At 38.2% G+C, this 133,407-nt stretch overlaps 8 protein-coding genes and 1 long non-coding RNA gene across 10 annotated transcripts in view; 3 read left to right on the top strand and 6 right to left on the bottom strand.

Annotated features, from left to right (window-relative positions):
* capn2l (calpain 2, (m/II) large subunit, like) overlaps window positions 1–10,379 on the bottom strand; it is an 18,421-nt gene extending 8,042 nt beyond the window's left edge. The window contains exons 1-9 of the mRNA XM_073844929.1: window positions 10,136–10,379; window positions 6,374–6,443; window positions 5,404–5,522; window positions 2,788–2,921; window positions 2,539–2,707; window positions 2,304–2,387; window positions 1,939–2,024; window positions 158–232; window positions 1–61 (exon numbers count right to left, since the gene is read on the bottom strand). The exon at window positions 1–61 is cut by the window's left edge and continues 100 nt beyond it. Coding sequence (XP_073701030.1) covers window positions 1–61; window positions 158–232; window positions 1,939–2,024; window positions 2,304–2,387; window positions 2,539–2,707; window positions 2,788–2,921; window positions 5,404–5,522; window positions 6,374–6,443; window positions 10,136–10,372 — 1,035 coding nt within the window. The 5' untranslated portion in view covers window positions 10,373–10,379. The remainder of the gene's footprint in view (window positions 62–157; window positions 233–1,938; window positions 2,025–2,303; window positions 2,388–2,538; window positions 2,708–2,787; window positions 2,922–5,403; window positions 5,523–6,373; window positions 6,444–10,135) is intronic.
* A 3,136-nt stretch (window positions 10,380–13,515) lies between these two features.
* Window positions 13,516–23,764, bottom strand: capn8 (calpain 8). Of its 2 annotated transcripts, none has more exons than XM_073844666.1 (21): window positions 23,528–23,764; window positions 22,736–22,805; window positions 19,332–19,450; window positions 19,064–19,197; window positions 18,687–18,855; window positions 18,114–18,197; window positions 17,951–18,036; window positions 17,798–17,872; window positions 17,558–17,718; window positions 17,309–17,478; window positions 16,847–16,858; window positions 15,850–16,061; window positions 15,222–15,258; window positions 15,049–15,114; window positions 14,895–14,961; window positions 14,747–14,805; window positions 14,510–14,578; window positions 14,244–14,322; window positions 13,924–14,040; window positions 13,734–13,792; window positions 13,516–13,645 (listed from the first exon to the last, which is right to left on the bottom strand). In XM_073844666.1, exons 1-21 carry the CDS (start codon window positions 23,762–23,764, stop codon window positions 13,622–13,624), a joined length of 2,106 nt encoding a protein of 701 aa, XP_073700767.1. In that variant the 3' UTR covers window positions 13,516–13,621. The 2 variants fall into 2 exon arrangements, with proteins under 2 accessions (XP_073700767.1, XP_073700766.1); XM_073844665.1 differs by having other exon boundaries at window positions 14,747–14,811; window positions 14,904–14,961.
* A 2,665-nt stretch (window positions 23,765–26,429) lies between these two features.
* Window positions 26,430–44,834, bottom strand: LOC141339156 (calpain-2 catalytic subunit-like). The gene is made up of 21 exons (XM_073844789.1): window positions 44,598–44,834; window positions 37,467–37,536; window positions 37,212–37,330; window positions 36,813–36,946; window positions 36,492–36,660; window positions 33,756–33,839; window positions 33,584–33,669; window positions 33,433–33,507; window positions 33,194–33,354; window positions 32,937–33,106; window positions 32,548–32,559; window positions 29,378–29,583; window positions 29,201–29,237; window positions 29,035–29,100; window positions 28,898–28,955; window positions 28,726–28,790; window positions 27,458–27,526; window positions 27,291–27,369; window positions 26,715–26,831; window positions 26,551–26,609; window positions 26,430–26,453 (listed from the first exon to the last, which is right to left on the bottom strand). The coding sequence occupies exons 1-21, from the start codon at window positions 44,832–44,834 to the stop codon at window positions 26,430–26,432; spliced, it is 2,097 nt and encodes a 698-aa protein (XP_073700890.1).
* A 487-nt stretch (window positions 44,835–45,321) lies between these two features.
* LOC141338132 (GTPase IMAP family member 8-like) lies at window positions 45,322–77,611 on the bottom strand. The gene is made up of 5 exons (XM_073843692.1): window positions 77,608–77,611; window positions 76,887–77,518; window positions 50,789–51,323; window positions 49,186–50,351; window positions 45,322–45,594 (listed from the first exon to the last, which is right to left on the bottom strand). The coding sequence occupies exons 1-5, from the start codon at window positions 77,609–77,611 to the stop codon at window positions 45,322–45,324; spliced, it is 2,610 nt and encodes an 869-aa protein (XP_073699793.1).
* On the bottom strand, window positions 58,371–59,035 carry LOC141338519 (uncharacterized). Its single transcript, XR_012355860.1, has 3 exons — window positions 58,942–59,035; window positions 58,791–58,824; window positions 58,371–58,631 (listed from the first exon to the last, which is right to left on the bottom strand). It is a non-coding gene; the product is annotated as an uncharacterized lncRNA (long non-coding RNA).
* An 18,462-nt stretch (window positions 77,612–96,073) lies between the features above and the next one.
* On the top strand, window positions 96,074–110,821 carry capn2b (calpain 2, (m/II) large subunit b). The gene is made up of 21 exons (XM_073844928.1): window positions 96,074–96,399; window positions 97,101–97,170; window positions 99,999–100,117; window positions 101,233–101,366; window positions 104,239–104,407; window positions 104,529–104,612; window positions 104,700–104,785; window positions 106,140–106,208; window positions 106,286–106,446; window positions 107,658–107,827; window positions 107,931–107,942; window positions 108,043–108,254; window positions 108,758–108,794; window positions 108,891–108,956; window positions 109,040–109,097; window positions 109,178–109,242; window positions 109,354–109,422; window positions 109,515–109,593; window positions 109,948–110,064; window positions 110,464–110,522; window positions 110,604–110,821. The coding sequence occupies exons 1-21, from the start codon at window positions 96,163–96,165 to the stop codon at window positions 110,625–110,627; spliced, it is 2,097 nt and encodes a 698-aa protein (XP_073701029.1). The 5' UTR covers window positions 96,074–96,162; the 3' UTR covers window positions 110,628–110,821.
* A 430-nt stretch (window positions 110,822–111,251) lies between these two features.
* On the top strand, window positions 111,252–130,294 carry capn1b (calpain 1, (mu/I) large subunit b). The gene is made up of 22 exons (XM_073844927.1): window positions 111,252–111,373; window positions 114,830–115,076; window positions 116,492–116,561; window positions 120,453–120,571; window positions 120,661–120,794; window positions 120,878–121,046; window positions 121,136–121,219; window positions 121,305–121,390; window positions 121,473–121,547; window positions 121,851–122,011; window positions 122,131–122,300; window positions 122,397–122,408; window positions 123,067–123,278; window positions 123,403–123,445; window positions 124,267–124,329; window positions 124,410–124,467; window positions 124,553–124,617; window positions 124,918–124,986; window positions 125,068–125,146; window positions 128,163–128,276; window positions 128,370–128,428; window positions 128,559–130,294. Exons 2-22 carry the CDS (start codon window positions 114,831–114,833, stop codon window positions 128,583–128,585), a joined length of 2,115 nt encoding a protein of 704 aa, XP_073701028.1. The 5' UTR covers window positions 111,252–111,373; window position 114,830; the 3' UTR covers window positions 128,586–130,294.
* A 138-nt stretch (window positions 130,295–130,432) lies between these two features.
* mrps28 (mitochondrial ribosomal protein S28) lies at window positions 130,433–131,425 on the bottom strand. Its single transcript, XM_073844926.1, has one exon. The coding sequence runs from the start codon at window positions 131,076–131,078 to the stop codon at window positions 130,530–130,532; it is 549 nt and encodes a 182-aa protein (XP_073701027.1). The 5' UTR covers window positions 131,079–131,425; the 3' UTR covers window positions 130,433–130,529.
* Window positions 131,426–132,275: 850 nt separating this feature from the next.
* Window positions 132,276–133,407, top strand: part of sde2 (SDE2 telomere maintenance homolog (S. pombe)) — a 5,363-nt gene continuing 4,231 nt past the window's right edge. The window contains exons 1-2 of the mRNA XM_073844654.1: window positions 132,276–132,409; window positions 132,558–132,675. Coding sequence (XP_073700755.1) covers window positions 132,308–132,409; window positions 132,558–132,675 — 220 coding nt within the window. The 5' untranslated portion in view covers window positions 132,276–132,307. The remainder of the gene's footprint in view (window positions 132,410–132,557; window positions 132,676–133,407) is intronic.

Below are 133,407 nucleotides of genomic sequence, written 5' to 3'. Positions count from 1 at the left end.
AGGGGTCAGATTACAGATCTCCACCCGTGAGTAAAGACGCAGGAAATCAGAGAATGCCATCCTGGATGCAGAGAAATATCTTGTCAATTATCTTATGAAACACCTTAACTATAATGTCCAAAAAATAAATAAATAAATTAAAAAAATTGCAGTTTACCAGAACTCTCCATCTTCTGCTTTGCAGCTCAGTTTTTCACGGTCAGCGTCACTGATCTGACGCCATTCGGATGACCTATAGACAAATCATATGATATTCAGTGATTTTCCTTACTGTTATTTAGCCTAAAAAATATTCAGCATATAAACACTACCACTCAAAACTTTGCTGGTAAGAGTTTTTTAGGTTTTTGAAAGAAGACTTTTATGCTCACCAAGGCTGTGTATATTTAACAAAATATATTAAAGACCATTATATATATTTTTTTTTATAACTAAAACAGCAAAGCTGAATGTTCAGCATCACTACTCCAGTCTTCAGTGTCACATGGTTCTTCAGAAATCATTATAATGTGCTGATTTGCTGCTAAAGAAACATTTCTGAGTAATTTTGAAACCATGATATATTTTTTTAATATAGAAGAACAAAATTTATTTGAAACAGAAACCTTTGTAACATTATACATGCCTTTACTCTCACTATCTTTATATATTGATCTAAATATACATAATTTAATTTAATATGAATATTTGTATATAACTTTATATTAATTTTAGATATTCACAAACTGAATTTGGGAAAAATAAAACTCCACAGGGCTCTAATTAGTGGAGTTTCTTTCTACATTTTTAACAATATAGGATGTTCTTCAGAAAAATCATTCAGGTCTCACAAATTCTTTGTTTTTTTAGCATTTTTGTGTGTTTGAACCCTTTACAACAATAACTGTATGATTTAGAGATCCATCTTTTGAAACTGAGGACAACTGAGGGACTCTTATGCAACTATTACTGAAGGTACAAACGCTCACTGATGCTCCAGAAGGAAACATGATGCATTAGGAGCCAGGGGGTGAAAACTTTTGGAAATTGAAGATCAGAGTAAATTTAACTTATTTTGTCTTTTGGGAAACATGTAAGTATCTTCTGTAGCCTCTGAAGGGCAGTACTAAATGAAAAAAATATATATTTAGGCAAAATACGAAAAAATGTACACATCTTCATTCTGTTCAAAAGTTTTCACTCCTGTCTCTTAATGCTCTGTGTTTCCTTCTGAAGCATCAGTGAGCGTTTGAACCTTCTGTAATAGTTGCATATGAGTCTCTCAGTTGTCCTCAGTGTGAAAAGATGGATGTCAAAACCATACAGTCATTGTTGGAAAGGGTCCAAATACACAAAAATGCTGAAAAACCAAAGCATCTGTGGAATTTTTCTGAAGAACATCAGGCAGTTTAACTGTTCAGGACAAACAAGGGACTCACGAACAACTATCACAGCTGTGGATGATTCAGGCAACAACACAGCATTAAGTATTAAGTGTATGAATACTTCTGAACGGGATCATTTTTATAAATTCAACTATTATTTCCTCTTGTGGACTATATGTAAACGTCTTTTATGTGAAACACCTTATAAAGGTCAGTGCTAAATAAAAAATAACATGCATTTTGTATGATTCCTCTTCATATCAATCTTTAATAACATTATTTTATATTATCATATTACATATGATTGAATGGGTTAGTTGTCACTGGGTTAAGTATGTCCCATATCTGTTGTTATTGTTGTGGAACGAGGAAGTTAGGTGTAAACTAGAAGGATGGGCGGCACTCAGCCTCTCCTTCCTACACCTGAGGGCATAAAGGCTTAAACAGAGTTCCTATAGCAACTCATAGCAACATGTCTGAATAGAGCCTCATGTGGGTGTGGTTGCTCGAAACCACAGCTGGTTTCCACAGTTGGATTTCAGAAACCAATCAGATTTTCATTTGGGTTACCCACCCATCGCTCCAGGCTCCGGTCCACTCCACCTGCCCCCAGGGGTTCCTGATCCGGATCAGTTTGGTTAAGTTGCCCCTGTACTCCACCTGTAACATTCAGTCATAAATTATATTCCATATTCAAACCAATTTAAAGGCATAGTTCTTGAATAACTGCCTTGTATGAGTTTCTTTCTTCTGTTGAGTGCAAAAGAAGATATTCTGAGGAATGGTATTAAACCAAACACTTCCACAGTCAATGGCTACCATCAACTGTTTGGTCACCATCACTCTTCAGAATATCTACTATTGTGTTCAACAGAAGAAAGAAACTCGAACAGGTTTGAAACAACATAAGGCTGAGTACATATACTAGTCACTGCTAACCTCATCGGCTCCTGTAACCGAGTAGGCATGTCCTTTCACCAGTTTCTGACTAGTAATGGCCTCTGAATCAGCTGAGTCTGTGATCTAAACCAAACCGGAACAAAACAAACACCATCAGCAAATATACAACAGAACCGGTTTTGCACGACTATTAGTTCCAGTTCACTGACAGTTACACAAGAGCTCACACTCCTAGTAATTACAAGGTTGTGTGCGTAAATGTAAAGCTTCTTACATCTATGGAGCAGCCCAGCAGCGAGCCCCAGCTCAAAGCCTTCTGGATGACTTTGAAGAGGTTTGGACCTGCTTTCGCTAGTTCATGGACCTCAGCGATGCCTCCAGTGAAATCCTCAAAGCCCTCGGTGGTGCTGCCACCAGACAGAGCTTCATAGCAGCCGTTCACCCTGAGGACAAGAAGTAGCTTTGCGTTATTATTTAGTCTACTTTGACATGCTCAGTGGATTTGAATCTACTGACTACTCACTTTGCATAGGCCTTCTCTAGCAGGGCGCTCCAAAACTCAGAGCCCTCGGCAGAGTGGACGAACAGCAGCTCTTTGTTCCTGGTGGGCAGACGGTCGTCAATGACCACGTCCACCCATTCACCAAACTGCCAGAACTGAAGAGACAAAAGATGCATGTAAACGTTAATGGAACGTTTGGCAAATGTCTTTAGGGAATAATGTTATGTAGATATAACAGCTGTTTCTGAATGTGTGGTAACAAATTGTATTTGCGGAGCTTAAAGGAGTAGTTCACTTTCAGAACAAAAATTTACAGATAATGTACTCACCTCCTTGTCATCCAAGATGTTCATGTCTTTCTTCAGTCGTAAGGAAATTTTGTTTTTTGAGGAAAACATTTCAGGATTTCTCTCCATATAATGGACTTCTATGGTGCCCCCGAGTTTGAACTTTCAAAACGCAGCTTCAAAGGGCTCTAAATGATCACAGCCGAGGAAAGAAGGGTCTTATCTAGCGAAACGATTGGTTATTTTCTAAAAAAAATTACAATTCATATACTTTTTAACCTCAAATGCTCGTCTTGTCTAGCTCGGCAAATCAAGCGTTTGAGATTAAGAAGTATATAAGTTGTAAATGTTTTTAGAAAATAACCCATTGTTTTACTAGATAAGACCCTTCTTCCTCAGCTGGGATCATTTAGAGCCCTTTGAAGCTGCATTTAAACTGCATTTTGGAAGTTCAAACTCAGGGGCACCATAGAAGTCCATTATATGGAGAGAAATCCTGAAATGTTTTCCTCAAAAAACACCATTTCTTTACGACTGAAGAAAGAAAGACTTGAACATCTTGGATGACAAGGGGGTGAGTACATTATCTGCAAATTTTTGTTCTGAAAGTAAATGTGACTTTTGTGCATAAATAACAACAAAATTAGTAAAGTAACTAATTAAATAAATATGATAAATAAATAAATATTATTATAAATAATAAATATTAATACATAAATATGATTATTATTATTAAAATATGATAAGAGTAGTAAAATTATAATAAAATAAATTATTATTATTATTATTATTATTATTATTAACTGTATATGGTAACAAATTTCATTTTAAGAGAGAAATGTGTAGCTGTGTGATCTGAAGACAATTTAATAAAACAACAATAGTAATACTGCAAATAAATATTCATATTCATGAGAAATAATAATGTAGATTGCATTGTTATTATTATTATTATTATTATTAATAATAATATTATTATGTAAAAATAATATCAAATGCAAACAAAACAACTGTTAAAAATTGGTTCAGAATATTGGTCAGCAGACATTTAAACATACAAATAAACTGTAATAAAATAAATTATTATTATTATTATTAATAATACTAATAATAATAATAATAATAATAACTACATAATTCTTTTTATTATTGATAATAATAATAATAATAATAATAATAATAATGATGAAGACAGCATAAACAGTAGTAATAATATTTTCATTTTTATTAATAATAATAATAAATGTATATGGGGTTACAAATTTCAATTTTTAAGAGAAATGTGTAACTGTGATTTGAAGACAGCTTAAACAATAGAAATACTGCAAATAAATAAATTAATAATAATAATAATAATGTAGATTGCATTATTATTATTATTATGATTATTATTTTGTCTAAAATATATATAACGCAAACAGAACAACAATTAAAAATCAGCAGATATTTAAATATTAAAATATACATTATTATTAGTATTATTATTTTATTAATCATATTAATAATAATATTTACATAATTAATATTGATAATAATAATAATAATAAAGACAGCATAAACAACAGTAGTAATTTTACATTATTATTATTAATAATAATATTAATAATAATAATAATAATAATTGTATATATGGTTACAAATTTAATTTTAAGAAAGAAACATGTCTGAATCTGAAGAAAGCTTAAACAACAACAGGAATACTTAATAAATAATACTAATAATGCAGATAATGTTATTAATATTATGTCAAAATTGTGTCTCTTAGGAATAAATAATTCCTAATATTATTATTATTCATATTTACACAAATATTAATAATAATAAAGACAGCTTAAACAACAGTAGTAATAATATTTACATAACTAATAATAATAATAATGATAATAACAATAACAATAATAAAGACAGCTTAAAGAACAGTAGTAATAATAATTACATAATAATAATAATAATAATGTAGACCGTTATTAATATTATGTCAAAATTCAGTATCTTAGAACTATTTGTATACAATGTATTTAAGTTATGTCAAATGCAAACAAAATACTTTGTTTCAGGATATAGATCAGCAGACACTTAAACATTAAAATAAACTATTTTTGGTAAAAACGAAAAACAAAAAAACAAAACAATATCTTATTAATGAGACAGGCCAAAATAATGCTGAGAATTATTGGGGTTTTTACATTGGAAGACAACATTGCATAAATAGCAGTAGCAGTTGTAAATAAATAGATAAAACAGATTAAAAAAGCAGATAAGACGTTGTAGCCAAAAAAACAGCAATATCAGTCATAACATTTGTAATATTTTTGGTAGGGTTGGTTTATGTGAACAAGAGGCTAGTTACCTGGAAATGAAATATCCCAGCATAGTCACTGTCAAAATTCTGTCCAGACGGGACCACACGGGCGAACACGTCCTGGTTGAGGGTAAGAGATGCGATGGCAGCTAGAAGCCAACAATCACCTGGAAAACCAGCAGGAGGACATTGTGTTCACTAAATCTGGGACTTAATATTGTATACATGTAGCAGCTGCATTTTTATTTAATATTTTAATTAGATTTCATTGTTCATTCTTCAAACACTCAAAACTACAAAGTCAAATTCCTTATCGACATAAGTTGCTCTGGCATGTTTCAGGACACCACCTCTCCTATTATTCCCACTCCCACACATTTTGCAAACTCATTTGCATCACAGCACTTCCTTTATAGCTAGTAAAGTCAGTGGCATTGTCTGATCAGGACTCTTATCAAACATTGTCAGCTGCAGTGGAAACCTAAAAACAGTGGCGTATGATCCAAGACAGGATAAAAGGACACCAGGGTTTGTGTTGTATGGCGTAAAACAGGTTAAACAGGGTGTGTATGTGTGTGTTTGGGACTTGGGAGTTGCTATGTAGACAAAAAGGTTTTGCTTTTTTTATGTTGTACAACTGGTATTCCCTTCCATTCAGTTGATTACTCACCCTTTGTGTTTTGAAGAGAATCATTTAAGTTTGGATCAACATTTTGGATGAACTGTTGCAATTAATTCAATTCCCAGATGTGACATTTAAGAAATATGGATCAGAATGAATGAGTTTGCTCAATCAGGGTGTTTCCCCATACAGTTCTAATGATTTTCAATGTCTTCTGTCTTCCATCTAAAGAAACGTCCTCAACCAGAAAAACTGCTTTTGTGGTTCAGCACTTCATTGGCTGAATTCTGCTGGTCATTCTATATGGGATAGTTTTTTACGATCTTTTGTTATCATCATTTCTAAAGTTTCATTGTACACCAGCTCCAGGCAAATATTATAGCTAAACTGACTCACCCAAAGCACCCTGGCAGATGTCAGTTCTGGTCGCTCCTCCACTAATGAACGTTGGGTTGGATGTCAGTTGCTGGATGACAAATACAAGCATTCCATAAACATGAATCACAGGTTTACCTTAACAAGAAATTATTTCATTGCTGAATGAAAATAATCAAACAAATGGCTGTTTCCATACAATATAGTACACAACAGAGCTAAGTAACAGGGTTGTAAATTTAGCTTGTGAATGTGTTATTATTTGCTTGATCATTTTTTACTATAGTTCTTCAAGTAACAGGGTTGAGTGTTTAAACAGTCAACACTGGAATTTGTGCAAAATTTGACAATGAAAATGAACTTATTTGGGGTCCAAATTATTTTTTAATTTACATTTTCTATAACAGAAGAAATGATGCAGTAACAGGGTTGCAAACTGACATAACTCAACAGGAGATAGAGATTTGTGTTTATTTGTTGGTTTGTAGTTATTGATTAAATTATATGTATACGTATTAAATTATATGTGTCCATATTTTAAAGAAACATATGTTTGATCATTTTAACTATAATAAACTGAGGAACAGGGTTGAATGGTTGAGAAGTCAACACTGAAATATGTGCAAAAATTGACAATGAAAAGTTATTTAGAGTCCAAATTATGTTTTAGCTTACATTTCTTATAACAAGAGAAATCATGCAGTAACAGGGTTGCAAAATGAACTCAAATAACACATAACTCAACAGGAGCTAGAGATTTTTGTGTTTATTTGTTAGTTTGTAGTTAAAGATAAATATTTCCGTGATCATTTTAATTATAATAAACTGAGTAACAGGGTTGAATGGTAGAGCAGTCAACACTGAAATTTGTGCAAAAATTGACAATGAAAATGAATTTATTTGGGGTCCAAATTATGTTTTAGTTTACATTTTCTATAACAGAAGAAATGATGCAGTAACAAGGTTGCAAAATGAGCTTAAATAACACATAACTCAACAGGAGCCAGAGATTTTTTTGTTTATTTGCTAGTTTGTAGTTGAAGATAAATATTTGCGTGATCATTTTAATTATCATAAACTGAGTAACAGGGTTGAATGGTTGAGCAGTCAACATTGAAATGTGTGCATAAATAAACTATGAAAATGAAGTTATTAAGGGTCCAAATTATGGTTTAGTTTACATTTCATATAACAGAAGAAATAATACAGTAACAGGGTTGCAAAATTACATATAACTCCACAGGAGCTGGAGATTTTGTGTTTATTTGTAGGTTTGTAGTTATTACTGATTAACTTATATTTACCATATTTTAAAGAAAAATATTTGAGTGATCATTTTAACTATAATAAACTGAGGAACAGGGTTGAATGGTTGAAAAGTCAACACTGAAAGTTGTGCAAAAATTTAGAATGAAAAGTTATTTAGAGTCCCAATTATGTCTTAGCTTACATTTCCTCTAACAAGAGAAATCATGCAGTAACAGGGTTGCAAAATGAACTTAAATAACACAACTAAACAGGAGCTAGAGATTATTATGTTTATTTGTTAGTTTAAAGACAAATATTTGCATGTTAATTTTAATTATAATAAACTGAGTAACAGGGTTGAATGGTTGAGCAGTCAACATTGAAATTTGTGCATAAATAATCAATAAAAATTAAGTTATTTAGGGTCCAAATTATTCACATTTTTTTTATAACAGGAAATCATGCAGTGACAGTGTTGCAAAACAAGCTAAAATAACTAATCAGGAGCTAGAGATTTTGTTTATTATTTAGTTTGTAGTTACTGATTAAATTCTATGTACCCTATATTAAAGATAAATATTTCTGTGATAAGTTTAATTATAATAAACAGAGTAACAGGGTTAAATGGTTGCACAGTCAACATTGAAATTTGTGCATAAATAGACAATGAAAATGAAGTTATTTAGTACCAAATTATGGTTTAGTTTACATTTTCTATAACAGGAGAAATCATGGAGTGACAGGGTTGCATAATCAGCTTAATAACACATAACTTAATTGCGATTTTGTAGTTATTTATTAACTTATATGTATCATATATTAAAGATAAATATTTGCTTGATAATTTGTCTACAGTTACCTGAAAAACAGGGTTGAACTTTTGAACAGTCAACACTGAAATGTGTGCATAAATAAACAATGAAAATTAAGTTATTAGGGTCCAGATTATGTTTTATCTTACTTTTTCTATAACAGGAGAAATCATGCAGTAACAGGGTTGCAAAACAGGCTTAACACAAAACTCAACAGAAGCAAGAGATATTATGTTTATTTGTTGGTTTGTAGTTATTAACTTGTATTCAATTTTCCATAAGAGGAAAATCAATGGTAACAGGGTTGCAAAATGGATGCCAGAATGTTAAATATTATTGCTTTAACCAGTAAAATCTTAAGATATCGTATTTTTTTTTAGATGCAAATTCAGCAAATATAGACTAATTTAGCATTTTATTTTGGGCGATTTATTAAATACTCATTTATTTATTTATAAAAGTAGAGTGTATATTTAAAGTTCAATAAATTATTGATTTTATATATGTAATAATCATGCATATATTATTGTTTATGCATGTAATATAACATTTTTATGTTAAATATTAAAAAAAAACATTGTTAAAAATGTTTAACTTTTAACATTGCATTGGAAAGACATTTGCTTGCATTTTTATTACAATAACCTGATTAACAGGGTTGAAGGGTTGAGCAGTTAACACTAAAACATGTGTAAAACGTGACAATGAACATTTCCTCCTTGGTGTTACAATTTTGAGAAATGTTATATTTTCTGTATTGGGGGAAATCATGCTGTAACAGAGTTGAAAAGTGTGGAACACAGCTAAATAGTAGCTTATTCAATCGTATTAATATCACTATCATTTTAACTGTTAAAAATACAAGAGGCTGTGAGTCAAACTGACACCATTCCTAAATACAACAACCATCCATCATACCAGCTGTGAAGATCATATTCACTTTAATTGACTCTAAAAGGTCTTATGGTAAGCACTAATGCATTATAGAAATCACAAAGCACAAGCATACAACATTTAATGTACTAATGCTCCTAGGGAGTATATGGAACTTCCTGGTCTGTCTGGCTCTGAAGTGGTTTGTCAAGATCAGACTAACATCTAATGGTTCACATGGTCATTAATGTAGAATGTGTTGTTCTTTTTTGGCTGGATGGATGGTGTTAGAAAACACACGCATTAAAACACTGATGTGTAAATGTTTATGTAGCACAGTGATATGACTGACCTAAAACAGGAAAAGGGCAGTTTACACTGTGCCTCAAAAAACAAATAAGGCAAACACACCCAGATACAAGAAGCTTCAGAGAGTCAGTTACCGAACAAGACAAGATGCTCAAGGCGTGATGCCCTAGAGCAAACAAGTAAGAAAAGAAGTAAAAGTCAAGATTTGAACTTGGTTTGAGAAGGCGTTTTGCATTGAAATGAAGGGTGTGAACACTTCGACCACGCAAATCAGGTTAATTTCAGTGTTATAAATGCCAAAAAATGCTGAGTACTATAGGTATAACCAGCAGGTATATTTTTTGTTATGCAAATATAGCAGACGGAGAGTTATTTCTTTAAGTTTAGACCTTTTAAGTGTATTAAAGTATACATCATTGCTTTAAAATGTGCATTTATTATACATCAATGTACTATAATGTCTATAATATTTGATATATACATTCACATTTAATATTTATTTCATGAAATATTATTCACTAAATGACTGTGTTACACCCACCTTTGGTCTCAGCCACTCAACCCCACGCACTTTAGATGAGCTTGGTCCCAGTTCCTTGAAACCGAGCGCAGAAATACTAGCTTCAAACGTGTCATCCTGAAACAGGCGTCCGCTCTCCAGACACTCGCGTTTGAGCGCTTCATAGTCCTGGTTGAGGAATTTGACCGCATGAGCGTTGGTACCGACGCCCGCTGCTCTCGCCCGGTTCTGCTGAAGCTTCGCCGCGATTCCTGACATCTCTGCGCGTCCGTCACAATAAACAGTGAAAGCACACCTCAGGTGACAAGGCGTTAAATGGAGGGGGCGTGGTCAGGGGCATTACTAATCTTACGTCAGTATCAGTGCGTATTAGGGTTACCACTTTTAATACCCAAAAATGAGGGACGCATTCAGGGGGGGTGGGGGGTCATCTCAAAAATGCTGCAGTAAAAAGGTTTCATATGAGTTGTGCATATAATATGGGACGTCCTGAATAAGAACTGATCATTGTTTTTTTTCTACTTATTAGACTTTAAAGTCTAATAATGTCCCATTTCTCAGAAAAGAACCGTCAAGTACACCAATAAAAAAAAACGGATATTAAAGCAGAAATGCAAATAAATAAGTAAGTAAAAATTCACGAGCATTTTGTAGTATTATCTCTCAGTCCTGGGCGTCTAAATGAAAAGCGCTCTGCAAGCGCGTTCTCTCTGTGTTGTTTCTGAAACTACCGTAATCACTGTAATATGCGCGCACACTTAAAATCAATCGCGGCTGGCTTGACCGTGTTTTTCTGAACCGCGGCTGGCTTTACCGCAGTGATTATTTGCATGAGACGCTGCTTTAAAAAAAATTATAAAAAATACTGGACAAAACCCGTCCCGTATTAATTCAAAACGGGACGCGCAATTTCATTCTCAAATACGGGACGATTCCGTATTTTAAGGGACGGGTGGCAACCTTAGTGCGTATTTACCTTTCCATAGCATTGATTTCTCTAGATGCATTGTTTTTTTTTTTATCTCTTTCACTATAACTTAAACATACTGTGCAAGCAAACCTTCATCTTTTCTTTGATAAACGCAACCTAAACATGTGACTTAACTTTTTACACATGAGAGGAACTGGGGAACACATGGAAAACGAAAACAAATCAGTGAAAAAATGTAAGTATCCTACAAAATGCTACATATGGATCCAGTTACGCATGCGTTTGAATATATGGGAACTATGTGGACTGGAAAAAAACATTTCTGCAATTTTTGTATTTAATCAAGATTATTTTGGAAGGATTTAGAGCCACAAAACCAGCACGAGTAAGCTATTGTAGGAATAGCCAAAATGCATTGTATGGGTCAAAATGATTGATTTCTTTTATATGCCAAAAAATAATTTTTAAGTAAAGGTCATGTTCCATGGAACTTTTTGATTAGTATTTGCCCTTTATTTGGACAACTTCAAAGGCGATTTTCTCAATATTTAGATTTTTTTTGCACCCAAAGATTTTCAAATAGCTTTATCTCGTTGTACAGCCAAATATTGTCGAATCCTGACCCAACAGACAGCTTGTTTATTCCTCTTTTAGGTGATATACCTCAATTTCAAAAAATTGACCCATTATGACTAGTTTTGTGGTCACATTTTATGAAAAATAATAACATAAAATAATATATAAGACATTTTTTAATTAATAAACAGATCTTAAATAAATCTTCTAAAACAAACTAAAAACAGTTATTGTTGTTAATAATGTGACTAAAAACTGCAAAGATTTCAATGCTTCTAAATGCTTCTTGTGGTGGCTAGTTTTATATTTTCATACAATGCTGCAGTGTTCTATAAATAAACCTGTTACTGAGAAACTACTCCAAACGATTCAGAGCGTGAGTGGACTGTTCGAGTGATTTAAGAAGATTTGATTGAAAATAACCGATTCAAACGAGTGATTCATTCGCAAATCGAGCATCGCTAGTTCTGATTCTGCACAGACTACAGACAATGCAGGACCACGGACGCTACATGACTGGATATTGTTGGTTAAAAATTGATACTCAGGTCGATGTTACTCTCAATCTGCAGGGGTTCAAGATTTATAATGACGCAACCATTTAAAAGATGGATCCTGTGTCAACGCCTCTTACCTTGTTTAGTTATCTCCATACTAGCGGAAGGACAGTTGTGAAATTTGGCCAGTGTCTATATTTTCACCTGAAATATATCATTTGTGGCCTATTATTTTTTTTAACGCAAGAGCTGGCGCCGCCATTTTGAACTTTGAACATATAAGGCTTTACAAAAAACGTCTGTTATGCTTGTGGAAGTTGCTGACTGGTATTTATTATGTTATTTATTATAGTAATCATGAATGCAGTGGTTTGTAGTGTTTCATTCTTTTAGTTAATGAACAGCGAATCGTTAGTCTCTCAGATTCACATGAAATAGTTTTCCAAATTGCAAAATATGTCAGACCATGTTTGTGAGTTTAAGTGACTGTTTGAAGGCGCTAACAAGAAAGTACCCTTGCTACAATATGTAAATAACATGGTATTTTCCACTTACAATTTGGTCAGTTACCTGGATGCGCGGCCTTTCTGGCAATATTCGGATGTAAAAAACAGCGTGGATTGCACGGTTAATGTACTACTGAACTTGTTATTCTGCTAATTTATGCTGTCTGAACAATGTAAAAAATGTGTAGATGCTGGTAAATCATATAGAGAAAGATTTAGTAAGCAGGAAAGGGCGCAATTTAAGTTAATAGGTGGGAAAGATACATACGAGCAGTATTAATTTAGATATTAGCGTAAAATTTTACCTACCTGACGGGAAATAAGAACAGACAAGACTGTTGTCAAGATTCTTGTCCTGGAAATCCCAGTTCGGTTTGGCCAACCACAAACGCTTTTTGTTCCTCAGACAGTTTTTTGCACTCTTCACCTTGATTTATTATAACTTTTGTCAGTCTATAGCACTCCAAATGTTTTTCTCAGTCTGATCGATTAGGACAGCCCAAAACATGACAATAATTGACCATTTTCAGTAGCAATAATCAGCAAAATATGTCAGTTTCATTCGGTTTAGTGGGATTGTTTACGTTCATTGCCGCCAATATGGACGATTGATGACACTTTGTGAGAACACTCTATATGAATATAATAATAATTCAATACCACATTAATTAATGATTTTTACAGTAAAAAACAATGGACTATGCTATTTTAGTTGAAACTATGGTAATTATTTGTAAACATAACATCAAATGATCAAAATAACTTTGCAAATATGAAAAATGTGATTTAGTCATCTTTATCATAGTAAATGGTTTTATTTTTAGCAGATGAGCACCATGAACAAATTGCATTTTGTAAGCAATTCCAAGTTTAGATAATAACATCTTTGGTTGATTTTACTCTTGGGTGTTTCAGGTCTGCTGCATCCTCTTCAGATTGATTGCAGGAAATGAATGGACTTCTGGTGCAATCTGGTGCACGGTACGTATGTGGATTTTTAACTAAGGGCCAAGCAGAGCCACTGCAAGACACAAAACATCAAATCTGTAAATGAAAATGCTACACTGAGAAGATAGCAGAATCTTAATTCGTGTTCACACTTGTGTCACCTGCAGTATATCCAGCTCGATTTTCCCGGTGCTCTTCTTGTCGAACGTTTTGAATATTTCTGTGGAAAGAACAGATGAAAATATATGTTACTGTAAACTATGCATAAACAAGCTTTTGTAATTCCTGTTCATAGCTATTTATTTCCAGTAATTAAAAGCATTGCATTGGATAATCTTCAGCAAAACGTACTAAAAAGCATTTCCAGGTGAATCAGGCAGCCGACGAAGCAATCAAAGTCAATGGCGAACTGCTGATTGGCGTAACGTGAGACTACCACCTCAAGTACGTCATTGTTCAGCTGGAATCCTGTGGAGAAAAGCACATACAACTATTACTTTACTCATTATCATGACCACTTTAAGAAGAAAGGGATGACTACATAAAACCTTTTCACACATATAGTCTTTACTGGTAAATTACTCTTAAGAGATCATGTGTGAATAGGAACTTTTTCAAAAATACCGGTAAATTTATTCCGGCAATTTTTACAAACACAACACCGTATCTACCTGCTTCTTTAACGGCATCTCTCATCTCATGCGAACTCATAGTGCCTGAGTTGTCTGTATCATGCTTCTTAAAAATCTCCTGGTGATGTATAACAGAAAATCCACAATGGGTATTTAACATTGCTAAATACAGTGAAGAATTTATCAGAACATTAGTGACCACAAAGTTGCTGTTCTGTGGTAGGGATGCGCAATAGTACCATATTGGTTATAGGCTGATATTACAGATTTTTCATCTTTACTTTACACCAAATAAATATATATACCAAATATTTCTGGATCTTTATCCACAGTACGTGAAATTCCACAAGCCCGAGTTTGCCGCTGCCATCTTTCTAGATCAGGGTTAAGGGTTTTATGAGGGTTAATTTGATTCATTTGGTTGCTGTGTTTTATGATTAAAGCAGTATGTTGAAAGTATTACTCTAATATTAATTTGGCTGGCAAAAAAAAACTGCAACAATCCATGTAGTATTAATTCAAATCCAGCGAGGTAAGGATACATCTAGCAGGCTGATAATGTGGCGACAGGTCTCCATACTAAATCCATCTGTCTTCAGATCGGTTCCTGTGTGAAATACCATAAAACATTTTGAGAATGATAAGCACAGAATGTTAAACATATACGGTGAATAAAATTGGGAAAGTTTGTTTTCTTACGTTTTGAGGTAATACTGTTCAGGATCTGCTGTAGTTCAAACACAGACACCTCCGAGTCCTGCAGAGTGAAGACAAGATCATGCGTGCTGGGAAAAAATATAACGATAATGACTCAAAACTAAAAATGACCAGTCATTTGACTTACATTTCCAGCAATCTGATTAAAAAGGTGTTTGAAATGTGGGTCCACATCACTCTCGGATATGTGCAGCTGGTAAAGGGAAAAAATATATATAATTAAAGAATACAATTTTTTGCTTTATATGGGGTATATATGAATTTATATATCATTTTTCTCATAATACATGATGAATTCACCTTTTTCACATCTCCACTGATCTCAGTATCCATCGGGCTGCAGGGATGAGAGTCAGAAACATTGTTTATGCATTTGGGTGCAAATACAAGATTGTTTAGAGTACAGTTTTACACATTTTTTTCATCTGACAATCAGATAGCAACCAAATATCCACTCAAGGCAAAACAGAACATGTGCACCACCATGTGGTCTAAAATGAGAGCTGTATAAACCCATGTTTATTTAAAGGTTGTATCAGCGATTTCTAGCCTAAAACATAAAGTGTCAATTTCAGCTGACCTTTCTTCACGATCCGCTCGCTGCCTGCCCCATAAATTGTCTGTGAAAAAACCGCGTCTCTCTGGTCAGCCTAGGGTCCGAGATATGCCAAAAAAACAATCGGCACTACCAACCTTTCCACACAAAAACAAACAGTGTTCCAACCAATCAGCGTCAGGGATTTGGTGTTGTGGACTTTCGCTCCGCCTCCCTCACATCCCAGCACCAGTAGGAAAGTCCACAACACCAAACCCCTGACGCTGATTGGTTGGAACACTGTTTGTTTATCTGTGGAATAGTTAACAGCGCCGATTGTTTTTTCCTTTAAACTACGAATGTCGAAATATACTAAAAACACTTGTTACAAACCTGGCAGCAGCTTCTTTCTCTGTGAACACGCGCAGTATAAAGCCTCCCTTGCGATGGGGCTCGAAAGTGGAGGGGACGATGACGTATTCACCCGGAGACAGTTTGAAGCGCTCGCTCACTTCTCGTAGGTTGATGAAGGTGTTGCTCCCGGCAATAGACTGCTGACGCAGCAATACATCAGGACCGAGATGAATGTTATTGCGACCCCTGAACTGCAACACAAACGGATAAAAAAAAGCCTTATACCTTGAAAAATCATACATACAACATAAATAAGGGGAAAAAAATATATATAGGTTGGGAGGAAAATTTTAGTGCTTTTGCATTTGCTCATTAAATTGTCACATTCTCTTACAAAATAAACAAAGGGATAGTTCACCCCAAAATGAAAATTCTGTCATTAATTACTCACCCTCATGTTGTTCCAAAACCACAAGACCTTCGTTCATCTTCGGAAAACAAATTAAGATTTTCAGTTTGTCGATGTTTTTAGTACCTTTCTGGACCTTGATTGTGGTAGGACTCATGTCTGAGAGCTCTCGGATTTTATCAAAAATGTCTTAATTTGTGTTCCGAAGATTTGGAACGATGGATGAGTAATTAATGACAGAATTTTGGGTGAACTAACTCTTTAAGTTACATTTTTTCACAAAAGTGTTGCTTTTCCCTGAGAAATCTTCCTGCAAAACATTTTCGTTCTGCATTCAGTACTGCATACGCCCCAAAAACACTAAACATTTGTATCCCTGGCAAAACTATTGGGTTCACCCCAAAAATATTGCATTCTATCTCAAAAGTATTGCTTTTTCCTGAGAAACTTTTGCCAGTAAACGTAAAGTTACTTAGGAAAATATATTTTTTCCCATTTACATATTTATTTATACAATTATCATGCCACTTTAAGGTCTCCATTGTATTACAAAAATGAAAGAAGAAATGGTTACATTGGTGGTGTCCAGTTACTCTTATGTGCAAAACATATAGGGTTCATACACACCTCATCTGGAACCTGAAAAACACCAAAGAATGTAAAATAATTTAGTGTTTAAATTCCTACAATTCACCACAAAAATATACTGTGAAACAGTGGTAATGTAAATGGAAAAGTGTGTTAAATCAAATGTAACAGTTGCATTCTTGAAGTAAAATCACATTCATTTTCTCTATAGAGAATTTCTTCTAAGGAAAAAAAAAATTATTTGGTCAAGCTCCAGGTGAAGAACTACACTACCTATGAATCTTGAAGATAACTGCTTCAAATCAAAATTAGAAATATTGTGATTAATCTTGGAGCAGGTTAGTTTAGTTCAAGACTTTGAATTTTTTGAAAACTTGGAGAAAATGAATGAGAACACCTCTGGAACCAAGACGATGTGATTGTGATTGTAAGGTTGGTGGTTCTGCTTGCTGTGAAGTTGTTTGTGGTGATGGAAATGATGTCTGCAGTACTAATAGTTACCTTATAGATAGCGAAGCCAATGGTGTTCAGGTCTCTTCCAAACCGCTTGTCTTTACGGCTATCTTTCTGCATCAGACCCACTAGGATCGTGCAGCCGTCCTCTCCATCATGAGGATCATCATCTTCTTCCTCCAGCTTGATCACAAACTGAGGGTTGGAGCAGAATGTAGCTGGAGAGAAGAAACCAAATGGTCAGATGTTGGATCAACAGCTTTAGGTTTTAAGCATATTGTGGCTGATCTGATTTACCTGGATTGTTCCTGCAGCCCCCTGCGGTGGATCCCACTCTCCAGTTGCCTTCAAACTGGCTGTAGTTCCAGTGATTCACATCTTCGCTTGAAAGAGTGTCTGGTGTCAGATTACAGATCTCCAACTTTGAGAACTGCTGTATGAAGTCCGAATACGCCATCCTGACAAAACGAGAGGATTTGTCAGTATTCATCTATGTACTCCCACATTGTTGAGGGTGAAAAGCTCAAGTTCTCTTACCAGAACTCTCCATCTTCACCTGAATAATCCAGTTTAGCTTTCTCCTCTGGTTGGACGCTGTTCCACTCTTTGGAACTGAAAAAGAATTGGAAATGTTTTGCAGAACTCTTCGGACTGGTGTTGAAGGAGTAAGATCTGTTTAGAGAAACTTACTTGTCACTCCAAGGGCCCGTCCACTCCACCTGACCCCATGGGTTTCTGATACGCACTAGTTGAACCGGATGGCCATAGGAATGAACCTGTTGAAACAATAAGGTGACAGTCATTAGAGCTCTTTCGAGTTTTTCTTATCAAATCCATATTGCCGGTTTCTGACCTCCTCTGCGCCTGTGACGGAGTAGGCATGACCCTTCACCAGCTTCAGACTCGTCACTGCCTCAGACTCGTATGAACTGGTAATCTACTCAATGAGTATTACATATGATTAGTATGATAACATGACATTATATACACCATTTGACACTAAAGACTTAAGTAATGACTGCTAAAATATTGGTTACCATCTTCAAAATATAAATAATTACCATTATCAGCCAACATGTTCATCAGTGCATCCCATATTATTATGATTTACAGCAATGATAATAATTGTATAACTTGAAATTCCAGGTATTTAGTGTGAGCTACAAGTGAGCTACTATTTCCAAACACAAAATCCTCCTTTAAATAAGGGTGAGTCCAACCAATTTGCATATGTGGCAAGTGTTCTTTGCAAGTCGCCTGCAAAACGCCCATGAAGCATATGGAAATTTTTCGCTTTTACAAGAAAATGGTTATCCTGAAGCTTTGTAAATAAAAGCTTAGTTTGTTAACTAGACCACAGATCCACTAAACAGATTTTTCTTGCTTTATATAAGCTCAAAATGAAATGAAGTGGAATGGGACTTACATCAATGGAGCAGCCCAGTAGTGATCCCAGTGTCAATGCTTTCTGCATGAGCTTGAACAGATATGGAGGAGCTTTGCTCAGCTCATAGTTCTCAGCGATGCCTCCAGTGAAATCCTCAAAACCCTCAGTGGTCGAACCTCCCGACAGAGCTTCATATGAGCCGTTTAACCTTCAAAATACAGGAAAAATCAGCACCACCAGTTGGTCATGTCATGGATATGTGACATGTTGTAAGAACATTGTGTGTTTTGTAGGCTGTGGTTGTAGGCAACGTGTTTACCAAGTGTTCCAGATGACTCAGATGAGTATTTTATTGACCTCCGTTACAGTTGAGGTAAGTAGTAGCAGGTAATTTATATTGAAAAACACACACTTACTTTGCATAAGCCTTTTCCAACAGGGCACTCCAGAACTCAGAGCCCTCAGCTGAATGAACAAACAGCAGCTTCCCATCTCTGGTGGGCAGCCGGTCATCAATGACAACGTCCACCCATACACCAAACTGCCAGAACTGAAGAGATGAAAACAACACCAATCAATCGGACAGTGTCCATTCAATTTATCACTCGAATTCTAATAGGGTTATGTGTTGTAATTAATACTCAAGTGAGGTCCGACTTTTCATACTTTTTGAGCTTAACTGACCTGGAAGTGAAAGATGCCGGCATAGTCCTGTGTAAAATTCTGTCCATGTGGAACTACACGTTCCAGAACCTCATTATGCAGAGTCAAAGATGCAATAGCCGCCAGCAACCAACAGTCACCTGCAAATGTATCACATGCATTGTATAAAATACTTCTGCATTGAGCTCATTGTTTAATTTTTATGCAAACTGACTTCCAGTTTGCATAATACAGATTTAGCCTTCCAGGATCAACTTTTTTCCAGGAACAATCTTCGGCTTCCGTGTTTTGCTCAAAGAGTATCCTGGGTGTATGTGTCTTGCTTGATAATGATGGATTGACCATTGTGGGGTTTTGAATGTACAACCTTTAAGCTTGAGTTTTTAACCACTCCCATGTCTCACAATATGTTTTTCCACAACACAAGAAATGCACTTGTATTGTGAGGCAACTTTAATTAGTGGTTGCTAAATCTAGCATCACTATTGTTGTTGCTCATACTTTGTTCTTAACCACTTAGCACTAAAACTTGAGAATGTATTTTGCTCCATGAGCACGAACACTCTTAAATAAAGATTTCAAAAAGGGGTCTTCGCAGTGATGCTCTAGAATAACCATTTTGGTTCCTTACAGAACAGTTCTAAAAGAACCATTTTTTTGGAATGTAAAGGTTCCGTGGATGTTAAGCCTCATTCGGGACTATCAGCCCAAATTTTGTGCATATTCAGATGGAATCTGATTTTAATAATTGACGGTCCACACAGTGTATCCCAACTGGGAGCATCAAGAGATATTCCAAAGTCTCAGCTTTCAAAATCTGTCAGTTTTATAGCGAAATACAACTGATATGTCTATTGCAATAATGTGTTTTTTCATGCTCTTTAATGTCTCGTAATTTCGACTTTATTCTCAAAAGATTTCGACTTTATTCTCTAAACATTTTGACCTTATTCTTCTAATTCTATTTCAACTTCATTGTCATAATTTTGACTTTATTGTCAAAACATTTAGACTTTAGTGTCATAATTTCCACTTTATTCTCGAAACATTTCGGCTTTATTCTCAAAATATTTCAACTTTATTCTCAAAATGTTTAGACTTTATTCTTGTAATTTCGACTTTATTCTCAAAACATTTAGACTTTATTCTCAAAATATTTCAACTTTACTCTCAAAATGTTTAGACTTTATTCTTGTAATTTCGACTTTATTCTCAAAACATTTAGACTTTATTCTCAAAATATTTCAACTTTACTCTCAAAATGTTTAGACTTTATTCTTGTAATTTCGACTTTATTCTCAAAACATTTAGACTTTATTCTCAAAATATTTCAACTTTACTCTCAAAATGTTTAGACTTTATTCTCTTAATTTCGACTTTATTCTCGAAACATTTCGACTTTAGTCACGAAACATTTCGACTTTATTAATGAAACATTTCGACTTTATTCACAAAACATTTCGACTGTATTAACGAAACATTTCGACTTTATTAATGAAACATTTCAACTTTATTCTCGAAACATTTCGACTTTATTTTCGAAACATTTCGACTTTATTCTCAAAATTTCGACTTTATTCTCATAATATTTTGACTTTATTCTCATAATTCCGACTTCATTCTCGAAATATTTAGACTTTTCTCAAAATATTTAGACTTTATTCTTGAAATATTTCGGCTTTATTCTCAAAATGTTTAGACTTTATTCTTGTAATTTTGACTTTATTTTTGTAGTTTTGACTTTATTCTCGTAATTTTGACCTGATAGCACACGTACATCTCGGAGATGTCCATTTGACATCTGCATTTACATCTGCAAGACATAGTTTGCTCATCTGCAATACGTCTATTGAAGGTTTCCTATCAGATGTCAAATAGACGTCTATTAGATGTCTTTAAGATGTTTATGAATTAGAATGTATGTAAAACTGACATCTTACAGACATCTGCCAGACGTTTGTACACAGCAGATGCTTTCCAGATCAAGAGATCTTTAACAAACATCTTGCAGACATATGTGTGCTATCTGGGTTGAAACATTTCGACTTTATTCACGTAATTTTAGATTTTTTTTTTCTTCATTTTTTAACGTGGCACTAAAACGCTGTCGCATGAATTTGAATCTGATTTGCACAAAAATTTAATTTGGGCTGACAGTCTGAAAGAGGCTTCAGAAGTTCTTCATGGAACCATAGACAGAATAAAGAACCTTAATTTTTAGGAGTAAATGATACATCTTACTTTATAACTTATTTTTACCAATGCCTATGAAAAAAATCTTAAATTGAAAGAGGTACTGAGTCGTATCACTTCAATTTCAGTTCAGGAAGCTGGAATGTGTGGGTTTATTCCGTGCTGCCATCTCTACTAGTTTCAAAACTCAAAGAGGTGTGTACACAAGCAAGCCTGTATGTCTTTTTCCGCTTGAATGGCACTTTACAACAACTCAAGCTTGTTTCTGCAAAGACGTTCAGCATGTTTTCTACAAAAACGTAATTTCAAATATATTTTCATAATTTATAGTATATTTGTGTAATTTTAGCTTTATTCTTGAAACATTTTGACTTTATTCTCAACATTTTGACTTTTAATCTCATAATTAAAAAAATAAATAAAATAAATTTAAACGTGGCACTAAAACATTAAAACTTCAAACTATTTCAAACTGAAAACCCTCAAACTTAAAACTTTTAAAACTTGGAAATCTTTTTAAACTCAACTTTTTTAAACCTTTTCAAACTTTCTGGTCCAGGTTTCTCAAACCAACTTCTAGGTTTGTATTGACAAACTTTTTTTTTCTAGTTTCGACTTTATTCTCAACATTTCGACTTTAATCTCGTAAAAAATTTTTACGTGGCACTTAAACACTGTTGCGTGAATTTGTATCAGATTTGCACAAAAATGTGATTATTTGGGCTGACAGTCTGAACGAAGCTTTAGAAGTTCTTAATTGAGAAATAACTAAATTGAAAATACCTCAATTGAAAGAGGTACCGAGTCGTATCACTTAATTTCAGTTCAGTTTAAACCAATTCATTTGCAACTACACGAATCATTTAAACTAGAATCATTTTTATTTTATTAAACATTGATATTTAAATGTTAAAATTAATTGTTATTAATGTGTTCTTGAGAAATTGTGTATCATATTTGTTGTGTCAGGGTCATTAGCACTGCACAATACAAGTCTGTGTGGGTTTGGGGTGGAGGACAGTTTACTCAAGTCAACATACAGCAGACACACCAGCAGATAGAGGTAACTAAACACTTAATGTACTATAGCAATTCATAATAAAATGACCTGAAATTCCATATTCATCACATTTTTTGATTTTGCATTTCAGTACTGAATTAGCCTGTGTTCGTGGAATTTGTAAGTTATTTACAGGACACACCCGAACATCATTGAAAGGCTCTTTTCTCACCTAAGGCTCCCTGGCAGATGTCTGTCCTCTTGGCTCCGTCCACAATGAACTCAGGGTTTGAGCAGAGCTCCTTTAAAAAGAGACAATGTCAGAACAATTCCAGGTGATAGTGTTACGCTATGTAATCGTACACCTGAACAACAAAAGGAGTTATTTGCTTTGAGCAAACAGCATGTTGAAGTTTCAGTTGAACTGATGGTTTGTGTATTCATAAAAAAGAAAAAAAAAACACAGATAAAAAGCATCCTATTTATATAACAATGCAAAGTTTTAAGCAGAGTAAGTATGTTGTAAGTATCAACACACATGAGATCATCCTCACGCCTAAAGAGGAACCTGAGCTGCCGTCAGTTACCATAGGCAGCAATTAAACATTAATTTAACATTTTTTAAACTTTAAACCATTCGTTTTTTATCATTTCGGCTTAATCTATGGATAAAAACAATACGAACCATTTATAAATGTTCTAAAAGAATCACTTTTTCTTATTGTGAAGAACATTCCAATATTCTGAGGAACCTTTTTCCAACATAAAGAAACTTTTTTTGGAATGTTAAGGTTCCATGGATGGTTTTATACTTATATTAATATTTAATATCAATATTATTACTTTATATTGAATTAACCTCACTATTTTTTATTTTTACATGTAAGTAATTGGGTAAAAGTATTTTTAAGAGTCCTCTCAGGTAAAATAAATTCAATTAAACATACTAGGGTCACAAAAGCACACCTTAATATTTACCTAAACTCCACCTGTGTAGAACAAAGCAAACACACTCTGCAAGTACCTTAGGTCTCTTCCACTGCACTCCTTTGGTCTTGAAGGAGTACCGCCCGAGTTCATTGTATCCTAGAGCGTCGGATTCAGCGGGGAAGGTCGGGTCACAGAACAGGGTTCCTTTGGCCAGACACTCCTGCTTCAGGCTCTGGTAGTCCTGCTTGTTGTAGGGAATCGCCTGCTCATTTGTTCCAACTCCCTCTCCTCTATCCTGTCTCCTAGAGAGAATTTTTGCGATATTAGACATTATGCCCTATAGTCGTACTCAGGTTTCTCTGAAGCTTGTGTAGTGCGTGTTTGTGTGAGACTGATGCTGGTTTTGTATGGTAAAGCGGTGAGGGGTGGAGCCAGACCCACCTTTCAGCACATGGGGGCAGGTGTTGTTTTCAGACTGGTTTTCCACATCATGTAAGCCTGTGATGCAAAATGAATACACACTTCTCTAAAGCACATTGTAGTAGCTATACTATGATGGAAGGAAAGATGTGAATGTTTTGGTTAGTTTTACATCTAAAACTAGAAGTGAGTTACATAAAATACTTGATTTCAATAAAAAGCTATAGCAGAAATGATGAAAGTATCTGTTTTTGATCTACACTACATGACCAAACACCCAAACACCACACCCCTGGGCCCTGCGTGCTGGTTTAACATTAAAATCGCTTCAAAACCACAGACATTAACGTGACAGTGCTTCCTAACCGCTTCAACTTCCAGTTTTTTTTGTTTTTTTTTTGTTGCGTCGGTCGTAATGGTTTTTTGCAAACTGAAAAGCATATACCACAAATAAATGCCAAATGCATCAATAAACATTTTGATTGCGATTTGGAGTTTTCTGTATGTTTCGTATGCTACTTTGTAGTATTTCCTTTGCAGGCTTTTCGTTTGTTTTCAGGCCTACTGTGTTTACCTTTCAGTTGTTAGTTCCCGGTTCCACAGAGATAAAGCGTTGGCGTAGTATTTAATTTCCTTATTGGGATTTCGACAGAGATGGAAAAGAAAAGATCTTGATTTTGCATGTTGTACTCAGTAGTGTCATATTAAAATAGTGCTCAAGTAATGAAATAAATGGTTGAATTATTTCATTTCGAAACACATGAGGTGCTACCGATTAGAAATCCACACTTTGGCTTCACCGACTTTAATATCTGGCAGATGGCGCTATTGTACAGCTAATACTATTGACTTTTCAGCTGAGGAAAATGTTACAATGAACGAACATGTCTAAACCAATTTAAGTTTATGTGCGCACAAGTAGCTCCTCTCCAAATGGTCATTTAGGGCTTAAAGTCTTAAAGACTTTTTAAGCCAAGTACTAAAGTTTTTCTTAAATCTGTGAACATGCAAATCTGTATTATGTCTAATGTTTTGTCAATGATCCACCCGCTGGTGAAAAAACCCCAAAACAGCTAAAATCAGCCTAGGCTGGTTGGCTGGTTTTAGCAGGTCAACCAGTCTGCTTTTAGCTATAGTCATAGGTCAGCAGGCTGGTTTTAGAGGGGTTTTGGCCACTTTTCTAGCCTGGCCAGGCTGGTCAGGCTGGGAAACCACCAGCTAAAACCAGTCTGACCAGGGTGATAGGCTAATGACCACAGTAGCATGTCCTGTACTGTTGCTCTAGTTGATTTCTGTTTATTCTGTTTAGCCTATTCATTTTCACCAGGTGGTCAGAATAACAGCTGTCTTTTTAATAAGTAAATATGTTTTATGATTATCTTGGTATATGGACCCACACATGAATGTAATGTTGGTTTGTGTCTGTATGCTTTCCTTTTCATATCTCATTACATTATTAGCCTGATTCTGCATTTCAAACATGCTGTTGTTGGTGTAGTTCATAGCTGATCTACATTCTTCCTTTTGAAAATATTCTACATTTCAAATTTTTTTTAATGATTGAAAATTGTAATACCTAAATATTTACCTCCTTTTTAACTGACACATTATACTTTGTTAATGTTAGTTAATAAAAATACAGTTGTTCATTGTTTGTTCATGTTGGTTTACAATGCATTATCTAATGTTAACAAACACAGTTTGTGATTTTAAGAATGCATTAGCAAATGCCGAAATTAACATGAACTAAGATTAATAAATGCTGTAGAAGTATTGTTCATACTTAGTTCATGTTAACTACTGTAGTTAACTAATATTAACCAATGAACCTTATTGTCAAGTGTTACCAGAATTATACTCAGCACTACTAAACTTGCAAAAATTATGAATATATGTTAAATTCTGTCGGATACCAGCACATACAGGAGAAATAAAATTAGCGAAAAGGCATTAAATCATTAATGACAAAATAGAGATTTCTGAGAAGAACAGAAAAGAAGAAATCAGTTACACGAGACAATTGTTAGAACACACAAGACTTAATAATACATTATTTCTTATCAGTAAAGTGAACACAGATAAATGTGAGATTTGTAAATAAAAATATAAGGAAGAAAGGGGAAAAATGTAAAGAAGGCCTCTCAAATTAGGAAGGAAATGGGATATTAAAGGTATTAAAGATATTTTGGTAACTGGTAAATCACAGATGGAAGTCAACTTCTTTAAGGTAAGATTAGTAAAGCCATAAATTTACACACAAATAAAGTATGTGGCGGTTATGATTCAATATTGTATTAATTCATGATTTTTATGGCAGAAACAATGCTGTTTTGGTGGAAACTATGGTAGATAGACTTAAAATCATAAAAATGTGGAAATATGAAAAATGTGATTTTAGTCGTCTTTATTATAGCCAATTGTTAAGCAGGTTAGCACCTTAAAAATATATATATTTTTTTTCAAATCAGTTCCAAGTTTGGTTGATTTGACTCTTGGGTATTTCAGGTCTGCTGGATCCTCTTCATTTAAATTGCAGGAAGTTAATTGACATCTGATGCAGTTATTTGAGTGGATTTTCAATTAAGGGCCAAGCAGAGCCACTGCAAAACACAAAACAACACAGTAAATCAATAAATGATAACACTACATTGAGAGAAGATACAAAAATCTTAATCCATGTTTACACTTGTGCATCACCTGCATGATTTCCAAATCGATTTTTCCGGTGTTCTTCTTATTAAACACTTTAAATACTTCTGCATAGAGCACAGATAAAAACATGAAATTGTCATAATTCCTGTTTATGACCATCATTTATTTATAGTAATTTAAAACATTGAACAACAAACAGCAAAACTTACTGAAGTACATTTCCAGGCGAATCAGGCAGTCCACGAAGCTATCAAAGTCAATGGCGAACTGCTGATTGGCATAGCGTGAGATTATCACTTGAAGTACGTCATTGTTCAGCTGAAACCCTGTGGAGAAAAGCACATACAACCATTACTTCAGTCATTATTACGACCACTTTTAGAGGAAATAAATGACTTTATTGTCCTTAGTTTTTAGACTAAACAACCCCTTTCACACATACAGTCTTTACTAGGAACTTACTGGTAAATTACCTTTAAGAGATCATGTGTAAACAGGACCTTTTTAAACTTACCGGTAAATTCCTTCCGCCAATTTTCCGGCGTATATACCTCCATGTTTACAAACACAACCCCAAGAGGCGCAGCCATTAAGAGGCACTTTCGGGTTAACAGAAATGTCACAGAATTGACTAGTTTTTGAAATGTGTGTAAATGACGATTTACTGATAAAAAGTCTGAACGTCATTGCCTGTGTGAACAGCAGATTTTTACAGGTAAAGTTGTTCCATTAGTTTTACAGTAATTTACTTGTATTACTATGTGAAAAGGGCCATAGATTCCTACCTGCTTCTTTCACGGCATCTCTCATCTCATGGGAGCTCATAGTGCCCGAGTTGTCTCTATCATGCGTCTTAAAAACCTCCTGGACAAGTATGACAGAGAATAGGCCTTTAACATCGCTAAATAAACTGAAGATCATTTTCAAAACTTAATAAAGATATACATGATACCATATAATTCTGGATCTTTATCCACAGTATGTGAAACTCCACAAGGCCGAGTTTGCCGCTCCCGTCTCTCTGGACTGAGGTTAAGGCTTATAACAGTGTTATATGAGGGTTATAACCCTTAATTTTTACATAACGGTAATATATGTAGTATATAAATAAATAGTAACCCAACATAGGAGAACAGTGAACATGTGAACATATCAATAAAGGTGACATATCATGAAAATCAGACCTTTTCTGTGTTTAAGTGCTATAATCGGGTCCCCTGTGCATCGACCAACCCAGAACATGTGAAAAAGAGCAACTTACTCATTTTTTTTTGGTATACCTGTCTCTGCAAACTTGTGAAAAATACAAGCCGCTTAGATTTTGCTCCCCCTGTGACATAGAAAGGGGATGTTATTATAATATCACTGCCTCTTAATCTGCACGTTTCTATCCATTGCGCTAACATTGTGTTTTCGCAAGCAACAACGGTGTGCCAGTTCTAACACCAAAACAGTTTGAAGCAAAGTATGTTAACTGTTCTGTCTTTGGCTGCACAGACAAGCACAGAACACTATTTAGAGTCCCAACCTTAGAGGAGACAAGAGAGCAGTGAATTTAACTGTATATTACTGCTGCCACACAGATATATTATATAAACGTGATTTATCGCCCAGCTGTTTACCTTCATGGACATAACCATCTGTTTTTGTAACTTCGGTGTGTTTTTAACATAAACGTGTATTTATTTGACAGTTTAAGCGCAATATGACATGAATGAGAACTTAGTTTAGTACTCATATGCCGTGTGACAGCTATTTTCTGTGCGACTTTTATACAGGTAACAAGCTGAGATTAGGAGCACTCTCTTTAATCTCAGCTCCTTACCTGTATAAAAGACACCTGTCCACAGGTTTCTGGGAGCCAGAAATCTTGCTGATTGACAGGGGATGAAATACTTATTTCACACATTAAAATGCAAATCAATTATTAACTATTTATAACTATAAATGTGTTTTATGGATTTGTTTTTTGTTATTATGTCTGACACTGTTCAAATAAACCTACCATTAAAATAATAAACTGATCATTTCTTTCGAACGTACAAAATCAGCAGAGGATCAACTCATTTTCTTTCCCCCACTGTAGGTCTTTACTAAAATATTAACTCTCAGGAAGTCTGCAAGTAAAGGTTTATGGTCAAAGTGGATTGGTTGACAAAAAAATCTCTGCATGAAACCATGATGAATATCAATTTATATGATCCAGTGAGGCAAGGATACATCTAGCAGGCTGATAATGTGGCGACAAGTCCCTATACCAAAGCCATCTGTCTTCACATCAGTTCCTGTGTGAAATACCATATGCTAACTGTATATATATATATGTGTGTGTGTGTGTGTGTGTGTGTGTGTGTGTGTATGTGTGTGTATAAAACGGCAAAAGCTTTCCTACGTTTTGAGATAACACTGTCCAGGACCTTCTGTAGTTCAAACACAGACACCTCTGAGTCCTGCAGATCGAAGACAAGATCATGCATAGAATGAAACTATAATGACTCAAAACTGAAAATGACCAGCAATTATACTTACATTTCCAGCAATCTGATTGAAAAGCTTTCTGAAATGTGGGTCCACATCACTCTCGGAAATGTATTGCTGGGAAAGAATTTTTTTAAAATCTTTTTGTGGCTAAATTTGCATAAACATCTTTCTTTTAAATAATAACAGGCACAATGTTTGTAAATGACAAATTCACCTTTTTCACATCTGCACTGATCTCCGTATCTAACAGGCTGCAGGGATGAGAGTCAGAAACATCCATCATTCATTTGGTTGTGAATACAATAATGTTTAGTGTGCAGTTATGATTTATTGGTCTGACAAATATATATATATATATATAGTTAAAATACTAAAAACACTTCTGACAAACCTGGCAGCAGCTTCTTTCTCTGTGAACACACGCAGTACGAAGCTTCCCTTGCAATTTGGCTCAAAAGTGGAGGGAATGATGACATATTCACCCGGAGGCAGTTTGAAGCGCTCGCTAACTTCTCGTAGGTCGTCGAAGATTTCTGCAATGGACTGCTGATGCAGCAGTACGTCAGGACCGAGATGAATGTTATTGCGACCCCTGAACTGCAACAGAAAACACAGATGGATGAATAGGCATTGTTTATTTAAGCAATAAGGTACGAGAGACCTCAAATACCTTATTGCTTTTATAAAACGGTTACCACACAATAAAAATATTAAAATCAAAAATAGATATTAATTTATATATATTAAGTTGCATGTTTTCATAAAGTAAAATCATTAACTGCCTTCCGCTGTAAAAAGTAGACCCTAACTGCTGCAGCTGTGTTTACGTTGCTAAGGGTGGTTGCTAAGGGGGTTCAATGATACACAAAACCGTTGAGTGAAGCGGTCATAGCAGTGAAGCGGTCATAGCATAGCAGCAGAATACGACACACCTGCTGACCAATCAGAATTGAGGAATGGAACTAACCGTTTTATAATTCATATTATTCCATGGAATGTCTGGATACTGGATTCTGATTGGCTGGCAGGTGTGCAGTAAAACCGTTTAATGCACAGGTAGTTCCAAGTCAGTTTAATCACCGTTCTATATTAATGCGCTGCTTTAATTGATGCACGCAAAAGCACAGAGAGAGAGAGAGAGAGAGAGAGAGAGAGAGGTCGGAGATCGCATTGTGCTGCGCACATACAGTACATAAACTTCTTGTCAGCGTTTGCCTGCGATCCTTATTAAAATAGCCTAGATACTAGATCGCTACATTATATTCCTCAGCAACGGGGTGGTAAAGCTGCTGTTTTTGAATGAATTGTTGTTTGTAGAGAGAGACGCACAGCATGCAGGCAGGTAACGTTACGCACACACACAACTGTCATCTCTCTTGCCTTCACACTCTCTCTCGGTCGATCGATAATCTACTGAAACAAATGCTATATTTTATTCAAATAAATGTGATTTTACCGGACTATTTGATCTCTGTGTCTGATTTGAAGCGGGCAGAATGCTAGAGCTGCGTGTCATAACTGACGAAAATAACTGTCTTTTTTATCCATTCAGTCAAATTTTGCGCTGCAAATATCAATCCTAGTTTTAATTTGTCTATAACCATGGAATAAGCAGGATAATTAACGGCTTGCTGTGCGTTAAAGGATTTAAAATGCACTTCGCGTCGGGCGGTTATTAGCCTCCACGTCGTGCATTTAAAATCCTTTAACGCACGGCAAACCGTTGATTATCCCTTACTAAATGTATCATATTAGCCTGGCTAACGCCAAACCACGTCATGAATCGTGGTCTGGGAACCACATGTTCATTTTCTCGTATTTGAGGCGTGGTTTACGAATGCCCAGAGCCGTTAATTGGGCGATACGAATGTCTATCAAATGCGCCTGTGCGTAGCTCATAGCCAATCGTTTCAATTATACCAGATGACGTATGTAAAACGAACGCCAAAAGTAGCTCTTTTTTTCAAAATAAACTTGTGTTCTAAACTACTTAGAGCACTATCTAAGGCTGCATCGAAAGATAACTTAGCATCTGCTGCCATTCTGGATCCATAGTTATAAACAAACTGCTTCGGTGAGTCGCATAGAAGGCGTCATCGTCTTGCTGCTCCCTCCCCGTTCTGTGTTTGGTTCCCTATCTGAGGTGAAAATTAGGTCCGTGAATAAAATCGCGCTGCACGCAAGACAGTATGGGGAAAGCCAGGATAGTATCATATAGCATCCCACAAGTGGACATGGTAATGGAAAATGGAAAATGGAAAATGGGAGGAGTAATTTCAGTGTAGATCGAAATTAGTGAACAATCTATAAATACTTGATTTTTTTTTCCTGAAATATTGTTAATCTTCATTTCTCAGTATTTGAAGGAATACTACTGTTCTACTAACGTAAAAATAACCAAGGCAATTCAACAAACCTTTATTTTGTGGAAAACACAGTGATCAAAATCAGAATACCCACTGTAGAAGGAAGAAGATTACAACTAAAATTTCAGGAGGGTTACAGTAGTCAGAAATTAGCAGGAAATGTACAGGGTCTTGCATTGAGTGACTTCAGCACATCTGCAGGACATCACTAGTTTCTCTCACTGTGCTGGTGGGATCTTGCTCCACTCTTCTTCATAGTCCAGTAACTTTGGTGTGTCTTAGTCATAACTTTGTCGCCAAGGATTTTCCAGAGATTTCGCTCTCCAATTCAAGGACCTGATTTACCCATTTTGCAATGTGACGTGAAAATAGTCTTGCATGAAAATTGCAGGCTGATTGGGAGTTGCTTGCAGGGAAGGAACTGCGTGTTGCTGATAGAGAATCTGATAAACATTTGCATCCACTCTGCAGAAAACCATGACACTTCCTACTCCTCCTTAGTCTTTTGATTCTTTCTGCTGATGAGAGGTTTGATCACTGCAGAGTGCACTTTCAGTTTGACTTTTCTTAAACATGGCAAGACAGATCCTTAACCTTTTCAATGCTAAACTGGCAAGCAATTACAGCTGCAGTGTTGAACCGATTCCCCATTGAGAGTCTCTGCAATATCCTGTCCTCTCATGCATTTGTCTATATGTGGACAATCAACATTTTTGGGGGGATTTGAATGAATTATTGATTACCACCAACTTAGTAAGTGTTCTCTATTTTTGAGCAGAGTTCGTTCTCAAATATTTCATTTGAGTTTTTTATACTGTGCTTTAGAATACAATTAATTCATAAAATATGCTTAAAATTGCCCTTCAACTTAGGATAATAGGACTAAGCAGTGATTTTTGAATTTAGGAAATTAGAGGTTGTTCTCTAATTTTGATCTCCACTGTATATTTTAATGCTTTTGCGTTCATGCACAGAAGTTACCTTGCAAAAATGTTCCACTGAGAAACTTTGCTTTCTCTCGCTAAACATTTTCATTCCCCAGAAAACAAACAAACAAACAAACAAACAAACAAACAAACAAACAAACAGACAGACAAAAAACCCCACAAAAGTTTAGCGATATCTATTCTTCCTATCAATTTTTTTTTTTTAGTTGGTGGTGTCCAACTACTCTTACCTATTTCGGATGTCATACCTCATCTGGAACCTGAAAAACACACACAAACAATTATATTATTCAATGTTCCATTTTCAGGTAATTTCACCACAAAAAAATCAACCACAAAAAAAGTTAATTAGTTGTAATGTTGACAGTTATGTCAAATGTTTCAAATAGGAGTTTTGTTATGGAAGTAAGATCACATTTATTTACTCCATAGAGAATTTGTATTCAACATTTAAGCCAACTATTGGGATTCATTTTGGAGAACACCTCAACACCTCTAGAACAAAGAATGCTAAAACAAATGGTTGCAAGAGTGGTAGTGCTGCTGGTTGAAGTTGTTTGTGATGGTATAGTTGTCCCTGGTACTAACAGTTATGCTTTATTTTGCATAATAATTACTGATGTGCGTAACCAGTTACCTTATAGATAGTGAAGCCAATGGTGTTCAGGTATCGTCCAAACCGCTTGCCTTTACGACAGTCTTTCTGCATCAGACCCACTAGGATCGTGCAGCTGACCTCTCCATCATGAGGATCATCATCTTCTTCCTCCAGCTTGATCACAAACTGAGGATTGGAGCAGAATGTATCTGAAGAAGAGGAACCAAAGCTCAGGCATTGGATCAAAAAACAGCTGTTTACTAAATTTTGTTTAAGTGCATTTTGATTTTATTTACCTTCGTTAACATTGCAGCCCCCTGCGGTGGATCCCACCCTCCAGTCGCCTTCAAACTGGCTGTAGTTCCAGTGGCTCACAGTGTTGCTTGAAAGGGCATCTGGAGTCAGATTACAGATCTCCAACATCGAGAACTTCTGTATGAAGTCCGAATACGCCATCCTGATAAAACAAGGAAGATTTGTCAGTATTTGTCAATTTTATTACGTTGTTGAGAGTTACAAACACAAGTTCTCTTACCAGAACTCTCCATCTTCAGCTGAATAAAACAATTTAGCTCTCTCCTCTGGTTGGATGCTGTTCCACTCTTCGGAACTGAAAAAAGCATTGGAAATATTTAATAGAACTCTCAGGACTAATGTTGAAGTAAGAGCTGTTTCGGGAAACTCACTTGTCACTCCAAGGGCCTGTCCACTCCACCCGGCCCCACGGGTTCCTCATACGCACCAGTTGAACCGGATGGCCGTAAGAATGAACCTGTAGGTACAATGAGGTGACTGTCATTAGAGCTTACATTTTTTTCCTGTCAAATTTATATTTCCGTGTCAGTGTCGGTATCTGACCTCCTCTGCGCCTGTGATGGAGTAGGCATGACCCTTCACCAGCTTTAGATGTTTCTCTGATTCTGTCACCTGTGAACTGGACTTCTAGACATTTTAATGATAAAAACATTAGAAGATCAGGATTGAACCTAAATTTCCCACAGGATAGCAAAATAATTGTTTATTGTTTATTATTTTATTAAATATTTGTAACGCAGTGCAGGGAAGGAGGATCCAGGGGAAAACATGGGGAGGAAGGAGTACAAAAAGAACACTGTTTTATTAAATAAACAAAAGAACACAAATCCAGGGGCATAAACAAATAAACAGAAATCCAGGAGCAAACCCAAGCACGAAGAAACCTTAACATCCGACAAGAGGAGTGAGGAACAAAGGACTATAAATACATAGACAAAGGGGAGTGTCAACTAAACAAGATAACAAGGGGAAGTACAAATATGGGCAAGGAAGGAACCAAATAAACTAAACCAAAGGGGGAGACAATGGAACAAACCAAATCAAAGGGAACACAGGAGGAAAACACACTGGGAAAACACAACAAAACAGATCACAAACCTGACAATATTACTTTTTAATAAATGTCAATCCAATAAATAAAACAGTCTGATATATTAAAACAAGATTCTATTCTTTCAGGAAGAATGCATTAAATTGATCAAAAATTACTGAAAAGACATGAAATTTAACGAGAAAATTAGATATACGGAATGAGATATCTTCACCAAACTCAGAAAACTCATGTAAGAGCTCAATCTGAGGTCACAGGAAAAAAATCATGGAACTTGGCCACTTGGTGGTGCTATTAGAGGGGAGAAAGAAAAGCGTAAAATGGCTATATTGTCTGCGCCAATAGCCTTGTGGGCAGTGCGACGACATATTGTGCAGTTGCGCCCTCTCTCTCCCACTCACTTCCTGCCATATCTCCACTGTCCTGTCAAAGAAAAATTGAAAAACACCAAAAAAAAAAGCTGCAACTATTTGTTCTTTGAACATGAAAATCTTGGTCCAAAGTGTCTATAAGGACAGTTGTCTCAAAAAGTATGGCTCCCATTGGCCAGTAAAGTTTGAGCATCTGTTAAACAAGGTTAACTGAGACTGATCAGAACAAAACTCAGTGGGTCTGTTTGACTCATGACCCCAAAGGTCTGAGAGAAATTTGAAATTGGCCACTGCATGGTTTTTCGCACATACCTGCAATATTCATATCATGACATAGAACATACACTTCCCATGCTCCATCTTACTCATAACGCACACTGCTGTAGCCAATCACGCACAGTATAAATATTAGACCATTATGATCATTAATGGCTGAGTATTGTATTGCTTTTAGCACTCTCTATTTGTTTTATCAACTCTACGGCCATTTCCTAGTTTCCTGATTCAAGTCAACTCTTGTTCCCTAGTCTAGTCTTTCGTGTTTTGATTCCCTGCCTGGTTTCTCTCGTCTTGTCTGCATCGCTGCCTGCCCTGGATCTCTCGCCTATTTTGGATTTACCCTTCGTCTTGCCGTTTCAGACTTGTGCCTCGTTTGGACTACTGACTGTCTGTTTGGATTGCCTGTTTGCCTTGGCCCTCTGGATTACACTTGCCATTGATCGACCCTCGTTTGTCCCTGGATAACTCTTGAGTCTTGCCCTCTGTGTACCTGTTTGCCTGTGTTTGACCCTGCCTGTTTTGACTATGTTTATTAATAAAGTAACAAAATTGTTGATTTAGGTGGTTACAAGCTTGCTAAATAATGTCTTTTTCATATGTGCTTAAATGCCTGAAAGGTGCCATAGAATGCATTGAGAGAATATTTTAAACTGTTCTCTGATTTCTACATAGAAGGTATATGGCATAGGAAAGGGCAAAAAATCTCCAGAAACGGTTTTACCATTTACAACCCTAGGATTTGACCCTAGAATGAAATGGTCTGTTTTTGCCTTATTTGGAAGCTTCATGAATATTAATGAGCTCTGCTCTGATTGGCTGTTTCACAGAGCTGCTCATCTCAATAGCTGGCACACTGCTAAAAATATATTTTTAATTAGGAACTCTAGCCGCTTTTAATATGTGGTTTGTTGAATCTGCCGTTTTGAATCGCCGACATTTTAGTCTCATTACTGTGATCCATGTGCTCTGTGTATAGTTACAATGCAGAGGGAGTGCTTCTTACCACACAAGTTCAGCTGCTTCTCAGTGATACTCGGGATCTGTAAATCATTCGCCATCATCAACGCAGTTATTTCTCCATCATTCACCATCATCTGCGCAGACATCTCTTTGTTTATGTGGTGAGTGATATCTTTTGTACTGCAATGTATCTGGCTAGTGCTAGCATTAAGCTAACTGTGTCCCTTCTGTGGCTTGCCTTGTTTTACTGATGTGCTGACGTTACCGATGATTGGGCGATGCAAATGTTGGAGGCGTAACAAGTAACGATCCTGGGGATGTTACGTAACAGTCGGTGTTATGTTGGAATTTACCTATTTTTCGGTAGTCTTTTGCAAACACTATAGATTTATATAAGAAGGAGGAAATGGTGGTGTTTGAGACTCATGGTATGTCATGTCCATGTACTGAACTGTTATTATTCAACTCTGCCACGGTAAACACAGTTTTCCATTCTATGGCACCTTTAAAACGTTTGAACCGTTTTTGAACGTTTTGAACGTTTGTTAATCTCCTTGACAACTAATTGGAGAAATAAATTATGGGAAAGAAAGCCAAGCAAAGTGTAATGGGACTCACAGAAATGCAGCAGCCCATTAATGATCCCAGCATCAGTGCTTTCTGCATGAGCTTAAACAGGTGTGGAGGAGCTTTGTTCAGCATATAGCTCTCAGCGATGCCTCCAGTGAAATCCTCAAAACCCTCAATTGGCCGGCCTCCCTTCAGACTTTCATATGAGCCGTTTACCCTTGAAAATACAGGAGAAATCAGCACCGCTGGTTGGTATGTCTGAGCATTTGGCACAGTGTTTACCAAACATTTCAGATGACTCAGTACTTTTTGTTCAGCATAACATTTGAGGTAAGTAGTAGCAGAATTTGTGAATAAACACACACTTACTTTGCAAAGGCCTTTTCCAACAGGGCGCTCCAGAATTCAGAGCGCTCAGCTGAATGAACAAACAGTAGCTTCCCATTTTTGGTAGGCAGCCTGTCATCAATGACCACATCCACCCATTCACCAAACTGCCAGAACTGAAGAACAACACCAAACAGTCTAACAGTGTCGCTTTAATTTATTATTGGAATAATAAAGTTAGAAATACTCTAATGAGGTCCAAAAGTCTGAGACCACTAGTGAACATAATCCTTTTTGAATATTATTAACTCACAATTTGAATACATTTTTAATTTTAATTATTTATATTATTTATGTTTTTTCACATTCTAAAAAATTGATTTTTTAATCCCAGATCTTCAAAGTGGTCTCAGACTTTTCGATCCCACTGTGTGTTCTGACCTGAAAGTGAAAAATGCCAGCATAGTTCTCTTTAAAACTCTGTCCATGTGGAACTACACGTTCCAGAAACTGATTATCCAGAGTCAAAGATGCAATAGATGCCAGCAACCAACAGTCACCTGCAAATGTATCAAATGTCATGAGATACTTCTGTTAAGCTGATTATTTCATGCACACTGACCTCTAGTGCATTTATGACAGTTACAGATAACACCCAAACAACACCTTTCTGATAAAAAAGGTATTTTTTCTCACCTAAAGCTCCTTGGCAGATGTCTGTCCGTTTAGCGCCGTCCACAATGAACTCAGGGTTTGAGCAGAGCTCCTTTAAAAATGGACAATGTGAGAAAAATTAGAGGTGGTAGTATATGCTATGTAATGGTATCACTGCATAACAATAGGTTTTGTTTTGTCTTCGCAAACAACGAAATGTAAAAATCTATCAACGTGTTAGGAAGTGTCAACACAAGATCATCCTCACACCTAAAGAGACCCTTACAAAAATTAACCATGGTTTTACTACAAATAAAACCAAAGAGCCATGGTTACTATAGTTAAACCACAATAACAACAAATTAACCATGTTTTTGCTACTACACAGTTTAACCTTGGTTCCCTGAGGTAAGGAAACAAGCACTGCATTGTATGCTATGGAGGAAACTCCTGTTTACTCTCAATACTGAAGCCTGTTTTTTTCATGTTCTGAAGCCTGATTTGTTCACAGCCTGGTCTGTTAACATCTTTCACTGGGTTTCAACAGGCTACACAACACTCGTTCCCTTATCTCAGTGAACCAAGGTTATGTAAGTACCCGGAGCATTCCCTTTCGATCTCTCCCATTGCGCTGTATGCCATAGGGAACACATCCAACAGCACTGTGCTATAAGCAAGTGCACAACAAAGTCGCTCTGTGAGCCCATCCCTGGAAAACCCATCATGAAGGTTCCTAAGAAGCCCTGAGCCAATTTATGAGATCCAAGCCACTAGGCCACTACCTAAAGGGCAGGGACATCCAAGTTAGAAAATCTGGCAAAGTTAGACAGCGAAGACCAGCTGGCATCTGCACAGGTATCACCAATAGAAACTCAGCTGGACCAAGCCCGGGAGGAGGCCATTCCTTTGATGGAATGGGCCCTTACTATGATAGGACACTGCAAGTCGATTGAGGCATAAGCCTGGGCTAGTGAAGTATCCAGCGAGATAGTCTCTGCTTTGTGATTGTTAGTGGCCTCCAAAGCAAACTGCAAAAAACTCCAAAAGCTGCTCTAAATGTCGGAAGTGGCTAGAGTGCTCTACTTAAACTCTTATCAGTGTGAACCAGACACAGTAAATTCAGACCCTGCTCATCCTCTGAGTTAAAAAGAGCTAGAAGGGTGATAACTAGAAAGGAGAGTAGAGCATCTTAGCATATAGTCATGTCTTAGGTTGAGGATGACTCTACAGTAGTCAGGCCCAAACTTAATGCATAAAGCACTGACTGACTGTGCTTGTAAGTCACCCACTCACTTGACTGACAATAATGCCAGAAAGAGAGGCGGTCTTAAGTGACAGGGGCAATAAGTCGGCCAACTGGAGCTGTTCAAAGGAAGGCCCTTGTACATAAGAGAATGAGCATTGCATTTACAGTATGGGGGAAACTCCTGTTTACTCTGAATTCTGTAGCCTGATTTGTTCACGTTCGTGTAGCTACATAAACATATGGTGCTTCAACCTGCCGTAATAGGTGGAGGCAACTGCTAAATAAGGCTCCATTCTGAGCTCCATTTTGTCAGAATCTTTCAACTGATAGTGGCGGTCATCAACATGCGCGCAGCCTTATAGCACAGCAGGCTACGCAACACTCGTTCCCTTATCTCAGGGAACCAAGGTTATGTTAGTAACTGGAGCATTCCATTTTAAATGTTCTCTCCCGTTGCGCTGTACACTATAGAGAATAGTCGTGATGTATTGTCAAGTATGGTGACTCGAAATTGGTCCTCTGTATTTAACCCATCCAAGTGCACACACACAGCAGTGAGAAGAGAACAAACACACACACACACACACACACACACACACACTGTGAACACACACTCGGAGCAGTGGGCTGCCTTATTGCGGCGCCCGGGGAGCAGTTGGGGGTTAGGTGCCTTGCTTATGGGTCTCACCTCAGTTTCACCTACCGGACCTGAGATTCGAACCCGCGACCCTTGGGTTACAAGTCCGACTCTTTAACCGTTATATGTATCAGTAGTGATAATGAATGTATCAATAGTGCCATGCTAATAAGCAAGTACAGAACGAAGCCGCTCTATGAGCCCATTCCTGGAAAACCCATAATGAGGGTTCCTAAAAAGCCTAAAGCCCCATTCACACTACACGCGACATGCAGCGACTAAGCGACGCGATCCCATTCATTTCAATGCAGAGCCGGCGATTTCCGGCGACGAGAGCGACAGCGGCCGTCAGCGACCGTTGGCGACCGGATGTGGGCGTGTCCAGCGACGCGACAAAGTTCAGAATCTCTAAACTTTATGCAAATGAAGAGCGACTTTCGGGAGCGACAGCCAATAGGAAAGAAGACGATAGAGCTCGTGATCATTCTCTTTTCAGCTCCAGCAGTGATTGTCCTGTTTTATATGACATGTCCATGCCCACATACAAAAATAATGTCAACTGCATTAAAATGAATTGTAACCTGCTTGTCTTTGTTTCTAAAGTTGCTTTGGATAAAAACATCTGTTAAATGACGTTACTAAGCAACCAGTAATGAGAACGCCCACTAGCGACCTCATCGCCAGCCTCTGGCGACATGCAGCGACAGAAGTCGCGTCTAGTGTGAACGGGGCTTAAGTCAACTATGAGACCTATGCCACTAGAATGGGGTCCACATAACAAGACCTTCTCCACTCATTGAGGGGATTAGGTAAACTAAGCAGACAAAATCCATTCCTGAAGGGCAGGGACATCCAGATTATAAAAGTTAGACCACACAGGTATTACCAATAGACACTCCAAGCCCAGAAGGAGGCCATTCCTCTGATAGAATTGGCCCTTACTCCGATAGGACACTGCAAGTCAATTACGGCATAAGCCTGGGCAATAGTGAAGTATCCAGAGAGATAGTCTCTGGTTTGTGACTGTCAGCCCTTTAGAGTGGCCTCTGAAGCAACCAAAAAGCTGCTCTAAATGCCGGAAGTGGCTAGAGCACTCTATTTAAACTCTTAACAGCCTGAATCGGGCAGAGTAAATTCAGATCCTGCTCATCATCTGAATTAAAAAGAGCTAGAAGGGTGATAACTAGAAAGGAGAGCAGAGCATTTTAGGTACATAGTTGTTTCTTGGTTTGAGGATGGCTCTACAGTAGTTAGGCCCAAAGTTAATGCATAAAGCACTAACTGACAGTGGTTGTAAGTCACCCACTCAGTTGACCGACAATAATGCCAGAAAGAGAGGCAGTCTTAAGCGACAGGGGCAATAAGTCTGCCAACCGGAGCTGCTCAAATGAAGGCCCTTGTTATGAGACACAAGCCACCAGAATGGGGTCCACATAACCTAGACCTTCTCCACTCACAGAGGGATTAGCCAAACTAAGTGGACAAAATCAATTCCTGAAGGGCAGGGACATCTGGATTACAAAAGTTAGATGGCGAAGACCAGCTCGCAGCCCCACAGGTATCACCAATAGAAACTCAGCTGGACCAAGCCCAGGAGAAAATCATTCCTCTGATAGAATGGACCCTTACTCCGATAAGACACTGCAAGTCCATTGAGGCATAAGCCTGGGCTATAGCTTCAAATAACCAGCCCTTTAGAGTGTCTAAGTGCCGGAAGTGGCTAGAGCGCTCTATAAACTTTAAATTCAGTTAAGAAGAACCAGAAGGGTGATAACTAGAAAGGAGAGTAGAGCACCTTGGGCACATAGCTGTGTCTTGGTTTGAGGACAACTCTACAGTCGTTAGGCCCAAACTTAAGCAACAGAGCACTTGCATTTGAGGGTGTAGAAGCATCTTGTAGATGGTGCCATATAGCCTCCAAAATGGTGTTAGTCACTCTTACAGGGAGCTGTAAAGATTCCCGTTGTGGGGGCAAATATGAAGGCTACACAGCTTCGGCTGGGAATGCCAAATCATGCCTCTAACTTGAGAGAGGAAGTCTGTCCTCAATGGTATCAGTCATGGAAAAGGAGGGTGAACTGAGACCACCTTGATGGTGATTTATAAAGGCCACCACCATCATGTTGTCCAAGTGGACCAGGAACTCCTGGCCTAAACTCAATTGGAACTACCTGTGCATTAAGTAAGGTATAATTGATAACGGGCCATTGATTTATTAGAAAATAGTGCACCTCGGCTTCGTGTTGTGGTCGCATCACTATTTCGGGTGTGCATTATTTTCTAATAATTCAACTGACCAGAGTCAGTTATTCCCCTTATACTATAATTACCACACCTCAATTTTTTTTCAGATGTTTTATTTGCAACATTCATCAGGATTTTGTCCTTAAAACCACTTGTGAGTAGGATTGATTTATTAAGTGTCTCATCCAACATCTCCGTTGTCATTTTAGACCATAGGTTTGAGCCATTGATAGCAGACTAATGCAGTTAATAATGAAGTTATTAGACGGATAAAGAAAGAGATTAGGCGTGAGTCAGTTTGTCTCTCAGCAGTGTTTGGCAACAGCGTTTTTAATAAAAGCGAAAGTTCATCATAAGTTAAAGTTCTTCATCATCTTTAAGAATAGCATCGATATTAGTGTGAAATGACATGTGGCTTTTAAGCTGGCAAACCATTTTACTGAAATAGGCTCTGGAGGGAGCTCTTAAGGAGCGGGCTCTGGAGGGCGCTCTTGAGGAGCGGGCTCTGGACGGCACTCGGGGCGAGCGGGCTCTGGAGGGCTGGACGACCCCAGCGGAGACTCTGGAGGGCTGGGCGTCTCCAGCGGAGATTCTGGAAGAGCAGGCTCTGGGCGAGCGGTCACTTGAGGGCGCTCTGGTGGCGTGGTCAATAGATGGCGCTCTGGCGGCGTGGCCACTGGGGGGTGCTCAGGAGGCACGGACACTGGAGGGCTGGGCGGAATCAGCGGAGACTCTGGGAGGCTGGGCGGAACCAGCGGAGACTCAGGTGCGGCTTCCATATTGTCTGGGGTTTTGGGAGAGACCGCCATCTTGTTCAGTGACTCAGGAGAGACTGCCATCTTGTCCCGGGGCTTGGGAGAGACCACCATCTCGGCCGGGGGTTCAGGCTTGGCGGCCATCTAGATCGTGGACTCATGCTTGACGGCCATCTAGATCGTGGACTCAGGCTTGACGGCCATCTTGATCGTGGACTCAGGCTTGACGGCTATCTTGATCGTGGACTCAGGCTTGGCGGCCATCTTGGCCAAGGAATCAGGCTTGGCGGCCATCTAAATCGTGGTCTCACGATCTCACGTCTTTTTTTTTTCTTTTTTTTTTTTTTTACCCGGCCTGTCAGAAACACAGATAACACATGGCAATGTGTAGCTATGCTATCATCATTCACAGCCCTTTTTTAAATAATGCAGTTATTTAATTAATTGATTACATTTTATATACCTTTTTATTTAACCATACTATGACAGACAAGACCAGGGGACAGGAACGGAGGCCGTCTTCGCTGGGAACTCAGGAACGGCATCCATCTTGGCCAGGGATTCAGGCTTGATGGCCATCTTGGCCGGGAACTCAGGAACGGAGGCCATCTTGCGTACAGACTCTGGCATGGCAGCCATCTTGTGAGCAGACGCTGACGTGGCGGCCATCTTGTGAGCAGACTTTGATGAGGCGGCCATCTTGTGAGCAGACTTTGATGAGGCGGCCATCTTGTGAGCAGACGCTGGCGTGGTGGCTGGTGGGCTTGAACGCGGAGAGGAAGCCTGAGGTACTGGGCTGAGGACCATCGTGGGGCTTAGGAGGACTTGGGGACACGTGGGAGGCAAGGAGGGAGTCAGATCGCTGGAGTGATATGCAGAGGACCCTGGCTGTTGGTGAGATGGGGTGACTGCATGTTTCCAGATACGAGGAGGATTACCATCCTCCACCATGCCTTGGAACCGGGAACTACATAAGTCGAGAACAAAATTTACAAAATCTGCTACGGGATGGTAGCAATCACTTGGAGTAATCAATTGGAACAAACTATCATCTTTGAGTCCCATCTGGAAACATGGGTTAACAATTTTGTCGCTCCATCTCACTAGATGGTAAACACTCAAGAACTTCTCCATATATTCCTCCAGCGAATGCTCACCTTGCTGCAAGTTAAACAGGAGGTCCTCAGCCCAGGTCATCTTCTGTTTTTGGGTCCGTCAATCTGTCACAACGTGTGCTGGTGGTGATGTGGTGGAGATCCAGGGAGACGCCGGGAAACGCAATACAAACAAAAAACACTTTATTAAGAAAAACAAACATGAATCCAGGAGCAGACGGAAAACACGAAGTAACTTCATCGATGGACAATCAAACTGAGAAAACAAACGACTTAGGAGTGGCAGGGGGTGTGGCATATAAACAAGACAGGTGAAACAAATCAAAGCTAATAGGAACAAACCAATAATCACAGAACTACAGGGGGAGACAAAAGGAGAAACCAACTGAAGTCCATATGAGGGTGGAAAACATTAGGAAACACTGACACTGAGAAGCACTAACAAAACATTTGTGTGCATGTGTGTGTTCATGTGTGTGTGAGTGTGTAAGTCAGTATGTATATGCATTTTTAAGGGAGAGAAAGCAGAAGAAAAATAGTAGCTTACAAAACGTAAAAAATAATTTGTGGCAAAACATGGAAACATGTCCACAGCAGGTTGGATTGGGAGGTGAGTAAATTCTGATTAACTTGAACGCAATGCTCAATTAAATCAACAGAAATTGATCAGTGCTATGAAAACACGTTGTAAAATAGAATCACATTGTGAAACTCAAATACGCACTGGAGCCTTTACCAAGTCTGTTCCACCACTATCCTGTTATCATAGTTCTAACTGAGGGTGCTTCTGACTGTGTGAGAACATGGATGTGTGGCGTAAGAGTGTAAGAAACGTGTCAGTTCTCATGCTGAATGCATGAGACTTGGCAGCCCATTGCTTAGTCAGTGTCATTGTGGGTTTTGGTTCTTTTGCTGTTGTAAACAGTTAGGAAATTTGAAATGTAACTGAAATTGTTTGGTGAAGTGATTTGGGCATGTAATGCAGTAAAGACCTACCTGGAACTACTTTAGCTGTGTGTTTCCCTGGAAATAATTGCATACCTTAGAACATTTGTCAAAAGCTTTAATTAACATTACCACTTCATATTTCATTGCCTTTTTGCATTTAGGAAATTGAGTAAACCAAAAGTAATTTAACTCTGTGAAAGAAAGCAAACACACACTGCAGTAGGCTACCTTAGGTCTTTTCCACTGTACTCCTTTAGTCTTGGAGGACTGCGGTCCAAGTGCATCGTATCCAAGAGAGTCGGATTCAGCAGGGAAGGTCGGGTCACAGAACAGGGTTCCTTTGGCCAGACACTCCTGCTTCAGGCTCTGGTAGTCTTGTTTCTTGAAGGGAATCGCCTTCTCGTTTGTTCCCACTCCTTCTTCTCTATCCTGCCTCCTAGAAAGAACTTTTGCGATATTAGACATGCTGCCCTGTAGTCATACTCAAGTTAATCTTCAGCCTGTATTGTTTGTGAGCGTTTGTGTGAGACTGATGCTGGTTTTAAAGTAAGAGCTTCTGTATGGTAAAGCAGTGAGGGGTGGAGCAGGTGTTGCTTTTACACTGGTTTATCATCATGTAACCCTGTGATGCAAAATGAATATACAATTCTTTAAAGCACATTGTACAAGACACAATGATTTATATAAGCAAGTACTATAATAGTACTTTTTATCTAATTATTTTTTCATTATATAGGCACTTCCTTGTGTAATTGGACTGTAACATGAGTGCTGTAAAGTGTGACTCTATACATTCTTGCACTTGTTCTTTAAGAAACCAGGGCTTTCAGATTCAGTAAATATGTCTCAGGGAGGGTTTATTTTTGGGACAAAAAAACAAAAACAGCAACAATAACACCACCAAAGCATTTACATCTGTCACAATCTATAGCTGGAGTGGCTACAAGTTCCGCTAAAGGGCACACCTTCCTATACCTTGCCATTTATAGTACTTTCTAATTTGGGGCAGCTGTGAACTGTTAACCATGTGGAAGAAAGCAAACACACTGCAGTAGGCTACCTTAGGTATTTTCCACTGCACTCCTTTAGTCTCGGAGGACTGCGGTCCAACTTCATCGTATCCAAGAGAGTCGGATTCAGCAGGGAAGGTCGGGTCACAGAACAGGGTTCCTTTTGCCAGACACTTCTGCTTCAGGCTCTGGTAGTCTTGTTTCTTGAAGGGAATCTGTCACAATCTATAGCTGGAGTGGCTACAAATTCCGCTAAAGGGCACACCATCCTATACTTTGCCATTTATAGTCCTTTCTAATTTGGGGCAGCTGTGAACTGGTCATAAGTGCTGATGAGTCAGGGCAAAGGATTATAGGAAATGGAGACCTGAGTGAATCACAAGTGCACCTGTCTGCACGTGTCACCCCGCCCACGTCTTCTCATTGGTTGTAGGTAAATTAATGACGTCGGCGCAACATCCCTCCCACAATTCATCTCACTGTAAAATGGATTGACGTCACTGCCACGATAAACAGGAAATTCAGTTGGAAACTATACTTATGAATTATACGTTTTATGTAAACGCTGAATCCTTTGCTTATTTATTCAGCTTTCAGATGTGTACAAATCTCAGTTAAGATTGTGGTCCAAGGTTACATACATTTACAAGCAAGACATCTTTCCGCTGTTTAGTTATCTCATTTCTGGCAATACGTGACTATAAATCAAAATGTTAACCAGTGGTGTTTATTTACAGTTATTTTGATTATTGTCTTAATTGTTAATAAGATACATAAATGTGGAAAATTCTCAGCAAGACTATCCACTATCGTTATGTTATTAAATTAATAAATAGAAAAGGGTTGTTAAACATCAGAGTTGTTTATAAATACAAACATTTATGACACATGAATGAATTATGACGACACATGAATGAATTTCACTGTTATTTATTTAAGATAATAATGTTCACAGTTATTTCTGATTCTCCCTCCCGATCTAATAGTGACACGCGAAACAGCAGTCTGGGTCCTCTGTGCTCAAATACATTAATTTCTCTAAGAAATTGAAATAACACGCTATAACAGTCTGTTGACCCTTCCCGAAGTATATCTACTAAATTGAAACATATTTTCATTTCTTCTGATTTCGCTATTAATTGACCATATGCAGGGATTACTTCCTTAGTCAAGCCAGCTAAGTCATTTCTGGTCAACTGTACTGTGCCGTAATGTGAGCGTACTTTGTTCGTTTTCTCTACATAATCCACTCACAATCGAAGAAAAGCGTTGTTTGTGTAAGAGGACCAAACGTCCATGTATACCGTTTCAAGAATGACAAATGCTAGTTTAAAAAAATAGGCGAGTAAATCGGCTAAATATGCGCGATTCATTGCTATGATTGGCAGTAATATCCGGACAAACATCTGACAAGCTGATGTAAAAAAAAAAAAAAAGAGCTTAAATGATTCAGACTAAATTTAGAGTAACAAAACTACAGCGGTAACAAGTATGGTTATATATAAATATAATAAATAACATATATATTGGTTAAATATAGGCTATTCAATAGATTTTACAGTTCAAGATAAAACTTAAAATATATAGTTATTAAATTTTATTAAATATTTCATATTCCTATCGATTCATATTGAGTGCATTATTTAATTATTATACCACAATTATTTAATGCATTTGTCATGATCTGGGCTGTGGGGTTTCCCTCAGCCACCTGAGGTCGCTGTTTCCCTTTCTCTTGCACTGCACTTCCCTGATCGTTTACACCTGTCTTGTTGTCATTAACACTCATCAAGCTCACACCTGTTCACAATCATATGGACTATAAAAACTCTCATTGCCCACTATTCATCCTGTCTGCGTTCTGTCACGTGAGCACGATGCTGAGTGCTGAGAAGTCAGGGTCCAAATGCAGGTAAGTGAAGTTTTAATTAAATAAACACAAATAAACAGAACAAAAGGCCAACACGGCACAACACAACTTGAAAAGATACAAAATAAACAGAACAGGAACACGATCTAGAGCCAGGATTCAGGAACACAGAGACAGACAGAACGCAGACAGGATGAATAGTGGGCAATGAGAGTTCTTATAGTCCACATGATTGTGAACAGGTGTGAGCTTGATGAGTGTTAATGACAACAAGACAGGTGTAAACGATCAGGGAAAGGGAAAGGGAAACTGAGGTGGCTGAGGGAAACCCCACAGCCCAGATCATGACAGCATTTGTAGTGAACTATATATGTGACCCTGGACCACAAAACCAGTCTTAAGTCGCTGAAGTATATTTGTAGTAATAGCCAAAAATACATAGTATGGGTCAAAATTATTGATTTTTCTTTTATGCCAAAAATCATTAGGAAATTAAGTAAAGATCATGTTCCATGAAGATTTTTTGTAAATTTCCTACTGTAAACATTTTTGATTAGTAAAATGCCTTGTTAAGAACTTAATTTGACCAACTTTAAAGGTGATTTTCTCAGTATTTTAATTTTTTTCCACCCTCAGATTTCAGATTTTCAAATAGTTGTATCTCAGACAAATATTGTCCTATCCTAACAAACATACATCAATAGAAAGCTTATTTATTGAGCTTTCATATGATGTATACATCTCAGTTTTGTAAAATTTAACCTTATGACTGGTTTTGTGGTCCAGGGTCACATATTAGTATTTAAATAATTCACCCTTATAGGCTGTTTGTGTGTGAGCTTAATGATTTTCTGCACTTCCTATACTATATACTTAAGGACGGTAAAAGTAGTACTACAATTTATTATACTAGTAATTTCATATTAAATCGAAAAGCAAGACGTCTTGAATAATATAGGGAGTTTAAAAGGCAGCTGCATAATAAATAATCCTCTGCTGCCATCTTTTGGTTATATGGGGAATTCCATATTACGCTCCGTGCATAAGGTCAATTGTCTTCTTTCAGTTTCATATTTCCTGCACTCTAATATGACGTGTTCCACTGTTTCTTCATGCCCGCAATATTCACATATCCCTGTGCCATGTTTACCTATTTTCAGTAATGTTCCATTTAATCCCGTGTGTCCAAACCGAAGCCTTGATATTATTGTCTCTTCTCGCCTATTCCTCCCTGTACACCTTATTTCTCCCACTCTCCTTTGAATCTTATGAAACCATTGTCCTTTCCTTTTTTCTTCCCATTGTTGTTGCCATTGTTCCTTTAATTTATTTTTAATAATACTCTCAATTTCTGTTCTACTAATACTTACTGTAAAATCAATTTGATTATTTTTAGTAACTTCCTTTGCTATTTTATCTGCTATTTAATTTCCCTTAACTCCATGATGTTTTCAACGTCATTATTTTATGTTATCTAAAGTTGTTAAATGAATGTTTATTGCATTATTTCAGTATCATGTGTGCATTTAAATGAGGGCTAATGGTTAGAGAGTCGCCCTTGTAACCTGAAGGTTGCCGGTTTATATATATATATATATATATATATATATATATATATATATATATATAAGTTATTTCTTTCTCAGCTTGTGGAAAAGCTGATTGTGATGCATCATCACCACCTGCTTTTGGTGGTTATCAGTGTATTGCAAAGGTTCTAAACAGATTTAAGTATTTCAAAAGGTTGGTATATTTACATATCAGTCCATGAAATATTTTTTAAATGTAAATTTAAGTTAAATCCATTTAAACTGAAATTTTGCTAGTGTATTTTTATGGTAAAATTCTGGCAACCACAACTGCCAGTTTTTTAGTCTAAATTTTATGGATGTTTTTCTTTTTTTGATTTTAAGTTCAATGTTGAGCATTGTCTCACAATACAGTAAAAAATGTCTTCAAGTAAACCAATAAATCCTCCAAGAGCTCCTCCAACAACAGGAATGTAGTAACCCCAGTCACGAGCTCGCTTTGATCTGTATGGTAATATTTCCTCAGCTTGTTTTAAAGCTCTAGCCACTTCTGTATCTAGTTTTGTACGATATTCACATTCTGCTTTTTGTCTTGTTTCATGTTGAATTCTTTCCTGGAGTTCTTGTTTTTCTTTCTCATGTTTTTCTTCCAAGTATTTTATGAAGTTCTGCTGTTGTTCCCCCAGAGCCTTTTCTTTTCTTTTATTCCCCTCTTCAAATAGTTTCTGCTGCTCCTCCAGCTCTTTTCGCACATTCTCATCTGTTATTTTCTTGATCTCTTCTTCTCTTTTTTTTAAATCTTCATCTCTCTTTCTCAGTTCATTCTGCATCTCTTGTTTTTCTCTCTCCTTTTCTTTCTTCATTTGTTCTATTTCACCTTCATATTTGGCTCTTAGCTCTTCTCTTCTCTTGATCTCTTCTTCTTTCTCTTTCATGATTCTCTCTTGTTCCTCTTTGATGTTCTTCTCCACCTGCTGGAACATCTCACTGGTGTAGAAACTCCCTCCATTTACTGCCACCATACAGTCAATCTTCTCCAGCAGCTCAGAAACCTGTGTCTGATCTTCAGTCTCCTTGTTATTGAACACATGGTATCTCTTACCAAACTGTTGAGTGATGTTCTTTAAATTATCATCTCGTTCAATAAAATCTTCAATTCTTCCTGTAAGCTCATCTCCTCTGGTGAAAAGCACTATGGTGTACATTGTGAATTTCTCTCCAAACATTTCTTGGATCATCTTCACAGCATCTTTTTCCTCTTGAGTGAATCGTCCCAGTGGAATCACCAGCAGAAACACATGTGGTCCAGGAGCCGCCATTGAGACGCACTTCACAATCTCCTTCTTGGTCTTAACATTGTCAACTCCAGTATCAAACAGGCCTGGAGTGTTGATCAGAGTTATCCATCTTCTGTTGAACTCAGAGTTTTCTTTTTGACACTCTCTGGTCACTGAGGATGAAGTCAATGTTGATTTAAATGTTTTTCTTCCTAGTATGGTGTTTCCCGTTGCACTCTTTCCAACACCAGTCTTTCCCAGCAGCACAATCCTTAGATTAACATCATTAACACCTGCTAACAGCAAATGCAAAAGAGTTATGACAATAAAAAATCTTAAGAAAACCCAAACTAATCTAATAAGGTTGGCATTGTTTACTACAATGATAGTCGGCTCTTTGATGAGTTGCTTTGTTCCTCTTTTGTAAGTCGTTTTGAATAAAAGCTTTAGCTAATTACGTACATGTACTGTAAACGTTACAAACACTGTACACATGTACTTCAGTGTGGATCTTTGTCTTGTGGGGGATTAAACTATTGCCTCAAAGAGCCCCATTAAAATCAATCATTCTGTCTGTACTAGAAGTGTTGCATTGTGTTGAGTAAACAGTTGACAGTAAACAGTTGCCTAACTGTATTTCTGACTGGGTCGAATATTAATAACAAATATGTCACCAAACTGACAAGACTGACGAGCCACCTACTAAAAAATTGTGAAATATTGTCATACTTACTTCTTTCTATGGCCTGTTGATCACAAACCAGGTGTCGTCCATCATTCATTTGTACAATGTCTTCAAACATCTGCAGAAGATGGTCAGGAGAACTGCTTCTCCGAAGACTGAAGTGTCTGTTAAAGCATTTCTGAATGATCTTCTGTAGGATTTCATTAGTTTCGGTGGGCTCTTGTGTGCTGAGCACCATGGTGTGTTGAAAAACCTGCTCAGATAGAGAGTGCAGCACCTTTTCCACACACTCATGATCTTCTGTTGAACACTGCTCATGATTAAGGAGCAGAACGATCACATGAGGTCCTGGATCAGACAAATACACACACTCTCTTACTACCTTTGTGATCTGATGATTTGAGATGTTTGTCTGGAGCAGCTGAGAACTGTTGATGACCATCACATGTCCGTTTTTTAATCTTCCTCCGACTCTCTCTACAACATCTGGAGGAGCTTCACTGTCAAACGCTGCCCGTCCTAAAATGAAGTTTCCCACTTGACTGTTTTCTGACACACTCTTGCCCAGAAGAACAATCCTCAAAAGAATTTGATCTCTCACTGAAACACACACAGCACACAATCTCGGTAATGCAAGAGTAGGAAACACATTTGAGTTTGGGGGCCACATTGGCCAAAATGTTTCATGAGACTGTAAAAAACGCTGGGTTATTTTTTCAATCAAAACACTTGGTTGAGTAAGGCTGTTAAAGCTGAATTCTTAAAAATAATGTTTAAAAACAACAATCAAACACAATTAATAACCTATACATTATTATAAGATAATCATTTATACATGTGCATTTAAAGCCTGTCATTTCACAAATGTAAAAGACTTCTGTTTAGGTGAGCTCAAGATGAGCCTTGGGTTCAATCCTTTATTGAGGACAGGAAGCCAAGTTTGTTTACCATTAACTATCAGGACTGTATGGGCAGGCAAACTCATGAAGGATAGGTAAAAATAGCAAAATAGTAGTTTGGGGGTTTTGTGCATGGGTTTTACATATGTGTATTTGTAGATTTGGTGTGCTCCCTGAGAACCCCAGAATGACCAGAGAGGCCGAGGCTTAATGTTGGTGCTTTAACAGGTACAAAGGGTATTTTAAGTTACTTATTAAATTATTACTGAAAGTATGTGTGATTTGATTTTGTTACATTTTTGTTTTCTGTATATGTGTATTTTGGTGACAGACTGCCATGGTTTTTATTTAAATTATCTCATTAATTTGAGTAAATTGATTTCTTTATTTTGAGTGAATTAGTTCACAATCTAACTCATATATAGACAAAATAAGCCAGCACAACTGCGCTGTACAATCAGCTACACAGAATAACAGGCAGATGTTTTTTTTAAAGTCAGCACGATTTAAAAGAGTGAACCTAGAAACATGCTACAGATTTTATCCTAAGAAAAATACCGGCGCGTTTTATTTATATTAAATAAATATTTTACAGTAGCCTACGTCGGTTTTTGCCTTCCGTGTCTGTATTTCAACTTTAAGCAGCCTATAGGTACTAAAACGCATTTTAATAAATAAGAGAACCGGTTTACTAAGTAGGATTAGATTCTAATGAATGATTTAAGAAAATATGAAAATGATAGTACACATATATTTTAAACTCAAATCTTACCTAAACTGTTCGCCATTTTATCACCAACACCATGAAGATGAAACCAAAAGTTTGACTGATGACGCAACGATACGTATACAACTCACATGCGCCCCCTGTGGAGTCTTAAAAGCATGTCCACATATTGTCTAGTTCACTAATAAGGTTATTATATATAAACAAGTACGACATCTAAAATGAAAAGCAAAATTTACTTTCCGTATTTTAAATCTTCATTTACACGGTCAGTTTGCACGTTTACTTGATTACATTTCTGAGGGGAAAAAAAAATACTTTTTACTCCTTACAATTTTATTTGAATTTGAAAAGTAGGGGAGAGTGGGGTGAGTTGCGCCAGTTTTTACTCAAAGTGACTTTATAGTGAAGCCATGACAGTAATCCCTCCAATTTAAGCATGTACATATATTTCAGGATGTTGTGCATCCCCGGGAACAATAACTTTAGATCTGAAATAAACTGCTTCAGAATTATAGCTTTCAGAAAAAAAAAAACGGTGCGGGGTAAGTTGTGCCTTTGGGGAGAATACATCGGGGTAAATTGTGCCAGTGATTTTTGAAATAAAAAAGAACATTTGAATGTCATGAACTGTAATGCTATATAAAATCAAGACAAATTCAATACAAAATTACTCATTTAAGGTTTATTTAGATATCGTTACCCTATTAAACTATTGGCATGTCATATTTTCTATTTTTTCGGAAAACACAAAAAAACTCAAATATACAATATATGATATTTGGGAATCATTAGAAAGCTGTCTGTCAATTATGTAACATATAAGGAAACTGACAAACGGCAGGTAAATCAAACACTGGAAAGGAGGTGAAGTATGGTGACCCATACTATGAATTTGTGCTCTGCATTTAACCCATCCAAGTGCACACACACAGTAGTGAACGAACACACACCCGGAGCAGTGGGCAGCCATTGCTGCGGCACCTGGGGCAGTTGGGGGAACGGTGCCTTGCTCAAGGGACTCACCTCAGCCGTGGTATTGAGGGTGGAGAGAGTGCTGTACATTCACTCCCCCCACCTACAATCCCTGCCGGACCTGAGACTTGAACCTGCAACCTTTGGGTTACAAGTCCAACTCTCTAACCATTAGGCCACGGCTGCCCCACAAAAATGTACCTAATGGTACAAAAATGTACCTAATGTACCTAAAAATGTACCTATGGTACCCAATGTACCTAATGTCTTAGGTAGCATGTGATAATCACAGACAGCTGTGTTGGAGCTAGATGGTCTACTACTTAACATCCCACCGGCACAGCTTAACCCTGCCCCTTTGGCACAAATTACCCCAGTCCGACAATTTTGAAAGACTAGCATGACCCCGCAGTTTAGAGCTAACATTATGCTAACTGTATAGACACACTGTGTAGCCCATAGATATATATATAGAATGACTAGATATCTCGTCTGCGTTGCTGACCAACGGAGTCGAACGTCCGCATATGGCGGCCATCTTGCCACAGGCTGCTCGCTCACCCAATATATTGTGTTGATAGTAAAACATGTCATTTTTAAATAGCCATAACGTGCTCAATTTTTAACCGATTTTCAAACGGTTTGATTTATTATAAACGTCAAATATGTAGTTATGACACTGAATACTTTTTAATAATTATCTTATGTTCTAAAAAATAGAATAATGTTCTAGAATAGGTAGACTAAGCCTACAAGATTTCCCTTAACAAATATACATCAAGAAACACTACATGTTGAAATCCCCACCATGACCCATGACAATAACAGCACAAAGAACTAAAGTCCATATTTCAAAATTGTTAATAAAAATATTTTTACACATAAAATGGTAGTAAACCAGTTTGTTTAGACATTATAAAGGCACTTTTCAAAGATTTTTGAAGATTTATTAAAATCAATGTTTGGACAGAGGTGTTAGAATTTTCATTAAAAATTTAGCAAAGTAACGAAGGTGCCCCAGTGGTGCTGGTTCGGTTCCTCATCTGGCTGGGCCTGATAAGTGATGATGAAGTGATAAGTGAATAGGTTGGCAGGTTGTGGGTCGCTTGGCTGTGCAGGCCAGGAAGTCTGGACAAGGGGACAGCAACAAGAGATGGTAGGGCAGTCGTTGGGTTGGGACTTCAGGTGCGATGAGGGCCAGTGGGACATCAAATACAAGGATGGCTGATGACTGGAAAAGGTTTACCTCACAAGTGAGGTTAAGAGGAGAAGAAATAGAGTGGGTTAGCATTACTATAACTCAGTGTGTAAATTCAGTTAAATCATGTTTATAATGTGTGTATTATATTGAAAAGAAAGCGTAATTCTGCCTTGCCCAAAATTACTGGGTAGCTAGTAGCCTAGCTAGCCGTGATACACAGCTAAACTGCACAATTAAGTCAGTTTTTTGAGGAGAAAAGCTGCAATTTCAACATGTTCAAGCATCCAGAATTATAACCATGTTAAAAACGTTTGTAAGAAAACAAACAGTTTGTAAATCTGTCAAGATTTCAGCGAGTTAAAAGTAATGTTATTAACGTTTGTGCAGATTACTCACCTTAACTTTACCTCAGGATACCTAACAGTTAGCTAGCCGTGATAACGTTACACAACTAAACTGTATGATTAAGTCGTTTTTTTGTTTTTTGTTTTTGAGGAGAAAAGCTGTGATTTCAACATCTTCAAGCATCCAGAATCATAACCGCGTTAATAATGTTTGTAAGAAAACAAACAGTTTGTAAATCCATCAAGATTTCAGCGAGATAAGAGTATTAACATTGTGCAGGTCACTTATCTTACCTTCGTTTACCTCAGGGTCGATTGATTCCGCCAGAAAGCCAGCCTGTGGTAAGATGGCCGACCTGTGCGTACGCTCTAGACCTCGACATAACACATCTAGTCATTCTATATATATCTGTGGTGTAGCCTACTAAAGCACTAAAACATGTGTGAAATATTTTCAAACTTGTCTATAATTGTTCAGACGCAACAATCAAAAAACCTTGATCATATAAATTTTACTTTGCAAGGCAAAAAACTGTTTTTTGAGCTAAAATGTGCTTAGCCCTAATGCCATGTGTCTCTCTTCATTGGGGGATGGGTAAATTGGATGGCTCTTCAAAAGTATGTGGTCACATGACCAATTTCTTCTATGGTTTTCTAGAAACGAGGGGTGGAACTACTTCCCCCCTGGCACAAATCACCCCACTCTCCCTACTTGTTACATTTCTGCTTTTTTTTTTTTTTCTCCATCTTGTGGACAATAAATATGGTAAATAGAAGCTCAAACACATGCACTCGAAGTGTGAGAACCAATGATGTTTGTTTTTGCGCATCAAGCACATATTCCAGCTTCCAACCCAACCCAGCTTCAGCTATATCTTTCATCAGGAACATTTCTGGTTTCAAAAGTTTGCCATCAAATTTGAGGAAACTTGAGGAAAGTGATATTGTAATTAGATACTAACAAAGGTTGTCATTTAATTACTTAATAATCTAAATTATTAGATAATTTGCGTAATAATTAATATAATTAGCAATTATTTACATATCAACATTTGCAAAGTAAAAAAAAAAAAATCCTAAATGCCTCAAATAGACAACAGTTTTACCTCGGTTTGCCAGCTGCCCTTAAATCCAAAAGAAGAAATAGAAGACTTTCTGGTTGTTATTAAGCCTGTGAACATACTGTGTTGTCATGAACAAATAAGACTGTTGTTTATTGTGGATACTTTCTTATTTTAATTTTTGCCATCTTTATTTTGCCTTTTGTCATTTTTTTATACTCTGGGGCTGTTTTTTGTATTGTGCACTTTACATGTGGACTCTGTATTTTTCTCCCTTTTACACTGTAAACAAATACCATTTACACTATATCACATAATGTGAATAAACACTCACAAAGACAAAGAATATAAAGAGTAACTAATCAGGGAAAACTAGGTCATTCAATGGGACAAACATGATTACACTGACAAAAACACTGAAACAGAGAATACACGTTAAATGTGCTACTGTCGGTGATCCATTATTTTTGTTTTTGGCATTTTCACAGACAATGGTGGATTCCAGAGGGCTCAGCTGGGTTCGCTAAAATCAAGTACCTTACACCATACACTTTGCATTATATGCAGAGAAATGGTTTATTTTTTCTGAAACACTTTTTGTTCATCTGAAGAAAGTCAGTCATATACATTAAGGATATTATATGGAACTTAATTACAGCTCTTTTAGAATAATGCTCTGTTGTTAGTAGGGGTGTAACGGTTCACGGGGATGTATTGAACCGTTTCGGTACGGCCTGTTCGGTTCGGTCCACTTGCATACCGTTTCGGTATATTTTTTTCATTAAATAATGTAAATTTATTATTAGCGTGATATTAAGCGCAGCGGAACAATGTTCCTAGGCGAGTTTCCGCACGGACGCTACTGAGTGACGCACAGTAACACACGCACAGTTAGGCTGTATCCGAAATCGCCCCCTATACCCTCATTCACTATTCCCTACATTAGTCCACTCATTCAGTCCACTTGAAGGAGTGAGTGAAAACGAGTGAGTGAATTCGGACACTGAGTGCACCGGAAGGACTGCCGCTTTTGCATAGTATTGCTTACTGTTTAACAATCATTTAAAACGGACAGTTCGAGTAGTTAGATTAAAGGATTTATCTTGAACTATGTCAAGGAGTTTACATATAAACCCTGGTTAAACAATTTAATAATCAATTTACAACGAATTTGTACCCGTGTTGTATGCTGTATTATGCAGTGGACAAGCGAATGGATGGATGATTCAGCTGCGGGCGCCATCGTCTGGCGAGACGCGGGAATTCAGTCGGCGCGCGACTCTCACAGTGCATTATGGGTTATCTCTAGCTGTTGAGTGTACATCGGTTGTACACTCGTTTTGCGGTGCATTGTGGGATTGAATGAGTGCACTCGGGAACGTTCACTATGGTTTCGAACACCACTTAAAATGGCTGTCCCCTCAAATAGTGCACTATTTAAGGGTATAGGGGGCGATTTCGGATACAGCCTTAGGCTGCGTCCGAAATCGCCTACTCAATGAGTAGGTACTTAATTTCAATAAGTACTTACTTAATGAGCGCTAAAAGAGTACCTACTCAACAGCCAAATCTCGTTGAGTATGGATGCGTTCCGCCATGTTGACGTTATCATGTGACCTATGACGTTATAAAAAGCGCAACATGAAATGATATGAGCGACGGATTTTATTCATCTATCTGTAAACATTTTGATGTTGATGAAATTTGCTTATTTTGGATTGATTGAAGTTTTTATATTTTTAACAATACTAAAATGACTAAAACCCCCAAATTTGTTGTCTTGAATATGTTAATGGGCAAAATTGTGCAAAACTAGCTTAGATCTGATTTGTTTTCCTTTTTCTTGCTGATTTCTCTGTCCTTTCATCCCTGAAACTTAAAATAATAATAAATAAATAACAAAAACAAATGCAATTTTTAATTCATTGCGATTTTATGAATATTCAAATATATTTAATATTTTTTTCTGTATCAAATCTTGTACTATGTACGCAAACCTTTTATAGTTATGTTTTCTGTCATGATTGTTCTTTGTTAAAGATACTTAAGTCTTTCCCTGAGTTTGTATGGAATTATAAATTCTGCAGTAATAATAATACAAATATTTGAGCGACAGCGACACCTCATGGCATCAGTAACATGACAACCCTACCTAGTACGCTCTCCTCCATGTTTACAACATCTGCACAAAAGAGACGTCGATCAGTTGTTCAAAGATCTTACCTTTGGAGAAGACTGTTGATTTTACACTCGGAAAATTTAAGTATTACTATTTAGAAATTAAAATGACTTTAGAATGCATTGCTAGCCCACTCCAACATGTACCAACAATAATGATAAATGCTGACTAATAATTAATGATATTTTTAGTTAAACAAGCATAATGTTGTTGTTTTTTTTCAATGAAATAATGAATAAATGCATACGCTTATGAAAATGTTATATTTTATTTACTGACAACATCAGGAAACATGAATAAATTAGTAAAATAATAAAAGTAACCATGAACATAAATAAATACACATGGAACAAAGCTTTATTAAACATATTGGTCTTCTAGTCTTTTTGATGAAGAGACCGCAGCAACATCTGGTCCAGATGAGACAAAGGGCAGGTGGAGTGATGGAGGGTCTCATTTCCAGGATGCTGCTGTGGATTTCTCCTTTCTTACTGCACACACCAGTCTGCAGACATTTCAGATCATACAAAGATGCACAAATATAATACAAAAACTGTCATTTTAACAGCACAGAGTCATTAGATCTCTGTATTGGAAGTTACAAAATGATCAATCTTTATATTAAGTTTCAGATTTTACTTTTCCCCAAAAATGCTGCTGTCACCTTTCCTTTCAGGTCCTGCTCCACCACAAAACATCTGCAACAAAGTCACATAAATCAAGAATCAGAAAAGTTCTGTTATAGCTCTGTTTGAAATGAGTTTGAAGTTCAGTTAGGCCTACTATATGTATATGTGTTTATTTACATTACTTACATTAATGTAAAGCAGTGACAGTGAATTCTCACATAACGTCCATCACTCACTCAGATGTTTTGTGTTGTGTGTTGCTCTAGTCTAGAACATTTTCCTGTCATTTGTTAAATACACATTTATTAAACGTCTTTAAAATGTATATGTTTTATGTAAATCCGCTTTTAAAGACGTGCGTGTGCTACCTGAAGCTTAATGTTCGCTATACGTCATAAAACATGTTTTAACAGCGAAATCACAAATATACTATAGCATACTGTATAACATCTTGGCACCTTATGCAAATCAACAGTTTACGATAAAGTAGCTCAACAAATATGATTTTTAAGACAGGGAACCGTGTTTTGGTTGTAATACTCACATTTGTAAACACCCTCGTCGTGGTTCTCAATCACGTTCGACGATGACGTTTTGGCCTCCTGTGGACTCCTGGGATTGAAAAGTATCCATCGATGAAGACTTCAGGTGCGTTCGAGATGCACTACACTAGCCTGCCGCCGGCTGGCGAGAGCAGCCCCTTGCAGTCGGGGGAGGAGTAAAGAGACGGCCGTCAAGTCGGACACTTATAGGTTTCCGTAGTGTGCTGAAACATTTTTCTTAGCAGTTGTGACGAAGGACGACCTTTTTCAGGCAGATAAAACTGGCTGCTTGAGAATCAGCCAATCAGGAGCGTCACTGCGCTATGCGGTTCGCGGGAGCAGACAGTTTCAGTTTCGGAAACGTTTGGAAGATAGCGCTGGCGTCGAAAGACTGTGCGGTTTATATTTATATTTATTTTTATATAGATAATCTAAGATAGTGTTGCTGTACTTAGTAACGAGTTCCAAGTATTGTGTGCGTGCAACTACCAGTAAGTATACTGAGATTTGCTGTTGTTTTTACTTCACAATAATGTCGTGACATGTTGCTGCTCGTTGTTGTATAATGGCGGAGCTTCGCACTGCTCGTGTGTTTCATTGAGAACGCTGTTAATTAATGGAGACGTTGCTCTGCAAGCCTTATGTGTCTCAGTTGAAATAATGTTTGTTGTTATTGCAATATGTGTAATGTTGTTTATTTAAGGAGTAATTCTGCAGCTCATTATTATATGTTCAGCTGAATTTAGTATGTTGTATGTATATTGTTGCAGTTAATGTGCAGCAAATTAATCTTTGAACAGGGATGTACTACTGCATTTCTAAGTTTGTATTTGCTTAGTAATAAGCATTTATTATAACACTGCATTTCAGTCATACATAACAAAACTATAATTTAATTTCTTAATTGTGTTTGTTTTATTATATACCTGCTAGGCCTGTAATAAGTGTCTACATTTACTGATTTATGCCTGTATCTCTGTTTCAGAACCATACACATTTAAACCTTTTATTTTAATAAAACACCTCAACGGAACATCTTGTCTGCATTCTAATCGATGCCCCTTGGTGGTCACAACCTTTTAAAGACCAGTCAAATTATACAGTCCTTTCCCATCACCAAAAACATTTGGTCCTTCGAGCCGGATCTGTGTGGTCACCGTGGGATTGTTTAGAGATGTTCTCGGATCAGTATACACGCCCAGTAGATGCCCGACCCCGCCGAGAGACCCGGCGACCAGCCTGGATGGAAGACTATGACATCCCCCTCCAAGCATTGCAGCCGCCCTCTCGTTTGCCTCATCAATCGGCTAACCTGTCAGAGCAACAGCGGCCCTACGAAAGTATGGTGAGATTCCCAGAGAGACACGCCAGGATGACGCCTCTCACACCACCACTGCTGCATGAGGACGGGAGTGTCATGCGGGGAGCGGAAGCTGCCTATCCACGCCAGTTTGAGTATACAGAACCCCTCTTTCAGAGTACGCCTGCCTCTGCCCAATCGAGGCATGCCCCAGAAACAGCGCCTGAGGTCCTTGATGCTCTTTATAAGCTGAGGGAAGATAATCAAAGGCTGCAGCAACAGGTAATGAATATGCACAGGCGACTTGATGCCAGTACTTCTCTTCCAGACCTACCAGCACTGCGACAGACAGCCATTTCTCCTTTCCCTACACCAGCCTCCCAACAGCAGCATAACATAGAGCAGGATTGCGGTGCTTACCAAACCATGCCAATTCCGCCACCTGTGCAAGTTGGTGGTCACACTCTGCCTACGGATGATGACGACTGGCCACTGCCACCACCCCCAGTAGCAGACAACGTTTATCAGCCACCATCACATGACCTTATGGCAGAGCTCGTAACAGCACTGAGAGACCTTAGGATGACACGTCAACAGGAGTCGCACAGTCACCCTGGGCCCCATTGTCCAGTGCCCGGGGTACAGACACCGGAGTACTGTGTACCCTACACCCCAGAACGATGTGAGTCGCTGCCCGAAGAGCTGCGACCCTCCCACCACCAGGAGACAGTGTACCGTGGGCCTAAACCCACAATCCCTGCATTCACCAAAGGGGATCCGAGAGAGTTCGCCAGGCTTAAGGTCGCTCTGGAGAACCTACTGCCTGTGAACGCTACAGAGCGCTTCAAATACCAGATCCTGGTGGATCACCTGAAGTATGAGGAGGCACTTCTAATAGCAGACTCATACACTAACTCACTGCAGCCCTACACTGACACTATGACAAGCCTAATTGAGCATTATGGACAGCCTCACCAGCTAGCTCTCAGGAAAATAGCTGATCTAATGGAGGCCCCTAATATTGCACGTGGTGACTCCAGTGGGTTTAAGCGATTCGCCCTGAAAGTGAGAGCACTCGTGGCAATGTTAGACCAGCTTGGGGACAGTGGAAAGACTGAGCTTCACTGTGGTTCACATGTGACACGGCTGATGTCCAAACTGCCTCATGATATACGGGCTGAATTTAAGAGGTTCCTGTACCCAATGCGTGTTACAATCCCAAGCCTATTGCACTTCTCTGACTGGCTTGACTACGAGCTGAAGATGCAAGAGACGGTGTATGAGCCTCTAACTGGTGAAAACAAGAACAGAGTAGGACTCAGGATAGAGCGGCGCCGCGATGTTAAGAGTGGTAAGAATACCAACATCATGCACATCACAGACCAACCTGATAGCATACCGACAGTAGAGAAGGCTTCACCTAGTACTAAGCAGCCGGAGAGGACAGCATACTGCCCTTACTGTTCTAACACGCAACACTTCCTAGATAAGTGTGCAAATTTTGCACAGCTTACAGTGGAACAGATAACAGCGTGGATCAAGACCAACAAGAGGTGCTGGAGATGCGGTCGCACACACCAGGCTGCACAGTGCCGCCTGAAAATTACATGTCACAAGTGTAAGGGGAGACACCTGCAAGCTTTGCATGAAGTGAATATAAAACCTGCAGCTGAGGATACATCCTGCCTCATCAGCACAACTAATGAAGTTTTGTACGTGGACAGGCGGGTTGGATGCAGTCAGGTCCTACTGAAAGTGAGTAAAGTGCTGCTACGTAATGGTGAACACACCTTGGAGACATATGCCATCCTTGACGATGGATCGGAGCGGACCATTCTCCTCCCTGCAGCAGCGCAGAGCCTTAAACTTACTGGTGAGCCAGAAAATCTGATCCTCAGAACTGTTCGGCAGGACATCCGAGTTCTGCATGGCACTGCAGTGTCGTTCTCCATCTCCCCAGTAGACCATCCAAAGAAGTCCTTCAAGATATACCGAGCATTCACTGCTGATCAACTGGGTTTGGCTGAGCACACTTACTCAATGGAGGCACTTCAGAGGAAGTACAAACATTTAAGAGGCCTCCCTCTCCAGACGATTAACAGAGTGCAACCCTTGCTGTTAATCGGGTCAGATTATACCCACTTAATCACTCCAGTGGAGCCTGTGCGTTTGGGACCCCACGGAGGACCAGCCGCAGTGAAGACAAAGTTGGGCTGGACACTTCAGGGGCCGACCAGGTACAGTAGGCAACAGGCAACATCACAACAGTGCCTGCACGTCTCCACCCTCTCACCCACTAACGAGCTTCTACAGAGTGTAGAGAGATTGTGGCAGCTGGATGTTCTGCCCTACAGGAGTGAAAAGCTTGTCACACGCTCCAGGCAAGATCAGGAAGCAGTCCGCCTGTTGGAGGCGAAGACCACACGAGTAGAGGTTGATGGAATTCAGCGCTACGCTACTCCCCTCCTCAGGGTGAAGAACATGCCACAGCTTCAGGCACCTAAGGAGGCTGTGCTAGCTAATCTCCGCAGTACAGAGAGGCGCCTGCTACGAGACCCTCTAAGAGCAGCCGCATACTGTGCAGAGATTGGAAAGCTGGAAAAGGCGGGCTATGCAGTTAAAGTGGCAGAAGAGGAGTTGAGCAAATCAGCAGAGTCCTGGTTCATCCCACATCACATGGTGAGCCATAACGGAAAGAACAGGATTGTGTTCAACTGTTCCTTCATGTATAAGGGAAAAAACCTCAATGAGCTGCTGTTGCCTGGGCCAACCTTAAGTTCCAGTCTACTGGGTGTACTGCTACGCTTCAGAGAACATGCAATTGCTGTCAGCAGTGATATCAAAGGCATGTTTCATCAGGTGAGGCTGCTTCCAGAGGACAAGCCCTTGCTGCGCTTCCTGTGGCGAGACCTGAATACAGAGGAACCACCCAGCATCTACACATGGCAAGTCCTTCCATTTGGCACCACTTCTAGCCCCTGCTGTGCAACTTTTGCACTGCAGAAACATGTGTTTGACCACAGTCAGCCAGGTGAAGATGTTCGAGTGTCGATAGAACGATCCTTTTATGTGGACAACTGTCTGCAAAGCCTCCCATCTGTTGAAGAAGCCCATCACCTGGTTGACAAACTGACCTCACTGTTGGCTACAGGTGGATTTGAGTTACGCCAGTGGGCCAGTAACAACCCTGAGGTCATCAGCCACCTGCCCAAAGAAGCCAGATCTGAGAGCAGTGAGTTGTGGTTCAAAGAGTCAGGCACTGACCCACAGGAGCTCGCCCTGGGACTCCGCTGGCTCTGCAATTCAGACACCTTAAGGTATAAATACCATATGATGGACCAAGCCACACCCACCATGCGAAATATATACAGAGTCCTGGCACGTCTGTTTGACCCCCTGGGATTTATAGTCCCCTTCACTACGAGGGCCAAGGTCCTGGTGCAGCACTTGTGGGACAAACAGAGAGACTGGGATGACCCGTCACTGCCTGAGGATGTGCTGCAGCCATGGCTGACATGGGAGGAAGAATTGCAGCATCTCTCCCAGATTCTACTGCCTCGATGCTATGTGAGCCCTGAGATGAACACTTTAAACCTTCAGAGAGACCTACACATCTTTGCTGATGCGTCAGAGAAGGCATATGGCTCGGTGGCCTATCTGCGGACGGAGAGCTCACACGGCCGTGTGGAAGTGTCATTTCTGGCTGCTAGATCCAGAGTGGCCCCGAAGAAGCAGCAATCAATACCAAGACTAGAACTGTGTGCTGCCCTGACAGCTGCACAGTTAGCTGCACTACTTCAAAGAGAGCTGACTGTGAATATCCGCAATGTTATATGCTGGACAGACTCCACTACAGTACTTACATGGCTTCAGTCCGACTCCTGTCGGTACAAGGTATTCGTGGGAACACGGATAGCTGAAATCCAGGAGCTGACTGAGGTCCAGGCCTGGAGATATGTGGATTCTGTCAACAACCCAGCGGATGATATAACACGGGGAAAAACACTGCTGGAACTGGCTGGTAAGAACAGATGGAGTCAGGGCCCTGCTTTCCTACAACAGTCACCTGAAGTCTGGCCTACACAGCCAGTCACAGAGGTGACAGAGAATTCTGCTGAGCTGCGAAAACCCACTATTTGCTGTCTCATTACAAGCATACAGACTTCTCTGCTACAGATCTGGCCATTAAAAATGCGTCTATTTTCACGCGGCAGCCTGCAATTCGGCACGCGTGGCCACGCGTCCTGCCGCAGCGGCTTTTTTAGATTTTTTTACAACGTTGTTGCACTTCATATAATATCCACCAGGTGGCGCAAGGAAAAACATTCCGTAGCCAAACACCATGGCCAGCTCTAGGGGGCGTTGGTCACAAATACCAGTACAATAGTTCAATGATTCCTCTTTCCTGAAATTATGGTTCAAACCAATAGCAAAAAGATAGCCTATTCATAAGCAGGTGCAGTTGTATTGTTATAAAATAGGCCCACATAAGAAATATATGTTTTTCGGAATGAATGAATAATAATCTAACAAATTAATAAGTAGCAAGCCTGTTTGCAGAATTTTAGGCAGTTTCTGTGATGCGCCCTTAAACCAGCATCTTGTTTCCATTTTTATTTTTATTTTTTTACAAATAGCCTACACATCTGTTTTTATTTTATTTTATTGTGATTGTACAAAAATAACAGAAATATGTAAATTAGCATAGTTTTGAGCAATGCCGTACTCTTGAACGAGTATTGTAAGCTGTATCCACTTTATTAAGGGGAAAAAAATCAAGTGATCCTGACGGCGCCGCGGGCAGTTAAATAACTCTACAACTTTCACCTTCAGAATAAAATACATTATATATTTCAGCGTTTTAAAGCAACATCAAATTAAGATATGCATGTTTAAGAGGTAGTTTGTCTTTTTCTTTTTCTAAGATACACAATTTTAGATACACTGTCAATTAATTTGAGTAGAGACAGATAGAAATGGGAAGGATAAATATAAACTACAGTATTTTTGCGATTTTGGTGCTTAGAAATGTATTCTAAGCGGGCAGCGGGCGAATAATATAGTTAATATAGCGCGGAGCGGGTGGATGCGGAATAAAACCTCGTGGAAGCGGGACTGGAAAAGCACTTTGTTATATCCTATTGACTATTTAGATACTTCATCATCAAGCAAAAATGTATTCATAAGCAGGAGCAGTTTTATTATTATTTTCTTTTATTTTTTTCCTGATGAACTTTTATTAGACTGCATTGAAAATAGAAATGTTAATTTCTGTTTTTTTCCCAAACGACAACCGACGTTTAGTTATTATTAACGACCAGATTGTGTTAAATTACATTTAAATTTAAATTGAAACGTGGCTGTGACACATTAATGACAGCTAAATTCGTTTTGAGGGGTTAATTGTACACAAGCAAAAAGCAGCAGAAACATCAGAACGTCATGCGCAGAGCTTATGCACAGAGAAAACCCCCAAAACTGTATGTAAAATAAATAAAAATGCCCATATGCGAAATATAAATTTCTTAATGAATAATAATTTAACAAAACGAAATAAAATAAAATTAATAAGTAGCAAGCCTATATGCAGAATTGTAGGCAATTTCTGTGATGAAAAAAAGTGGAAAAAAAGTGATCCTGACGGCGCCGCGGGCAGTTAAATAACTCGACAACTTTCACCTTCAGAATAAAATACATTATATATTTCAGCGTTTTAAAGCAACATCAAATTAAGATATGCATGTTTAAGAGGTAGTTCGTCTTTTTCTTTTTCTAAGATACACAATTTTAGATACACTGACAATTAATTTGAGTAGAGAGAAATAGAAATGGAGAGGATAAATATAAACTACAGTTTTTATAGAGTTAAAAATGAATTAATTAATTATTATTATTACTATTATTATTTTGATTTGTTTTTGCGATTTTGGTGCTTAGAAATTTATTCTAAGCGGGCAGCGGGCGAATAATATAGTTAATATAGCGGGAGCGGGTGGATGCGGAATAAAACCTTGTGGAATCGGGACTGGAAAAGCACTTTATTGTTATATCCTATAGACTATACTTCATCATCAAGCATGGGCGTCGGGAGCAAAATAAATGTGGGTGGGTCCTCCCCCAGAAAATAAATACTTTAGTATATGCCATTTTCTGTAGTCTGGTGCCTTTTATTTAATGTTTTTACACAATGCAAATAGGCCATATTTACAAATATTACAAAAGACGGCTATTGCGTAACATTTTCATTGGCGTAAGTGATAATACGAGTAACATATCGTTTTTGACGCGGGAGACCCGAGTTCGCGTCCGCCTTTGTGTGAAATCATTTTTCGAAATCGTCTCCCTTTTCACTTATATCACATCGGAAAGGCATTTGTTTATTTGTTAATTAATGAAATAATTGAAAAGTTGAAATAAAGTATCAACTAGAGTTAGGTCACCTAACTTAAGTGTATCTGAGCACTATACTGTACTTTTAGGAGTGTTAATAATTAATTTTATTATTATTATTATTATTATTATTATTATTATTATTATTGTCTTTAGATTTGTTCTTACATTTTTGATGCTGTTCATTATGATGGCGCACTGCCCATGCAGTTTTTTTTTTTTTTCTTAAAAACTAATTGAAGTGAAAGGGAAGAAACCCATGTAGATTTGGCCTAATGTCCATGTAAATACTATAGCCTTGTATTATATCCTAATATAGAAAATAATTTAGACAAATAAACAGAAGGCTCACTTTTCAAAACAATAAAGCTTAGCCTATATGACTGACAACGAATACAATTGTTAAGTATCAAAAGTGCTCCAGTGAGTTATGCAATTTTTTCCACCTTTTTTTCTTTTTCTTTTTTTTTTAAAGTGGAAAAGTAGTTCTTCTATTTCGGAGAAGTTCGTTAAGTCTGTCTCTTAACAGCTTCCAGTCAGGAACTGCGGGTACTCCGACCAACGATCAGTACAAGTTTAAAAAAAAAAAATTGTATTCCTCTTTAAACAGCTCCGATTTACATCATTTTAGCCTGGAACTAGGCTTAAGTCTGTTCTGGGAAACCAAAGGGAAGTGTTTTTTTCTTCTTTTTTTCAGTTTTCTGAAAAGTAGCCGTTAATGAGGCATCAGCATTAAGCGGCATGCAGTATAAAGAGCGAAATGTTTATGAATGGCAGAGTGGGGGTGGGGTGGGGTGTTGAATGCTGTCTGTTGCCTTGTTGTAATCAACATTTGGAGACTATTTTGGGGGTGCTGGGGGCGGATTCCGACTGCATTCAGTTGCATTTCGAATTCAGCATTCAAATGCATGCCAGGGAGAAGGGGAAAGCTTTCCTCACTCGCTCCACTTTTTTTCAAAACATTAGTGTCCACGGCCCTGACACCAGTGATGCGCGGATCAGTGGATAAACAACCCGACCCCGACCGACGTTTTCAACTAACCCGCCCGCAACTTGGACCGCCGAATAAAAAAAATAAAAATAAAATATTGTACCCGACCCGCCTCCTGACCCGTCTGTTTAATATTAGAGTGATTATGCGGAGATGCGGTCTGAAATATCCTGACATCTGAAATCTATTGGTGTAACTTACAAGCTACTTTAAAATAAAATAATGTGTCCTGTTGTAAAGTCGTTGCCGTATTGTTGTGTATGAAGTTCAGATGTTATTATTTTAAGAAATGTATGTATATATATATATATATATATATATATATATATATATATATATATATATATATATATATATATATATATATATATGTTTTAGGATTCTCCTTATTTTTGTTTTAGACATCCACCAATTACGGTGAATACAAATAATTCCGCGCTGGTGGAAACAAAACTTTCGCTTCTACTTTTGAGACCGGTGTTCGGACGTTTTTCTAAAAAAAAAAAAAAAAACTCAAAATGTATTGTCATAAAAACAGAAGCTGAACATAATTCAAAACTGTAAAGTATTTGCTGAATAAAGAAAACATGAAGGATGCCGCTTAATATTTGGCTTTTACATGAACTTTAAAGCTTATCCCTCATTCCATTTGTTTTCTTTGTTTTGTAATCTTTATATTATTTTCGTGAAATGTATTTTTGCTCAACATGCATTTCTCGTGGCCACGAGTTTAATGAATAAACAAACATGCCTGACATTAGTAACCCAGAATTATTTGAGATATTTTATTTTGAGTTAAGAAATTATTATATTGTTATAGAAATTAATACAATATTAAATAATTATACAGGCGATGCTGTATATGCTAATGCTGTCTGTGCGCAATGTAGACAGCTTTCACAAGTGTTTACATGTATTACATGTAGGCCTACTTCAAATTAAATAGCCCTGCAAGAAACATTTCATGCATCCCACAATCTTGTCCATTGACTGACCTTCTTTTTTTCCGTAATATTTGTATTATTCGTTTATATTCGTTATTTTTTCCTTCATTTTGATCTCGTTACATAACATTCTGAACGTAAATGATACTGTAAAGGTTCTATGACTGGGGTTTTTACTGGAATGCAGTTTAAAGGTTAAATTTAACATATATTGTATTTTATTTAGTCTAATTAATAGACAAATAATTGAAGAGTGAATCATTCACGTAGTTTCATTTGGAAATAATTTATCGTTACACAGTAAAATAGGCCTAAATTCCTTCTATTAACTAATAGTCTTTTTTTCGTATTTGTCTTAATATTATTATCATTATCATTATTATTACTATTACTAATATTATTTTTATTAGCCTGTTATTTTTGTATATATTTTTATTTTCGTGCGTTTCCACCCCTTAATTTGGCTCTCTTTAACGTTCATGTAAATGATTCTGTAAATGATTGACATATGCTATATGACTGATTTTTACTGGAATGTAGTTTAAAGGTTGAATTGAACATATTTTATTTTGTTTCGTCTAAATAATAGACTATACTATATAAATACTAAACTGTTTTATTGAGAAATGAATCATTCACGTAGTTTCATTTGTAAATGAAAACATGCTCATTTATCGTCACACATGGGGATAAATACAATCAAAAAGTCAAAACGTTATTGGCATAATTGTCAGGCGTTAAAAATAAATAGCCCTAACCAGGTATTGAAATAATAATAACCTATAATAATAATAAATAATAAGTGATTTAGAGCTATCTACTTTTTTCTTTATTGTGAATCGCTTAACCTAAATAACTTTATATATGCTATTTGGCATATATTTAGCAAATATTTTGAACGACAATTATGCCAATAAAGTTTTGACTTTATGATTGTATTAATGCCCGTGTGTGACCATACGATTTACAAATGGAACGTGAATGATTCACTCGACAATGAAACACTATAGGTTATAATTAGACTAAAAATGAATATATATATATATATATATATATATATATATATATATATTTAAAATCCCAGCCATATAGCATAATCAAAGCTTTAATGGCATGTCAGCATTTCATTTAGATTCGGAATGTTAAGAGATCGAAATTAAGGGGGACATAATGAATATAAACGAATAATAAATTTATTACAGAAAAAAAGAGGATCAATTAATGGATAAGACTTTAGGATGCATAAAATGTTTCTTGCAGGGCTATTTAATTTGAAGTACTTATATGTAATATTTATTCTTGATAAACTTTTGAATGCTGTCTACATCGCGCACAGACATTCGCATATACAGCATTGCCTATTGTTAATATATAACTTAATATTGCATTAATTTCTATAACAATTAATCTAATCATTTCTTAACTCAAAATAAAAAATATTAATAAACCTATCTCTGATAATCCTGGGTTATGGTCACGCAGGTTTGTTTATGCATTAAACATAAGGATGTCGTTACCTCGACAATACCTGGACAAAATGATCTTGTGGCCACGACCTAATATGACGTTCTCAGGAATTAATATCTCGTGACAATGACAAAAAGTAATATGACGTTCCCACGAATTCATATGTGTGGCCACGACAAACATAAGTGAACCGAAGGTGTCCCCTCCAGGTTACCGTACCTTTTAGTTTGCAGCAATGTTTTCAGCCTGCTCCAGTCCAGTGCGTTACATGACTGCCCCCTACTGATCATGTCTTTCCTATGTCATTGTATTTTCCGTGTTCCCTTGGAATACACCGGCGTCACGCGAGACCACTTTACTTCCCGCGCGCATTTTAAATGGCCAGATCTGTACCAAATGTTGATCAGTTTTCCTCGTTCAGAGCACTGACAGAGGCGGTTGCACAGTCCAGCCCTTTGTCATCAGGGAGCCCCGTCAGTCTTTCTGCTGATGACTACCGAGAAGCAGAGAGAGAAGTATTGAGACGAGCCCAGCAGGACAGCTTTGCTGAGGAGTTCAGCCTCTTGAGTACCGGTAAGCCAGTAGCTGCCACCAGTAGGCTGATCTCCCTAGCACCAGAGTATGACAAGACTGTGAGACTCATCCGGGTCGGAGGAAGGCTCCGCCGCAGTGACCAGCTAGAGCCCGATTCTATTCACCCAGTGGTCCTGGACCATCGGCATAAAGTGACCCAGCTCATTATCCAGGACATGGACAAGAGCCTTCGCCATCCAGGATCAGAGCGCCTTTTTGCAGAGCTGCGGCGAAAATATTGGATTCTGCATGGTCGTGAAGCTGTTAAGCGCCACCAGCACTCCTGTCCGGACTGCCAGAGATGGAGAGCTTCTCCAATAGTGCCCAAGATGGCAGACCTCCCACAGTCCAGACTACGGCTGCTGAAGCCCCCGTTCTTCTCTACAGGCATGGACTGTTTCGGGCCTTTCACGGTGAAGGTTGGCCGTCGCCATGAGAAGAGATGGGGCATACTATTTAAATGCCTGACAACGCGCGCTGTGCACGTGGATGTTCTTTCCAGTATGGACTCAGATTCCTTTCTGATGGCCCTCCGCCGTTTCATTGCACGAAGAGGTAAGCCAGCGGAGCTCCGGTCCGACCAGGGCACTAATTTTAAGGGAGGTGAAAGAGAACTCCAGGAGGCTTTCAGGTCATTACACCCGACACTCCAGGATCATCTGGCTAAACACCAGATTAGGTTTCAGTTTAACCCCCCAAGCGCACCACACTTTGGAGGAGTCTGGGAAAGGGAAGTGAGGTCTGTTAAAGCTGCACTGTATGCCACCATCCAATCACAGACTGTCCCCGAAGAGGTCCTGCGGACAGTACTTATTGAAGTGGAGGGGATTTTAAACTCCAAACCACTGGGTTACGTGTCAACAGACGTGGCTGATGCTGACCCAGTGACCCCCAACTTGCTCCTCATGGGGCGGCTCGACCCCTCTTTACCACAGGCTGTGTATGCTGAGTCTGAGCTTCTGAGTCGCCGCCGCTGGAGACATACTCAGGTGCTGGCTGACCAGTTTTGGTCCCACTTTATACGACACTACCTCCCGACTCTTCAATCTCGCTCCAAGTGGCACAAGGACCCTGCACAGCTGCAAACTGGAACCATAGTGATGGTAGTGGACCCACAGCTGCCAAGAGCCCAGTGGCCTTTAGGTCATGTCACTGAGGTTATTCCAGGAACTGATGGGAGAGTCAGGACTGCAGTAGTCAAAGTCAAGGACAAAATCTACACGAGGCCCGTTGCTCGCCTTGTAGCTCTGCCTGCCATACCAGACACTGATACGGTCAGTCCTTCTTAGAGTGGCAAATATAGTGTAACAAATTTGGGGGCGGCTGTGACGAAGGACGACCTTTTTTAGGCAGATAAAACTGGCTGCTTGAGAATCAGCCAATCAGGAGCGTCACTGCGCTATGCGGTTCGCGGGAGCAGACAGTTTCAGTTTCGGAAACGTTTGGAAGATAGCGCTGGCGTCGAAAGACTGTGCGGTTTATATTTATATTTATTTTTATATAGATAATCTAAGATAGTGTTGCTGTACTTAGTAACGAGTTCCAAGTATTGTGTGCGTGCAACTACCAGTAAGTATACTGAGATTTGCTGTTGTTTTTACTTCACAATAATGTCGTGACATGTTGCTGCTCGTTGTTGTATAATGGCGGAGCTTCGCACTGCTCGTGTGTTTCATTGAGAACGCTGTTAATTAATGGAGACGTTGCTCTGCAAGCCTTATGTGTCTCAGTTGAAATAATGTTTGTTGTTATTGCAATATGTGTAATGTTGTTTATTTAAGGAGTAATTCTGCAGCTCATTATTATATGTTCAGCTGAATTTAGTATGTTGTATGTATATTGTTGCAGTTAATGTGCAGCAAATTAATCTTTGAACAGGGATGTACTACTGCATTTCTAAGTTTGTATTTGCTTAGTAATAAGCATTTATTATAACACTGCATTTCAGTCATACATAACAAAACTATAATTTAATTTCTTAATTGTGTTTGTTTTATTATATACCTGCTAGGCCTGTAATAAGTGTCTACATTTACTGATTTATGCCTGTATCTCTGTTTCAGAACCATACACATTTAAACCTTTTATTTTAATAAAACACCTCAACGGAACATCTTGTCTGCATTCTAATCGATGCCCCTTGGTGGTCACAACCTTTTAAAGACCAGTCAAATTATACAGTCCTTTCCCATCACCAAAAACAGCAGTATACTTTAATTTTAACTCTTAAACAATAAGAATATATGTTTACCATATCGCCTAATCTTCATTTTCATCATTAATGTTTTGTTTGAATATCAGATATTCGATATAAAGATTGATTACATACAGGAACTTTTTTAAGAAAAGCACGCAGCACACGTCGTGCTTGTCGTCACATAATCTGACCAATGAGAATAAAGTGTGTCGTCATTAAGGCTTTCGCAGCCGGTTTTAAGCAGCTGCAGCGCCTGACCTCTGCGGCTGCTCTCGTTTTGATCTCACGGTATTTTGATGGCACACGTGATCGAAAGGCGGCTGCAGCGCCGATCAAAGTCGGACAAATGATCTTACCAGAATGCATTGTTTTGTAAGGCGGCAGCCGATTTCTTTCGGCGCCGCATGAAGTCGAACGCACCTTTCAGGATCTGGGCTGAAGCAGTAGGACATCCGGGGATTTCTCGCCTACTCTTTTGTGAATACTGAGGTTTCGGACGTACTTCTTTCTTCACGTACTCTTTTTTTCCTACTATATAGTAGTTAAGTAGGCATATTCGGACGCACTTTAAGTAGACGTACACCCGAATCTCGCGAGAATTAGTGCATTCGCCTACTAATTCTCGCCTACTCTTTTATAAATACTTAGGATTCGGACATACTTATTTGCTCGCCTACTGCTTTTCCCTACTAAATAGTAGAGAAGTAGGCGATTTCGGACGCAGCCATCAGGCAAAGACCAAAAGGACTTTGGTTCAGGTGCGCAAATACTCTTTGGGTGCGTTCCAATCGACAGGGTCCCTACGCAGTGTTCACTCCTCCCTACTCCCTCAGCACGGTATATCCGTTGAAGTGGACTTCGTTGACAATAATCGCTCATTTGGAATGCCCTGGAACGTCATCAAAGCAAATGTCACGGTCACGCAGATTATGATTTAACACACAGCCTATATTTAACTATCCTGTGATAACATTAAATAAAACAAGACAGAGCTTCACCTCGCCAGTTTTACTTTCATTCATAAAATACAATATGCAAATGTAACATGAATCGCCATAACCATTCATAAACACTCTAATTTGTATAATAATAACATTTATTGCAACCGCTTCATTTCAGAGCCTTAAAAAAATTATGTAAAATATCACCCAAATGTGTGGCTTTTATTTATTTTATGCAAGAATTCCATTGTGTATTGGCAGTTTTTCAAAATAAAGATTTTGTAAGTTCTTATTTTTTTGTACCGAAAATGAACCGAACCGAGCTCTCCAAGACACTGTACCGAACCGAATACAATTTTAGCGTACCGTTACACCCCTAGTTGTTAGTAATTATGCAGGAAGTAGCCAAATAAGTAGTACTATGTTAACACTGAACTTAATACTTTTTAATGCTTAATACCTTTGTCCTAAATTTTCTATTACTTACTGCTTAGTTAATATTGCTTCCATATTAGTTAACAGTATTAAGTTCAGTGTTCATGTAGTACAGCCCATTACTTCCTAGATAGTAGGCTACTTGTTAACAACAGAACATTACTCTATAATATATTTTTGTTACAGAGACCATTTCATAAATTGTCTTATTTAGTAATAACTACAGGAGATTTCTGAGGACATTACAGTTGGAAGTGAACAGTACAATTAATAGCTTTACATATACAGAGAGTGAAAAATGTGACTGATGAAACCTGATAAAATAGATAAAATTACATAAAACTTACAAATTACATAAAAATTACAATATTCATGATGTTCAACATTTTCTGATCCTGTTTTAGGTCTGTTCTGCTCAGAGCCAAAAACCTGTTTTTGTTATAATCATAGGAGGAAATCTATGGAAGGCATTTTTTAATAAATCAATTTAATTCTAAAAATGAAAATGAAAACCAGATTAATAATTTCAATATAAAAAGCTATATGCAAAATATGTGCCAAAATTGAAAACGAAATGAAATGATTTAATTTAAATTTTCAGTTTCACTGTAACAATGCATTTTCCCTGACAAATTGAAAAATAAAATGCAGTTGGTGATTTGACATTTAATTTTCACTGCAGTCTCGAGTCAAAGCTGCCAGTCTTAAAGGTAAAAAGAAAATGCAAATCCAGTTTTTACAAAGCTTTTTATTAATGCTCATACAATAATAGTGACACAATTCAAATCAAAATGTAAAGTTTATTTTTCGTTTTATTGCCTCTTTTATTTCATAGTTTTCATTTTCCAAGTCAACTTGTATGCAAAAACTATGTTAATCTAGGGGTGACACAGAGCGACGAACGGAGGCACCCACAGGGACACCCACAGCACAAAGCCATGTAAATGAGTTCTCTCATTTACATGGCTTTGTGCTGTGGGTGTCCCTAGCGTGCCGCTCCCTTTTGCTGCACTGCTTGGCACATGCGTAGAAGTAATGGACAGATAGGAGAGAAATCAGTCATTATTAAGAGCTATTAAGTCACTAATATGAGAGCGTTTCTCATTATTTTGACTTACAGAATCATATTTTTTACCTAACTGTGGTGGGAATGCCTCTGTATGTCGCTTGAACAATAAGCCCCGCCCCCTGATTAACATAGGATTTGCAAACGAGTTGACTATGAAAAAGAAAATAAAAAAGAAAAATGAAAACTGAAATAAAAAAGAAAATAAAACGAAAAATAAACTTTACGTTTTGATTTGAATTGTGCCACTATTTTTGCGTGAGCATTAATAAAAAGCTTTGTAAAAACTGGATTTGCATTTTCCTTTTCTCATTACCTTTTCATTTTAGTACTTTAGTACCTTTTCGTTTTCATACTTTTTATAATGAAATTGTTAATCTGGTTTTCATTTTCATTTTTAGAATTAAATTGATTTATTTAAAAATGGCACGAAATGTCGTCCATAGAAATCATCTTTAATTGACAATGAATCATGCACATTGACTGTTGAATTTTCATTGTTGTTGATTTAAAGGTATGGTTTCACTGGGAATCGGAGATCTGTAATTTGTAAAGCAATAGAGTAAAAAAAAAGTAAAATGAAACATTTATATACACAAATTTCAGCAAAACCATGACATTACAAACAGAAATTGGGCATTGTGCACACATTTATTTTAATATGCTGAACTTACCCTTCAGATTGATTTTGACTTCTGTCTTCAGTTTGAGCTTGACCGTTATGTAACTTAATCCAGTGCACAATGTCTTCAAAAGAACCAATAATTCCCCCAAAAGCTCCGCCAACAACAGGAGCATAGTAACCCCAGTCACGAGCTCGCTTTGATCTGTATGGTACTCTTTCTTCAGCTTCTTTTAAAGCTCTAGCCACTTCTGTCTCTAGTTTTGTAAGATATTCACGTTCTGCTTGTTGTCTTGTTTCATGTTGAATTCTTTCCTGGAGTTCTTGTTTTTCTTTATCATTTTTTTCTTCCAAGTATTTTATGAAATTCTGCTGTTGTTCTTCTAAAGCTTTCTGTTGTCTTTTATTCTCCTCTTCAAATAGTTTCTGCTGCTCCTCCAGTTTTCTCTGCAGCTCTTTTCTTACACTCTCATCTGTTTCTTTCTTGATCTCTTCTTCTCTCTTTTTGAAATCTTCTTCTCTCTTTCTCAGTTCATTCTGTTTCTCTTGTCTTTCTTTCTCATTTTCTTTCTTAATTTGTTTTATTTTGTCTTCATATTTGGCTCTTAGCTCTTCTTCTCTTCTCTTGATCTCTTCTTCTTTCTCTTTCATAATTCTCTCTTGTTCCTCTTTGATGTTCTTCTCCACCTGCTGGAACATCTCATTGGTGTAGAAGCTCCCTCCATTTTTTGCCACCATAAAGTCAATCTTCTCCAGCAGCTCAGAAAGCTGTGTCTGATCTTTACTCTCCTTGTTATTGAACACATGGTATCTCTTATCAAACTGTTGGGTGATGTTCTTTAAACTACCATCTCGTTCAATAAAATCTTCAATTTTTCTTTCTCCAAGTTCATCTCCTTTGGTGAAAAGGACCATGGTGTACATTGTGGATTTCTCTCCAAACATCTCCTGGATCATTTTCACAGCTTTTTTCTCCTCTTTAGTGAATCGTCCCAGTTGAATCACCAGCAGAAACACATGTGGTCCAGGAGCCGCCATTGAGACGCACTTCACTATCTCCTTCCTGGTCTCAACATTGTCAACTCCAGTATCAAACAGGCCTGGAGTGTCGATCACCGTTATCCGTCTTCTCTTGAACTCAGATGTTTCTTTCTGACACTCTCTAGTCACTGAGGATGGATCAAATAATGTTTTAAAACAAGTTTTTCTCAGTATGGTGTTTCCTGATGCACTCTTCCCAACACCTGTCTTTCCCAGAAGCACAATCCTTAGGTCATTGTCATCTACTCCAACTGCTTAAAAAGAAAAAAAAGGGACAGTTATTACAGTGAAATTTTTCAAATGAAGCAAAATGAATATATTCATCTGATAATAAAGGACATACACATAGGTGTGAATCGTTTTTGAGACAATGTCGAAAAAAAGCCCCAAAAAAACTAAAATCTTTTTGGATGTAAAGATCAAAATCATATTAAAATGCATCAAAGCAGTCAATACAGCACAGTCAAGAACAGCTTGCCAACGTTTACTAAATTGTGGACTAGCTTTGACTCTGGCTGCTGATTTGAAAGGCGATGCATCCCGTTTTAAGTGTCATTAATGGCCTTTTCATTTTTATCCAGTTTTTCGTGTCGTTTTTCTGTGTCATTTGAAATGTGTCCGTTTTGAATCATTTTTACCGAAGGCGAGACAATGGGAAAATCAATTTTGTGCAAAAGTTGTGCATTCATTCCTGAACTTTTTATCATCTGTTACTGGAAATTAAATTACTGGTTGATATGTCTTGATTTTAATAAAGTCTGCACACTGTTTTGGTCCATGAACTATATTAGGGTTGGGGGGTATATCGAGTTTGTACGATATATTTCTATATTCGTTACAAGTGATATGGTATGAGGTAGTACCATTGCATCAATACACAGTGATACAAGTCAAAGAAATAGTAGAAGACACAGAGTGAGCTGCTCTGGGGCAAGTGCATAATCCATTTTGTCCTAAAAATGAGACATGAGACATATATTCAAGGCTTTAAAATTATTTGTAAGATAAAGGTAGTATGTCTAGTTTAAATGCTTAGTTCAGTTGATTTTACAGACTCATGTCCTGTTGCCAGATAGGCTAGTGCACTGTTTAATGCATTTGCACAGGTATATTCTCGGACATGTTATGGGGACTGCGGCAGGGCGGTCGAACATTGGACCGTTATGTGGAGGAATTCCTCTCTCGGTGCTGTGTTTGTTTTGGGGCTGGATAGTGAGACAATATGCTGCGATCTTCCAGCCTGTAAATTCCCCTTGATCGAGCTAGTCAATCTCATTCTGTTTTTAAGAAGAAAGAAGTTAAAAGTCTGAGTAAGTCTCATCTTCCAGCCCCCTCTGAAGCACAGCACAGCGCAACGCGCCAGCCTGCCATAAGCCGAGAACCCCCACATACCGTACCAATGGCTCAAACCGCCAGCCCAGTCCTCAATCCCCAGTCATCCTCCAAAGCTCCACCGCTGTTCTCAGCCCAATGCGGCCGGCCTCCTCTCTGCGCTCTAGTCTGCTGGCCGCCGCCCAGCGCTCAAGGCGGTCGGCTTCCTCTCCGCTCTCAAGGGCGTCGACTTCCTCTCCGCGCTCAAGCCCACCGGCTTCCTCCCCATGCTCAGACATGCGGCCCGCCACCCAGCGCTCAGTACAGCAGGCTTCAAAATCCCCAGCCAAGATGGCTGCCACGCCAGAGACTGCACCCAAATTGGCCGCCACGTCAGAGTCAGTAATGTCAGTATTGTGTCCTGTTTTGTTCTGTTTTTCCTAGTGTTCTTTTCCCTGTGTTTCTAGTGCATTTGATTTGTTCCATTGTCTCCCCCTTTTGGTTTAGTGTTTTTGGTTCAGTCTTGCCCATATTTGTACTTCCCCTGTTTAGTTAATTTGGTGACCACTCCCCTGTTTCTGTGTATTTATAGTCCTTGGTCTCTCACTCCCATTGTCCGTGATTGATGTTTTAGCGTGCTTTTTGACTACTCCTGGATTTTTGTTTGTTTGTTTAGAATAAATCAGTGTTTTTGTTTGTACCCTGTCATCTAAGAGTTTTCCCTGGCTCCTAGTCTCCGCATTTGTGACATATTATGACTTTCTAGTACCCAGTTGAAGCAGTTACCAGACCTATGCTTTGGTAACCGCTCCAATTGCACCGACTTAGAGGATTTAAGAATATGCAACTGCCCACCCCCCCCCAATTGTGTCACGCTGTGCAAGTTGTGTCACTGTTACCCAAGTGCATAGCACCGACAGATCTGCATTGTCTCATACGTGAAGACACTTGTAATAACCATAAGAAAGGTAACAGCACTTTCAATGTCTCTTCAATGTGCTAACCATCCACCTACTGACTGGTGTGGTAATTATGCATTTTCATACTGTGAATTTTTAAACTATGCAGTGTAGCATTAACAGGATTAACATTAACAATATAAGACTAACATTTATAAATTCTAATAATGACAAACTATCCATCAACATATTTTTATGAATTCGTACCTGCTGTTGACTGAGTTTTCATCATAGATCTTTTCAATTCCTCTATTTCAGCTCTGTGTTTTTTCCTTTCCAGTTCTACTTGAGCCTGAAGACACATAATGGTTGTGTAACAACTTCCATTGTTCTGTATTACTATTTTCTCCACCTCCTTCAGTAGATCTGGAACCTGTGAGTTGTTCTTCAAAACAAAACATCGGCCTCCAAAGGATTCAAGACATGTCTCAGTAGCTGAAGTATTATGTAGACTACTTTTACTACTAAACAGTTTACTAAACACATTCTTCTCCTGGATTTTGAGAACCATGTGGTGGTTTTTGATTCTTGAGCTGAATATCTTCTGGATCATCTCCATTTCTGCTTTGTCTTCATCAGTCAGTTGAGCATCAGGAATAATGAGGAGGAAAGCATGAACTCCAGGATCACAGAGAGACACAGACAGATGAGTTTGCTGCATCACTTCCTCCTCTGAGAGCCGACTGAGAGCTGGAAGCTCCACCAGACTGATAAGACAACCATGAAGCACCTTGTCTTTCTTCACACACTCGTTCTCTTTCAGAGATACGTGAGGTAAAAACGTATTTTTTCCTCTTAAAAGTTTTGATACATTAGACTTCAGTTTTCCATCCCTTCCATACAACACCAAGTTCAGCCTCTGTTTTCTCTGATTAGTTCTGCTTCCTTAAACAACAACAAGCATTTTTGAGAAACATACATTTAGAAAACCAGCAGAAAAGCAGGAATGAATAACACTGTAGCAGAATAAATGTAAATAAAACTTATGACTAGGCATGGATATCACTAACTATGATCAGATTACCAAATCATACTACTTTAACAGTACATCAGGGATGTAAAATACTTAATTGAGTAATTTCACTCAATTACTGTACATAAGTACTATTTGGGGGATTTGTACTTTACCCAGGTGCAGTTTAAACTGACAACTTGCACTTGCCTTATTTACATTTCAAATGAAAAAAACTATACTTTTTACTCTTTACAATTTTGTCAATTTGAAATTTTCTTTGTTAAATTTCTGCATTTTATTTTCTGCCATCTTTTGCATATTAAATAAGGTAAATGAAACTCTAACTAGTGATGTTTGTTTTTGTGCATTTAAACAATTCAGATAATAAACTTAAAGTAGTTCACTTCCAGAGCAAAAATTTAAAGATTATGTACTCACTAGTGATGTGCGGGTTGTTTTTTTTTAATGAAATTATTTGGCCCGCCCCAGCCCGCCCTGCACCACTGTATCTATTTTTACAACCCACCCGGCCATCAGAGCTGAATGTGTGCTCGCTTGATGTGCTTGTGGCTGGGATACAGATAATCATTTTTACTTTGCTACGTACTAGGTCTTCGTATTGTAACCTTATCAAAGAATTTCATAAAATATGAAAATAGATATTCAGTATTCAATATAGGCTATAGGGAATTGCACGCAACATACATGGATTTTTTTATTTATCTTGTTTTTAATAACCCGCCCCAACCCGCCCAGCAAATAAAAGTTCTTTACCCGACCGGGTTATGAGACGACACGCGCATCACTAGTACTCACCCCCTTGTTATCCAAAATGTTCATGTCTTTTTTCTTCCGTCTTAAAGAAATTATGTTTTTTGAGGAAAACATTTCAGGAATTCTCTCCATATAATGAACTTCTATGGTGCCCCCGAGTTTGAACTTCCAAAATGCAGTTTAAATGCAGCTTCAAACGGGCTCTAAACGATCCCAGCTGAGGAAGAAGGGTCATATCTACAAAACTATTGGTTATTTTCTATTGGTTTATTGGCTTTGCTTGAAAATGAGATAGGAGTTTTTTGACATACCCTAACTGTCATGACCTGGAATACACAGAGTTCAAACAGAGCTAGACAAGATGAGCATTTGAGGCTAAAAGTATATAAATTGTATTTTTTTTTTTTTTTAGAAAATAACCAATAGTTTCGCTAGATAAGACCCTTCTTCCTCGGCTGGGATCGTTTAGAGTCCTTTGAAGCTGCATTTAAACTACATTTTGGAAGTTCAAACTCGGGGGCACCATAGAAGTCCACTATATGGAGTGAAATCGTGAAATGTTTTTCTTAAAAAACATAATTTCTGTACGACTGAAAAAAGAAAGACATGAACATCTTGGATGACAAGAGGGTGAGTACATTATCTGTACATTTTTGTTCTGGAAGTAAACTACTAATATCATATTTATAGTTTCCTTTGCATTATCATTACTATCATAGTCCAAATAATGATCTATCAGATACAGCAGAGAGCCCATCTGCATGTTATATACAATGACTTGGATATTAAATATTCAATAAATTGTAAAATTAAAAAAAATATATATATATTATAATAGAATTGCATTAATAGCATACTGTGAAGAAAACCTTTTGATTCTTTTTTCGTTGTATGGGTGTATCTGTGTTTTCCATCATCCTCTGCATCAGAATCTTCCTCTTCTGTTCTATCTGAACCCACAGATCTGCAGTCTTCATCCTCTGCTGGTCTTTGTGATGTTCCCAAATAATCATGTAGCTCACAATTAAGAAATTCTCCATTATTTTCTTTGATTATCTTTTCTAACCGTTGCAGTATTATAGAGTGCCATTCTTCTATTTCAGTATCAAACTGCAGATGTCCTCCTCCACATTCTGCAGTTAACTGTTGAATTAATTTAACATTTACAGATGCCTCTTTACCATGTGTCTCTTTATCAGTTGTGATCACTATAGCGCGTTTAATCGCCTCTTCGCTAAATTCTTTCAGGATAATTTTCACTCTGTATTTTTCCTCCTCAGTAAAGTCATTATACTGTAGTACGAGTATGAAGACATGAGGTCCTGGAACAGACAGATTCACACACTCTCTCACTGTCTGTGTGATCTGATGGAGTGACAGATGTGGCTGCAGAAGGTGAGGACTGTTGATGAGCATCACGTGTGTGCCTTGCCATCTCAATCCGACTTTCTCTACAACATCTGGAGGAGCTTCACTGTCAAATGCTGCTCGTCTTAATATGACGTTTCCCACTCGACTGTTTTCCGACACACTCTTTCCCAGCAGGACAATCCTCACTGCAAAGAGTAATATCAGACATTTAGTATTAGCAACCTATGTCTAACACACAAAACATACATTATTTTAAGTATCAGCATTTAAAAATTTAGGCATTTAAAAAGACACAAGCAAGTTAGTGTTTCTGTTATAGCATTTCACTGGTCTTATTAATTTATTATTACAATATTATTATTAAGTTATTGTAATTATTTTTGCAAAGAGATTATATATGCTGCTGTACTTTTATAAATGTCCTCAAGGAATTTATTTTTGTAATGTACACAAGATTAATTGTTGTAAAGTACATTAAAGTTTTCTAGATTTGTGTCATTTATACATGTGTCATTTTAATTTAATCATTTTTTGCACTTTTTAATATACCATATTAAAATGCTGAAAAATAACTTTATAACAAACAAATAGTGTACTGGTAATGCATTTCTGTTACTGTACTGTACCTCAAGAAGTATAAAAACTGTATTTTATATAATGTAAGGAAGTACAATTAAATTAAAACTAAAACTAAAGATAATTGAAGTTCCATTTTAACATAACTAAAATAAAATATTCTGCATTAGCTTAGAGTTGATCTTAAGCGTATCTTAAAGAGTAATTAACACACTTAAAGTTGTTCCAAACTTATACATTTATTATGCACTAGTATAATAAAAATGCATAAATATTAGTACACCTTAAGTGTATTTCCTTTTTACCTGGGGAAACAGGCTTTCATACTAAACAGATGTTCCAATAAACTATCATTAATACATGTATCATCATAAGAGTCACTCAAATTTCATCACAACTATAAAACAATTTCACACTTTGCTGTTATTGTCAAATCATTTAAATTGACATACTGTTGGGTCGACCCCCATCTGGACTTTTTCTACCCTCTGCTAAAGCAAGAACACAAACACAAATTGTTAGTGGATCTGGGTGAGATACATTGCTGAAATTATTCATATTTAAATATATATGATCTAAATATGTAGATAAATAATAATGTAAAATTTAAATAAATAAAATAATGTAAATATATAAATAAATAATGTAAAAACAAACACTCAATAATTGGCTAACACACTGGATACTCACGTTTATCTTTTCCTTTCACTTTGGAAATAATACGTGTAATGTCTGAAAAAGATCAAAACAACACAAAATAATCAGGAATAAATGCTAACAACTACACATAAATTCTGTTTAATACCGTTTTAATGATAATAATAACACACACACACACACACACACACAGTACAATAGAGAGTAGCCTACATGTTTTTTTAGAGTCTATGCTAAACTCAAGTTAGCTGCTTACAACTGTACTAAAATAGGCCTACAGCTTATTGATTATATGAAATAAACATCTGTTTTATTGATTATATGAGACAAACATCTGCTTAACTTTAGATTCTAATGGATCAATAAAGAGACGTCTGGCATGCTATTATAGATTTATGGTTCTCTTTTTTCAAAACTTACTTGTACTGTACGACATTTTTCACCAAAGGCTCGACGTTCTCAAAACCGAAAGTCAAAATGATGTCAGGACTCAGGAGCATGTGACCTGCGCCCCCTGTGGATGCATTAAAACAAAACAAAAAATCGACAGGTCTTTCAGCAATCCTCTACCCCTGGCAAAAATTATGGAATCACTACATTTACCCAAATGCTTTACTTTATAACAAATAAAACAAAGATATGACACAAAACAATTATTGTTTATTATTCAACACACTGGTTGTGTAAAACATATCTAAACAAATGACATTAAAATAGTTTAATTAATGGAAAATTATTTTTCATATCAAGTAGAAAAAAAAATTATGGAATCATTTAATGTTGAGGAAAAAAATATGGAATCCACTATATAAACATATCCAAAATGCTAATTAGTCAGCAGTTAAAAGAGAGTGCTTACAGACTGTCATAGTTATGTCTATTCATGTTTTTGGTTTTTCCCATTGTCTCCCCCGTTGATCTGTCTACTTTGGTTTAGTCCTTGTTAGTGTTATCTGGATCACCTGTTGTTATAATTAGCACACCCTTTATAAGTCTGTCTTTGCGTATAGTACTCTGTCGGTCTTTGTTTAATGTTAACGCTACGTGTGTGGATGTCTTTCATGTTCCTGATCAGTCTGCTCCTTGGATTTTATTAAAAAACTCTGTATGTTTGTTAACTCGTGTCGTGTCTCGTCCATCCAGCACCTACTCGTAACACAGACCTTAAGGAGCTGTTGAACTTTGCTAATTGTAAGGAACAACAAGAAAGTTGTCAGTTGACATGATGAAAAGGATTATAAAACTCATTCAAGATGGAAATCCATCATGGAGTGTGGCAAAGTTGAATCTAAGTTGGAATATTCTTTTTATTGAAATTTTCCAATAAAATGGAAAGATTATAAAATGAAAACATACAGGCAGATTAGGGAAGACATCAAAGCATCAAGCAAGGCAATTTGAAAATAGAAAATGCACAACGAAACAAATGGACGGAAACAGGAGTTGATATGTGTGACATAACTGAAAGAAACCAGCGGAATTAAATGAGAATTATATATATAGAAAGGCCAAATAAAAACAGCATTAACACATAAACAAAAGAAAACAAAATTAGAGTGGGCTAAAGAGAAGAAGTCATGGAGTGTGGATGATTGGATGAAAGTGCAAAATGTTATTAACCCCTTTGTAAACCACAATTCTTTTATTTGTCACCATCCACTCTGTCTTAGCATAATGAAGGAAAGAAGTGTCGGGGTAAACAAGGCTTGCCATCACCATTCGTCCAAACACCCTTATTTGGTGTACAGCTGGATTGTTTCCACTGGTTCCTCTCTGTCCCTAAAGCAAAAGTCTGCATACTCTGTAAACAAGAAGAAAATATCACGTTATTTTCAGATAACAAAGTACATTCTGTTTCTTCGGCTGTTTGGCCGCTGCGACCTTCGCTGTCGTGTCTGCTCTCACGTTTCCTGTGGATACAAAATCTTTGTTATTTTCTGTGCTGCACATTTACAAATGGCTATCTTATCAGGCAGCAAAATGGCTTCTAATAAAGCTGCCAAAAGGGGAGCATGGAGTGTTGGGCGCCCATCTGACTTTCAAAATGCTCAGTGTTTCCACAGTGTCCAAAATCTTGAAAAACTCAAAAACCATAATGCGGGTTTGTATTCATCGTGACGCACTTATTCGTCCTGAGTTTGTACGCCTCTGTTAGAGTCACAAGCTCTGCTGCTTGTGCTGAATAGTTTGATGGCAACCAGCCAAATTTCACAATTTCAATGCCAGTCGTCACAGCACAGCCAACTTTGTTCTGACCCGTTTGTGGATCTCTGAACGCTGGACCATCCACAAAGAGGACATTTTCAGTTTTCAAGTGGTACATCAGAAAGATCTGGACGTGGCGTACTCACTTGATCAAGCACAGTCAGACAACAGTGATGTTCCTCCCCATCCTCCTCTGTCTGAAGGAGGGTGGCAGGATTCAAAGTTGTGCAACGTTTAACGGTAATATTCGGCATGTCAAGCAAGATAGTGAGGTATCGCAACCAATGAGCCGGCGATAAATGCAATGTTTTTTGTTCTTGCAATATCATGGACACTGCGTGCGGGACCATCAATGTCAGGTCAAAATAACCTATGAAATCTCTACACGTCATCACGCCATGGTCAGGTAAACAGTCCAGGAGGCCATGGCGGATCTGGGGGCTCTGGAAGCCATGGCCAGGTAAACAGTCCAGGAGGCCATGGCGGATCTGGGGGCTCTGGAAGCCATGGCCAGGTAAACAGGAGGCCATGGCTCTGGACGGCGCTCTTGAGGAGCGGGCTCTGGAGGAGCGGGCTCTGGAGGAGCGGGATCTGGAGGAGCAGACCCCAGTGGAGACTCTGGAGGGCTGGGCGTCTCCAGCGGAGCCTCTGGGAGGCTGGGTGGAACTAGCGGAGACTCTGGGATCTTGGGTGCAGACTCTAGCTTGGCGGGCATCTTGGCCGGGGACTCAGGAACTGCGGCCATCTTGGCCAGGGCTTCAGGCACAGAGAGAACGGTCACCGCCGCGTCCGGGACAGAGGGCGCAGTCACCGCCGCGTCCGGAACAGAGGGCGCAGTCCCCGCCGTGTCCGGAACAGAGAGAACGGTCACCGCCGCCGCCAGAGGAACGTGAGCGGGCACCGCCGCCACAGGAACGTCTGCGGGCACCGCCGCCACAGAAACGTCAGCGGGCACCGCCGCCATAGGAACGCGAGCCGGCCTCGCCGCCAGAGGAACGCCAGCAGTCACCGCCGCGTCCGGCACAGAGAAAGCGGTCACCACCGCGTTCGGAACAGAGAGAGCGGTCACCGGCGCGTCAGGAACAAAGAGAGCGGTCACCGCCGCGTCCGGAACAGAGAGAGTCCGGAACAGAGAGAGCGGTCACCGGCGCGTCAGGAACAGAGAGAGCGGTCACCGGCGCGTCAGGAACAGAGAGAGCGGTCACCGCCGCGTCCGGAAGAGAGAGAGCGGTCACCGCCGCGTCCGGAACAGAGAGAGTCCGGAACAGAGAGAGCGGTCACCGCCGCGTCAGGAACAGAGAGAGCGGTCACCGCCGCGTCAGGAACAGAGAGAGCGGTCACCGCCGCGTCCGGAACAGAGAGAGCGGTCACCGCCGCGTCAGGAACAGAGAGAGTCCGGAACAGAGAGAGTCCGGAACAGAGAGAGCGGTCACCGGCGCGTCAGGAACAGAGAGAGCGGTCACCGGCGCGTCAGGAACAGAGAGAGCGGTCACCGCCGCGTCCGGAACAGAGAGAGCGGTCACCGCCGCGTCCGGAACAGAGAGAGTCCGGAACAGAGAGAGCGGTCACCGCCGCGTCAGGAACAGAGAGAGCGGTCACCGCCGCGTCAGGAACAGAGAGAGCGGTCACCGCCGCGTCCGGAACAGAGAGAGCGGTCACCGCCGCGTCCGGAACAGAGAGAGCGGTCACCGCCGCGTCCGGAACAGAGAGAGCGGTCACCGCCGCGTCAGGAACAGAGAGAGCGGTCACCGCCGCGTCCAGAACAGAGAGAGCGGTCACCGCCGCGTCCGGAACAGAGAGAGCGGTCACCGCCGCGTCCGGAACAGAGAGAGTCCGGAACAGAGAGAGCGGTCACCGCCGCGTCCGGAACAGAGAGAGTCCAGAACAGAGAGAGCGGTCACCGCCGCGTCCGGAACAGAGAGAGTCCGGAACAGAGAGAGCGGTCACCGCCGCGTCCGGAACAGAGAGAGCGGTCACCGCCGCGTCCGGAACAGAGAGAGTCCGGAACAGAGAGAGCGGTCACCGCCGCGTCCGGAACAGAGAGAGTCCGGAACAGAGAGAGCGGTCACCGCCGCGTTTGGAACAGAGAGAGTCCGGAACAGAGAGAGCGGTCACCGCCGCGTCCGGAACAGAGAGAGTCCGGAACAGAGAGAGCGGTCACCGCCGCGTCCGGAACAGAGAGAGTCCGGAACAGAGAGAGCGGTCACCGCCGCGTCCGGAACAGAGAGAGCGGTCACCGCCGCGTCCGGAACAGAGAGAGCGGTCACCGCCGCGTCAGGAACAGAGAGAGCGGTCACCGCCGCGTCAGGAACAGAGAGAGCGGTCACCGCCGCGTCCGGAACAGAGAGAGCGGTCACCGCCGCGTCAGGAACAGAGAGAGCGGTCACCGCCGCGTCAGGAACAGAGAGAGCGGTCACCGCCGCGTCAGGAACAGAGAGAGCGGTCACCGCCGCGTCAGGAACAGAGAGAGCGGTCACCGCCGCGTCCGGAACAGAGAGCGCGGTCACCGCCGCGTCAGGAACAGAGAGCGTGGACACTTCCGCCTTCCCACGGAAGAGCCACTCCACCCCCACTGCAAAGCGGGAACGCCGTCGTGCCGACTCGGCCCTACAGGCCTCCATCTCGGCCAGTTGGAGGTAAATGACCTCCTCGAACCGAGCGGCCGCCGCCGCCTCCTCAGAAAAAAAAAATTACTCCCCGCTGGACCCATCTGTGGAGTCTGCATTCTGTCACGGTGAGATAGAGGAGATCTGGGTCCAAAATGCAGGGAAAGGATTTTAATGAACAATAAACAAACAAACAAACAAACAAAAGGCCAACACGGCACTACACGACACGAAAAACAAGAGCAAGACTGGAACAAGACTTCAAGGGACACAAAATACAAACCAACAGGAAACAATGCAGACTCACAGAGTGGGGAAAGAGTGGAGATTATAAAGTCTGTGATAATGAGGGTCAGCTGTGGGTGTGAGTGATGAGACAGGTGTAAGAGATCAGGGAAAAGGGGAAACAGCGACCTCAGGTGGCTGAGGGAAAACCCCACAGCCCAGATCGTGACAAGAAGTAAGATTAACTAAGCAGTAGGTAATTGCTAATTTTGGACAAAGGTAGTCCCTTATTAGGTATTTGATAATTACTAAAGAAAAAATTGTCATTGAGAACTACTTGTGAACTGTGACCAATTCATAAAGAATAACTAATTAATTAATAATCACAACAGTAACATTTATAAAATGAACAATTAGGTTCTTTGTGCAAACCAATTTATGAAAACCACCACCATCACCGGTTGAAGTACTGGATGAAATTGTGACTCTTACCAAAATATGAATGGATGTGTTCTCTGTTCACTTCAAACAAACATATAATTTATTTAATTAGGACATAATGCCAGCAATGATTGGATTCTCATGATTGGATTATTTCACTATTGTGAACTGCATTTAGTTCAATGTTGTTGTTTTTTTGTTTGTTTGTTTTTTTGATAGTATTCTGGGGCAGTCCTGTCTTTAGTGTGATAGTAAATATGTTAATGAAGACATTAACTGCATTTATTTTGTTAAGCACAAACACAACATTTTCCACATTACAATGTCTGTTAGAATATCAGTATATTGCTTCAAAGAAATACATGGCTGTACAGTATGTCATAGAAAATATGTTAAAATTTTTATTGTAAATTACTTGCAAAATCCATCTTAACCCCTCAATAATAACTTGAGTGTTACCTGGTCAGTCCGCATGAACTACTAGTGTGATCTGGCCCATTATTTTAAAGTGAAAAACATCTTAACCCCTCACCAACATGTCTATATGCAACGTGATCTCATGATAATTCGTATGTATTTACATAAAATGTGGTTCTACAAAATGTACGTTTACTTACGTTTTTCCAGATACTAAAACATACAATACTGACGTATTTACAGTACAGCATCTAAACGTACAAATACTTATGTATTTTTTTTATAATTTTAAGGTCTACAAAATGTTAAACAAGACTACACTTTAAACCATTAAAATAAATGACATTTCTGCAATCGTTTAACCATTCATGTAATATTAACTTTGTTTGCCGTGGTGGGACACAAAAGGCGTTTTCTCCGACATGCTGTGACTACGGTGGCCGACAGAGGTCAACGCGCTGCAAACAAGAAAACACATGCAAACAGAAAAAACGACAACACATTAAGAAAACATCTTCATCAGTTTGACAACACAGGCGCTGCAAATCCTCGCAACGCAAACACAAACGCGCTGCAAATTCTCACAACACAACCAAACTCAGAAACACGCTGCGAACACACGAAGGCGCTGCAAACTAACAAACGCGCTGCATATAGCACGGTCCACAACGGAAATGTTTCAGGGGGACCTCAAAAAGTGACGAACCCATCTGGGACCTGATTATTTATATCACTATATTACCTGATTATTTATATCACTATCACCTTTAAGTGATACTATACTATCACTAAAAGGCGATAGTTCACCGATAACACCTCTGCTCTGACCAACAGCCACTGAACAAATAATCAGGTCCCAGATGGGTTCGTCACTTTTTGAGGTCCCCCTGAAACATTTCCGTTGTGGACCAAGCTATATGCAGCGCGCTTGTTAGTTTGCAGCGCCTTCGTGTGTTCGCAGCGTGTTTCTGAGTTTGGTTGTGTTGTGAGAATTTGCAGCGCGTTTGTGTTTGCGTTGCGAGGATTTGCAGCGCCTGTGTTGTCAAACTGATGAAGATGTTTTCTTAATTTGTTGTCGTTTTTTCTGTTTGCATGTGTTTTCTTGTTTGCAGCACGTTGACCTCTGTCGGCCACCGTATGTGACAAACAATAGAACCATAAAATACACCGAACACGCATCATAATCATAAAATGAAACAATTTTATTTGTACGCTGTAATCCAGATCTTCAGAATTCAAACAATTGCGAGGAACAGACCCAAATTCAAGCCTTTATACGACGATCGTAACATCTCCATCCCGAGCAGCAACTCCAGCAGCAACAGCAATAAACCCCCGCGCTGCAGTCCATTTATTTAAGAATTCAAATACAAACGCACCAGGAAACTACAGGTTTTACGGCAGGAAAATTGAACGCTCATTGGCTCTTGCCAGAATTTGCTACAGATTACGACATGCCGTGTTTCTGGAGAGATGTGTTTGAACGATGCGCAGGCGCCATCACGGAGAGGATCAGGATAATATTTTCAGCCATCAGCAACTTAAATCCTGCTCTGTAACCTCAAAGAAACCTACTGTCTGTATTCCGCCAGAGACGACTGCAGCTGCAAACGCATAGTCGTTTGGATTACTTTTTGGTACGGCTGTTGACATTTTTGCAATGAATAAATGATTGCGAGTGTACGTTTCCGTCTTTCACGTTTTTCTTACTGTACAGAGTTGTGGTTAACGTTAGGTTTAGAGGTAGGAGTGGGATTAGCGACTATAAAAAAAATATATTTTTTATATTGTTATCAAAATGAGAATTTTCCTGCATATTTTGGTCAGTTAACGTTACGTTTTGTATATTACGTTTTAAATCACTTATTAATATAATTTAAAAAAAATGCATATTTGCTATAAAATGTTTAGGTTTGGGGGTAGGTTAAGGGGGCTGTCTAAATCGCTTATTAATGAAATGATAAAATTGCATATTTGCTATAAAATGGGTAGGTTTGGGGGTATTAAAATTAAACTAAATTTTAAAATTAAAGTAAAATTGAACTCTTCAAATAAATTTGGCACAGTATACCTAGCCACAAGCAAGGTAACACTTGAGTTATTAGTGAAGGGTTAAGATGTTTTTCACTTTAAAATAATGGGCCAGATCACACTAGTAGTTCATGCGGACTGACAAGGTAACACTTGAGTTATTACTGAGGGGTTAACATGTTTTTCACTTTAAAATAATGGGCCAGATCACACTAGTAGTTCATGCAGACTGACAAGGTAACACTTAAGTTATTATTGAGGGGTTAAGATGAATTTTGCAAGTAATTTACAATAAACTTGCACTGAAGCACTAGTGATATTCTAATAGACATTGTACTATGGAAAATGTTTTTGTACTTAACAAAATAAATGCAGTTAATGTCTTCATTACGGAAGTAAAAGAACATAATTATTTACTATCACACTAAAGAGAAGCCTGCCCCAGAATACTATTAATACTAATACTAAAAACAACAACAACAACAACAACAACAACATTGAACTAAATGCAGTTCATAATAGTAAAATAATCCAATCATGAGAATCCAATCATTGCTGGCATTATGTCCTAATTAAATATATTATATGTTTGTTTGAAATGAACAGAGAACACATCCATTCATATTTTGGTAAGAGTCACAATTTCAACCAGTACTTCAACATGTGATGGTGGTGGTTTTCATAAATTAGTTTGCACAAAGAACCTAATTGTTCATTTTATAAATGTTACTGTTGTGATTATTAATTATTAACAGTCTGCATTATGGCCAGCTGTAGTTCTTTATCAGTCTTTGCTTTAACCCTTTTCTTCTTCGCCGTTTGTTGTTCTTCGGCGTGCAGAGCGTGCGCTAAAATAGCAGACAGCCGCCCATTCTTCCACTCGATGTAGCTGGATTTCACTTCTTGTGCAATTTCAGGTCTCAGTCCACTCACAACCCAGCTTCGCAGGTGACACTCCCAAGTGTCAGGTTGATTGAACAGATTCTTCTCTGCTCTGGCAACAGTTGCCACTCATTGCCGTGTCCACACGTGCTGGAAATACTGTTTTTATAGCTCCAGCCAGCTCTGTGACAGCTGTGCGGTATGTTACATTAACTGCTTTCCGCCATTCATTGTGTGCTCTTCTGCTGTTGTCCTTTAGCATGATTGCTGCTCACCTTAAAGCCCCCAGCTTTACGGCCCGTGGCTTTCTCAGTTCATGCACAGTGGGGCTGAACTCTTTGCAGAATGTGATCAGTTCAGTTCAATTTATCACCTGCTTCATCAGGGTTTGGTAAATGGACAATCGCTTCCTTGATGTTATTCACAGTCCATGGTCTAAAAACCATCATTGCCCCATCAGGTTCCGAAACTTCAATCATCGGGGCTGTTTTGCTCACCTTTTCTTCTCCTACGGCAGTTCTTGTCTTTCTTTTCTTTGGTGGGGTGAGTCTGCGTGCCCTTTCCTCTTCCATCGCATCATGGGGGGTCTCAGGAATCATTTCAGGGTCTTCTTCTTCCTCTTTTTGGCCCCCTGCGGCTATCACCTGTTGTTGCGGTGCTGTTCAGTGGTCTCGCTGGCAGTGCTGTTGGTCTTTTCGGTGGAGAGCAGTCGAGATCGGGGTCCACTTTCAGGGCTTGCAGCTCAACCACGGGATAGTGATGATACGACGGTGGTACATGTGGGGAGACAAATACATCATAGGGGTTAGTATGTCTATGTGATGCGATTACTTTTTCTTCATATTCATAATTTTCCCTTTCCTTTACATTCCTATGTGCCAGTCCTTTCTGTATCGCCTTCCTTTCTCTCCTATCTGCCTCTCTTATCCAACAATCCACTGTGCGTTCACACTTCTCACACATGTTTCACACAACATCCTTTCTGTGTCTTGTTACCCTTTTCAATCGACTCTACTTCACTTCTAATCTCGTAACACTCATTGTTCCCTCCTCTGGGAAATCATGATATTTAACCAACTTTCCTATGTCTTCAATGCATTTTTGACCATACAATTTTCTCATTTGATCAAATACTGGTGTATCATATTTAGTAAATTTACTCTGAGATTTCCTAACCCCAAGCTGGAAGGGCGAAGCGCTCCGTGCTCCGATTAATACTGACCCACATAGTTTTATTCCCCCTTGAAACTTACTTCTTGTATCGTACTTGCTCCCGTGATCTCAATCTCTGAAATATCCCAATCTGCTGATTTCAATTTCTTTTTGAGATCTTAATCACGTTTGCTTTCCCCACACAATTTTCCTTTCAATTGGTTGTATTATCTGTGCTGCCGTTCTGTGATTTACCGAAATCACACTATCCACCGGGTTAGACCAGTCACTATGGTTTGTCTCTCTTTTGTTAAGCCCAATTCTAATTTAAAACCAAAACACTTTAGAATATTTTGATTTGTCTCTTACCGGAAAGTTCCGATGCCACTCGGGTTCGTTTACTGACTCCAGTGGTGTCCCCTCTGGGCCCCGACGGTCGATCCCTCAATCTAATTGGGTAGGGCTGTGACTTCTAAGTCCAGGATGATCAATCACCGTCCGCTCTTGGGTCCAAAAGGCACATCCAAGGAATCCCAACTTCTGACACCAAATTGTTGTGGCAAAAATCAAACGACTCTCATCGCATAAGAGACAAATTCACTCTTAGGGTCTTTTTAAAGGTTTATTTCTTGCAAGAAATGTCAGACAGTCATACAGAAACACAAGTTGCTGCAGAGTGTGACAAAGAAGGGAGGTTTTCTCCACTTTTATATCTCTTCCCTAGTCTTCAAGGTTACATCTCCTAACAGCCTGTAATTTTCCACACATATATCATACTATATCATACTCCCAAGACTCAAACCTTTATGTTTTGGGGCCCTGATACCTTTACCTCATGTCATCCTCAGGGCAGGTTTAGATAAAGCAGAAACTTACACAATGTTTCATAAGCATATATGATAAGTAAAATTAATTTTTCTTCCACATAGGATCTCGCTTTTAATATATCCGTTTAGGCTATACTTGTTAAATGGACTAGACTGCATAATTTAGCCATCTGTAAAGACTGATCAAAAAAATGTAGAACACTATCGACATACTTTATACAAGATTGTGGTAAGGAATTAAGAATTGCTTCCCACAACTATTTGTTTGATAAACTGTGGCGAAATTGTATTAATTAGTTCCTTCGTTTTAATTCAAGCAGCTCAGCTTTGTTTGATTGCTTGTGACCATCCCTCTACCTCTTGGTCACATTCCAGAGTTCTTCAATTGGGTTCAGGTCTGGCAGATAGGCTGGCCATAACAATGTGCTTAATTCCAGCTTTGATGAAGCACCCCCGATCATTACTGATTTTCCACCAAATTTCACAGTAGGCGCTAGTCCTCTCCTCCAATCTTTTTGCAAACCCCAATACGCTCTTATTTGCTTCTCATTAATTAAGGGCTTTTTTCTAGCTTGCCCTACCCAATAGAAGCCTGTTTCGAACTGTCTTTGCTATTTTTCATTATTTTTTTTTTTTGCTATTTCTTTTTATTAAAAAAAGGTCTTTGAAATGTGGGTCCATATCGTTCTCTGATATGTATTGGAAAAAAATGAAATCATAATTTTTTTTTTTATGCGGTGTATATCTGAATTTATATAAAATATTATACACACTTTGGTTTGTAAATGATAAATTCACCTTTTTCACATTTTTTAATTTAAAAATAAATATAATTCGGTGCTCAAATAAGGAAACAAATGTTTAAATTACATATAGTTTTAATTAAAATCAATCAAAATATATAAGCGGGCTACGTCCAACCGATTATAGATGCATGCTCTGGCTGAACCGACTTTATATATCCGGCAGATAGCGCTGTTGTGCATCTAATCGAGTATTTAGCTTCACCTCTACCGTTAGGAAGAAAATGTCATAATGAACAAACCTGTCTAAAAGATAAGTTCTGTGAACAAAATTAGCTTATTTATAATCCAAAATCCATTGTTAATTTAAAATGAAATTCACATCGCTGTTTCTCCATATGCCAAGTTCCGTGTGATAAAATTTTATTTTATATAAACAATAGGTTAAATAACTTTATTTTAAACACATATAGTTGTTAATATATATATTGTAGGCTAGTATAATACTAAATGCAGCAACAATGACTCGATCGGTCAGATAGCCAAGTTATGTTAATGTTTTCGCAGCGACACTGCTGTTAGTGTATATGTTAGCGCACGTCTTCCTGTTCTTTAGCCTACTGTGTGCGTAAAAACGCGCAATAACGCGCTTATGACAGCCTAACCACGCCTGAAAAGTTTGAGGCGGAGAGTCACAGTGAACTAAGTTGAAGGAGCAAGACATTTTTACATTTCTCAGATTTCTTGGGCTCTTAAGAAGTGGAAAATGTCGGGAATCGCCTCTACCCTGGCCAAGAAGAGAGCGCAGGCTGCAGGGTTTGGAACTAACGCCAAAGCCACCAAATACCTCAACCAGGACTTTGAGGCGCTCAGGAGCCAGTGTCTCAGCAGAGGGTCCCTGTTCTCAGACCCGAGTTTCGCAGCCGCACCCGAATCCCTGGGCTTTAAAGAACTCGGACCCAGCTCGTACAAAACCAGAGGAATAGTATGGAAAAGACCTGGGGTATGGTTTCAGTATCATACGTTTTCGTATTAAGTGTAACATTTGCTCGTTACAAATTAAAAGCGAAATCATGCACTTTCTATTTCTTATTGAAGATGCGTTTTGGACCGTTACGAACAAGTTCTCGTACTTTGCATTAGTTGCGTTCTTTTTGCTGTTTTAATTAGTTCTGTATGGCTACATATGCGTCAGACTGACGTCTTGGCTGTTGCGTCTCGTTTTTATGGTCGCGTCTCGAGCGTTGCGTTTTAACGGCGTAGCAGAACAAACTTTAAAACTCTTCTGCAGAGCAGTGTGGAAATTATAGTGTTCAGCTTGTGTGGTCCAAATGCTTATTTAAAGCCAACGTCTGAAAGACTTTTTAAGGCTAAGTGCTATTTTTTTTCTGATAGTATATGTATTTTGTACATACTAGCCTAAATGGTGTTCTGTCAAAGTTCCATCCGATAATAATAAAGGCGTACTGTTGCTATGGCTACTCGATTTCTGTTCGCAGCCGATTTCTGTTCATTCTGTTTACTCAGTTTCACATGCATGGTGTAATTTTAATAAGTAAATATATTTTATGATTACTGGTATGTGGACCCGCATTGGAATGTAATCTCAGTGCTTTGTGTCCATATGCTTACCTTTTCATGATCTTATTATATTATTAGCCCGATTCTGCATTTCAAACGGTTTTTTGTTGGTGTCTTCTGCAGGAGCTGTGCTCAAACCCACAATTCATCGTCGGTGGAGCTACACGGACGGATATCTGTCAAGGAGCTCTCGGTAAAAGATTAAAAACATCCATCTACCTGAAAGAAACGAATTAAAACATTGTCTAAATGTGAAAAACCCTGTCTTCAAGTCAGCTGTATAACACACTGAGTCACCAAACTGAGTCACAGCTCTCTTCTCGCTCTTAATTCCTCATCTTATTCTTTAAAACCAGAAAATTAGCTGATACTGGCAAAATCGACACTGTGAAAAATGTTCTGTCAGGCAACCTTTGTTACGTTCTAAAAGGCAAAAACTAGTTTAAACCATTACTTTGAATGGAAAGTGTAAATAATTCCTTATCTTAAAAACATGTTTACTTTAGCATTGCTGTTTTGGACTCCAAACCTGTATTTAAGCCAGTGATATAGTTTGTAAGCAACAACAAATAGGCTGGAACTACAAAAATGTCAATCTGAATGTTAGATTTTTGCCATGAACTGACTAAAACAAAAATGAGTAAAACTGTATTTTACTCAAGTGATTTGTTTCTTGGATGTAGGCTGTAACTAATGTTACTTTACTCCCGTTCGAGAAACATATTTGCTTGTATATTGGGCCTATATATACAAGAGCTCTGGTGAAGCCCATTATTAACTCTAGGAAGCTTTAATTATGAATTATGTTCATTGTGAAGTTGACAAGCAAACATTTGCACACAATGTTATTCCTAGAAAAAGGGTGGGTCGGTATTTGAAAGATGCTTTTAACCTAGTGCTCATTCAAGCGTGGTTATTGTTAACTAAATATAAACTATTTAAAAAGTGTTTTCTCAAACTAAAATAAGCAGGAATAAAATAGAAATACTAGATGAAAAACGTGAGAAAACAAAGGCATTAAAAATCACAAAAATGTGTCCAACTAACTGAAATAAAAAAGTTCAAGTTAAAATACTAAAATTAAATTAATGCTAAATATAAATAGTGCTGGGCAACGATTAATCGCATCCAAATTTTTTTTTTTTTTGTGTACATAATATGTGTGTATACTGTGTACATTTATTATGTATATGTTTATTATGTATGTATAAATACACAGACATGCATGTATATATTTAAGAATAATATGTTGTTTATATATTAAATCTATTAATATATACTATAAATAGTGCTAAACACTGATTAATAGCGATTAATCACATCCAAACTAAAAGTTTTTTTTTTGTGTACATAATAAATCTGTGTGTATTTATTATGTATATATAAATACACACACATGTATGTATATATTTAAGAAAAAGATGTTGTGTGTGTATGTATATATATATATATATATATATATATATATATATAAATTACATGAATATAAATATATACACGTAAATATTTTCTAAATATATACACATAATAAATATACACAGACACACATATATTATATAAATGAAAACTTTTATTTTGGATGCGATTAATCGTGATTATTCATTGCTCAGCACTAAATACAAATTATATGAATAAATATATACATGTAAATATTTTCAAAATATATGCTGTATGTTTGTGTCTTTATGCACAGTACACAAACATATATAAACAAACTTTTATTTTGGATGCGATTAATCGCGATTATCCATTGCTCAGCACTAAATACAAATTTATACAAATATAAATATATGTAAATATTTTCAAAATATATACTGTATGTGTGTGTCTTTATCTATACATACTAAATATACACAATACACACACATATATAAACAAAAACTTTTATTTTGGATGCGATTAATCGTGATTAATCATTGCTTAGCACTAAATACAAATTATACGAATATAAATATATACATGTAAATATTTTCAAAATATATACTGTATGTTTGTGTCTTTAACTATACATACTAAATATACACAGTACACACACATATATTAAATAAACAAATTTTTAATAAACAATAATGCGATTAATCGTGATTAATGGTTGCCCAGCACCAAAAAAGTTAATAATTAAAAATAACACAACAAAAACCAAATTGAAAAACTAAACTAAAATGAAAATAACTGAAAATCTAAATATAAAAGCTGATTAAAATATCAATAAATACTATATTAAATATAAATAGTACTTGAAACAAATAGTATAATATACTATTATACTAAAAAAAAATTTATAAATTAAATGAAATAAAAAGAACCCCAAACAGTTTGGTGGACTTTAAGCACCCAACTTTAAAAATGTACATCTGCATCTTTCTATTAGCTTTACACTAGTAACTTACACTTCCCTTCTATACATAACCTCACTTTCTTTTGCCTCAGTCTTTCCTGTTGTGTTTACCGCTGACTGAAAGGCTTTGCCAAACACATAACACGAACCATCCAAACCTAAAAACTAGCCAGAGGGTTTTTGCACACAACTGCTTTTGTTATTAAAAGCTGCAGTTAAAGAGAGAAGAACTTGGCTGCATTTCTCTCATAAACTCTTGCATTAGAACCATACACACACACTTAATGCGATACATGTGGCAGACTGCAGGAAAGAGTCTTTTGAAGAAGGGCAGAATCAAACTCTCTGCATTTTCAACATGCGTCTGCTGTCTCGGTTTTGCAGCTCACCACTTGGCGTGACACGAAAACCACAATGGCGCTCATAGGCTGCCTGGTTCGATCATGAGTTTCGTTTGTGTCCCTCAGAATGTGCCTGTTCTTGTTTGTCTCCAGGCGTTTTGAATGGCAAACTGTAAAAACGGTTGTCAATGTTTAATTTTGCATTCCAAATTCAAGTAAATGTCATTTCATTTGCATATCTATAAGATTTTAGAGAATGTATAGCTGTTTGTGGCTGTTTTAGCAAACCACAGAGAGGTGGTAGATGCAATCAATTTCACTTCCTGTCTCGCCGTCTCTCAGGTGACTGCTGGTTGCTAGCAGCTATTGCTTCTCTGACTCTGAATGAAGACGTTCTGGCTCGAGTGGTGCCTGCTGGACAGGGCTTTGGTGACAATTATGCTGGAATCTTCCATTTTCAGGTATCTGAAGTTACACTGTTACAATAATTGTCAATAGTGTTAACATGTTAAAGAACAAAATGGACATATTTATTTGGAGTTTGTTGCAAACGAACATTGTAAATGTCTTTACTGTCACTTTCGATTAATTTAAAGGGACAGTTCACCCAAAAATGAAAATTACCCCATGATTTACTCACCCCTAAGCCATCCTAGGTGTATATGACTTTCTTCTTTCAGACGAATACAATCGGAGTTATATAAAAAAATGTTCGGGCTCTTCCAAGTTTTATAATGGCAGTGAATGGGTGTTGAGATTTTTAAGTCCAATAAAGTGCATCCATCCATCATAAAAAGTTTTCCACACGGCTCTGGGGGGTTAATAAAGGCCTTCTGAATTGAATAGATGCGTCTGTGTAAGAAAAATATTCATTTTTAAAACTTTATAATCTCTAGCTTCCACTAACTGTCACACACGCCCAAGTCTCAAATTAGAAGTACAAAACGAGGATTTCAATTAAAACCAAGAGGAGACTGGTTTTCCTTTGCTGTAAACAAAACTTGGTTCTCACGAGACTAGCATAGTCTCACCGTAGCTTACGCTACGCCTCCGTCTGACGTCATTCGCTCGAACGCCACTCTCTTGTGAACATGTGTACGACAGTTAGCCAAGCTAAAGATTACGGTTTATAAAGTTTTAAATATGGATATTTTTCTTACACAAACGCATTGATTCACTTCAGAAGGCCTTTATTAACCCTTCAGAGCTGTGTGGAGTACTTTTTTATGATGGATGGATGCACTTTATTGGGCTTTAAAATCTCAACACCCATTCACTGCCATTATAAAGCTTGGAGAAGCCAGGACATATTTTAATATAACTCTGATTGTATTCGCCGGAAAGAAGAAAGTCATGAACATCTTGGATGGCTTGAGGGAGAGTAAATCATGGGGTAATTTTGATTTTTGGGTGAACTATCCCTTTAAATTGATCAAAAATGACAGTAGATCTTTCTAGGTCTATCTTTCTATTTTAAATAAATGCTGTTCTTTTGAACTATGTATTCATCATAGAATCCTGAACAGATAGATTGAACAGATAATGTGAGTCTGTACCCTGTTCCTTTATCCTTTAGTTCTGGCAGTTTGGTGAGTGGGTGGATGTTGTCATTGACGATCGGCTGCCGGTAAAAGATGGTGAGCTGGTTTTTGTTCACTCCGCCGAGGGAAACGAGTTCTGGAGCGCCCTGCTGGAGAAGGCCTATGCTAAGTTAGTGTCTGTTGTTTCTTGTGCTTTTGTGTACTCACAGCAGTTGTGTCAGAACCGCCTCAACCAGAAAGTCAGCTTATCCGTGGAACTTATCCTTTCTAAGAATAAACATAACATGATAAATCTTTGTTCTCGTTAGGGCTGTCACGTGATTTTTAATTATTACTCACTTACTTATTTGTATATTTGCTACTTTGACAATTCTACTTAAAAGACTAGTGCGGAAAGTGTCCACACGTTTTGTCTGGATGTGGTTATTAGTAAATTTTGCATACAAGCACCGCAGGTTTTACCCACAGCAGGTGCTTTCTTGAAATAAGGGTGTGTCGTTTTGTGTAGTATGTATTTAACATAGTGTTCTCCGTCTTGCTAGTAGCTTTTCACTCCCTTGCTATATATTCCTCTCTTGTTCTCATTTTCTGGTGTTTATCACTGCAATCCAAAAACATTTTGTCAGCCACGTGTTTGTTGCATTTGTTGTGTGTAAGAATGCATTGAGAGCCAATGGCCTACTAATTTTGGAAACTTTATGTAAACTATGGGAATGGCCCTGCCTACAAGCGGTGAAGTCATCATGAGCATTTCTAATAATAGGGGTAAAATGCAGTGCTACAGTGATGAAGTGTTTTTGTAGGCCGGCCTGGTTCTTTTGTCCAAAACCCACTCTGATTTTTCCATAGGCTTTTGGATTTTTGCTGAAAATAAGCTCTATGACTCTTATATGTTTTGCTTATCATGATGATCTTTAAATATTGATATTAATGATACATTTTGAACCCTAAATAGAGTATTTAGACAGTCGGCCATATTGGCGGCACTGAACGTAAACACTGAACTGAAAGAAACATGCAAATTTTGCTGATTACTGCTGCTGACAATGGTCAATTATAGTCATGTTTTGGGCTGTACTAATCGGTCGGACTGGGAAAAACATTTGTATTATAGACTACAAAAAGACATAACAAATCAAGAAGAGTGCAAAAACCTGACAAACAAAGCTAAACCAGGACCAACATTCGTGTTTATTCTTAGCATTTCCAGTCAGGAAAGTTGAAATATTAGGCTAATATCTTCATTAATACTGCTTATACATATCTTTACCGCCTACTAAATTTAGTTTGTCAAAATATTGAACCCTTTCTTACTTTCTTACCAAGTCCTTCTCTATATAATTTAGCAGCTTCAAGAAGTTTTTTTTTCAATGATTTAGACAGCATAAATTAGCAGAACAATAACATTAACCGTACAATCCATGCTGTTAAGTCCAAGAGTCTCAAATATGCCAGCGCATCCGGGTAACTAGCCAAATCGCGACGTAAGTGCAAATCCTCCATTAGGCAGTTTTTAACAGCAGATGGCACGCTTTAGAAATAGCCATTCTCTGCTTGAGCCTTACACATACTTGAATCTCAAATATGATAAAATTCGAAACTAATTGTTCACATTATGCTGTGTTTACATTAATCAAGCATCATAAAAGCATGACTTACTCAACCAAACTTACTCAGCACTCTTCTTCTTGAGCATTTTGAGTGTGCTTTTAAAAACTAGATTAGACTGCCATCTGCTGTTTAAAACTAAGCTTAGAATCGATTCCAGAGAGAATCGCGATGCATTGGGAAAGTCTCAGAATCGATCCACGAATCGCAATGCATCGTTTTATCGTTGCAGCCCTAGTCCTTGATAGCCTTTGTAGTTCCATTTAGCCACTTGTTAACAAACACATTTTTAAAGACTTCAGGTATAAGCTTTGAATAAGTTGCAAGACAGTATTATTGGTGTATTTTATATTGCAGAATAAAACTAACTTGTTTCTGGGTTTCTGGGTTTCCCTGTTGAAAAAAACAGCATCCCTGCTGAAAAAAACAGCATATGCTGGTTAGGTATGTTTTGGTGCTGGGATGCTGGTTAGGTAGGTTTTGATGCTGGTTTAAGCTGGTCCTTTGCTGGTTTATGCTGGTTCTTGACCAGCAACATAACCAGCATAGACCAGCAAAGGACCAGGATTAACCAGCTAAGGACCAGCATAAACCAGCTAAAACCATCATAAACCAGCAAAGGACCAGCATAAACCAGCTAAAACCAGCATCCCAGCACCAAAACATACCTAACCAGCATATGCTGGTTTTATCAGCAGGGATATGCTGGTTGGGTGAGTTTTGATGCTGGGATGCTGGTTTGGTAGGTTTTGATGCTGGTTTAAGCTGGTCCTTTGCTGGTTTATGCAGGCTCTTTGCTGGTTTATGCTGGTCCTTTTGTTGGTTTGTGCTGATCCTTTGCTGGTTTATGCTGGTCCTTGACCATCACATGACCAGCTAAGGACCAGCATAAACCAGCAAAGGACCAGCTTAAACCAGCATCAAAACATACCTAACCAGCATATGCTGTTTTTTTTCACCAGGGTTTGGTCTATAAAATTATGTAATCTCTGCAGCACTCTTGCACTGTGGATTGTTTTGCGAAATGTGGCCAGTATTATAGTTTTCTCTTCAATTCTTCTTCTTCTGTGCTTAAACATTTTCAGTTATTTAATAGGTTTAAATCTACAGCATATTTGCAGCTAGTTTTTTTATAGAGATTCAAATTTTAACCACTCAGTAAATATTTGACCATCACATAAAAGAGAAGGAAGTTATTCAGTGATTCCTAAATGGATCGATCGTTTCTTAGACATTCAGGTGTCTGAAACAACTATTAAGTCCATTTCAATCTTTGTATGAAATCAAAAATGTTGTTAAATAGGATTTACAGTAGTTTCTGTAAATGAAACTGTTTAACAATAGGTCTTAAATAGTTTCTCAAATTGAGCTCAAAGACATGTGCGCACATGTAATTTATTAACCCTAACTCTGTGTTTTATTGCCTCTGACAGGGTAAACGGCTGTTATGAAGCTCTATCTGGAGGATCAACCAGTGAGGGTTTTGAGGATTTCACCGGAGGAATCGCTGAAAACTACGAGCTGCAGAAAGCTCCATCCAACATGTTTCAGATCATCCAGAAAGCCCTGGAGGCTGGAGCTTTGCTGGGCTGCTCCATCGACGTGAGATTCTTCTACTTGTATTTGAATTGAAGTTGGAACAGGATTATAATTTTTTGACTTTTGGGTCATAAGCCCCGCCCACATTCAGACATGTCTGTTTATTTCTAATTGTGTAATGTAGATCACTAGTGCCTCTGATTCAGAAGCCGTCACCCGTCAGAAGCTTGTGAAAGGCCACGCTTATTCGCTCACAGGGGCGACCGAGGTATGAATAGAGTTATTGGCAAGCCTCTTTTTGCATATAATGCATATAATGCATTTTTTCATTAGAGAACATGCTATTTTGTCTCAGGTGAACTATCGTGGCCGTAAGGAGAAGTTGGTTCGTATGCGCAACCCATGGGGGCAGGTGGAGTGGACAGGAGCCTGGAGCGATAGGTACGCATATTGATACATATTAAAATCAATAAATAAATTGTTGAATTTGGAAACGAGTCATTAGTAACAGAGGTCATTTGCATATACTAGTCTTTAAGGTACAGTACAAATGAAAGTAAACAAATAAAAGACAAAAGTATACAATATGGTCTTTATGTATTCAGTTCAATTCATAGTTTTAAATTTGGTACTGTTCTCTGAGGTCTACTTAAATGTTATTAAAAAATTTCCATCAAAAAACTTCATGAATTAGAAGTAATAGGCAATTTCATGTCCTGTTTTGACTGGAACACTCTGTTTGAATAGGTGTGGCTGATTGTAGATTCAGAAGTAAATGCCCACCGCTATGTTTGCCTATGTTTGACAGCCTACATCCTTCACAGATGGACACTGCTGTGATTTAGGTCAAAAACGCATAAATACTCAGTGCATATCAAACTATCTGTAATAACAGACAAAGCATTAGTGACCACGTAATGTAAAAAACAGTTGCTCACACTTGTGTGGTGCGACATTACTGTCGGATTCAATATTGAACACAGCATTGTCTTAGTTTCAATCTTTCTGAAAATCCTGTGTTGTGCCTTGTTTGTAAACGAATCCGGGGTAAGATGAATTGAACAAAGGACCAAGTTCTTACTGATGCAGTCTGGAACTTCATCCACCCTTTTCTAATGTTGGGATCAAAAAGAAGGCAATGCAAAGACTGTTTTTTACAGTGTCTTGTTGTATTCTGAGCCATTTTTATAATTTAGTTTCTGCGTAGACCTGTGTTCGCCTCTTGTTATTTACAATACATGTGCAAATTGGTGGATAGGGCTAAACAAACGTAATGTACACTCTTAAAAATAAAGGTGCTTCACGATGCCATAGAAGAACCTTATTGTCTAAATGGTTCCATAAAGAACCTTTAACATCTGAAGAACCTTTCTGTTTCACAAAAGGTTCTTTTTGGAAAAAGAAGCTTCTTCAGATTATAAAAAGGTAAGAAAGAGATGGTTCTTTAAAGAACCTTTGCCTGAATGGTTCTTTGTGGAAGCAAAAATGGTTCTTCTATGGCTGTGAAGAACCTTTTAAAGCACCTTTATTTTTAAGAGGGTAGAAGCAGATGTTGATCTTCTTCTGCGGAGGCGGTGTTTAGGCGGTGTGTAGAAAGTTCCACATCAAAAAATTCCACAACGTTCTGGCAGATTTTTAGACAGTTCTGAAACGTACAGGAAGTTTTCATAGTACAATGACCTCAAGGGGATTTTGATTTCTCAGTTTGTGACTCCTTTAAAGAACTAATTTGGAAACGATAGTTTCACTGAACTGCTGATGGTTATCTAAATTGTTTATTTTTTCTTTTCTTTAGTTCATCCGAATGGAACAGTATTCCCGCTTCAGAGCGGCCCAACGCAAGCGCTGAGGATGGAGAATTCTGGTGCGTTTACAGACTTACTTATTTACTGTAATCTAGACAGTTGGATTTTAAATTCTATGTTTTCTCTGTCTGTTCAGGATGTCATTCTCAGAATTCTTAAGCCATTACTCTCGTATAGAGATCTGCACTCTGACTCCGGACGCCATCACCAGCGATTCGTATAAACACTGGGCCGTCACCAACCACGACGGCACGTGGAGGAGAGGCTCCACTGCTGGGGGATGCAGAAACAACGCTTGTGAGTCACCAGTCATAAGGAATCACATTCATTCTTATGAATCACTTCTTTCAGTAGAAACATTGATTCACATGGATAAAGTTTGGTTGGTTTGGTTTGTTTAATAATATTGCTGGCGCAGTTTATTGTTGTGCATCAGAAAATGTATTTGGTTGAAGTGTTTCCACCAGGCTGTCCTAGGTGTATATGACTTTCTTCTTTCAGACGAATACAATCGGAGTTATAATAAAAAATGTCCTGGCTCTTCCAAGCTTTATAATGGCAGTGAATGGGCGCCGAGATTTTTAAGCCCAATAAAGTGCATCCATCCATCATTAAAAGTACTCCGCACGGCTCCAGAGGGTTGATAAAGGCCTGCTAAATTGAATCAATGCATTTGTGTAAGAAAAATATCCGTATTTTAAACTTTATAAACCATAATATCTAGCTTACGCTAAACTGTTGTACGCATGTTCACGAGAGAGTGGCATTTCAGCGGATGATGTAGGACGTAGTTGTTTTGTCCTAATAATTTGTGACTGGTGTTTTATTCATCACTTCTCTCCAGAGTTTGCGCTACACTCTTAAAAATAAAGGTGCTTCAAAAGGTTCTTCACAGCGATGCCATAGAAGAACCATTTTTGGTTCCAAAGAGAACCATTCAGTTAAAGGTTCTTTAAAGAACCATTTCTTGCTTACCCTTTTATAATCTAAAAACCTTATTTGCCACAAAGAACCTTTTGTGAAACAGAAAGGTTCTTCAGATGTTAAAGGTTCTTTATGGAACCATTTAGACAGAAAAGGTTCTTCCATGGCATCGTGAAGCACCTTTATTTTAAGAGTGTACGCTATCTGCTGGAATGCCTATACAGCAGTTAGTAAAAGCTAGAGATTGTGGTTTATACAGTTTTAAATATGGATATTTTTCTTACTTAAATGTATCGATTTGCTTTAGAAGGCCTTTATTAACCCCTCTAATCCATGTGGAGCACTTTTTATGATGGATGGATGCACTTTTTTAGACTTCAAAATCTCAACTGCCATTGAGAAGAGCCAGGACATTTTTTAATATAACTCCGATTGTATTTGCCTAAAAGAAGAAAGTCATATACACCTAGAATGGCTTGAGGGTGAGTAAATCATGGGGTTATTTTCATTTTTTGGTGAACTATCTCTTGAAGATTTAGCTGGTTTAATACCATTATTAACGGCATCCATTCATTGCTCCTCAGACACATTCTGGATGAATCCCCAGTATGTGATTAAACTGAATGAAGAAGATGACAATCCAGATGATAATGAGGTGGGCTGCAGTTTCGTGGTGGGTTTGATCCAGAAGAACCGGCGCCGGCTGAGGAAATCAGGAGAGGACATGCACACTATTGGCTTTGCCATTTATGAGGTGGGTGGAGACATAAGGAGCCAACTAAACATTTTTGAACATAATTACTTCAGTAGAACTTTTAGATTATAACATTAAGATTTCTTTTTGTTTGCTTCCACAGTTACCTTCACAGGTAAGAGTTTCACTACAAAGAGGGGCAGGCATTTCTCTTTACCAATCATATCGTTGATCACAGCATTTCTGGCTCACTGATTGGCCATTGTCTCCATCAGTTTCACGGTCAGCGCGACGTGCACCTCGATAAGAACTTCTTCCTGACGCATGCGCAGAAAGCTCGCTCTGAGACTTTCGTTAACCTGAGGGAGGTCTGCACACGCTTCAAGCTGCCCCCAGGAGAGTACCTCGTCGTGCCGTCCACCTTCGAACCCAATAAGGACGGAGACTTTTGTCTGCGTGTCTTTTCTGAAAAACAGACCGAAACACTGTAACGTATCTCACCTGTGTGAGGTTTCTCTACTATATGTGACCCTGGACCACAAAAACCAGTCTTAAGGTTCAGTTTTTTGAAATTGAGATTTATAAATGATCTAAAAGCTGAATAAAAAAGATTTCCATTGATGTATGGTTTGTTAGGATAGGACAATATTTGGTCAAGGTTGAGAAAATCTGGAATCTGAGGGTGCAGGAAATTTTTATATTGAGGAAATCGCCTTTAAAGTTGTCCAAATTAAGTTCTTAGCAGTACATATTACTAAACAAAAATTACATTTTGATGTATTTATGGTAGGAAATTTACGAAATATCTGCATGGAACTTAATAACTAAGATAAATTGATAATTTTGATACAATGTCTCTTTGACTATTGCTACAAATATACCCATGCTACTTAAGACTGGTTTGGTGGCCCAGGGTCACATATGCCAATAAGATTTTATTTTGAATACTTGGTTCTGGATTTGATTAGACAATCTTATGTTTGTTCCTAGACCATGTGATGACCCTGTGGATGCCGAATTACCTGATGTAAGCAACCCAAACTCTTAAAAGTCAACATATTGCCAAACGATCTTATTGAACACAGAACACTTCTTTAACATTTCTACTTCCTCTTGTTTTCAGGAGACTGTCTCAGACGCTGAAGTCGATTCTGGGTTCAGAGGCATGTTCACAAAACTCGCTGGAGCTGTGAGTGGAGATCTCTTGTTATGCAGTAAACATTTATATTTTTTTGAAAAGCACAGCAAATGATGCATTACTTCTGTCTGTAGGACATGGAAATCTCAGCCACAGAGCTCACCACTATCTTAAACAAAATCATTGCAAAACGTAAGTTTTATCCTTTAATTTCCGTCAAGATCTAAGGAGATGTGTGAGTCTAAGGAGCTTCTTTATGTGTTGTTTTATAGGAACTGACATAAAGACAGACGGCTTCAGTTTGGAGACAAGTCGTATCATGGTGAACCTCATGGATGTATCCTTTTAACTGCAGTTGTTTACATTTTGTCATTTGTGTTAACATGATGCCTGGAATTACAAGAATTTGGTTCTGTTGGATTGTAAATTTCCCTTGACTGTATCTCAGGACAGTGGGAATGGAAAACTTGGTTTGGGAGAGTTCGCAACCCTGTGGAAGAAAATTCAGCGATACCTTGTAAGAGATCCACCAGATTCCTTTGACGCATTATGCATTTAAAATGATTTCTAAATGTCCTGACACGTTGCTCAATTTTATAACAACCCCAGGGAATTTACAAGAAGAATGACATGGATAATTCAGGAACCATAAGCACTCCAGAAATGCGCATGGCGCTGAAAGAAGCCGGTGAGTCTCAGATACTCGCATTATCACAAAATTTGTAACGGATTTGATGGTTATAATGGTACTTGCATTGGTTTTAATGATAACTGTAATGGACCCTGTGGGTTTGCACTGGCAGTTGGTCACCTTCTATTGCTGCCGTGGCTAAATCCTAATGGAATATGTTTTAAAAGACACTACAGAATACCTTTAGTATTGGTTTTAATGGTTGTAAATAGTTTGTAATGGTATTACTAGTGGACACCATTAGAATTTCTGAAATGGTTTCTATTGTTTTTGTCTGAGATATACAACTGAAAATCCCATTTGGGTGGCATATTTTAATAATCACTGCTTATGTTCTCTTTCCTCTTCTAGGTTTCACTCTAAATAACACTATATTTCAACTATTGGTAGCACGTTATGCTGAAACAGACATGACTCTTGACTTTGATAACTTCGTGGCCTGCCTCATGCGTCTGGAGATGATGTTCCGTAAGTCCCTTGGGTGTTTAGTTATAAAATATGAGCTAAAAGTTCTGCTTATTCTGTGTAGGGCTGTTTATAATGTTTCCCTGCTGAAAAAAAAAAAGAAAACAGCTAAAACCAGCCTAGGTTGGCTGGCTGGTTTTAGCTGGTCAACCAGCCTGGTTTTAGCGGGTCATAGCTGGTCAGCAGGCTGGTTTTAGAGGGGTTTTGGCCACCAACCACCAGCTAAAACCAGCCTGACCAGCCTGGCCAGGCTGGGAGACCAGCTAAAACCAGCTACTTCCAGTCTAAACCAGCTAGGACCAGCCAACCAGCATAGGCTGGTTTTCGTTGGTTTTTGATCTTGTGTAGAGTGAGGGCACTAGTTCTGGAGCATTGTTAAGTAAACCTTCCTCTCATTTTCAGGGGTATTCAAAAAGCTGGATCCCCACCAAAGTGGCTTCATTGAGCTGGACTTTCAGCAGGTTTGTCATGCAATAACATTTTTGACAATTTTAATACATTGAATTCTGAAAATAAATACATTTTTACTTTGTGTTTTTTAGTGGCTGAACTTCACTATGATTTAGGCGACTCATCGCCAGATCACACCATTGATTTTATTTTTTGTATTTTCTATTGCACTTTCGACCAGTCTTATTTCTTAAGTGTTGCATGATTGTATTGCATTTGACATTGCCGCACTATTTTCGTTTACAAACGCAAGCATCCTTGAATGAGGGGAATCTTAACCACTGTGTATAATAAAAAAAGTGTAGGCCTATGTGCATTATTGTGTTTTTTTTTTTTTTTTTTTTTTTTTGCCAAATGACATTATTAAACACTTTTGAAACTGTACTGGTTTGTACTTTTTGTACATGACTGGATTTATAAAAGCGGCACTTCCGGGACAAATGGCTAGAAGGGATACGTATGACCGGAAACTAACAATGAAATTAATTTTTCTACCTATTAGATTGTGTTTTTTTAACGTCTACACCTACCCCAAACCTAAACTTAGCCCTTACTATAATAATAAAAAAACAGTATTATTGTTGTACAGTGTGATTAAAAACAACGTTAGATTGATGTGCGCATGCCCAGTAGCGAATCATGTCTCCCTTCTAGTCTACCCTGGGATGCTGTGAGCAGAAGATGATTATTAGACTCCTCGCCTGTCAATCATTCATTAGTCCCTCCCCACATGGGCGTGACCGTGCACTGCGGTACCCTGATTGTTGTGTCTCATCTGCACTGATCCGTTCATCATTCTCTCTTTTCCGCTATTTTAAAACGCATCCGCTGGGTTGAGAACCATAGTGACAACTACACACTGGTAAGTTTTACTTCACTTTTTTGTGTTAACAATGTGAGATATCCTTTAGGTGTCAGATATGTGTCAAAGTGCGAAATCTCTGCCCTATATTTCCAGCAAGTGACGAAACTATTGTGTGTTTTTTTAATAGCGCATTTATATAATTATTTTGTTATTTTAAATCGATCTTAGTCTTAAGCTGCTACATTATCCGCACAATGCACATCAATTATTCAGGCATTTAGGGCGTGTGTCATACTTGCATTTATATAAACATAAATACACACACACACTTGTTGGGTTTACATGTTTTATGGGGACATTCCATAGGCATAATGGTTTTCATACTGTACAAACCGTATTTTCTATGGCCCTATACCTACCCTACACCTAAACCTAGACCTCACAGGAGATTGTGCACACTTTTACTTCCTCAAAAAAACAAACAAACAAACAAAAAAAAAAAAAACTAATTGTGCATGACCTAAGAAATGTCCCCACAAGGTCAAAATTTACTGGTATCATTATTTTAAATTTACTATATATTATATATATATATATGTATATTATTTGGTCCCCACAATGTGATGAATACCAGGTACACACAAATGCACACACATAATTTATACATTTGTGACCTTGGACCACAAAACCAGTCATAAACACATTTTTATTGATGCTTTCTATTGATGTATGGTTTGTTAGGATAGGGCAATATTTGTCCGAAATACAACTATTTGAAAATCTGAAGGTGTGAAAAAACAAAAGCCTTTTAAAGTTGTCCTAATGCAGTTCTTATCAATGCATATTACTTATCAATAATTAGGTTTTGATATATTTACGGTAGGAAACTTACAAAATATTTTCATGGAACATGATATTTACTTAATATCCAAATGATTTTTTAGCATAAATGAAAAATCGATCATTTTGACCCATACAGTGTATCTTTGGCTATTGCTACACATATACCTGTGCTACTTAAGACTGGTTTTGTGGTCTAGGGCCACATTTATATCATAGTTCCATTATTAACTTGATAATTTGAACACAAAATTACCTCAAACTGAATTAAATATTACAGTAATAGCATTATATAAAGCAGCATGAGTGAAGCTGTTTTTGAGGGTGTGTTCATTCATCATCTAAAACAAACACTAGAGTGCTGATGCTCAGTCTGGCCTATTGATTTCACATCACAAGTCAGCTGACATTTAGCATTAGTAGGCAGTGCTGTGTTTACATACCACATTATCTACCCCATTGCAACAAAAGAAATCCAATTGAAACTGGTTAAAAGTTAGTTATTTGGATGAAGTCAAGTCAAGTCACCTTAATTTGTATAGCGCTTTTAACAATACAGATTGTGTCAAAGCAGCTTTACAGTATTAAATAGGAAAATAGTGTGTCAATAATGCAAAAGGACAATAGTAAACACTAAATTTGAAGTCTGTAATTGGAGATTGACAGTTTTGTATACATTTACACATACATGCAGGCAACAAAAAAGTACCACAAACTACCCTGGTAATATAAAGGGTTTGCACTTAAAGGAACACTCCACTTTTTTTGTAAATAGGCTCATTCTCCAACTCCCCCCGAGTTAATAAGTTGATTTTTACCGTTTTGAAATCCATTCAGCTGTTATTCTGTTCTGGCGATATCACTTTTAGCATAGCTTAGCATAGATCATTGAATCCTATTAGACCAATAGCATCATGTTCAGAAATGACCAACGAATTTTGTCCTATTTAAAACTTGACTCTTCTGCAGTTATATCATGTACTAAGACTTGCGGAAAAAGTAAAGATGCTGTTTTCTAGGCCGATAAGATTAGGAACTACACTCCCATTCCGGCGTAATAGTCAAGGAAGTTTGTTACCGTAACATGGCCGAAGCAGGCGCAGTAATATCACGCAGCACAACGTGACCAACTGCATGCACAGGAAGCGTTCCTTGTTGGAAGTTACCTAGCTGGGAACTAATTTCAGGCGCTGCATGATATTACTGCGGAAACGGCTGAATTGGATTTCAAAACGGTAAAACTCAACGTTTTAACTCGGGAGGACTTGGAGAATGAGCCTATTTCCAAAAAAAGTGGAGTGTTCCTTTAAGTCATGATTTGTTCAGTTACCTGGATTTGCGCCATACTGGCGATACTCGGATGTAAACAACAGCATTAATTGCACAGTTAACTACTGAATATGTTGTTCTGCTAATTTATGCTGTCTAAACCATGAAAAAAATGTGTGGAAGCTACTAAATCATACAGAGAAGGACTTAGTAAGCAGGAAAGGGCGCAATAGTTTAACAAACTAAAGTTAATAGGTGGTAAAGATACATACGAGCAGTTTTAATGAAGATATTAGTCTAGCACAGCCCAAAACATGGCAATAATTGACCGTTGTCAGCAGCAATAATCAGAAAAATACACAAGTTTTGTTTGGTTCAGTGCCATTGTTTACATTCAGTGCCGCCAATATCAGTTGAGGACACTTTGTGAAATCATATGAAAAACAATAGCTCTTGAAGTACTTTGGACTACCATGTAAATGCAATACATGAATTTTGCAACATAAACATGAATGTTAGCCAATTAGCAATGAACTGATTTCTCCTACTGTTCAACATGACCTTTTTCTCTTCAAGCTCGTGGCTCACACAAGGAACTTAAGGTATATTCACCCTCTTGTCTTTCTGTAGCTCCAATTTAAAGAAAGGAATGACTCTGAACTAAATGTCCAATGCTAGCATAGTTATCTTAGCTGGGTCTATGTGGTTTTCTTTAGCTAACGCTCAGAGAACTGCCCTCCGTGGACATTATCCATGAAATTATGGAGCGTGTAAGTAAACAGGGTCTGGGAAGGTTTTTTTCTGCAGGGATGATGGGTAACCATATTACAACACAACATGGAATTAGCCAGTCATTAGTAAACCTCGCTCCAACCTCATTAGGGTGCTAATCGAGCATCTGTTGTGGAGGGCATTTCTCTTAGCTAGCTGGACTAAAAGCCTGCGCTTATAATGGCAACGTGGCTGACCAGAAGCAAACGTAAGCGAGCATCATAAGCCTTTTAGTAGCAGCACTTTGTGCTAAATGCTCAAAGATACTGAACGTGCGCTGTCGAATGATGCTGCTATTTCTGCGCTAGCTTCTAGTAACATCTCCATCTGCCAAACGCACCAAATTTGAGTCTTTTGTTTGCTTGGGCTTGTAATCAGAAGGTTGCTGGATCAATTCCCACAAGAAACGCACCATGATTTGTAATCGTTTAAAGTAAAGTTCACCTAAGAATGACAATTCTGTAATAATTCATACTTCCTCATGTTGTTTCAAACCTAAATGACTTTCATTCTTCAATGGAACTCAAACCAAGAAATGGCATCTCAGGGATAAAGGTTTGGAACAATATGGGATTTACTTTGGATTAAAGCCTCTATTTAAAAAAACTACTTCCTTATTTTGGTGCACTACAGTATGTATTCAATTGGAGGAGTGACGACGCGTATCTACAAGGAACGCCTGCAGGCCGAAGGGATGGGAACCAATGAGAATGCGGTCAAGTTCCTGAACCAGGACTACGAGGAGCTAAAGAGAGCGTGTGTGGAGAGCGGCAGGCTGTTTGAGGACCCCTGCTTTCCTGCCGTGCCTCAGTCTCTGGGATTCAAGGAGCTCGCGCCACGCTCCTCCAAAACACAAGGCGTGCAGTGGATAAGGCCCACTGTGAGTGTTGCAGAGCACGGCCTACACAAACAGCATGCAAGCTACTGCAACTGCATAGTCACTATTTCTGGCACATTTTAACACTTATTGATTGAGAGGGAGTGGGAGGACAAAGATTGAGAAATCACATGAGCTAAACTCGAACTCTCATTTCCCACATCACATTAGAACTAATATGCAACGATGGGCTCTAACGACTAAGTCTCATGTTTTTTATTTTTAGCACAACTCGACACCTTAATTAATTGGGATAGAAAAGAGAGAACATGAAATGAAGTGGGAGGAACAAGACTGAGAAACTAAATGAGCTAGGTGCAAACTCTCATTTCCCATATGAGAACCAAGGTGTAACGTCTGGTGTTAATTACTGAGACAAGGTTCTTTCATTAGTTTTTTTGAAAGTTTTCAGGAAATGAGGTGGGAGGAACAAGGTTGAGAATCTACATGAGCTAGACTCGAACTCTCATTTCCCATATGAGAAACAAGGTTCAACTTCCGGTGTTATTTATTGAGCACAGGTTCTTGCTTTTATTTTTTTGACAGTTTTCAGGTGTAGTGATTGTAAGAGTAGAGAAAGGCCAGAAAATGAAGTGGAACAAACAAGATTGAGAAACTACATGAACTGGACTCAAACTTTCCCATATGAGAACCAATGTGTAATGTCTGGTGTTAATTACTAAGGCAAGGTTCTTATTATTTTTTTTTTTTAAGTTTTCAGATGTATTGATTGTTTTTGTAGAGAAAGGCCATAAATTGGGACGAACAAGATTGAGAAACTACATGAGCTAGACTTGAGCTCTCATTTCCCATATGAGAACCAAGGTGCAACGTCTGGTGTTAATTACCGAGACAAGCTTCTTGCTTTCATTTTTTGACAGTTTTCACATGTAGTGATTGATAGAGTAGAGAAGGGCCAGGAAATGAAGTGGGCAGAACAAGATTGAGAGATTACATGAGCTAGATGCTCATTTCCCACAAGGAAACCCAGGTGAAACTACTAAAACACAGCTCAAATAGTCTACGTAACATTCGAAAGTTAGGGTTAGTTTAGCTCTTAAAGAGTTAAATTACTTTCTAATTGATTGGCAAAAATGAAATACATCCCTCCTTCTTTAAAAAAAAATTTTTTTTAGAAAAGTTTTGTTTATGTGCTAAAACATTATCGAACTGTGTGTCTTTCTCAAAGCTCAAACAATATTTTCACAGCTTAACTGACAGTATCCAAACTATATGTACTCAGACTGCATTTGACACTAGGTTAAAATGTCATCTCACAGATATGAGAAGTATGTTTAAAGATACAGTTGATGTGAAATCATGCGTTAAGTGTGTTGTTATAGGCTGACAGGGACAGTAGCAGGCTTTGGTTTTGGTGTTGCTCTTATGTGTTGTGTTTGCTTGCGTAATGTTTGCAGGAGCTGTCAGACAATCCTCAGTTCATAGTGGGAGGAGCCACACGTACAGATATTTGCCAGGGGGCCCTAGGTGAGTATGTACTGTATGAGCCTGGGTGTGTATGTTTGTGCATGCTTGCACACGTTAGCCCACCAAATGTCAGGAGCTTTATTTGTGCTCAACTGCAGTTTGGGTGATCCTGCAGCTTCAATCCAAGCAAAACAGAGTTTGTCTGTGACCTTCATGCATACTGCTCTCAAATGTTGCTACAGAGATGTCATCAGAACGTGTCAGTTATGATTTGTCCCCCCTTTTGTCGTTAAAAATAACTTTAGGTCATGTATTAGCACAATTACAGCAATATAGACATGTGTTGTGGTATTAGCATGATTAGCACATTAGCATGCATAATGTGATCAATACACAGTAGATGGACAAACAGATAGATTTACCGATAGAAATAGATAGACAGAAGGATGGATAAATGGTTGGATGGATGGTTGGATAGATAGATAGATAGATAGATAGATAGATGATAGATAGATAGATAGATAGATAGATAGATAGATAGATAGATAGATAGATAGATAGATAGATAGATAGATAGATAGATAGATTCAAAGATAAACTGTTTGATTGATTTTGTATGTATCACTGAAGCACTGTATCAACCAATCAGAAGCCAGAACTGGAACTACCCATTTTTTTTTACTACATATGCTATGTATTTTGGCTGTATGACTGTTGGATTTATGAATGAAGTAACAGCAAATCCCATTAAGTCAAAATATGATTTATAACACCTCCATGAACTTTATGTTTTGTGTCACTTTTGAGAGGAAATGCGTGTTTAGGGGGCGGATGAGTGTTCTGTGTTTGTGTGTTTCCTGACTGGTGGGGAGTGGTTAAACACGATGCCTGAGTGGTGAGTCACACAGACACGGGTGTAGCATTTGAGAACTCTGGGATTGCTGGCTGCAAGCCACAGCTCACGGCTTGCATGTGTGTGTGTGTGAGGGTGTGCACTCATGAGTGCCAAACAAAGTGTGTGTTTGTACAGCAAACACTGGGTGGAGGAGGATGGCGAAGCTTATCAGAGATATGCATTTTACTTCTCATTTAGCACACAGAAAACCTCATGACGTGGTTCAAGTCTCCACAGCCAAATGGGTTTGGCTTTGACAAGGGTGTTAGAGATAAAACAGTTTTCATCCAGAGTAAATGTACAGTGCTAAACTGTGCTGTTATCTCCATGTACAAACACATTCTCCACCCCCTATTTGGCTGTGGGTGGAGGGCTCCCTCTAATGGGGCATTGTAGAATACAAGCATTTACCATGAGTTACTACAGTTAGTGTTTCAATCAACAGTATAAGCTTTTAATAGTTGTTTCTATTTTAAAAAAATAAATTATATTTTGTCTACAATTATGGTAACCACAGTGCATGTTTGGAAGGGTAATAGGTTTTTAAACTTACATGAAGTGTGTCATTTTTGATGATTAGATAGATATAAATAGAGGTAGATGGTGTGACAGATAGATGGATGAATGGATGGACTAACAGACATGGTCGGATAGATATACAAATAGGGATAGATGGATGGATGGAATGATGGACAGACAACTGGATGGATGGATGGCTTGATGGACAGACGACTGGATAGATAGACGATTAGATGGATGGATGGACTGATAGACAGATGACTGGATAGAGAGACCGATGGAATTTATAGATAGATAGATAAATAGATAGATAGATAGATAGATAGATAGATAGATAGATAGATAGACGGACGGACGGACGGACGGACGGACGGACGGACGGACGGACGACTGGACGGAGAGACCAATAGATGGATAGATATACAAATAGAGGTAGATGGATGGATGGACGGACGGACGGACGGACGGACGTATAGACAGACAGATGGACTGATTGACAGACAGACCAATGGATAAATAGATATACAAATAGAGGTAGATAGATGGATGGACAGACGGAAGGATGAACTGATAGACAGACGACTGGATAGACAGACTGATGCATGGATGGATAAATAGATGGCTTGATGGACAGACGGACAGGTGAACTGCTAGACAGATTACTGGATAGATGGATGGATGGCTTGATGGACAGACGACTGTATAGAGAGACAGATGGTCGGATAGATATACAAATAGGGATAGATGGATGGATGGAATGATGGACAGACAACTGGATGGATGGATGGCTTGATGGACAGACGACTGGATAGATATACGATTAGATGGATGGATGGACTGATAGACAGATGACTGGATAGAGAGACCGATGGAATTTATAGATAGATAGATAGATAGATAGATAGATAGATAGATAGATAGATAGATAGATAGATAGATAGATAGATAGATAGATAGATAGATAGATAGATGGCTTAGTGGACAGATGGACAGACGACTGGATAGATAGACAGACGGATGGATGGATGGACTTATAGACAGATGACTGGATAGAGAGACCAATGGATGGATGGATGGATAGATGGCTTGATGGACAGACGGACAGATGGACTGCTAGACAGATTACTGGATGATTGGATGGATGGATGGACTGATAGACAGATGACTGGATAGAGAGACCGATGGTCAGATAAATATACAAATAGGGATAGATAGATGGACAGACAGACAGACGGACGACTGGACAGAGAGACCAATAGATGGATAGATATACAAATAGAGGTAGGTAGATGGATGGATGGATGGATGGATGGATGGACGGACGGACGGACGGATAGACAGACAGATGGACTGATTGACAGACAGACCAATGGATAAATAGATATACAAATAGAGGTAGATAGATGGATGGATGGCTTGATGGACAGACGACTGTATAGAGAGACAGATGGTCGGATAGATATACAAATAGGGATAGATAGATGGATGGATGGAATGATGGACAGACAACTGGATGGATGGATGGCTTGATGGACAGACGACTGGATAGATAGACGATTAGATGGATGGATGGACTGATAGACAGATGACTGGATAGAGAGACCGATGGAATTTATAGATAGATAGATAGATAGATAGATAGATAGATAGATAGATAGATAGATAGATGGATGGCTGGATGGCTTGATGGACAGACGACTGGATAGATAGATGATTACATGGATGGATAGATAGATAGATAGATAGATAGATAGATAGATAGATAGATAGATAGATAGATAGATAGATAGATAGATAGATAGATAGATAGATAGATAGATAGATAGATAGATGGACAGACGACTGGATAGATAGACAGACAGATGGATGGATGGACTTATAGACAGATGACTGGATAGAGACACCAATGGATGGATGGATGGATAGATGGCTTGATGGACAGACGGACAGATGGACTGCTAGACAGATTACTGGAAGATTGGATGGATGGATGGATGGACTGATAGACAGATGACTGGATAGAGAGACCGATGGTCAGATAAATATACAAATAGGGATAGATAGATGGACAGATGGACTGATAGACAGACGACTGGATAGATGGATGGAGGGCTTGATAGACAAATGGACAGACGACTTGATAGATAGATAAACGGATGGATGGACTGATAGACAGATGACTGGATAGAGAGAACGATGGTCGGATTGATATACAAATAGGGATAGATAGATGGATGGATGGACTGATAGACAGATGACTGGATGGATAGATAGATGGATGGATGGATGGACTGATAGAAAGACACCTGGATAGAGAGACCGATGGATGGATAGATATACAAATAGAAATACAGAGATCGATAGATCGATAGATAGATAGATAGATAGATAGATAGATAGATAGACAGATAGACAGATAGATAGATGGAAGTGATGCAAAAATAAAACCTGTTTAAACTTTCAGCAGACTTCTCACCTCGCGATTGGTTGGTTGGAAAAATAGATAGAATTTTCTGTGGTAATTTTCCTCCACTCAGGTGACTGTTGGCTGTTAGCTGCCATTGCATCCCTGACGTTAAACGACAGGCTGCTTCACAGAGTTGTACCTCATGGACAAAGCTTTACGGACGAGTATGCCGGCATCTTCCACTTCCAGGTGCACAGCCGACTGTTAATGAATGCCAGAATATTTGAACCACAGAATCAATATTTGTTTAACTAATATGTTTTTTCCATGTTTTGCAGTTCTGGCAGTTTGGTGAGTGGGTGGACGTTGTGATTGATGACCGTTTGCCAGTAAAGGATAAAGAGCTGATGTTTGTCCACTCAGCAGAGGGAAATGAGTTTTGGAGTGCCTTGCTGGAAAAAGCATATGCCAAGTAAGTCTCTATGCCAAGTGAGTCTCTTCCTCTCTCTCCTTCTTTGCACATAGGGACCATAAAATGTGCGTATATGCTTGTAGGCTGAATGGCTCATATGAAGCTCTGTCAGGAGGTTCCACCACCGAAGGCTTTGAGGACTTCACGGGTGGAGTGTCCGAGATGTACGAGCTGCGTAAAGCTCCCAAAGATTTGCACCGCATCATTGCTAAAGCCTTGGAGAGAGGCTCATTGTTGGGCTGCTCTATCGATGTGAGTTCACACAGTGCCAACTACAGGCCTGGAGATGCACTGCGACATTTATGGATCTATTTACTCAGTTTGTCTGTATTCTCTGATAGATCACCAGTGCCTTTGATATGGAGGCCGTAACCTTTAAGAAGCTGGTGAAGGGGCATGCGTACTCCGTCACGGGTCTTAGAGAGGTCAGGATCACCTCTAAAATGTTCTTGGGCTCGTTAGTTGACCATTTAAATTTTTTGCATCAGACTCTTGTCGTTTTAATTTCAGTTGAACTTCCGTGGAAGGAAAGAGAGGCTGATCCGCATCCGAAACCCTTGGGGGCAAGTTGAATGGACAGGAGCTTGGAGTGACAAGTGAGTTGACCAATCAGAATGAATTTCTGAGAGACTTTTTCAAACAGAACATCCTCATGTAGAACTTCTACTTCATTTCCAGTTCTTCTGAGTGGAATGGGATTGATCCAGCAGAGAGAGAGGAAATGAACAACCACATGGAGGATGGCGAGTTCTGGTAAATCTCCACAGAAATCAGATATTTATGGTTCTTGCACCTTCATGTTCTTCCAAACCCTTGAGACCTTCATTCATCTTCAGAACACAAATGAAGATGTTTTTGATGAAATCCAAGAGCTTTCTGATCCTGCATAGACAGCATTCACTAATATAGCGTAAAAAGTGGAGAAGATTAGCTCTCTTTTCATAAAATTCGTCTGGAATCAGTTCTTGCAATCAACTCCAGAATCAGAAATTGAAAAGCTCTACTCTATACACTCTATACATTGTTTACTGACGCTCTGTTCTCTGGCCATTTCAGGATGTCGTTTGATGAGTTCAAACGTCAATTTTCTCGTCTGGAGATCTGTAACCTCACGCCAGACGCTCTGAGTGAAGATTCTCTAAGTTTCTGGAACACAATTAAGTTTGACGGCTCCTGGAGAAAAGGAAGTACAGCAGGGGGCTGCAGGAACCACCCTAGTGAGATAAATTCACACACTGCCACTGAAACGTATTCATCAGCTAAAACATACTGCATTACACACGTGTCTTATTTTGTCCGATACATTCTGGATAAACCCTCAATATTATTTTGTCAGATACTTTCTGGATAAACCCTCAATATAAGATCACGCTGCTGGAGGAAGATGATGATCCTGAGGACGACGAGGTGTCCTGCAGCTTCCTGGTGGCCTTGATGCAGAAGGACAGGCGAAGTTACCGCAAGCAAGGGCAAGACATGCACACCATTGGCTTCGCCTTATATGAGGTTGGAGAATGAAATCAGAGATACAGTACAGATAGACTTCTATTAAATATAATATTTTGACTCATTTTTTTGTCTTTTATTCCTGTTTTTCTTAAGGTCCCAGATGAGGTACGGATTATTTTCAGTATGAATTTAAGGTGAAGTGTGTAATTTTTTATTTTCAAATATTTTTTTGTGATTTGCAGGGACTTTAAGTAAGCCGTTTGTTGTTTGATTTTCCCTAAATGTACCTTACTTATAATGTGTGAGATTTCCGGTTCAGAAGCTGCTGTAGGGAAATAATAGAAGAATAACAACGTGCAGTAAACAGTAAAACTGTTTGCACTACAAACCATTGTGTTAAAAATTAAGATAATACATTAAAATAATATGGTAAGACACTGTTTTGCAAGCTAAAAATAGCTGGACGTGGATAAGACCATAAACCAGACACATTAAATGTACAAATGGCCGCGCCCGCTCTTACGGGGAAAAATAAGGTGGATTAGGACTGTTTCTTTGTGGTGTTTTCAAAACATTGCCATGTTTGTTTGAGTTTTTCGCCAACCCAGCATAGCAACAGTGGCTCAACCAATGGCGTGAAGTTGGGGCGGAGCTATCTAACCAATGGCAGAAAGGGAGTGATCAGGAAACCTGCTCGAAAACAATAATTTTTTTGAATCCGTTTTAGTTATGCAGAAATTACACACTTCACCCCTTAATTACATTCAATTTCTTATTGTTTTTAAAGTGAACAACTTGTGACTTAATTTCTTCTGTTTCTTAGTTTCGTGGTTCCCAGAGTGTTCACCTCAAGAAGGACTTTTTCTTGCGTCAATCGTCCTGCGCACGCTCACAGACCTTTATTAACCTGCGGGAGGTCAGCACACGACTGAAACTGCCACCGGGCGAGTATCTGATAGTCCCTTCCACATTTGAGCCTGGAAAAGAGGCTGATTTTGTTCTGCGAGTCTTCACTGAAAAACAGTCAGAAACTCAGTAAGTGACTCAGTCGTTCAACTAAAATAAACAACAGTGGTTTATTGACTAGCTTATGTGTTATTTTTCTTTATTGTTCAGCATCACTTTACTGAAAATGTTCTTTTTTTCTCTTATTTTTTAGAGAAATGGATGATGAGATTTCATTTAACATGGAAGATGAAGAAGTAAGGTCTTTTCTATGAAAGCCCATTTCCGCCACTGGATAAAAAAATAAAAAAATGTTATTGCGACTTTTTATCTCACAATTCAGAATTTCTTTTTTTGAAATTGCGTTACACAAACTCAGAATTGATAATAAACTTGCAATTGCGAGTTAAAAAGTCAGAATTGTGAGATATTAACTCACTGTTCTGAGAAATGAAGTCAGAATTGCGTGACAGACTTGCAACTTTGAGTTATAAATTGCGAATTGCGAGATATGAAGTCACAATTTAGAATTTTTTCTCACAAATGCAAGTTTATGTCTCACAATTCTGACTTTTTTTCAAAATTGTGAGATATAGACTTGCAAGTTATAAAGTCTAATTTTGAGGGGGAAAAAGACGTTCTCAGAACAGTTTATATCTCACAATTCTGACTTAGTAACTCACAATATATCACGCAGTTCTGAGAAAAAATAAGAATTGCGAGTTTATTTCTCAGAATTGCGAGTTTGTCTTACAATTCTGACTTTATAACTCGTAATTGCGAGTTAATATCACAACTCTAACCTAAAATGTCAGAATTGCAAGATGTAAACTCACAATTGCGAGTTAAAAAGAGTCAGATTTGTGAGATAAAAAAACACAATTACCTTTTTTTTATTTCTATTTAGTGGCGGAAACGGCTTCAATACTTTTCTCTTATTTCAATAAAACACTTAAAAAACCTTGGCTACCACATAGTGCCTTGAAAACCACCACTTCTCACAATTTATTCTGCTTCTTCTTCAAAAAAACAAAAAAAACAAAAACAAAAAAAAACTAAAAAAATTTCTTATCCACAGGAGGTTTCAGAAGAGGACATGGAGGACTCATTTAAAAAATTGTTTTCTCAGCTGTCTGGAGAGGTGTGTTTTCATCTATGTGTGTTTTCATTAATAACATTGCGTCTTCCGTTAGATTAAACTTGATCTAAACTCTCCTGTAGGACATGGAGATTTCAGTTCATGAGCTCAGGACCATTCTGAACCGAGTGGTTGGGAAACGTAAGCTCAGCTGACATTTTTAAGTGTTCACGTCTGGTCTATGTCTGTGTACTCTGGAAATACTTCTGCTCTTTGTGTTCTTCAGACAGGGACTTGAAGACAGATGGGTTCAGTTTGGAGTCATGTAGGTGCATGGTCAACCTGTTGGATGTATCCTCAGATTTTAAAATGCTAACTTTAACAAGAGACTTTTGCTTATTTATTAGTGTATAAATTTCCTCTGACTACCTGGTTGAAAAAAACAGCATATGCTGGTTAGAGCTTGTCTTTAGCTGGTCCTAAGCAACTAGTTTCTGCTCAGGACCAGCACATGACCATCTTAAACCAGCTCATGACCAGCTAAGAAGCAGCTCAAACAAGCAGCCATGCTAACCAGCGTATTCTGGTTGTTTCAATAGGGTTTTAATAAGCCTTTGGTTGATTGTGTTGACCTTGACTCATCAAATTCAGAAAGATGGCAGTGCTCGGCTGGGAATTGTGGAGTTCCAGATTCTATGGAATAAAATCAGGAAGTGGCTGGTGAGATCACAAGTCACATAACTTTCCCTACATCCTCTGAATAGTATGGTGGCAACTCAAATTCATTTCTCTCATTTGCAGGGTATTTTTAGGCAGTTCGATCTGGATAAATCTGGCACAATGAGCTCGTATGAAATGCGCCTCGCCGTGGAGTCAGCTGGTAATAAAGAGTTTTTAATATTCATCTTGTTCAAATCTTGGACCATGATATGTTTTTGGTTTTCATTCGAGACTTGATTTGAAAACTCTTGTTCATAAATTAATTCTGTTCATAAATCAGACTACACTGGTCACGCTCTGTCTTTATAGATTCACTAAAAACAACCGATGCGTAAGAGTCATTTTTTTTTCAGAAGTCAGGTTTCACCGATTGCGCTGTATGTTTTTGATTCACTAGTAGAACCAGTTCATAAGAGAGTCATTCCTTCAGAAATCAGGCTTTGCTGGTCACAATCTATGTTTTTGATTTACTAAAAACAACCGGTGTGTAAGTCATTTTTATTTTTTTCAGAAGTCAGGCTTCGCTGGTTGCACTGTATATTTTTGATTTACTAGTAGAACCAGTTCATAAGAGTCATTTGTTCATAAATCAGACTACACTGGTCACCCTGTATGTTTTTGATTAACTGCAAAGAACCAGTTCATAAGAGTCATTTATTGTGATTAAAAATCAGGCTTCACTGGTTGCGCTTTGTTTTTGATTCACTAAAAAGAGCCAGTTCATAAGAGTCATATGTTTAGAAATCAGACTACACTGGTCATGCTCTGTTTTTTAGCTTCACTAAAAACAACCGGTGTGTAAGAGACATTTTTATTAGAAGTCAGGCTTCGCTGGTTGCACTGTATGTATTTGAATCACTAGTAGAAGCAGTTCATCATTGTCTTTTGTTAAGAAATCAGGCTACTGGTCACCCTGTATGTTTTTGATCCATTACAAAGAACCTGTTTATAGGAGTCATTCTTTCAGGAATCAGGCTTTGCTGGTTGCACTGCATGTTTTTGATTCACTAAAAAGAACCAGAGTCCTTCTTTCAGCAATCAGCCTTCGCTGGTCACAATCTATGTTTTTGATTTACCAAAAACAACCGGTGCGTAAGAGTAATTTTTTTCAGAAGTCAGGCTTCGCTGGTTGCACTGTATGTTTTTGATTTACTAGTAGAACCAGTTCATAAGAGTCATTTGTTCATAAATCAGGCTACACTGGTCACCCTGTATGTTTTTTATTCACTACAAAGCAGTGGCGGACTGGCCGTCTGGACGTTCTGGAGAATACCAGAACGGCCGCTGCCGCAGGACGGCCGTCGGCCTCTATGCAGCCGTCACAGTTTTTTCTCTTGCTTAAAATTTACTGTTGTTCCATGTCAAGACCGATAGGTGGCAACAATGCGCCTACAAGCCTAGATGCGCAAGCTCACTCGTCAATGCTTGTCACTCAACCGTTTACAAGTGAAGTGCAGATGGGAGAAAGAAAAGGGTGGGGCTGAGAAGGTGAGGGGGAAAAAACACGATATAAACATGCCGCAGCATTAACATGAAGGCAGAAGAAATATTTAATAAGTAATTAAACCGTTTTTGTGCACACTGCAAAAACTCCATCTAATCAAGTCAAAAAATCTTGTTTCCAGCTAAAAAGCATTTTTAACCTTGTTACTTATATACTAAGCAAGAGTAGAAGGTGTTAGATTCTTAATCTTATATTGAGTATATATGCCTTATTTTTTAGAATTCTTACCAAGTGTGATTTGTCTTGTTTCATTGGCAGATTATTATACACTTAATTTAAGAAGTTTTTGACTAAAATCAAGTATTTTAAGGGTTAGGTTAGTCGAAAGCTTCTTAAATTAAGTGAAATAATCTGCCAGTGTAATAAGACAAATCGCACTTGCTAAGAATTCTCAAAATAAGACAAATATACTCAAAATAAGATTAATAATATAACATCTACTGCTCTTGCTTAGTATATACGTCTCAAAACAAGATCAAAAATACTTTTTAGCTGGAAACAAGATTTTTTAATTTGGTTAGATGAACAGTTTTTGCAGTGCCGTATTTTTTTTGCACAAATTAATTAAGAGATTAGTAAGTAATACATATAGTTTAAGATTGCATGGAATATATGACGTAATACATAAACCCCGTTTTTTTTTACCTGCATATTTTTCAGCAGAAAGACATTAAAAGAGGGCTGTTTATTTCTGTGAGTATTCTACACTATGCTTTTAACATATCTTTTAGTCAACATCAGAGATAATGCTATAATTTGGAAGGTAAAACATCATGGGTTAAGAGATTTTGAGATTTAAGTATTTTGAGGCCCGTGTCTGTTGCTGATTAGCTTTCACACACATCTGTTGTTGTGGGCTGAGCCGAGTCAAAGTCCAGGGCTGTTTTTTAGTCCCAGTCCGCCACTGCTACAAAGAACCTGTTCATAAGAGTCATTCTTTTAGAAATCAGCCTTTGCTGGTTGCACTGTATGTTTTTGATTCACTAAAACGAACCAGTTCATAAGAGTCATTTGCTCAGAAATAAGGCTTCGCTGCTCACATCGTATGCTTTTGATTCACTACAAAGAACTGTTCATAAGTTTGTGATCCGGACTACATTGATGGAGGAGCTGTATGTTTTTGATTTACTTGTACGTTGACAAATATGTTCTCATGCAGCCACTGTACTGATTAAATCGTTTTTAGATTTTCAAATTACGTTCGCATTTAATCTAGCAATGGGAGAAATTTACCTTTTTGAAGCTTTGAATCAACTGAACCTATTGCTCTGCAAATGATTAACTGATTTGAAGTGCTCGAAATACCACAAGCTGGTGACACCTGCTGGTCAATACTCGTAAAACATGCACAAAACAGCTTTTACAAACACACCGCATTTGTTTTATTGAAGGTATAATCTATTAAATGCAATTACCAAATCATCAGATACTATTAAATATGAAATGTCTAAATTATGTCTTCTTTTAATCATTTTCAGGGCTTGTTTGGCTTGTTCTATGGAGGCTTTGGCAAAACAGGCCCATAAGAGATTATTAACAATGCTTACTTTAAAGTAGACATTTATTGTATTTATATTTATTGCAAATGTATAAAACTGATCCGAGATTCTAGTTTGGTCACTGAAAATCAATTTGATCAAGCCCTAATATAATGCCTTTTCATTGTCCTCAGGTTTCAAACTCAATAACAGGCTACATCAGATAATTGTGGCACGATATTCAGAAGGAGAGACAGTTGACTTCGACAACTTTGTCTGTTGCCTGGTCAAACTGGAGGCCATGTTCAGTACGTCATTTAGACATCTAATTCTGTATTTGCGAAAGAAGTTTATTTGCTAATGTTTCACTAAAATGACTAATTAAATGTCATTTTTAACAGGGACTTTTAAAGAGCTGGACAAAGAGGGCTCAGGCACTGCTCAGCTCAATGTTAGCGAGGTGGGTCATTTCTTACATTCTAGGTTTCTTCTATATGTTTCAAAATGGTGGAACATTATATTAGTAATGCACTTAAACTTTTCTAACGAAAAGGAAATGAAATCATTTGCTTTTTTGCTCTCTCTTACAGTGGCTATACCTGACCATGTGTGGTTGATGTGTGAAGATCATATCATGCTGGACTAGAAGGGCCAAAATCACTCCCTCAACTGCAGCTTTAAGCCATTACACCCAAAGATGCCTGAGCAATACAGCCTTAAAACACACCCAAGCTAACCATCACATGAGCCTATGGCACTATATACTTTTTGAGTAAAAAAACAAAACAGAGATTTCCTCATTATGCAAGATGTGTTTATCAATTATGAACCACTAGATGTTAACAGAAAAATGCATTGCAGTATTTCAGAGAGCAACTTAACATAGATTTATGATTAAGTGCATGCTACTAACCTTATGCTGTAGGCCAGTGGTTCTCAAATCCACGGCTCTGCACACGTCTCCCTTATTTAATGCATCTGATTCAGCTGGTTAGGAGGGAGGTTCGTGAACTGAACCAAAGGCGTTGGAATTAAGAACCACTGTTGTAGGTGATTTTACTATACCTCGCTTATGTAGCTTTACTTAGCATTTGAAGTTTGCACCATTAATGCCTTGATATGTAATTTCTATTGAATTTTGTCAGTGTATGATTTTGATAGCATTTATGATCACTGTGCAATTATTTATTTAAAAATAACTTAAGTTCTTATAGAATATTCAGGGAATTGTGTTACACTAGATCGTTTCTTTTATGCTGCTTCTTAATGGAAGGAAGTGAGAATAAAGGTTAAATTAAAATGGTTGGTGTGTTATGGCTATTTAATGGCTAGTAAATATATATTTAAAATAAAAAAGGTGAATGTGATTTATTTCCTTTCAAGTCTGAGTTTATATATCCCAATGAAATTTTTTGACTGACAATTCCTAGAAAGAGAGTGTGAACTGTAAGATATAATTTCAGAATTGCCAGCGGCAAGACATAAACCAAGAATTGCGAGATACAAGCTCCAAATTGAGATATAAACTTATAATTGCAAAAACAATTGCAAATTGTGAAAAAAGTTGCAATTACCTTTTTCGTTTTTAATTCCATGATGGAAGCAGATGAATTGTCGAACCAAACAGTGCCACTGAACTAAACGAAACTTGCATATTTAGCTGATTATTGCTGCTGAACATGTTCAATTACTGTCATGTTTTGGGCTGTACTAATCAGTAAGACCGGGAAAAACATTTGAAGTACTACAGACTGCCAAAAGTTATAATAAATCAAGGAGAAGAGTGCAAAAAAAACTTGAGGAACAAAAAGTGTTTGTGGTTGGCCAAACTGAACCAGGATTTCCCAGGCAAGAATCTCGACAACATTCATATTTGTGCTTCTTTCCTGTCAGGTACACTTAAAAATAAAGGTGCTTCACAATGTCATAGAGGAACCCTTTTTTGTCTAAATGCTTCCATAAAAACCTTTAACATCTGAAGAACCTTTCTGTTTCACAAAAGGTTCTTTGTGGTGAAAGAAGGTTCTTCAGATTATAAAAAGGTAAGAAATAGATGGTTCTTTAAAGAACCTTTGACTGAATGGACTGAATGAAACTTTGTTCTTCTATGGCATCGCTGTGAAGAACCTTTTAAAGCACCTTTATTTTTAAGAATGTAGGTTAAATATTAGGCTAATATCTTAATAAATACTAATTGTACCTTTACACCTCAACTTTAGTTCGTCAAAATATTGCGCCCTTTCCTTAGTCCATCTCTATATGATTTAGCAGCTTCCACGCATTTTTTTCTGTGGTTCCAACAGCATAAATTAGCACAACGACGTATTCAATAGTGCATTAACCGTTCAATCCATGCTGTTGTTTACATCCGAGTATCACCGCGCATCTGGGTAACTGACCAAATCATGATGTGCAAACCCTCTAAATGTAGATAGATAGATAAACAAATAACCAAGAATCAAAATCCGTGTAGGTGCATTTATACATTTTATGTCATACACAATCCATACAGAGTCCATTCGTTCACAAATATAGTTCAGTCTGAATGTTCTCAATGGAAACTATTCCTTTGTCTTGGTCTCTTTGCTCTCTGTAAGTCCCAATAGAGTGGCGTCCGCCTCCAGCAGCGTCGTATCGACGGTCGCTCCCAAGAACCTCGAGGTCAACTCCATATCCTCCAGCCTCAGCCTGACTTTGCTGCCCCTCTGGTACTTCTGCCCGTCCGCGGAGGGCCTCTTGCACACACAGTGGAACTTCCCTCCGAAGTCGATATACAGATCGTCATTGACGATATGAAAGATCTTCCCGATGACGATCTTGTCTTTGGCCGGACCCATCTGCATGAGCGCGGAGTGCCGCAGGAGCGATGCGAAGGAGTTCTCGTCCGTGGAGCTCATCCTCGCCGCTGCGCTCTGATCGTCGCTCTGCTGCAGGTCCGAATGCAGCTCATATGCGGCTGCAAAACCGCTCTTCACCCTCTCGGGTGGTTTATCATCTCCTCCGCTCGCATCGGAGCTGTATAATGATCTGAGCGTGGTGAAAACGCAGTGTTTTGGTAGTAAAGATGATCTGGAGCTCACGTTGTGCATCACCTTGCAGAGCGACGCCATGTTGAAATGTCACAAGCAGCAAAGCACGCTGGGAACATTTCAAAATAAGAACTTCCGTGGGATTTTCGAAGTGGCTCATTATCACTATGCAAAAATACACTACCAGTCAAAATATTTTTAGTTTCTGTTTTTAGTCTCTTCTGCTCACCAAGCCTGCATTCATTTGATCCAAAGTACAACGAAAACGGTACAATTTCGAAATTTTGAATTTACTATTTAAAATAACTAACAACTTTAAACGTTTTAAAATGTAATTCATTCCTGTGATTTCAACATCGAATTTTTAGCATCATAACTCCAGTCACATGATCCTTCAGAAATCATTCTAATATTTGCTGCTCAAAAACATTTATTATCACTATGTTGGAAAACAATGATTTCAGGTTTCTTTGGTTAATAGAAAGTTCAGAACAACATCACTTATCTGAAATAGAAATCTTTTGTAACATTATAAATGTTTTTTATCATCACTTTAGACCAATTTAAAGCATCCTTGCTAAATAAAAGTATTAATTTCTATAATTTCTCCCCCTGATTCCAAGCTTTTGAATGGTATAGTGTTTAATGTTACAAAAGATTTTTATTTCAGATAAATGCGGATCTTTGGATCTTTCTAGATCTTTTTAGTGCTTCATTTCTAGAATGATAATAGTAACAATACAAAAGTTTCTGGAACAGCAAAGCAGCATATTAAATGATTTCTGAAGGATCATGTGCCTGGAGTAATGATGCTAAAAATTAAGCTTTGAAATCAAAGGAATAAATTATATTTGAAAATATATTCAAACAGAAAGCAGTTATTTTAAATAGAACAAACGTTTCAAAATTTGACTGTTTTTGCTGTACTTTGTATCAAATAAATGCAGTCTTCTTTAAAAAACATTAAAAATCTAACTGTGCAAAAACTGTTGACTGGTAGTGTATAACACTATGCCATTACTAATAATAAAATAGGTAATAGCACATACCGACATCTATTTTGCTTCCTTTAACAAAATAAATCAAAAATGCAGCGTGAGTTTACCGTCTTAAGAGTTTTGGAAACCTCTTAAGATAAATTAGCTTAGATATATTGCTCAATTTCTCTATATGATTATTTGTTTTACTAGGACGAATGTGGGATTTGGCAAATTCTCTCGGCTTCCGTTTGTTGAGTCAACGCACTAAATACGTCACAGATCTTTCCGGAAGTTTATGAGCACGTCTTCGAGAACAGAGGAGAGGAAAACATGGAGCTCTTCGTAATTTCACCCAATTTGAGGTTTACTAACCTAACTGTCGCCCCGGGCTCGACGGTCAGCGATCTTGCCGACCATTTTGCCGTTAAAGAGGTGAGTCGATCAGTGATTACATTAACGTTAGCCAAACGTTCATGAGATTTGCAATGGCGCTGTATTACTATGAACTGGTGGTTCAGTTTGGTACTAGTGATGATTACCATGGTTAAAATGACCTAACATATGTATTGTTTTCCCTCAGTGTGTCTCTTATAAGGATTTCTACGTGAAGAGTAATGGCCGCATTTCTCACAGCAGTGACCTGCTTCAGTCTGGAGTTGTGTATCGTGTGGAGCCTCGGTTATGTGGAGGCAAAGGAGGTAAACAAACTAGTTTAGAACACCAATGTTGATCTTTTTAAGCTTGTAAATATTAGAATATTACGTGTTGTTCATATTTGTGTGTTGTAATTTTCATGTGGAGTTTATATAATAGAATAATGGTTAGAGTATTGTTTGGTATTAATGGGCCATTCTACAGAATTGGTGCAAATGCTGTCACACAACCAAAAAACACATTTTAAAAGCACGATGTTTACTAAAACTGTTTTGTTATCTATTGAAACCTACAATGATATTTAAAATTTCAGTAAGCTTAATATTATATATATATATATAATATCTTTTTTTTTATTGGGAACTGTCGATTAGAAGGAGGCTGTCGCAAACCCTAACCCCTAATCTTCAACTTAAATAATATTGAACTATTTTTTTTTTTTTTTTTTTTGCATTTTATTCCATTGTTGTTTAAAAAAGTATATTTTAGATTTTTTTATTTACAAAGTAAAGTTAAAAAATATATAATTTTTTGTAAATTATGAAACTTTATGTATCTGCATTTTCACATCACTACCCAGGGCTCTAGACTAACTTTTTGCACTGGTGCGCCTAACTTTTTTTCTTAGGTGCACCAGCACAAAAGTTAGGTGCACCCAAATTTTCAACCGCATCACATTCAACACCGCAGTTTTACAAGTTCACTTTTTTTTACTTTTTTATTTTATTTATTTTTTAATCCCTGTCCATATAGGCAATATTGACTTGTAAATGATT

This window comes from Garra rufa, chromosome 7 (assembly GCF_049309525.1).
Source record: "Garra rufa chromosome 7, GarRuf1.0, whole genome shotgun sequence".
NCBI classification, from domain to species: domain Eukaryota; kingdom Metazoa; phylum Chordata; class Actinopteri; order Cypriniformes; family Cyprinidae; genus Garra; species Garra rufa.
Note: the sequence above shows the minus strand (reverse complement) of the source record. Positions and strands in the feature narration are given on the sequence as shown.

Bases quoted from the DNA above. Each gene is read 5' to 3' on its own strand.
- capn2b (XM_073844928.1), top strand. From the start codon at position 96,163: ATGTCGGGAATCGCCTCTACCCTGGCCAAGAAGAGAGCGCAGGCTGCA. The intron at 96,400-97,100 runs GTATGGTTTCAG...TGTCTTCTGCAG, and splicing joins TAGTATGGAAAAGACCTGGG to GAGCTGTGCTCAAACCCACA. The intron at 97,171-99,998 runs GTAAAAGATTAA...GCCGTCTCTCAG, and splicing joins TATCTGTCAAGGAGCTCTCG to GTGACTGCTGGTTGCTAGCA.
- LOC141339156 (XM_073844789.1), bottom strand. From the start codon at position 44,834: ATGTCTAATATCGCAAAAGTTCTTTCTAGGAGGCAGGATAGAGAAGAA. The intron at 36,661-36,812 runs GTAAGTGTGTGT...TGTATTTTCAAG, and splicing joins TTGGAAAAGGCCTTTGCAAA to GGTAAACGGCTCATATGAAA. The intron at 26,832-27,290 runs GTAGGAATCTAT...TTTTCTCCACAG, and splicing joins AGATGCCGTGAAAGAAGCAG to GGTTTCAGCTGAACAATGAC.
- capn1b (XM_073844927.1), top strand. From the start codon at position 114,831: ATGTATTCAATTGGAGGAGTGACGACGCGTATCTACAAGGAACGCCTG. The intron at 121,548-121,850 runs GTAAATCTCCAC...TGGCCATTTCAG, and splicing joins ATGGAGGATGGCGAGTTCTG to GATGTCGTTTGATGAGTTCA. The intron at 125,147-128,162 runs GTAATAAAGAGT...CATTGTCCTCAG, and splicing joins CCTCGCCGTGGAGTCAGCTG to GTTTCAAACTCAATAACAGG.
- LOC141338132 (XM_073843692.1), bottom strand. The intron at 51,324-76,886 runs CAAGAGAGAATT...GATCAAATTCTT, and splicing joins AGAAGAACATCAAAGAGGAA to TTGAGGATTGTTCTTCTGGG. The intron at 50,352-50,788 runs GTAAGTATGACA...ATTTGCTGTTAG, and splicing joins TCAACAGGCCATAGAAAGAA to CAGGTGTTAATGATGTTAAT.
- mrps28 (XM_073844926.1), bottom strand. From the start codon at position 131,078: ATGGCGTCGCTCTGCAAGGTGATGCACAACGTGAGCTCCAGATCATCT.
- capn8 (XM_073844666.1), bottom strand. From the start codon at position 23,764: ATGTCTAATATCGCAAAAATTCTCTCTAGGAGACAGGATAGAGGAGAG. The intron at 18,198-18,686 runs GTAAGTCCCATT...CTCATTGAGTAG, and splicing joins TACTGGGCTGCTCCATTGAT to ATTACCAGTTCATACGAGTC. The intron at 17,873-17,950 runs GTAAGTTTCTCT...ATTCTTTTTCAG, and splicing joins ACGGGCCCTTGGAGTGACAA to TTCCAAAGAGTGGAACAGCG.